The sequence below is a fragment of the Salvelinus fontinalis genome, chromosome 7 (assembly GCF_029448725.1).
Source record: "Salvelinus fontinalis isolate EN_2023a chromosome 7, ASM2944872v1, whole genome shotgun sequence".
In the NCBI taxonomy this organism is placed as follows: Eukaryota; Metazoa; Chordata; class Actinopteri; order Salmoniformes; family Salmonidae; genus Salvelinus; species Salvelinus fontinalis.
In genome coordinates this window covers 54,355,595-54,495,925 of record NC_074671.1, presented here as the reverse complement: position 1 = coordinate 54,495,925, position 140,331 = coordinate 54,355,595, and the positions used below count along the sequence as shown (strand labels likewise).

The following is a 140,331-nucleotide window of genomic DNA, read 5'->3' as shown; positions in this document are numbered from 1 at the left end:
ACACACACATGTATAAAGTGGGTGGTTAATAATAAGACCATAATAAAGATGTATGGGACCAAACTGTGTCGTTTAGTTCCGATTAGTGTGCTGATGTGTGACCCTACATGGAGGGAGTGTGTGTGCTGGTTAAAACAAGGGTCTATGTGTGAGCCTACATGGAGGGAGTGTGTGTGTGCTGGTTAAAACAAGGGTCTATGTGTGATCCTACATGGAGGGAGTGTGTGTGTGTTGGTTAAAACAAGGGTCTATGTGTGAGCCTACATGGAGGGAGTGTGTGTGTGTTGGTTAAAACAAGGGTCTATGTGTGATCCTACATGGAGGGAGTGTGTGTGCTGGTTAAAACAAGGGTCTATGTGTGAGCCTACATGGAGGGAGTGTGTGTGCTGGTTAAAACAAGGGTCTATGTGTGAGCCTACATGGAGGGAGTGTGTGTGCTGGTTAAAACAAGGGTCTATGGGTGAGCCTACATGGAGGGAGTGTGTGTGCCTGTCGCTTGCATTTCAGGCCTGTATCACAACTGTTTTCATACATGATAAAATGTTCAACCATTACGCCACTTCACTTGTTCTTTTCAATCAGACTGAGCCCCTGGTGGTGAGATGGGAGCAGTTTGGCTGGATTCATATAGGCGTCATTATCCTCTGTGATGTTGTCACTTCGCAGGGCTGCTCTTCTGTTTTACACACACACGCACACACACACACACACACACACACACACACACACACACACACACACACACACACACACACACACACACACACACACACACACGCACACACACACACACACACACACACACACACACACACACACACACACACACACACACAGTCACTTTGCAGGGCTTAGCTTCTGTTTGTGCCTTCTGTCATGCAGGCTGTCCTGGAATTCTGCTGTTGCCATGGCAAACCTACTCTGATAGTACGGCCATTCCACTGTTCTGTGGAAGATCCTCACATACTGCATCTTATGGCCACTGTGGAGCGCAGGTTCAGTACACACCCTCAAACATGATCAGACACAGAGAAGGCATGGAGAAATGGAGCAGGAGAGAGGGATTGGGGAGAGAAAGTGATGGGAAGGGAGAGAGATGGATGGGGAGAGAGCGAAAGAGGGAGGGAGGGGGGAGGATGGAGAGAGGGGGAGAAAGGGGAGTGGTGATGGAGGAGAGAGGACAACAGGAGAGGTTGAGATCTTGGTGATTTGCAGTGTTTCTGCTGCCCGCGTGGGGAGGAGAGTTGACTGAGAGAGAGAGGAGAAAGAGAGGAGAAAAGGTAGAGGAGAGGTAGAGAAGAAAGGACGTGACCAGAAAACAGGAGAGGATAAGAAGATTAATGGGGAGGCGAGAGTGAGAAAGAGAAAGAGAGACAGAAGATAGGAAGGAGAGAGATATGTTGGAGGAAGATGAAGGAGAGAGAGAGGTCGAGGAAAGAGGGGAAATAGAGGAGAAATAGTGTGTGGTGACGCATGCATGCAAGAATGCTTTAGATAAAGACCAAAACATCAAACTGTCTTCCTTTACATTTACAATTGTATTCCGTCAATTCAACTTTATTTATTGTTTTGTTTTGTGTTTCATTCCCTTCTGCAACGAACAGCCAACTCATTCTAAATCCCATCTACAGTCTCTCAGCCAGGGTTATAGAGATGCAAGGCGCTTTTGGTCGATTTTCATCATTAAAACCAGTGTTTTGGGAACTGCTCCAACACATTTCTTCCCCCTTGTCACAGACTCCAAATACCACGTCTGAAACAGAAAACAGCTTCAGAAATCAGCACACAATGACTTCCTTTTGACAAGACCAGCACATCACTGCACAGATTATGGGATGAACGCGTGAGAATGAAGAAAGAGAGAGAGAGAGGAAAAGAAAGAAAGAAAGGAATTGACTGAAGATTGCTGTGTAGATTAGAATGGTGGCGAGAAGTACAACAGATAGCAGGATAGCAACAGAAGAATCAGACAACAGTGACAAGTTAATAACAAAACAGTGCTCCAGATGAAGTTCAGCAGCGCTGCAGTTCTTGACACAAACGCGCCTGGCACCTACTACCATACCCCGTTCAAAGGCACATAAATATTTTGTCTTGCCCATTCACCCTCTGAATGGCACACATACACAATACATGTCTCAATCCGTCTTTAACCTCTCCTCCCCTTCCTCTACACTGATTTTAGTGGATTTAACAAGTGACATCAATAAGGGATCATAGCTTCACCTGGTCAGTCTAGGTTATGGAAAGAGCAGGTGTTCTTAATATTTTATACACTCAGTATAGGTCCCAATCATCTGATTAGAATGTATTTTAATGAAATCTCTGAATACCTCGTTTCTCTGCCTCACAGACCAGGGTTTCTTAATCCTTCTTCCTTTCAATTTCCTTCCTACATATTACTCTTATAACCCAGTCTTATCAGTTCTCTGTGGTCTCCATGCAGTCTCTCAGCCCTTAAAGCACTAGCTTGTTCTCCTCCATAGAGAGAGGGGGGTTCCCAGGCCTTCCATGCCCGGCTGGGCTCACTGCCCTGGGGGCAAAAAACTGCCACTTGACCCGTAGACCTCCAGGCTCCAAGGTCCAGACCTCATTACAGCAACGTCAAAGAACCAACCCCACAACGGACCTCTTTATGGAAGTTTTGGGCCTGTCATCATGAGAAACAAACTCACTCACTCACACACACACTTCAAAGAGAAACTGTATCAAACAACATTATTATCAAGTGACATCAGAAAGAGAGAGAAACAAAGGAAGGGGGGAGGGGCACATCCCTCAGACATAGTGATCTTCAACGAGATGAGAGGAGAATACTTGGCCGTATGAAGATAAGGGTGAAATTAAGCCGATTGGTCGATTGTGTGATGAGGGGTCCATTTGAGGGGTCTTAAGATTTGCCTGAGCAGAAAAAGTCACAGAAAGTCTAATTCTTCTAAAACTCTCCAGAGCTCTCAGGACTTCAGACATGTTGGGAAGAAAAAAGAGCCTACATTAAAAAGTCTCTCAAGTGTCCTTCTCAAAAGTCTCTCAAGTGTGCAGAATGCACCATGAATGGTTGCATGTAATGCATAAGGAGCTATAAACTGCTATGAACATTTATAACACATCTAATAATGTATAAAACATACAACAGAGAGGGAGAGAGACAAAGACAGAGAGACAGAGAGACACAGAGAGAGAGACATAGAGAGAGAGAGAGAGAGAGAGAGAGAGAGAGACAGAGAGAGAGAGAGAGAGAGAGAGAGAGAGAGAGAGAGAGAGAGAGAGAGAGAGAGAGACAGAGAGAGAGAGTGAGAGAGCGAGAGAGAGAAAGAAAGAGAGAGCGAGAGAGAGAGACAGAGAGAGACAGAGAGAGAGACAGAGAGAGAGACAGAGAGAGAGAGAGAGACAGAGAGAGAGAGACAGAGAGAGACAGAGAGAGAGAGACAGAGAGAGAGAGAGAGAGAGAGAGAGAGAGAGAGAGAGAGAGAGAGAGAGAGAGAGAGAGAGAGAGAGAGAGAGAGACAGACAAACAGACAGACAGACAGACAGAGGAGACAGAGAGAGAGGAGACAGAGAGAGGAGACAGAGAGAGAGAGTGAGAGAGAGAGAGAGAGACAGAGAGAGACAGACAGAGAGAGAGAGAGAGACAGCAAGATAGAGAGAGGACAGGAGAGAGAGAGAGAGAGAGAGAGAGAGAGAGAGAGAGAGAGAGAGAGAGAGAGAGAGAGAGAGAGAGAAAGAGGGGAGAGAGAGAGAGAGAGACAGAGCGAGAGAGACAGAGAGACAGAGAGAGAGAGAGAGAGAGAGAGAGAGAGAGAGAGAGAGAGAGAGACAGAGAGCGAGCGAGAGAGACAGAGAGAGAGAGAGAGAGAGACAGAGAGCGAGAGAGAGAGGGAGGAGACTGATAATAGTTTATCTGTTAGGTTACATTACACCATGTTATATAGACTGGATAGTGTCTGAAGTAGATAGGGTCTATCTAGACTGTTCTTACTCCACTTCCCGTATGCTGTCTAAATGTTTCTATATCAGATACCTTAACGGTAACTCACACGCACACACACATGCACGCACGCACACACACACAAACACACGTGCATACACACAACGGCGTACACAGAGACTCAGACCAGAGCTGAGCAGCCTTGGTTTTCATGGTCAAACCACACTCACCTCTGGGCTCAACCACAGCAGTGGTATCTGCTGAAGAGCTCAGTAGATGTTCATCACACACACACACACATGGTTAAAAACGTTAAACCACTGTGGTGGGGAATCAGGTTACCTTACAAACCATCCCCCGGATCAATGCTGAAGGCTTAATTACGGGAGATGAGAAGAGACAATAGTAGGGCCAGCGTGTGTGTGTGCGCGCGTGTGTGTAATTTGATGAGGAATTAGATGTTTGACTTCACCCTTGTAGGGCAGGGGACGAGAAAGAGGCAATCTAGTCCCACTAAAGCTTTCAGACGTGAAACGTTACCCCCCCCCCCCCCCCCCCCTCCACACACACACACACACTACTCCTTCGCAAAGAGACGGTGAAAAACGGCCTCTAAAACGTCCTTATGTTGACTCCTTTGTCTTTCTACAAGGAAGAAATGAACGTCTCTCCCTTCCTCCCTCTCTCTCTCTCTCTCTCTCTCTCTCTCCTTGTGTTCCTGTCTCTTGTTTTCTGCGCTACTGGGCACATAGATTAGTCTTTGATGAATGATGAAGAGTAGTCATATCTCTGGTTATTTTGACCATATAAAATGTCAGTTATTTACCTTACGGATAACCTTCAACTTATTCAATTATACAACTTACACTCTCTTGCCTTCAATCTCTCCCTTCCCACCATCTCTTCCGTAAAAATACTAAGCTTATTTCTCTTGACCTGTTCGGTGTGACACTGGCTACTCAACCTGCGCATAAATTACAAGGTATAATCTATTATTAATACAATTAGCATCTAATTAGCATATCTCCACAGCTCGTAATTGGTGCTTAAATCAACACATTGTACCTTAATCATATTTAATTGAACAACGTCACTTAATATGCAATTAAGGCCAATTTTAGCCTTAAAGCATTTCCAAGTAGATATTTCCCTGGTGTTCATGACTAACTGAGTAAGGAGCATGCTGTGAAACAATGATTGGATATTGTATTGTTAAACAGAGGAGAAAGATTTGAGGGCCACCATGTGTAAAGTCAGGGACCACTGGACATTCCACTTATCATCCTAGGACCTAGTGACTCCTACTCTATGACCATGTGATGTTGGCCTCTTAGTTAGTCCAGTGCTTTCCAACAATAGTCCTCTAGCACACCCGACAGTACACATTTCTATTGTAACCCTGGACAAGCACACCTGATTCAACTTGTCAACTAATCATCAACACCTGATGAGTTGAATGAGATGTGTTTGTCCAGGGCTACAACAAAAATGTGTACTGTTGGGGGTTCTGAAGGACTGGAGTTGGAAAACACTGAGTTAGTCCATGGCCCAGCATTCTGTAGTCCTACCCCTCCTGGACAGCATTCAGTAGTCCTACCCCTCCTGGCCAAAATTCAGTAGTCCTACCCCTCCTGGACAGCATTCAGTAGTCCTATCCCTCCTGGACAGCATTCAGTAGGCCTACCCCTCCTGGACAGCATTCAGTAGTCCTATCCCTCCTGGACAGCATTCAGTAGGCCTACCCCTCCTGGACAGCATTCAGTAAGCCTACCCCTCCTGGACAGCATTCAGTAGTCCTACCCCTCCTGGACAAAATTCAGTAGTACTACCCCTCCTGGACAGCATTCAGTAGTCCTATCCCTCCTGGACAGCATTCAGTAGGCCTACCTCTCCTGGACAGCATTCAGTAAGCCTACCTCTCCTGGACAGCATTCAGTAGTCCTACCCCTCCTGGACAGCATTCAGTAAGCCTACCTCTCCTGGACAGCATTCAGTAGTCCTACCCCTCCTGGACAGCATTCAGTAGTCCTATCCCTCCTGGACAGCATTCAGTAGGCCCACCTCTCCTGGACAGCATTCAGTAAGCCTACCTCTCCTGGACAGCATTCAGTAGTCCTACCCCTCCTGGACAGCATTCAGTAAGCCTACCTCTCCTGGACAGCATTCAGTAGTCCTACCCCTCCTGGACAGCATTCAGTAAGCCTACCCCTCCTGGACAACATTCAGTAAGCCTACCCCTCCAGGACAGGATTCAGTAAGCCTACCCGTCCTGAACAGCATTCAGTAGTCCTACCCCTCCTGGACAGCATTCAGTGAGCCTACCCCTCCTGGACAGCATTCAGTAGACCTACCCCTCATGGACAGCATTTAGTAGGACTACCCCTCCTGGACAGCATTCAGTAACCTACCCCTCCTGGACAGCATTTAGTAGGACTACCCCTCCTGGACAGCATTCAGTAGACCTACCCCTCCTGGACAGCATTCAGTGGGCCTACCCCTCCTGGCCAGCAGGAGATGCTGTTTTAGTGTCTCACCTGGATAAGGCTCCACCTTGTCCTCTAAGGCAGGGTTCTCCAACCCTGTTCCTGGAGAGCTACCCACATGTAGGTTTTTGCTCCAACCCCAGCTGTAACTAACCTGATTCACCTTATCAACCAGCTAATTATTAGAATCAGGTGTGCTAGATTAGGGTTGGAGTGAAAACCTACAGGACGGTCGCTCTCCAGGAACAGGGTTGGAGAGCCCTGCTCTAAGGGGAATCTTTGCTTACACCTATCTAATCATATTAGAGGGAGTAGTAGGGGCTAGGGGTCAGGGACAAGGGGTTGGTTTGGGATTGGACACGGCTCTCTCTCCTGCCCTCTGTCATTCCATCCATCACTAATGATAACAAACCCTGGGTCTGCACAGACCGGAGGGTCTGCACAGACCAGAGGCTATGTTTGTTTTGGAAAATCTGCTTTGTTAGCAATGTGTGTATGTGTGTTTGTGTGTGTGATCCGTTGTGTAAACCGGACTATTGGCTGGGTGGGGGTGTGCGGGTCAACAATGTGCTGAGTGCATGAGAACGGCAGATGAGGACAGTGTGTTTGTGGAATAGACAATAGCTGTGTGGAACCAGACAAGCATAGGGTGGAAATGATTGGATGTGTGTGTGTGTGTGTGTGTGTGTGTGTGTGTGTGTGTGTGTGTGTGTGTGTGTGTCTCTGTGTCTCTGTGTGTGTGTGTGTGTGTGTGTGTGTGTGTGTGTGTGTGTGTGTGTGTGTGTGTGTGTGTGTGTGTGTGTGTGTGTGTGTGTGTGTGTGTGTGTGTGTGTGTGTGTGTGTGTGTGTGTGTGTGTGTTTGTGTGTGTGTGTGTGTGTGTGTGTGTCTCTGTGTGTGTGTGTGTGTGTGTGTGTGTGTGTGTGTACAAGCGTAGGGCTAATAGGTGTAGACAGGGGAAGTTACTGATATAAAAACAACCAGATGATGATTCTCTTACCAGCTCTCCTCCTCACCCTCCTCTCTCCCTTGCTTTCTCTCTTTCCCCCTTTTCCTTCTCTCTCTCCAGTCCACTGGCCAAGGGAAGGTCTGGGCTAAGAAGAAGTAGACAATGTATGAAGTATAACAAGTCAATTTTCAAACTGCACAGTTAATTAAGGATAGTTGAAATCACAGTGTTAAAACATGAGGGTTACATTGACTCTACTGGGAGTTAACCCTCATGAAAGTGATACGCTTCCTGGAGTTAGTGTTGCTAACTGGAGTTCATTAGGACGGAGTACTTTTAACTCCATTAAGAGTAACCAGAGACAGGAAGTTAAATCTACTGTATGTAGTTATGCACAGATGTGGGATGGGCCTCATTGTCATATTTTCCAGGATACTCTGCTGCAGGTAGATTTTTCTGTGTTTTGCATGTACATTGATTGTTTTTGATCTTATGCTAAACAAAGATAAGAAACATACATTTTTATAAACATATCCAATCTGTATGTGGTTGGATTTATAGCAACAGTTATTGAGATTGTTATTCCAGTTTACATGGTATTCTGACAGGTATTTTAAATGCAAGTTGTGAGTGATGTAAAAGCGCAGGATATCCTCCTGCATGCTGGCTTCCAACAGAGATTGGATATCACATTGCAAATGACCATAATGTGACACATTAAGAAATATTCAAATAAGGCTTTGCACCCTTAAAATAGAAAGGAAGTCAACTGAAAGAGAAATGTAATTCAAAACAACACAGAAAGGTGTAAAATGGCAAGCGAGTTGATTTAAAAACAACAACAAAAATGACAATTGGAGTTCAACTCTGAGAGGATATTTACTCCATTTAGTGTCATTTTAATTCCAAAAGTATCAACACCGTGACCAGAGTAGTTTTAACACAAAATGGGGGTGGGACCATATAAACCCCAAATTAGTGTTACATTTGACTCCATAAGAGTTGAATAGCCTCTTGTGATTTTACTGTGGATTATCTTTAAGTTGTGTAAAAGATACCACTCCATTTCTGCTCCTCTCACTTGTTCTCTTATTTCATGAAAACAAAATAACTTTTTACTAATTACGGTGAAGAAATCCACATCATGTTGCTCCATTTCCTATATCTCTGGCTCAGTAGTCTACGATAAAGTATTTGCGCGTCAGTCAATAGAATCCCCTATAAGTTGAACTGATCTTGTTCAGACAGTAATCGATGCTGCTACATAATGAATACATACATTGATAATGAGATTTCATCAGCTGCCGGTGACTGTGTGTGTGTGTGTGTGTGTGTGTGTGTGTGTGTGTGTGTGTGTGTGTGTGTGTGTGTGTGTGTGTGTGTGTGTGTGTGTGTGTGTGTGTGTGTGTGTGTGTGTGTGTGTGTGTGTGTGTGTGTGTGTGTGTGTGTTTGGGAAAGGTAGAGCTGCAAATAAGGTGTTTGATTGGGGACTAAAAACAATCAAGCCTGAATTTTCATTCTGTTCTGCAAACTATATCCCCCCACCTAAAATGCTTTCTCTCTGCCTCACTCCATCTCTCTCACCCTCACTCCATCTCTCTCCCTCACTCCATCTCTCTCCCTCACTCCATCTCTCTCACCCTCACTCCATCTCTCTCCCTCACTCCATCTCTCTCTCCCTCACTCCATCTCTCTCACCCTCACTCCATCTCTCTCCCTCACTCCATCTCTCACCCTCACTCCATCTCTCTCCCTCACTCCATCTCTCTCTCCCTCACTCCATCTCTCTCTCTCCCTCACTCCATCTCTCTCCCTCACTCCATCTCTCTCTCTGAGTTTATTTGTTTGTTACCGTCCTTCTCTCCGTCTGATTTTCTAGGGAATGAGAGAGGAGTCTTGGAGCTACCACACACACACACACACACACACACACACACACACACACACACACACACACACACACACACACACACACACACACACACACACACACACACACACACACACACACACACACACACACACACACACACACACATCTCAGTTATTACCAGATATGAGAGCTCCACCACATTCTCATAAAAACAATACTCTACGCATAAATTATCTAACAATATTACAGAAGTGTAATATTTCCACTAGTGCCAAAATACATTAACTGAAGGGTTAGTTTCCCCACAAGGCTTAAACACACACACACACACACACACACACACACACACACACACACACACACACACACACACACACACACACACACACACACACACACACACACACACACACACACACACACACACACACACACAGGGCTATAGCCTTATTCGAGGAACAGAACTATAATGTAATCATACACAAAGTAGATGGTTTTATCTCCAGCCTGCTCCTCACAAGCAGATCATTGCTAATATCTTCACAGTGAGGGAGAACGTATTCCCCTGAGAGAGAGATAGAGAGAAAAAGAAAGAGAGGGGGGCTCTATGTATATATACAAATAGATGGGAAAGCTTAACAATGGTAACTAGGAAGTTACAACCTGGTGAGGACACTGACAGAGAGAGAGGAAGAGAAAGACAGAGAACAAAATAGAAGGTGCAGAAAGGAACAGAGTGAAAGGAAGTAAGAGGATAGTTGATGTGTGTGTGTGTGTGTGTGTGTGTGTGTGTGTGTGTGTGTGTGTGTGTGTGTGTGTGTGTGTGTGTGTGTGTGTGTGTGTGTGTGTGTGTGTGTGTGTGTGTGTGTGTGTGTGTGTGTGTGTGTGTGTGTGTAACGGATGTGAAATGGCTAGCTAGTTAGCGGTGGTGCGCGCTAGCAGCCTTTCAGTCGGTTACGTCACTTGCTCTGAAACCTAGAAGTAGTGGTTCCCCGCGGCTTTTGTGGAGCGATGGGTAACGACGCTTCGTGGGTGACTTTTGTTGATGTGTGCAGAAGGTCCCTGGTTCGCGCGAGGGGACGGTCTAAAGTTATACTGTTACATGTGTGTGTGTGTGTGTGTGTGTGTGTGTGTGTGTGTGTGTGTGTGTGTGTGTGTGTGTGTGTGTGTGTGTGTGTGTGTGTGTGTGTGTGTGTGTGTGTGTGTGTGTGTGTGTGTGTGTGTGTGTGTGTGTGTGTGTTAACCACCGCTCCAGGCTATCCTTTATGAAGACGTCTTATTCAAAGGAACATGGGTCTTGAGTCAACGCTTTTACTCTTTCTCACACACACAAACATGAGTCAACTCGCTCGAGGGTGAAATTACCATTCTCAGAGGCTCTGCTCTTACGTTGATAAACACTGATTCTGCCATTGTGCTTGGTCTTTAGGATCACACGCACTTACTTCCCAATATAAACACACACATACTGGTCTCTGCAGCATGTGTGTTGCAGATCCCTATCTGCACCATTGTGGGTTTAATTCATTGTTCCATGGTGTGTATTTCTGCGTTTCAACTAATCAAGGTGTGTATTATTGTTCCATACAGGTGTGTGTTTTGTGTGGTAGTTTTACAAGTGTGTATTTTTCCATGCAGGTGTGTGTGAGTGGTATTTTTGGAGGAGTGTATTATTTCCATAGAGGTGTGTGTACCCTGCATCGAGTCCTTTAGCAGAACACCTACCTCATCATGGGGGTACGTGGGTAAACAGGAGGGCAAAATGAGAGATCTAACAAGAGACTGGAGAGATAAAAAGAGACAAAAGCCAGTCAAAGAACAGTGGTGTATTCATCACACACACACACACACACACACACACACACACACACACACACACACACACACACACACACACACACACACACACATAGGCTTGTACGCTTGCACGCACACACACATATACTGATTGCCCTCCTGTGGTAGGTAAGTCATACTCTGCTCTGAGGCTGTATGATATTAGACAGAGTGACAGAATGACAGACCGGTTTGATAGAAAGAGAGCAGGAACAAGGGATGATGGATGAGGGAGGGATAGAGATGAAGGGATGAGTGGGAGTGAAAGTGAAAGGCCCCCCTTTGTTCCACAAAGCCTCCTCGCTCTCTCCTTCTCTAATGTTGTTTTCTGATCTGTTTCTCTTCAAAGTGTAAAGTTTGTTTTACCAACTTCATAACTCCTCTCTGTTGCCTTATCTAACATCTCATTTACTGCCTGGGTAATATGACATGGAGAGAGAGCCTGTTAGTTCCCTATCTCTCTCTCCTTCCCTCCCCCTCTCTCTCTCTCCCTATCTCACTCTCCCTCTCTCCCCCCTCACTCTCTCTCAAACCCCCCTCCCTCTCACCCCCCCTCTTTCTCTTGCTCTCTTTCTCCCTCCCCTTCTCTCTCTCCCTCCCACTCTCTCTCCCTCCCTCCCTCCCCTCTCTCTCCCCCTTTTTATCTCACTCTCTCGCCCCCTCTCCTCTGCACTTTAGACAGCAGAGAGAGATTGAGCACCTGTTAGTTTCATGTTTGGTCAAATCCGTATCATTTTCCTTTGATTGGTGGTGAGGATGGAGAGAAGAGGTAGTGGACATGCGAGGGAAAGAGAAAAAGAGAGATGGAGATTCACAGGGCACAGATCTGTGTTTGATGTCTGCCAACTAGCGTATCTTTGTATTTAAGACTCTGCGCTGGTAGTATACCCATGAACCGCAACACAGCCTTCCCTCTCGCATGCAAAGCAACATCGCTGTGTTATCTATGTGAGAAAGGGGCATGCTAATTTCACTGGCTGTCACATACATTGCACCCACACACACACACACACACACACACACACACACACACACACACACACACACACACACACACACACACACACACACACACACACACACACACACACACACACACACACACACACACACACACACACACACACACACATTACTAAAGCCAGTTCAACTAGCAGTCACATTCTCCACTAATCAGTAGGAATGTTTTCTCAGACAGAGAGATTTTTCCACCCAGCACATTACAATGCTGTGTGTGGGTGGGTGGGTATGTGTAAAAATAACGGTTTACATTGAAAGATCACATGGTGTTACATGCGTACGCACAGTAAGAAAGAAAGGAAGAAAGAAAGAGAGAGAGAGAGAGAGAAAGAGAGAGAAAGAAAGAGAGACATGGCAACACAATGACATTTATGGCTATGTTCATTTGCAACTCTTCAGACACACGCAAACACAGATATACACACACACACAGACAGACACACACAGGCATACACACACACAGACATACACACACACACAGACAGACAGACACACAGAGATATATACACACACAGACAGACGCACACAGACACACACAGACACATTAATCAGAAACATAAGTAGAGGAGAAACACATCAACATGTAGACAGCATAAAAAAAGTATGTAACCTTTATTTAAACTAGGCAAGTCAGTTGAGAACAAATTCTTATTTACAATGTCGGCCTATCCTGGCCAAACCTGGACAACGCTGGGCCAATTGTGTGCCGCCCTATGGGAGTCCCAGTCACGGCTGGATATGATACAGCCTGGATCACAGGAGGGAGGGAGGGAGGGAGGGAGGGAGGGAGGGAGGGAGGGAGGGAGGGAGGGAGGGAGGGAGGGAGGGAGGGAGGGAGGGAGGGAGGGAGGGAAGCTCATCTTTCGGGTTTTCTGGAAAAGCACTGAAATAGAATGGATCAGCACTGAATTCTGATGAGTGTGGTGTGTTTGTGCATGTGTCCATGTGTGTGTATGTGTCATTAATGATGATCAGCAACCTTGTTAATTGAGGAAGCCACACTGCTTAGATGAGGTTCTGCTTAGTGACGCACAGACACACACACATTTCTGTCTTGTCTTTGTGCAAGTGTGGATGTGTGTGAAGGTGCTAAATCCCGTAGCATCCAAGCAACAGAAACTCATTTTGGCTGGTACATCTGTGAAAGCCTAAGGCTCTGATTCATCCAGCCTAGGGGGGGTAGAGCTTCAATTTGTCCCCGCTTATCATCTCTCTTCTCTGGACTTGGCCTGGCAGGAGGCCTGGGCACCACACTGTACCTCCAGGCACGGCAGATAGGAACCAATCACTCACACCAAAAGAGCTGCCCAGGGGCTCCCAATGCAGATAGGTACTAGCAAATCAACATAACCAGGTGTGTGTGTGTGTGTGTGTGTGTGTGTGTGTGTGTGTGTGTGTGTGTGCGTGCGTGCGTGCGTGCGTGCGTGCGTGTGGGGCTTGGCTTATCTAAATGAACTGATATTGCTTTGCTGCAGCAATAGTGATTGTAAAACCAACAACCTCAACTTAATTCCTCAGATTAAGAATGTTGCGTATGATATGCAATGTTTTGGTTCACAACTGAAAGTTCTGAAGTAAAAACATCCAACAAAGTGCAGGGGACAGATAATGCTTTAAATAAAGAAATGAGAATATTCATTATATACAGTATACTAATATATACTGCTATACACACACACATACAGTGCCTTCAGAAAGTATTCATACCCCCAAATTAATTAAAAATTAAAAGCCGAAGTGTCTTGAGTCAATAAGTATTGAAACCTTTTGTTATGCCAGGCCTAAATAAGTTTGGGAGTAGAAGTGTGCTTAACAAGTTGCATAATAAGTTGCATGGACTCACTCTCCGTGCAAATATAGTGTTTAACATGATTTCTGAATGACTACCTCATCTCTGTACCCCACACATACAATTATCTGTAAGGTCCCTCAGTCGAGCAGTGAATTTCAAACACAAATTCAACCACAAAGACCAGTGAAGTGTTCCAATGCCTCGAAAAGAAGGTCACCTATTGGTAGATGGGTAAAAAAAAACTAAACAGACATTGAATATCCCTTTGAGGATGGTGAAGTTCTAAATTACACTTTGAATGGAAACCTCTAAGGGATTTCACAATGAGGCCAATGGTGACTTTAAAACAGTTACAGAGTGTAATGGCTGTGATAGGAGAACATTGAGGATGGATCAACAACATTGTAGTTACTCCACAATACTAACCTAAATGTCAGAGGGAAAAGAAGGAAGCCTGTACAGAATACAAATATTCCAAAACATGTATCCTGTTTGCAACTTGACAGTAAAGTAATACTGCAAAAAATGTGGCAGAGCAATTCACTTTTTGTCCTGAATACAAAGTGTTATCTTTGGGGAAAATCCCGAGTGGCTCCCGTTTGGCACAGCAATCTAAGGCACTGCATCTCAGTGCAAGAGGTGTCACTACAGTAACTGGTTCAAATCTAGGCTGTATCACATCTGGCCGTGATTGGGAGCCCCATAGGGCAGTGCACAATTGGCCCAATGTCGTCTGGGTTTGGCCGGAGTAGGCCGTCATTCTAAATAAGAATTTGATCTTAATTAACTGGCTTGCCTAGTTTAAAAAAAGGTTAAAAAAATATTATTTTTTAAATGTATTCCAAGACCACACATTACTGAATACCACTCTCCTTATTTTCAAACATAGTGGTGGCTGCATCATGTTATGGGTATGTAATCATTAAGGACTGGAGAGTTTTTCAGCATAAAAAAATACATGGAATGGAGCTAAGCACAGGCAAAATCCTAGAGGGAAACCTGATTCAGTCTGCTTTCCACCAGACATTGAGAGATGAATTCACCTTTCAGCAGGACAATAACCTAAAACACAAGGCCAAATCTACACTGGAGTTGCTTACCAAGAAGATGGTGAATGTTCCTGAGTGGCCTAGTTACAGTTTTGACTTAAATCTACTTGAAAATCTACAGCAAGACCTGAAAATGATTGTCTAGCAATGATCAACAACCAATTTCAAAGATTTTGACAAGAATAATGGGCAAATGTTGCACAATCCAGGTGTGGAAAGTTTTTAGAGACTTACCCAGAAAGACACAGCTGTAATCACTGCCTAATTTGATTCTACAAAGTATTTACTAACGGGTGTGAATATTTATGTAAATCAGATATTTCTGTATTTGATTTTCAAGAAATGAGCAAAAATGTCTAAAAACATGTTTTTACTTTGTCATTATGGTGTTGTGTGTAGATTGATTTAATCAACTTCAAATTCAGGCTGTAACACAACAAAATGTGGAATAAGTCAAACGGGTATGAATACTTACTGAAGGCATACATAGAGTGTGAAATGCTTAAAAATAGCAGTGTAATATGGGCCACTTTGCCCCCAACAGACCATATATCGATGGTTATATAATAGTCAATGTCAGCAACTTCTAAATATGTCACGCAACAGTTTTCTGGTTCCTTTCACATGCCTTTCACAATCATTGAAAACTGCTGTCACACCAAAACAGCCCATATTTACACCTCACACACACACACAGACAAATGCACACACACACTCCCCCTACTTGTATTTATGACATTAGAGCAGTGTGCCAGGGGACTATTGGTATTTTCTCTCTGTTATCAATGTCTCCATTTTGATTGATCACCTTAACTGTAATTATTTATTGAAAGATGGAAACGGGGATAATTAAAAAAAAGGTGGGGACGGAATGAAAACGCTGATCCCACAGGAAGAGAAGGTTAAAGAACGAGAGAGAAAGAGAGAGTGGAAGATAGATAGATAGAGATAGAAAAAGAGGGAGAGCAATATAACGAGTGAAAGAAGGAGTGATAGAAAGAAAAGGCACTTGATAAAAAGTTTGACTTTCATACACATTCTTTTCTCCATAAAATATTTTATTTATCTTGACTAGTTCGCTCCTGAACAACCTTCCTTTTTATTTTCTGTTATCTGTCCTCTGTGTATCCTGCCGGCTGGATAATGTCATATTTATACAAATACGGCAGACGTACCTGTGTGTGTCTCTGTCTGTTTCTGTGTGTGTGTGTGTGTGTGTGTGTGTGTGTGTGTGTGTGTGTGTGTGTGTGTGTGTGTGTGTGTGTGTGTGTGTGTGTGTGTGTGTGTGTGTGTGTGTGTGTGTGTGTGTGTGTGTGTGTGTTCACAGGAGTTCTGAGCAATGACTGCGGTTCTATTATGTGTGTGTTTGCAGTGCTGTTCCATAGTCACAAGGCCCAGCATAGGATCCTTTATAGTAATGTATCTATACAAACAGGGCTTTACTGTTACCAAACACTAGCTCCCGCTCTCTCTATCCCTATTTCTCTCTTTGCCCAGCTCTCCTTCTCTCTGTCGTCAACATAAAACTTAATGAAATCTTATTTACAGTGAAGTCAGAGTGAACACATTATACAGCCGCATGCCCCATGGAGAAATAGAGGAAGGGAGAGAGGCATGGATGGAGAGAGGGATGGAGGTGATGAGGATGATGATGATGATGGAAGGAGAGCTGGCATCAACCCCCCACCAGGAGAGGGAGAGAAGGTCACGTAAAGGAGAGAGGAACAAGGGAAGAGAGTGAGAGAGAGGGGAGAGGAAGAAAACAAGGGAAGTGCAGAGAGAAGCATGCAGTCACATCACTGACATTGAGAGGGAGAGGGAGAGGGAGAGGGAGAGCTGGGTGAGAGGGAGAGCTGGGTGAGAGGGAGAGCTGGGTGAGAGGGAGAGGGAGAGCTGGGTGAGAGGGAGAGGGAGAGCTGGGTGAGAGGGAGAGGGAGAGGGAGAGGGGGAGCTGGGTGAGAGGGAGAGCTGGGTGAGAGGGAGAGGGAGAGGGAGAGCTGGGTGAGTGGGAGAGGGAGAGAGATTGCACATGGGTTGAATGTTGAACTCCGATTTGAATCCCCTGTGTGTATCAGATGGGGTGTGGCGTTACAAAAAAAAAGAATGGAAGGAAACGTGAGTGAGTGCCATTAGCCTTTCTGTGTGTATGTTCTCTCTCTCTCTCCATCTCTCTCCCTTTAAAACAGGGCAGCAATGATATCAGATGTCGCCCCACTCAAACAGAGAGCTGTGGTCATAAGAGTCTCCCACCATTATACAGACCGGGTTTCCCATATGAGTCTCCCACCATTGTACAGACCAGTGGAGGCTGCTGAGGGGAGGACGGCTCATAATAATAGCTGGAATGGAGCAAATGGGACGGCATCAAACAAATGGAAACCATGTGTTTGTGATACAGACCAGGTTTCCCATATGAGTCTCCTACCATTAAACAGACCAGGTTTCCCATATGAGTCTCCTACCATTAAACAGACCAGGTTTCCCATATGAGTCTCCTACCATTAAACAGACCAGGTTTCCCATATGAGTCTCCTACCATTAAACAGACCAGGTTTCCCATATGGGTCTCCTACCATTAAACAGACCAGGTTTCCCATATGAGTCTCCTACCATTAAACAGACCAGGTTTCCCATGTGAGTCTCCTACCATTAAACAGACCAGGTTTCCCATATGAGTCTCCTACCATTAAACAGACCAGGATTCCCATATGAGTCTCCTACCATTAAACAGACCAGGTTTCCCATATGGGTCTCCTACCATTAAACAGACCAGGTTTCCCATATGAGTCTCCTACCATTAAACAGACCAGGTTTCCCATGTGAGTCTCCTACCATTAAACAGACCAGGTTTCCCATATGAGTCTCCTACCATTAAACAGACCAGGATTCCCATATGAGTCTCCTACCATTAAACAGACCAGGTTTCCCATATGAGTCTCCTAAAATTAAACAGACCAGGTTTCCCATATGAGTCTCCTAAAATTAAACAGACCAGGTTTCCCATGTGAGTCTCCTAAAATTAAACAGACCAGGTTTCCATGGTTAGTGTTGACGAAGGAAAATGATATCTAAGCACATGTTTTTATTGTTATCATGGGTCACTCCCTTCAGAAAAAAACATGATATAACGTATATATACTGTATATAACGTTATTACTGGTTATGCATAGTCCTACATACACACACACACACACACACACAATAAAGTCGTTGTGGTGATAAAGAGACTGTCATGGCTGTATTACTAAGCCAGGGGGCACAACACAGCACGGCATCCATAAGTGACTCTGCTCATAATGACAGTACAGTAATGCTGAGAGGAGATTAAATGCAATAACAGCACTATGACAGAGGGGGGCTGTTCCACTGGAAAAGAAAGAACACATTTAAATACGCACTTTGAATAATTCAACACACACTCACACATTGTTAGCATACAGTGCATTCAGAAAGTATTCAGACCCCTTGACTTTATCAACATTTTGCTACCTTACAGCCTTATTCTAAAATGGATTAAATAAAAATATGTCCTCATCAATCTACACACAATAGCCCATAATGACAAAGCAAAAACAGGTGTTTTGAAATGTTTGTAAACATATTACATATAAAAAACAGAAATACCTTATTTACATATAGTACCTGTCAAACGTTTGGACACATCTACTCATTCAAGGGTATTAATATATTTGTACTATTTTCTACATTGTAGAATAATAGTGAAGACATCAAAACTATGAAATATCACATATGGAGTCATGCAGTAACCAAAGAAGTGTTAATCAAATCAAAATATATTTTATATTTGAGATTCTTCAAAGTAGCCACCTTTTGCCTTGATTACAGCTTTGCACACTATTGGCATTCTCTCAACCTGCTTCACCTGGAATGCTTTTCCAAAAGTTCTGAAGGAGTTCCCACATATGCTGAGCACTTGTTGGCTGTCATTCTTGGTCAAATAGCCCTTACACAGCCTGGAGGTGTGTTTTGGGTCATTGTCCTGTTGAAAAACAAATGATAGCCCCACTAAGCACAAACCAGATTGGATGTCGTATCGGTGCAAAATGCTGTCGTAGCCATACGGGTTAAGTGTGCCTTGAATTCTAAATAAATCACCAGCAATGCACCCCCACACCATCACACCTCGTCCTCCATGCTTAACGGTGGGAACCACACATGCGGAGATCATCCGTTCAGCTACTCTGCATCTCACAAAGACACAGCAGTCGGAACAAAAAAATTATAATTGGGACTCATCAGACCAAAGGACAGATTTCCACCGGTCTAATGTCCATTGCTCATGTTTCATGGCCAAAGCAAGTCTCTTCTTATTATTATTGATGTCCTTTAGTAGTGGTTTCTTTGCAGCAATTCGACCATGAAGGCCTGATTCACGCAGTCTCCTCTGAACAGTTGATGTGTCTGTTACTTAAACTCCATGAAGCACTTATTTGGGCTGCAATTTCTGAGGCTGGTAACTGTAATGAATTTATCCTCTGCACCAGAGGTAATTCTGGGTATTAATTTCCTGTGGCGGTTCTCATGAGAGCCAGTTTCATCATAGCACTTAATGGTTGTCGCTACTGCACTTGAAGAAACCTTCAAAGTTCTTGAAATGTTCCGTTTTGATTGACCTTCATGTCTTCAAGTAATGATAGACTGTCGTTTCCACTTGATTATTTGAGCTGTTCTTGCCATAATATGGACTTGGTATTTTACAAAGTAGGGCTGTCTTTCTGTATACCACCATTATCTTGTCACAACACAACTGATTGGCTAAAACGCATCAGAAGAAAAGAAATTCCACTATTTAACTTTTACCAAGGCACACCTGTTAATTTAAATGCACTCCAGGTGCCTCATGAAGCTGGTTGAGAGAATGCCAGGACTGTGCAAAACTGTCATCAATGCAAAGGGTGGCTACTTTGAAGAATCTCAAAACAAAATATATTTTGATTTGTTTAACACTTTTTTTGGTGACTACATGATTCCATATGTGTTATTTCATAGAATTGATGTCTTCACTATTGTTCTACAATGTAAAACATAGCTAAAATAAAGAAAAACCCTTGAATGAGTAGGTCTGTCCAAACTTTTGACTGGTACTGTAAGTAATCAGACCCTTTGCTTTGAGACTTGAAATTAAGCTCAGGTGCATGCTGTTTCCATTGATCATCCTTGAGATGTTTCTACAACTTGATTGGAGTCCACCTGTGGTAAATTCAACTGATTGAACATGATCTGGAAAGGCACACACCTGTCTATACAAGGTCCCACAGTTGACAGTGCATGTCAGAGCAAAAACCAAGCCATCAGGTTGATGGAATTGTCCTTAGAGCTCTGAGATAGCGTTGTGTCGAGGCACAGATCTGGGGAAGGGTACCAAAAAATGCCTGCAGCATTGAAGGTCCCCAAGAACACAATGGCCTCCATCATTCTTAAATGGAAGAAGTTTGGAGCCACCAAGACTCTTCCAAGAGCTGGCCACCCGGCCAAACTGAGCAATCGGGGGAGAAGGGCCTTGGTCAGGGAGGTGACCAAGAACCCGACTGTGACTCTGACAGAGCTCCAGAGTTACTCTGTGGAGATGGGAGAACCTTCCAGAAGGACAACCATCTTTACATCTCTACACTAATCAGACTTTTATGGTAGAGTGGCCAGACGGAAGCCACTCCTCAGTAAAAGACACATGACGGCCCGCTTGGAGTTTGCCAAAAGGCACCTAAATGACTCTCAGAACATGGGGCACAAGATTCTCTGGCCTGATGAAACCAAGATTGAACTCTTTGGCCTCAATGCCAAGCGTCAGTCTTGAGAAAACCTGCCACCATCTCTACGGTGAAGCTTGGTGTTGGCAGCATCATGCCGTGGGGATGTTTTTCAGCGGCATGGACTGGGAGACTAATCAGGATCAAGGGAAAGATGAACGGAGCAAAGTACGGAGAGATCCTTGATGAAAACCTACTCCACAGCGTTCAGGACCTCAGAGTGGGGCAAAGGTTCACCTTCCAACAGGACAACGACCCTAAACATACTGCCAAGACAACACAGGAATGGCTTTGGGACAAGTCTCTGAATGTCCTTGAGTGGCCCAGCCAGAGCCTGGACTTGAACCCGATCGAACATCTCTGGAGAGACCTGAAAATAGCTGTGCAGAAACGCTCCCCATCCATCTTGACAGAGCTTGAGAGGATCTGCAGAGAAGAATGGGAGAAACTCCCAAAATATAGGAGCACCAAGCTTGTAGGGTCATACCCAAGAAGATTCCAGGCTATAATCGCTGCCAAAGATGCTTCAATAAAGTTTTTTAATTTGACCTTTATTTAACTAGGCAAGTCAGTTAAGAACAAATTCTTATTTACAATGACTGCCTAGGAACAGTGGGCTAACTGCCTTGTTCAGTGGCAGAACGACAGATTTTTACCTTGTCAGCTCGGGGATTCGATCTAGCAACCCTTCTGTTACTGGCCCACCGCTCTAACCACTAGGCTGCCTGCTGTACTGAGTAAAGGATCTGAATACTTAATTAAGTAAATGTAATATTTCTTCTTTTTTTTTAAGACGTTTGCTAAAATTTGTGTGTAGATTGACATCCAACCACACAGACAGAAAAACACCAGGGAAAGTGTAGAGTCTATTTGTGTCTAATTTCAACAACTCCACTGCAAAGTCTGCACCTGCATTTAACCTGTCTCGCTTTAGGTTACTTGCCTAAAGGGGGAAATGGGCCTACAGAAAACTAGTGTCAGCTCAACTGTAACACAAACATTTATCTCCACATCTAGAGCTTGAAACATGTCTTCTTCTCAATCTAACATCTGATAAGTCAAAACTTGTCCGACAAAAATAGCCTGAGGGAAGTATTTTGGCCTAACTACGCGTCTGACAACTTGTTCGGTCTGGGGGAAAAAGACCAGCGCTGCTCAGCGCTTCCCATTAGCAGTAGAAACGCGAACAGCGCCGTAGGTATACCAAATATTACACCGAGAGGTTGGTTCTATGTTTCTGTGAAATTTCGTTAGTCTTTTTGTGATCGAGTAGGGTCGTAAAAAACCCATTTGCTATTAATAACGGCAATCCAGGAAACAACAGGAAACACCCCAGCCTTCCTCAGTGGTAGGCTTTATAAAATACAATAGCACATGGTTAAATTAATCAACAGGTAGCCTAATTTTACCTATTTGGTAAGTGTTCGGCCTAAATATAATAGGCATAGTCTATGTTAATTAATAAAACATATTTAAAAATAATATGTTCCGCGTTTGCTCTCTGACACTTCTGTTTTCGTTTGATCATTTTGTTGACTTCTCATTTCTACTGGATGTGGACAATTGAATACTTTAACCTTACATTGCTATTTGCTAAGGGGTTTACGGCTGGTTTTAACATAAAACAATCTCTAGTGGGTTAGGTAAAACTTTATTTTACAGTCTGTTTTCTACTTGATAAACGACGAAGAAATTGCATTGTAAAATGGTAATTACATAATTAGTACCTATTACAATTTTGTTCTCTTTGGGTATTAAATAAAGCAGCACCATTCTTTAGACCCTTAAATATATTTCATTTAATTGTATATAAATTACAAGTTGCTAAACTATAGTAAAACTAGACTACCTGTAGAAATCGATGCGGATCTTGTTCCTCAACTTTTTAATTCGTCCTGCTGTGTGTGTGTGAGAGAGAGAGAGAGAGAGAGAGAGAGGGGGGAGGGAGGGAGGGAGAGAGGGGGGAGGGAGGGATGGAGAGGGGGGGAGAGAAACTGGGAATGTGTGTGTTGTGCTGATAGAAGGTGGGTTATTTCGCTGAGGATCCTGGGTACATAGCTCAATAGTAATGCAGCGAAGAGGACTTTAAACACACATGCATCGCAACAACACAGGGACGAGAGAAAACGGAGAACACACATTGTTGCGCTGGATTTTACGGGTCTCTCTGTACACTGTAAATACGCGTAGTTTAGTTACATTGTATTCACATAATCGCTTCTGTAACCTACCCCATTGATATGACCGCGTCCTGTTCCGCTTGCTTGGGGAGAGAGAGTACAACAACAGGAATTAATTCCAGCTACACCGTTCTGGTCCCCTCGAGTCGGTTTACCGGGAAATGGTAACGTTTGCACTGCATTGGAAGGACCATGGTTGAGGCGAGCAGCAAATTTCTCCTAATTGTAGTCGGCTCCGTCTGTTTTATGCTGATCTTATATCAATACGTCGCGCCTGGGGTTATCAATTTCGGCTCACCACACGGATATTTCACTGAGGAGGACGATGCTGGGGACATTTTCCCTTCCCCAGACCCGCACTACGTCAAGAAATACTATTTCCCAGTCCGGGATTTGGAGCGAACAGTGGAATTTGAAATCAAAGGAGAAGACGTTATCGTGTTTTTACACATTCAGAAGACAGGAGGGACAACGTTCGGGAGACACCTGGTTCAGAATGTGAGGTTGGAGGTTCCGTGTGACTGTAGACCGGGCCAGAAGAAGTGTACCTGTTATCGACCCAACCGAAAAGAGACCTGGTTATTCTCCCGGTTCTCCACCGGTTGGAGTTGTGGTTTACACGCGGACTGGACCGAGCTAAAAAATTGTGTTCCTGGAGTTCTAGATAAAAAGGAGACCAGGATAAAAAATGAACGGTGAGATAAAACAGGAAAGTTGAATGGTTGTATCACGAGTGTTAGTGCTTTGCTGGATCAAAAGCGTGCAACCCTGTGGGTTGTCAATTGTTGGAGATTGAAGATCATTAATAATCGGGTGGTATGAGCACGTCATTAGGGAGCATGCCTGGACGATCTCTCTCACTCTGTGTGTGGACTTACTGTAGCAGCAGATCCGTCGCAGTTTGTTTGACAGTGTTTTAATGACAGGCTGTCATATGAATTTGTGTTGAGCAGTTCTGTTTTTACCATATCCGAAGGGATAGATTTATAGGGTAACCTAGCTGTCAACTCGAATTAGCTATAAGAGAATCATGCTGTCAAACTAAGCCGAATTAAAATAGTAGGTCTTGATCCTTCTTCAAAATTGTAGCATATTGAACACTGATGTATCGTTTTAGTGGTTTGTAAAACGCTTGAAACGTGTTGAATATTGATTACTGTAAACCCTTAGATCAGAAATGTTGCAACTACAGTTAGGCCTAAATTGATGAGTCTACTGAAATAACGTTTATTTTGGAAAAGCAGATCTTAGCATGCAGAAATTCATTGCTACATAGCTTACTCCTTTATCTTCAGGGATCACTACGCAATCACTATGCAGGCAGACTGTTAGACAGATTGGCAGAGAAAACTATCATCACTTTAATTCAGAGATAAGATTTGGCTCCTGCCCTTCTCTCCTGTCCTCTGTGGATGTGTGTGTGTGTGTGTGTGTGTGTGTGTGTGTGTGTGTGTGTGTGTGTGTGTGTGTGTGTGTGTGTGTGTGTGTGGATGTGGATGTGTGGATGTTTGCTGAAGTAAGAGGACCCCTGCGGGGGGTTGACTCCACTCTAATCCTGGTGATTACTTCCGCTGGTTACACACATGCACTGTACTGCTGGTATTCCTGGCACAAGGCTCTGTGATGGTCAGAGGTGATGATGCGTCAAGCTACTCCGGATGCTGGAGGGAGGATGTTTATCTGCTCTCATCAGTTTCTACACAGTTTACTTTGTGTGTGTGTGTGTGAGTCTTCGTGTCCTCAACACTATTTTTCCCTCTCTCCCTCTTTCTTTTGCCATATCTCTCTCTCTTTCCCTCCCTCCTCCCTCTATCTCGCTCTGTCATGGTGTCATTTTCTAATCAAACAGCAGGCATGCTTTCCGCTTGGTGGATTTATAGCTGTTGGTCCTCTCTCGCGCTCTCTCTCTCTCTTTCCCCCTCTCCATGTCTCTCTCTTTCCCCCTATTTCTCTCTCTATTTGTCAGAGCGTGATTTCTACATTAAGCTAAATGTCTTTTTTCATGGAAGATTTACTGCAATTTCCAAAATGTCTGTTTTACCTAATGGACAACTGTCTGTCCTAATGAATGGCTACAACTGGGAGGAGGGTAAAGAGGAGTGGAGAGGATGGTGGAGGGGGTGATGAGGGGATGGAAAGGGTAGAGGAGGAAGATAGTAGAAGAGTATGGTAGTGTAAGAAGAGGGGAGGGCATAGGAAGATGGGAACAAGGGACAGAAGAGGATGAGAGGAGGCATGGGAAAATGGGTAGGGCTTTTGAGGGAAACGATGGAGAAGAGGATGGTGCGAGTGAAGGCGGAGAGTGTTTTGTTTCGTTGCAGTGGAGGGGGAGGATTCAATTAGCATGCCTGTCAATCTGCCTGGATCACTCTCTGTTTAAGCGTCACAACGTAGATCACTGCAGGGTGAACTGTGTGCGGGTGCGTGACTGACCAGACAGGTCGTTGTGTTTTAATCCAATCAGATTATCAGGGATTAATCTTGGGCTGCTCAACATTCCAAAGATGGTTACTCCTTCATCCCTACAATCCCAACACCATATTCCCACACTGGGAATCTCAGTTTTCCTATACCAGTGTGTCTGCGTGTTTGTGTGCACATTTTCCCAGATGAATAATCGTATAAAAAATTCCATCATTCTACAGTTTGTTTTCTTTCTCTCTCTATCTCTCTTTCTCTCTATGTGGAATACAAGGCAAGCTTTTAGGCAGAAATTAGATTTTTTTCAAACAGGTGACAAACATGCACGTGTGCAAACTCACACACAAAATCTACACTGAGTGTACAAAACATAAAACACATGCTCTTTCCATGACAGACCAGCTATGATCCCTTATTGATGTCACTTGTTAAATCCACTTCAGTCAGTGTAGATGAAGGGGAGGAGACCGGTTAAATAAGAATTTTTAAGCCTTGAAACAATTGAGACATTGATTGTGTATGTGTGCCATTCAGAGGGTGAATGGGCAAGACAAAAGATTTAAGTGCTTTTGAACGGGGTCTGGTAGTAGGTGCCAAGCGCACCGGTTTTGTGTCAAGAACTGTAACGCTGCTGGGTTTTTCACATTCAATAGTTTTGTGTGTGTGTCAAGAATGGTCCACCACCCAGAGGACATCCAGCCAACTTGAAACAACTGTGGGAAGTATTGGAGTCAACATGGTCCAGCATCCCTGTGGAACGCTTTCCGCACCTTGTAGAGTCCATGCCCCGACAAATTGAGGCTGTTCTGAGCACAAAAGAGGGTGCAACTCAATATTAGGAAGATGTTCGGAATGTTTTGTACACTCAGTGTATGTTCGGAATAGTGAAAACATTGTGAGAGACTGTATGGCTGAGAATGTGTTTCTGTCACTTCTGCTGAAATAGAGGGAGAAACACGGGTAGAGCGACATGGGTGAAGGGAGACGAGTAGCGAGAGAAAGAGGATGGGTAGCAGGGGAGAGATTGTTAGAGAGGGAGAGCCTGCACTGTGGAAATTGTCACAGTTTGCTTCATTCTCACTGTTTTTGGTGTCATGTCGCTGTTAGAGAGGGCTGCGTTGTGTGTGTGTGTGTACACACACACACAAATCAGCCAAGACCTCTGGAAAATTGTAGACCTCCACAAGTCTGGTTCATCATTGGGAGCAATTTCCGAACACCTGAAGGTACCACGTTCATCTGTACAAAGAATTGTACGCAAGTATGACCACCATGGGACCAATCAGCCGTCATACCGCTCAGGAAGGAGACGCATTCTGTCTCCTAGAGATGAACGTACTTTGGTGCGAAAAGTGCAAATCAATGCCAGAACATCAGCAAAGGACGTTGTGAAGATGCTGGAGGAAACAGGTACAAAAGTATCTATATCCACAGTAAAACGAGTCCTCTATCGACATAACCTGAAAGGCTTCTCAGCAAGCAAGAAGCCACTGTTCCAAAACCGTCATAAAAAAGCAGACTACGGTTTACAACTGCACATGGGGACAAAGATCATACTTTTTGGAGAAATGTCCTATGGTTTAATGAGAAAATAAATAAAGCTGTTTGGCCATAATGACCATCGTTATGTTTGGAGGAAAAAGGGGGAGGCTTGCAAACCGACGAACACCATCCCATCTGTGAAGCACGGGGGTGGCAGCATCATGTTCTGGGGGTGCTTTGCTGCAGGAGGGACTGGTGCACTTCACAAAATAGATGGCATCATGATGTAGGAAAATTATGTAGATATATTGAAGCAATATCTCAAGACATCAGTCAAGAAGTTAAAGCTTTGTCACAAATGGGTCTTCCAAATGGACAATGACCCCAAGCATAGGTGAATGTAACCGATGTGAAATGGCTAGCTAGTTAGCGGTGGTGCGCGCTAATAGCGTTTCAATCGGTGACGTCACTCGAGACCTTGAAGTAGTGGTTCCCCTTTTCCCATGCTTCGTGGGTGACTGTTGTTGATGTGTGCAGAGGATCCCTAGTCCGTCCCCTCGCGCGAACCAGGGACCCTCTGCACACATCAACAACAGTCACCCACGAAGCATCGTTACTTATCGCTCCCACAAAGGCCGCGGCCCTTGCAGAGCAAGGGGAACCACTACTTCAAGGTCTCAAAGCGAGTGACGTCACCGATTGAAACGCTATTAGCGCGCACCACCGCCATTTCACATCGGTTACAAATACTTCCAAAGTTGTGGCAAAATGGCTTAAGGACAACAAAGTCAAGGTATTGGAGTGGCCATCAAAAAGCGCTGACCTCAATCCTATAGAAAATGGGTGGGCATGGAGGTCTACAAACCTGACTCAGTTACACCATCTCTACCAGGAGGAATGGGCCAAAATTCACCCAACTTATTGTGGGAAGCTTGTGGAAGGCTAGCCGAAACATTTGACCCAAGTTAATCTATTTAAAGGCAATGCTACGAAATACTAATTGAGTGTATGTAAACTTCTGACCCACTGGGAATGTGATGAAAGAAATAAGAGCTGAAATAAATCATTCTCTCTACTATTATTCTGACATTTCACATTCTTAAAATAGAGTGGTGATCCTGACTGACCTAAAACAGGTAATTGTTACTAGGATTAAATGTCAGGAATTGTGAAAAACTGAGTTTAATGTATTTGGCTAAGGTGTATGTAAACTTCCGACTTCAACTGTAGTCTTGTATAACTAACCTTGTGGGGATACATAGTTCAGTCCCATTCAAAATCCTATTTTCCCTACTCTTAACCTCAAAATCTAACCTTAAACCTAACCCTAACTCCTAACCCTAGCTCCTAAAGCTAACAATAATTCGAACCTTAACCCTAAACCCCCTAGAAATAGCATTTGACCTGTGGGGGCTAACAAAATGTTTGTTTGCTATTCTTGTGGGGTCTTCTGGTTAAAAACAAACACACACACTGTGAGGTGAGAGGTTTTCTCTGTGGTGTTATCTCACACAACAAGTCGACGATAGTGATGACAGGACTACTACTAGAGTTGAGCTCTAGTTCACAACCCACCAAGGGGATTGAAGGACATGTTACATACTGCACCACTGGGCTTCATCTAGGCCTGTTCTACTCAACGTATTTCGATCAGAACATTCAACAATGCTGAACGCAACCCTGCTCTTTCTCTCTTAAGGGATTTCTCAGCCCACAGAACAATTAGCCGTGCACTCACTGATTAGCAATTAGCCAGCATTTCAATGGTTGTTAGTAAGGGTCGCTATGCTTGAAGTGGGAACATGATTACAGCCTATTAGTTAGCCTAGCATTTAGCATAGCGTTAGCTGGGCAGCAGTGGAGGTTCCTCCAATGAGGAAGGAGAGGGCCATCCTCCTCAGTGAATTTCATAAAAATAGTGAAACATTACAAAAGTTATCCTTTTTAGTTAAAATTATACTAAATATATTCACATCAGCAAATAATTGATTAAAACTCACTGTTTTGCAATGAAGGTCTACAGTAGCCTCGGCAGCACTCTGTTGGGTAGCACCATGGTGTAGCCGGAGGACAGCTAGCTTCGGTCCTCTGGGTACATTAATGGTTATCACCCCCTTCTATAGACTTACACAGTAATTATGACAACTTCCAGAGGATGTCCTCCAGCTTACAGTATCAAAGCTCTTTCAGCAATTAACTGACATGCTGTCCACCCAATCAATCGATCAGAGAATGAATATTGTACTGAAAGCATAAGCTACAGCTAGCTAACACTGCAGTGCATAACATGTGGTGAGTAGTTGACTCAGAGAGAAAGAAAATAGTTTAAGAGAAGAGTGAGATAGCTATATTTCCTAGTAATTTCTTTGTTTCACTTACTAAGCTAGCATCAAATGCAGGTAGCTAGTTTAGCCTATTCCAACACCTGGCTCAAACAGAGAGTGTTGCTATGTTAGCTAGCTGGCTATGGCGATCCAACACTGGAACTCTTTCAAGTCAATTATTAATTTATTGCCACGGGGCCCGCCGGTGTAACTGCTTGCTGCTGACTGTACACTGTACTGCATGATTGTAGCGGGTGACTAGCACGTTAGTTCTAGTAACTATGTTGACTATGACATGACAACAATGTATTTTGTGTGCGGTTAGCAGTCATGATATGAAGGTTTGGCTTGGAAAGGTTTTTTCGCCTGGTCACAGACACCTGATGTGTTGTGCACTGAAGTCCACAAGCAAAGGGAAAAGGTGAGAGGAGGAGAGCGCGTAAATAGATGCAAAAAGGAATTACATACAGTACCAGTCAAAACTTTGGACACACCTACTCATTCAAGGGTTTTTCTTTATTTTGACTATTTTCTACATTGTAAAACTATGAAATAACAAAAATGGAATCATGTACTAACCAAAAAAGTGTTAACCAAAATATATTTTAGATTTTAGATTCTTCAAAGTAGTCACCCTTTGCCTTGATGTCAGCTTTGCAATGAGAAAAATAAAGAAAAAAAACAAATATATACACAGTTGAAGTCGCCTTAGCCAAATACATTTAAACTCAGTTTTTCACAATTCCTGACATTTAATCCTAGTAAACATTCCGTCTTAGGTCAGTTAGGAACACCATTTTGTTTTAAGGATGTGAAAAGTCACTTGGGTCAAACGTTTCGGTTATCCTTCCACAAGCTTCCCACAATAAGTTGGGTGAATTTTGGCCCATTCCTCCTGACAGAGCTGGTGTAACTGAGTCAGGTTTGTAGGCCTCCTTGCTCACACATGCTTTTTCAGTTCTGCCCACAAATTTTCTATAGGATTGAGGTCAGGGCTTTGTGATGGCCACTCCAATACCTTGACTTTGTTGTCCTGAAGCCATTTTGCCACAACTTTGGAAGAATGCTTGGGGTCATTGTCCATTTGGAAGACCCATTTGCGACTAAGCTTTAACTTCCTGACTGGTGTCATGAGATGTTGCTTCAATATATCCACATAATTTTCCAACCTCATGATGCCATCTATTTTGTGAAGTGCACCAGTACCTCCTGCAGCAAAGCACCCCCACAACATGATGCTGCCATCCCCGTGCTTCACGGATAGGATGGTGTTCTTCAGCTTGCAAGCCTCCCCCTTTTTCCTCCAAACATAACGATGGTCATTACGGCCAAACAGTTCTATTTGTGTTTCATCAGACCAGAGGACATTTCTACAAAAAATACGATCTTTGTCTCCATGTGCAGTTACAAACCGTAGTCTGTTTTTTTATGGTGGTTTTGGAGCAGTGGCTTCTTCCTTGCTGAGCGGTCTTTCAGGTTATGTCGATAGAGGACTCGTTTTACTGTGGATATAAATACTTTTGTACCTGTTTCCTCCAGCATCTTCACAAGGTCCTTTGCTGTTTTTCTGGGATTGATTTGCACTTTTCGCACCAAAGTACGTTCATCTCTAGGAGACAGAACACGTCTCCTTCCTGAGCGGTATGATGGCTGCGTGGTCCCATGGTGTTCATACTTGCGTACTATTGTTTGTACAGATGAACGTGGTACCTTCAGGCGTTTGGAAATTGCTCCCAATGATGAACCAGACTTGTGGAGGCCCACAATTATTTTCCAGAGGTCTTGGCTGATTTCTTTTGATTTTCCCATGATGTCACGCGAAGAGGCACTGAGTTTGAAGGTAGGCCTTGAAATACATCCACAGGTAAAACTCGAATTGACTCAAATGATGTCATTTGATTAGCCTATCAGAAGCTTCTAAAGCCATGACATTTATTTTCTGGAATTCTCCATGCTGTTTAAAGACACAGTCAACTTACTGTATGTAAACTTCTGACCCACTGGAATTGTGATACAGTGAATTATAAGTGAAATAATCTGTCTGTAAACAATTGTTGGAAAAATTACTTGTGTCATGCACTAAGTAGATGTCCTAACTGACTTGCCAAAACTATAGTTTGTTAACAAGAAATTTGTGCAGTGGTTGAAAAACGAGTTTTAATGACTCCAACCTAAGTGTATGTAAACTTCCGACTTCAACTGTATTTTTTGTTGTTGTTGCTTTGCACACTCTTGGCATTCTCTCAACCAGCTTTATGAGATTGTCACCTGGAACGCATTTCAGTTAACAGGTGTGCCTTGTTAATTTGTGGAATTTCTTTCCATCATAATGTGTTTAAGCCAACCAGTTGTGTTGTGACAAGGAAGGGTTGGTGTACAGAAGATAGCCCTATTTGGTCAAAGACCAAGTCCATATTATGGCAAGAACAGCTCAAATAAGCAAGGAGAAATGCAATTCCACCATTACTTTAAAACATGAAGGTCAGTCAATCTGGAAAATTTGAAGAACTTTAAGTGCAGTCGCAAAAAACATTTAAGCGTTATGATGAAACTGGTTCTCATGTGGACCACCACAGGAAAGGAAGACCCAGAGTTACCTCGGCTGCATAGGATAAGTTCATTAGAGTTAACTGCACCTCAGATTGCAGCCCAAATAAATGCTTCACAAAGTTCAAGTAACAGACACATCTCAACATCAACTGTTCAGAGGAGACTGCGTGAATCAGGCCTACATTGTCGAATTGCTGCAAAGAAACCCCTACTAAAGGACATCAATAATAAGAAGAGACTTGCTTGGGCCAAGAAACATGAGCAAGGGACATTAGACCGGTGGAAATCGGTCCTTTGGCCTGATGAGTCCAAATTTGTGATTTTTGTTGTTGTTGTTGTTCCGACCGCTGTGTCTTTGTGAGACACAGAGTAGCTGAATGGATGATCTCTGCATGTGTGGTTCCCACTGTGAAGCATTGAGGAGGAGGTGTGATAGTGTGGGGGTGCTTTGCTGATGACACTGTCAGTGATTTATTTAGAATTCAAGGCACACTTAACCAGCATGGCTACCACAGCATTCTGCAGCGATACAACATCTGATCTGGTTTGTGCTTAGTCCCAATATCATTTGTTTTTCAACAGGACAATGACCCAACACAACTCCAGGCTGTGTAAGGGCTATTTGACCAAGAAGGACAGTGATGGTGCTGCATCAGATGACCTAGCCTCCACCATCACCTGACCTCAACCCAATTGAGATGGTTTGGGATGAGTTGGACCGCAGATTGAAGGAAAAGCAGCCAACAAGTCCTCAGCATATGTGGGAACTCCTTCAAGACTGTTGGGAAAGCATTCCTCATGAAGCTGGTTGAGAGAATGCCAATAGTGTGCAAAGCTGTAATCAAGACAAAGGGTGGCTACTTTGAAGAATCTCAAATATAAAATATATTTTGATTTGTTTAACACTTTTTGGGTTACTACATGATTCCATATGAGTTATTTCATAGTTTTGATGTCTTCACTATTATTCTACAATGTAGAAAATAGTACAAATAATGAATGAGTAGGTATATCCAAACTTTTGACTGGTACTGTATATACAACGAGCTGTTTGTATGTGGCTGCTACTATGAAAGTGAACTGTGTTTGCGTGTGATCAGGGGTGTATTCATTGCACCGATTCTGTTAAAACGTTTCCTGAATGGAAGCAAACGGCATGAAATGCGGATAAACATACCTGAATTTGTCCAATAGAAGCTCTCTTTTTGCAACTGTTGGACTAATGTTTACACTCTAGATCAGCTAGATGCAGGCAAGAGTGTGCAAGGAGAATTGAATGCGTCACTGCCTGTCACCTTGATTACTGAAGATTCTCTCGACCTGTGCACCTACGTTGTCAACGTTAAATCATAGACTAGGTTATAGCAACCTCATGATGGGTACAGGGAAAATTTGCATTGTGTAGTAGCCTAAACCTATCGATGTTACATTGAACTGGGTGAAGGAATATGAATGACAGTCATCCAATATGCTGAAAAAGAAATAAGGTCATGTTTATAAAAAATAATATCATCCTCCCTCACCTTAAACGGCACCGACCACCATTGCTGGCCAGTGACTGATTAGCAAGAAGAGGGTTTTTATTTGGTGTGTGTGTGTGTGTGTGCGTGTGTGCATGTGTGTGTGGCGGTTAGGGGAAGAATGTGAACAGAGTCCATGGTCTGACAGCCATGCTAATTGAATTGTGTGGAAGATGCAAATTCCAGACTGTGTCACAGACAGTAGGTCTGTCTGTGACACACACACACATATCTGTTTATCTGTTTCCTGTGTGCCAGTTTCCTGCGCAGAGGGGAAATGATGCATCAGGGTCAGTTAGTGCTTATCTGGGTTTGAGATAGATGCACAAAAGTATTGGACACCCCTTCAAATTAGTGGATTCTGCTATTTCAGCCACACCCATTGCTGACAGGTGTATAAAATTGAGCACACAGCCATGCAATCTCCATAGACAAACATTGGCAGTAGAATGGTCTTACTGAAGAGCTCAGTGACTTTAAACGTGGCACCGTCATAGGATGCCACCTTTTCAACAAGTCAGTTCATCACATTTCTGCCCTACTAGAGCTGCCCCAGTCAACTGTAAGTGTTGGTATTGTGAAGTGGAAATGTCTAGGAGCAACAATGGTTTAGCCGCAAAGTGGTAGGCCACACAATCTCACAGAACTGGACCGACGAGTGCTGAAGCGTGTAGCGCGTAAAAATCATCTGTCCCCGCGACGTTCCAACATCTAGTAGAAAGCCTTCCCAGAACAGTGGAGGCTGTTATAGCAGCAAAGGGGGGACCAACTCCATATTAATGCCCATGATTTTGGAATGAGATGTTCAATGAACAGATGTCCACATATTTTTTGTCATGTAGTGTATATACACACACACACACACACACACACACACACACACACACACACACACACACACACACACACACACACACACACACACACACACACACACACACACACACACACACACACTTAGCTCTGCATCACAGAGCACTGGAGATTTGCATCATGGGTAGAAGCAAGGAAGGACACTGAATGTGGGTACGTTTGTGTGTGCGTGCATGCATGCGTGTCTGTGTGTTTCCCCCACCACAACACTTCCCTCCCTTCTCTCTCGCTTCACTGCTTCTACTCTGACTCTTGACTTCAAAGACACACACACACACACACAAGCTCCATTCACCAGTCACTCATCACTGACACAGCCTATTCAGACTAGACTAAAAGAGAGAGGGGGGAAGAGATGGGGAGTGTATGAAAAGAGAGTGGGAGAGTGTATGAAAAGAGAGAGGGGGAAGACAGGGGGAGTGTATGAAAAGAGAGAGGGGGAAGACAGGGGGAGTGTATGAAAGGAGAGTGGGAGAGTGGGGGAAGACAGGGGGAGTGTATGAAAAGAGAGGGGGGGAGACAGGGGGGGTGTATGAAAAGAGAGAGGGGGAAGACAGGGGGAGTGTATGAAAAGAGAGAGGGGGAAGACAGGGGGAGTGTATGAAAAGAGGGGGGGGGAGAAGAAAAGAATGTGTGCAGAAGAGAGAAGATCTGCTTCTTGACCACAGGGGACCTCTGAGTCACAAAGCAGAGTTGATAAACACACACTCACACACTCACTCAACCACACACAATGTAGTCTGAACCTACCCCCATACGCGTACACACACACACGTGCCGTACCTGATGATTGGTCGTAATGTTTGTGCTTCTCAAACACTCACACCCACTAACTAATGATCTCCTCCACACCCACCCCCGTCTGTTCCTCCTCCTCTTCTCTCCTTCTTTATCTACTCTCTTTCTTTTCTCCTCATCAGATGACACAAAGGGCTGTCTCGATAATCCCTCGCCCCACCTGGAGTGTGTGTGTGTGTGTGTGTGTGTGTGTGTGTGTGTGTGTGTGTGTGTGTGTGTGTGTGTGTGTGTGTGTGTGTGTGTGTGTGTGTGTGTGTGTGTGTGTGTGTGTGTGTGTGTGTGTGTGTGTGTGTGTGTGTGTGTGTGTGGACTCCTCCTGAGTAGCAATACCCAGTGACCTGAAAAATAGCAGCTTCCCAGCCATGACAGACAAAAGATCTATCTGGAGAAGGAGAGAAGGAGGCAGAGAGAGGGATGCTACATTAGAATCAGTCTCCTCTCTTCTCCATAACATCTGACTCTTTTAACAATCAGCACTTTCTGAGACCGACACACACACACACACACACACACAAACTCTGTAATGAAAAAGGCTGGAATTTCTTGACTAGTATGATGTTTTTGTGCGCGTGAGTCATATGAAAATGTGTGTGTGTGATTCATGTGGTGATGTCACTGTGTTATGTGTTGCTTGTGTTTGATCTCTCACATGGCCCATTGTCTCCTCCCTGTCATGAGCTCTTTTGCCTCTCCTTCATTCCTGTGTTTTTCTCCTTCACACTATTTGTTTCATGTAAATGTCAGTCAACAGTGCCTGAAGAGAGCTTTCTAAACTCGGTCACCCACAATGCCTTTTGCCTATAGTTCGGTTGAGGGTGTGTGTGTGTGTTTTATAAATAATTGTTTATTTTGTGTTTGTTTGTCTATGGCTGTGTGTGTTTGATTTGACCTGTTCTCATTAATAAGCCTGTGTCCTGACTTGTGCATGTTAAATGTCACGTGTGTGTGCATGCGAGAGAGGGTGAGAGTGTGTGTGTCTCCAGATTTGTTTGAGGAGTCAGTCAGTGATGTTGATATAAGCCCAGGGCCAGCCTCATCATGCCTAGACACAGCTAACCAGAATGACAAGCCGTACTACAGACACAACTACAGTCCCCAATACTGCACTCATCAGAACACTGGGAGGGAGAGAGAGAGGGAGGGAGGGAAGGAGAGAGAGATGGGGAAGGAGGGAGAAGAAGAGATGGGGAGGGAGAGGGTGGCCGATAGAAAGAGAGAGAAAGTCACTAGGAAAAGGAATGTTTCATCACCTCCCCCAGTGTGGAATGTTAATCGCCACAACGAGGGTAACCCTTTTGTGTGTGACTGATGATCACAGAAAGGCTCTGACAATAGACACACATCTAGAATTCAACACAGCAGCTGGCCTATTGGTTACAGCGTTGGGCCAGTAACCCGAAAGGTTGCCAGTTCAAATCCAAACCGACAAAGTGAAAAATCTGTCGTTCTTCCTTTAAGGAAGGCAGTTAACCCCGGACAACAACAGCTCCCCGGATGTCCACTGCTGCAGCCCCTCGTACCTCCCGTTTTAGAAGGGTTGGGTCACAAGCGGATGTCTAAGTTACGGTTGGCCCTTGTGTGCAGTTGGGCAATAAAAAAATGTCATCCTTTAATTTAAACGTACACACACTCAAATGGTTACTCTGCAGCCTACTATGATGGATTCATGTTGAAAGTGCAGAAACGGGGTGTTGGACATGATGGCATGAAATCATTGCATCAATATTTTTGTCTAACTTCTCTCTCTCTCTCTGGCATCCTGTTGGTCATTTCCTGACCTCCGTATCAGGTAAGCCAGGTTGAGCCTTGATGCCTCATGCCTAGACAGAAAGCAGTCTCTAGAATGTGTGCCCACATACAGGAGAGGAGGGAGGGAGGGAGGGAGGGTATGAGAGCTTGGTGACAGCTAGACCACATCAACAATAAGGACTGGGTTTGTGTGACATCATCATTCTGCTGCTCTGGGACAACGTTGGTATCCACTGGCAACCGGATCACATTCCCCAAGATGATAGCTGACGTTAGCATAGCATTCCCCAAGATGATAGCTGACGCTAGCATAGCATTCCCCAAGATGATAGCTGACGCTAGCATAGCATTCCCCAAGATGATAGCTGACGCTAGCATAGCATTCCCCAAGATGATAGCTGACGCTAGCATAGCATTCCCCAAGATGATAGCTGACGCTAGCATAACATTCCCCAAGATGATAGCTGACGCTAGCATAGCATTCCCCAAGATGATAGCTGACGCTAGCATAGCATTCCCCAAGATGATAGCTGACGCTAGCATAGCATTCCCCAAGATGATAGCTGACGCTAGCATAGCATTCCCCAAGATGATAGCTGACGCTAGCATAGCATTCCCCAAGATGATAGCTGACGCTAGCATAGCATTCCCCAAGATGATAGCTGACGCTAGCATAGCATTCCCCAAGATGATAGCTGACGCTAGCATAGCATTCCCCAAGATGATAGCTGACGCTAGCATAGCATTCCCCAAGATGATAGCTGACGCTAGCATAGCATTCCCCAAGATGATAGCTGACGCTAGCATAGCATTCCCCAAGATGATAGCTGACGCTAGCATAGCATTCCCCAAGTGGAGGTGTGTGCGTTGCATGACCACTGTTCAATCTTCCCCCCCGTAGAGCAGTGTGGTGACAGTCAGGTTCCAGTAGGGACACGTTGCCCTCTTAGAAGTGAAGAGAGAACAGACGGGGGGGACGTTGGCCAACTCCGAGGTCTTATCCCGTTTTATTGGACCTCCCAGAGGTCTAGACAGTTATACAACACTCTGTATGGAGAAACTCTCAAGTTGAGCCTTGTCAGAGAAACGACTTGTCTGATCGTCTCCCTTGCCAGACTCGTGGTGCTCCAGAGACTAGTTGTCTGCAGTCAATGACAATGAGTGTAAAATCTATCATTATAGAATCCATGCCCAACAAGACACCCAGTCTCTCTCTCTCTCTCTCTCTCTCTCTCTCTCTCTCTCTGCTTCCCTATCTCCTCTCTTATCAAAGATTAATCAGTAACCCACAGCAACCACTCCAAAGGGCAGAACTGATAAACGCTCTGTTAGACAGACAGACAGACAGACAGACACAGTGTAGGGGAGATGGGGATCTGCCGGCGGGTCTGAAGTCTGAGTATTCTACTGCGTTAATGTTTAACGTCTCCACACGCACACACACACACACACACGCACACACACACGCACGCACGCACGCACGCACGCACGCACGCACGCACACACACACACACACACACACACACACACACACACACACACACACACACACACACACACACACACACACAGTATAGTAGAAGGCTAGTTGAGACTGCAGGCCTTGACTCAGTGTGGGAGGTTTACAGCCACACAAACCCAGGGTCTTATCTGGGATTTGTTTAAGATTCCTTGGATTCTCTCTGATTCCTCCCTCATTAGTGGAATTCTGTTCCCTGGGGCTGGTCGGGTCTGGAGAGCTTCACACACATACACACACACAAAGATGGGTAAGTCTGGGTCTTAGGACCAGAGGAGCATAAGATGAGGGAGTTGGGGATCTCTCTCTCTATCTCTTTTCCCTCAGCAGTCTGTATTTCTGCTCTGAGGAGTTGTTTGTGTTTCCTATCATGATCCCAATGTCCTATTAATTCACCTGAATGCCCTGATAAGATAAGGAAACAAGAACTGTTTTGAAAAGTCAGGACTTTTTTCAGGTCCTGGATTTGTTCAAATGCTATTTTAAGCTTAAGGGTCAGGGGTTTGGGGGTTAAGATTAGGGTTAGCGGTTAGGGAAAATAGGATTTTTAATTGTCAAATATTTCTACACTCCAAAATGTCCTGAGATTTCACTAAAATAAATGGTGTGTGTGTGTGTGTGTGTGTGTGTGTGTGTGTGTGTGTGTGTGTGTGTGTGTGTGTGTGTGTGTGTCGATTGGCCATGGTAATCAGACAATCACGAGCGTTGCCAAGACGACAGCTGGGCCGGCTCGGAATTCCAGTGCATCTGATCTGGGATTGGGATCACAGGGGAGCGTCTGCTAGGATGGACACACACACACACACACACCCACAGGAGGGCATCACAGGGGAGCATCTGTCTGGATCAGGGGAGGGATGAGAGGAGAGGTGAAGGGTTGATTAGGGGGGTGAGATGTCACAGGGATTAAAGAGGGGGGAGGATGGAGAGATGCAGCCTCGAGTCTGAGCAGAGAGAATCAACATGTCATATCAATGAACTGATCACACAACGACACTCAGCCCATCTCTTTCTCTCTCCTCTTCCCTGCCCTTTTCTCATTCCTCTTCTTTTTTTGATAGCATGATAGGGAGAGGAGGAATAGAAAGAGATAGACAGGGGGGGGGAGAAAGACATTAGCTCAAGGGAACTGAAATTACCCCTAGCAGTGTTCAGATCTATAAAGTAAAGTCGGGGTTTAAACACCGACAGAAAGCCTGAGCATGCAACTGTCTTCCTTTACAATGTAAAGCCACAGTCTAAGTTCTCCAGTTATTTCAATGAAGTTTATCCTTTGATTTGATGCTGGCCTGCTTACAGAGTGTGGCTTTAATGAGCAGATGCACATTTTCACTTCATATTATCTTTTAGTTTTCTCTCTCTCTTTCTGAGCTGTAGCCATAAGCATGTCCGTCACACTGGCCTTAATCTCTGCGGTTGCAGCTGCCATCAGTGTGTGGGTGTGTGTGTGTGTAGCTTGCGTGCATGCATGCATATGTGTTGGAAAAATGTTTGGTAAAAAAAATCGGACTTCCCAATTCAGTCGTTATGTTGGTCACCTCTGCGTGTTAACGTGTTCTTATGCGTATGCACGTCTGTGTGGCGCCTGGAGCTCACGTTACACTCTCAGACAAAAGGCCTCTTTCACCCTGCCCTTTATGTGGGGGAACACACACACCGCTCTGTACAAGAACGACTGTTCTTTCTCCTGTTGCACAATATTTAATTATTCCCCCCTTTCCTCTCCTGTCTTTCCCGTTTCCCTAGGAATCTGTGGTTTCCCCCTCCCTCTACACAGACTCTCACACTCCCCCAGGCGTGGCTCATTAGCCCCTTGGCCTTCTTTAAACAGGTGGCCCATGTTTGGCAGAGACCCCCGACACACACACGCTCGCTCACATCACTCATCCTTCCCCTCCCTCTCCCCAGGGAAAACACTCAGTCCCCTGACAAGTTCTCTAATCCAGCCCCAGGCTTCTCGCCGGGCCCAGAAAGCACTAGGCCGGATGGCTGTTGACTCGTCTGTCTGTCTGTCTGTAACAAGCAGATATGCATAGTGTCTAAATGGTATTTATGCCTGTAGGGCTCTTCTGTCTTTCTGCCACTCTCTCTGTCTCTTCTTTGTTTGGACTAGACCTGACTTTTACCTCTTGAGGTTATTTCGGTAATAAGGTTAGGTGGGTGCTGGCGAGGGGGCAGACAGACTGTTTTATAGGATTGGTTTAGGGGATCATCCCCTTGTTAAGTAAGTATGTAGTATCTTATAGAACAGTGTTTAAACACACTCACCATGTCCTACCTTTTCCACGCCACGGACAAACTAGTGATAATACTATGGAAGGAAGGAAGGAAGGAAAAGGAGGAGAGGAAAGGAAAGAAGGGGAGGTCTAGAGTGTTTAAATGTTAAATACCTTTTCACTCTAATTTCACACTCCCGTCTCCAGCCACGATATGACACACACTAATCCTGGCCTGAGGGGAGGGGTGTGTGTCTGTGTGTCACTAACGCCATCTGTCACTCTGTTAACCTCATTACGCAGTCCTTGATTACCCCAACCTACCTTAAAGCCAGTCAGTCACTCACCTCTCCCCTCCTGCCTTTAACTCCCTCTTCAACCCTATCCTAACTGTGTGTGTGTGTGTGCGCGTGTGTTTGCTGGGGAAAATACCTAAAACAAGCTGTTTCTTGCTACTTGCCTGCCCCAGATACTGAGGTCAAGGGAATCAGTTTACACACACCCTGATGACATGGGCTGATATCATCAGAACGTACAGCTAGTACATTCCATTGGCTCCGACTCCCACAGTCTGAGAGGCCTGAGGAGAGGAGACAGGCCAAGGGCTTTCCCTAGAAAGAACGTTGATACTTTTCACATACACACATATTTGGTTATGGTTACAGGAATGAATGTTGGCAGTTCACTCTTGCTCTCCGCCTCTCTCTCTTCATGTGTAAATATGAGTTTGGATTGACTTATCTCTGCCGCCAAAGAAATAAGCAGCTTAATACAGCTCCAGCCAGACAGGCAGTGTGCGGATGTTTCCCTTTCCTTGCTTAGAGGGGAAATGTCTTTTGACGGTAGGTGAGGACAAAAACATTTGGGAGAAATGCAGAACGTTGCAGTGATTTGGGTAAGATGACGAGAGAGGGGAGATTGAGAGAGAAACAGGAAGAAGAAAGGGAGGTAGGATAGAGAGTGAGATGAGAGGATGGAGGGAGAGAAGGAATAAGGAGGGAGGACAGAGAAAGAGAGATAAGAGGGGGATGGAGGGCGAGGGGAAGGATAAAGAGGGATGGAGAATAAAGTGAGAGAGAACGAAAAGGGAGACAGGGGGAGGAGAGATTGTTCTGGAGCAGGAAGCTGGGATTTCCTCAGGAGACAAGCACTGTGTGTTTCCTTAAGATAACATGGAGACCTGCACTGGTAGAATACACACACACACACACACACACACACACACACACACACACACACACACACACACTCCAGATCCCACTGTAGGCGGCTTCAAGCCAGGGTTGAAAGCAGATTGAATTTCTTGCCGGATATTTGATCCTTTATATTATTATGCAACAAAGACAACCACATTGCATGTATGCATTTCTTTATTTCGTTGTGTTTTTTTTGTAGCTGGTGATATGGCTGAGCCTTCTGACGGCTTTTCTCATTAGAACAGAAGCCATAACTTTGATAAATCACTCTGGCTCCTGGCCTACGCTGCTCTCACTGGATTACAAAACTAATTGAACATTCTTCTTCTTCGCCCACTCTTTCTCTCCTCATATTTCTCCCTCTTTCTCTTTCTCTTTCTTTGTTACTTTCTCGAGCTCACGTTCTCGCTCGCTTTCTCAATCAATATACTGTGTGTGTGTGTGTGTGTGTGTGTGTGTGTGTGTGTGTGTGTGTGTGTGTGTGTGTGTGTGTGTGTGTGTGTGTGTGTGTGTGTGTGTGTGTGTGTGTGTGTGTGTGTGTGTGTGAGTGAGAGGAACATGTCCGGTAATCAAGTACTGTAAAGGAGACTTTTCTGTGAGAAATATTGAGGCGTCTTCTAATGAGGGAGTTGGTGTGCATGCGTGTCTGTGAGAGTCATCAAAGACCAGACCCTTGTTGTGATGCCCTCTCCCTGCCCCTGTGGGTGTGTGTGCAAGGCCCATTTCATAGATTCCTTTCGGGAGCTCTGAGTTATCTGTAAACATTGATGATGTGGTACAACCAGTAGGACAGGATGAGGAGTGTCTCTACACCACTATGGAGTAAACACAATAACACATCACAGGAAAAACATCCTCTCTCTCATGTGCACACACACACACACACATACGCACGCACGCACGCACGCACGCACAGCTCTGTCAGGTGGCTCAGTGGGGTTTGTCTTCCCTCCAGAGTATCAACCCTGCTGTTGAGAGATGACTCATACTGCATCTGGGGATGGTGTGAGTGTGTGTGTGTGTGTGTGTGTGTGTGTGTGTGTGTGTGTGTGTGTGTGTGTGTGTGTGTGTGTGTGTGTGTGTGTGTGTGTGTGTGTGTGTGTGTGTGTGTGTGTGTGTGTGTGTGTGTGTGTGTGTGTGTGTGTGTGTGTGTGTGTGCATGAGAGATTGTGTGTGTGTATGAGTGAGGGTGTTTTTTACTGTGATGTGCCTGTGCCAGCAGTTTCCTGCACCGTAGCCTGAACACTGACCCTAGCCAATCTGTCTCTCTCTCTCCCCCCCCACCTCTCTCTCTTTCCCCCAGGTTCCAATTAGTTTTATTTCCCAGGGATCGAAACCATAGTAACAAACCATTGCAAACACTGCCACCCTTTGGCTATTTGTGGAACTACACAGTAAGTTCTGTCAGTACATCCAGTATGTCTAACCTCTCTCTCTCTCCCTCATCCCTCTTCTCTCTCCTCTTTTAGGAAATTCTACTACATAACCCTCTTAAGGGACCCAGTGTCTCGGTACCTCAGCGAATGGAGACACGTCCAGAGGGGCGCGACGTGGAAGACCTCATTACACATGTGTGACGGACGTACCCCTACTCCGGAGGAACTTCCAGCCTGCTACGAGGGTTCTGATTGGTCAGGATGTACCTTGCAGCAGTTCATGGACTGTCCTTATAACCTGGCCAATAACAGACAGGTGAGAGACTAATGAATGGACACAGACACATTTGGATAGAATAGACTCATTTTATGGTCCACACAATGTTGAAATGTACTAACCTACCCTTACCTTTTCCTATAGGTTCGTATGCTAGCGGACCTGAGCCTGGTAGGCTGCTACAACATGTCTACAGTCCCAGAGCAGAGGCGTTCTCAGCTGTTATTAGACTCTGCTAAGAAGAACCTGAGGGACATGGCCTTCTTCGGCCTGACAGAGTACCAGAGGAAAACCCAGTTCCTGTTTGAGCGCACCTTCAGACTGAGGTTCATACGCCCCTTTATGCAGTACAACAGCACCAGAGCGGCCGGAGTGGATTTGGACAACACTACGGTGTGTGTGTGTGTGTGTGTGTGTGTGTGTGTGTGTGTGTGTGTGTGTGTGTGTGTGTGTGTGTGTGTGTGTGTGTGTGTGTGTGTGTGTGTGTGTGTGTGTGTGTGTGTGTGTGTGTGTGTGTGTGTTGCCATTTGGATCATGTTATCACACCAGGATACTGTGCTGTTTTCAGAGTTTTCCACCATATTGGATGTACTTGGTTGTTAAATTGTTGAACAGACAATTCCCCACCATCCACAGATGTTTGCATCAGGAGTGGTCTGTAAGCTGACATTCTCCCTCCCTCCCTCTCTGTACTCCAGGTGCAGCGCATCGAGGAGCTGAATGAGCTGGACATGGAGCTGTATGATTACGCCAGAGACCTGTTCCAGCAGAGATACCAGTACACCAGGCAGCAGGAACGACGGCTGCAACGACTCAGGACCCACAACCAGAACCACAACGGTCAGAGGTTAGGGGTCGAGGGTCAAGGCCTGGGAGTGGGCCTGTGGCCTTCTAGATCCAAACTAACCCCTGAACCAGGGGATGGAGAAGTGGAGGACCCAGAAGAAGGGGGGAGAACAGAGGAGGTGGGAGGGAGGTTACCGACGGAAGACTATATGAACCAGATAATTAATCGTTGGTAACGCACATACACTCATCGGAGGTTAGAGGTCAGGGGTGAAAGTGTATAGGGTAGTTATGGAGACTGAAGTAGAGGAATGGATTGAATGTCGCTGACAACCGACTTTCATTGTTCCCTCTCTCTCGCTCTCCCTACTCCACGTAAAGTGTACGGTGAAAAAAACTATAGTGGGGAAACTCCCAGAAATCCCTTCAGAGAGCAGAGCTTTGAACCGTTGGACAGAACGTTTTCCATTGGCTGAGCTGAACCGAGAAAATGAATATGTAACATCTACAGAAAAAAAGACTACGTAAAGCAAGAGTTGGACTGTGTATAAAAAGCTTTTTTCTTGGAAATCAGCCACCATTTCAGACATGAACATGCGTCTTAATGACGCAATTCTCATTTTAGAACTACTATGTTTATTATTATATCGTTTTTATGTGTTTTTTTTAAGCAGGATTGTAATGACACTGAGACCAATGTTACTGCCTAAAGAAACAAGTGATTATTTTATTAGTATGTTTTTTAAAGGAAATGTAACCGATAGATGACGTACCGTGGACCATAGCCATTATTTCAACATTATGGGGACATTATGCATATATGTGTGTAGACAACTGGGTAACAATCCATCCAAATTACATCCTATTCCCTTTTGTGGGGCACTACTTCCATTCCAACACCCTATTATTCCTTATGTAGTGTGCTACTTCTGGCGCCCTATTCCCTATATAGTGCACTACTTTTCATCAGAGCCCTATGTGGCCCTATAAGGAATAGGGTGTAGTTTGAGACGTGGCCATGGATGTGATGAATGTTAGAGCTGATCTGATGCAGTGTAAATGGAACTGAGCCCAACCCTACTTCTGATTGGTAGTTGGTGCCTCTCAGGACAGGCATGATGACTATTAGACCTACCTGATATTTCAGGCTCACAACTTTTTTTTGACTACTTTTCCCTTGTGTTTCCGTGTGTGTTTGTCTATGTGCGCATACACATGTAAATAGTGTGTATGCATTTGTAAATATCGTGTGTGTGTGTGTGTGTGTGTGTGTGTGTGTGTGTGTGTGTGTGTGTGTGTGTGTGTGTGTGTGTGTGTGTGTGTGTGTGTGTGTGTGTGTGTGTGTGTGTGTGTGTGAGAGAGAGAGAATGGCTTTAGCTTTGCTGTGTGATTGACATGCTATATGACCAATCTCTTGCCATAGTGTTAGAGGGATGAATGTGAACCCTTTTAATTTATTCCTAACATGGAAGGAGAGACACACACAGACAAAGGCTTGAGGTAGACGTTTCCCTTAACTCTAGGTCACCTTGATATCTGACTCTGTATCACTCCCATGTCAATATGTCCAAAATAACACACACACACACCATTATCACACACCATTATGTCAACTACAGCACTACTCAGCGACGGTAATGCTTTTGGAGTCCCTCAAGCTCAAATTATACCAGGACAAACTGCTATAAACTTTCTTTACAATCTTATCGCTTAAACTAGTGTCTTAAATATTTCTGTTGAATGAAATTGAATATTTTCCATCACAAACATTTACTTCCTGTGTGTCTCAACTAGTTCCCTCTATCAGTGTCATTCAGGCAATTTTCTTAAGATTGCAAAAACAGATCATCAAACCACCAATTAAAATATTCAATTTTTGTAAAAACTGTCCTTTGTTTTTGTGTTATTATTTCCAACATTGGTGCACTCATATATACTGTATATGATATACTTTCTCTCTCTAGTTATTTTTCTTACTCAGACACACACACACACACACACACACACACACACACACACACACACACACACACACACACAGTAAAACTGCAGAACCTTGACCTCATAAAACAGCCTGTTCCCTCTTAATGACAGCCTTGGTCCTGTCAACACTGATCTACTGTCTAATTCAATCTACACACACACCTTCATCCAAGGCCAGCCGGAAACAGCCTGTGGCTTGAGTGGAGGGGTTGAGGGGAGTAAATTACACTTCATGTCCTTGGTGGATTGAGGAGGAAGAGGGGGGGGGGGGGGGGGGGTAGAAGGAGCCAGGATGAGGCAAAGAGGGTAAGGGGATCAAGTAGAGTCAGGGCTTTAGAGGTGAGAAGTGTAAATAATACTCAATGCCCTTCATGGAGTAAGGACAGGAGAAGGAGCCAGGGTAGAGCAGGAAGCAGCAGTCATAAGCAGCCTCATGATGAATATTTCGTTCAAACATTATTTAACTAGGCATGTCAGTTAAGAACAAATATTTTTATACAATGACGGCCTACTCCAGCCAAACACGGACGACTCTGGGCCAATTGTGCACTGCCCTACGGAACTACCAATCACAGCTGGATGTGAGCCAGGTACTATAGTGACACCACTTGCACTGAGATGTAGTGTCTTAGACCACTGCTCCACTCAGGAGCCCAATATAGCAACCCAGTGATCTTTGATTGATTGATTTTATAAAATGGAAAACCCAAAGTCAGAGATGTATTTCCATTGTGGTCCCTAAAGTGCATGGACCTCTGACACACCACATGGCTGAACAATATTTCCCTGGATAGAGAGTACATGGTGGACTATACTAAACTCCATGTCTATAATCTCTGATTGGCCCTTTGTGTCAATACACACAAACCCTGGGTCGCTGTCATTCCAAGAGCAGACAAGTAAAACCAGAAGTAATAGGTGAGATGCGGCGGACTGGAATACAAGAGATGACGGCTTAGGAGCAACTCTCCTATCTATCACGTGTGGATTCTTCTATAGGACAATGAAAAACGGGCCATACCGGGACTTACCATCTCATCAGGGCCCCAGCCATCCTACAATTTAGAGGTTAAATCGTACCCCTGTGACACTGAGTTCATAGAGGGTCCTTATAAAGAACATAGCCCAGAGTCTGTGTGTCTGTATTGCTTGTTAATGTCAAATAAATATACAGTAGAGCCCCACTGACACCCAGAGATTTATACTGTCCAGTCTATCTGGCCATGACCCATGGCTTGTCCTCTTGGACCCTCAGTTGAATTACCATTAATCAGACATTTTTGGACACACACACACACCTAACATGAAAGCAGATGTGGGTTCGGCTGAGTCAATGGAAGCTATATGGATTACAAGTTAGAGATGGGCCGTAACGTGTTTCTCTTATATGTGATTTAATATGTTGAATAATATTAAAATGATATGCCAATATATCATCAATAACTGGGACTAGTCAGTATTAATACCAAATACAACTGCCTCCTTCTCCTCGCTACAGGTTCATGTTAATGACAGTGTTCCCCGCTTCACTAGTGGTGAATTAGCTTCATGTTGGGGACCTCTCCTCACCCCCATTATACTGACATGGAGACTTTAATTAGCAAGGACTCACATGAAACCAAAGACACACAGACACACAGTAGAGTGTGTTAATATTAATGTGAGTGAGTTTAATTGGGGTTGTTTGCACAGGGCTGGTCCTGTGTGTAACCTATAAAATGGCAGTCGCCTAGGTGCGACAGCAGCCAGGGAGAACGCCGACCTCCCGCCCCAGGGACGCCATTTTGTATTTGACCCCAGAGATGACAGCCACATCCCATAATTCATCTGGAGACATCACCTTCCTGACAGACAAACGGCCCTTGTGGGGAGTGTGTGTGTGCGTGCATTTGTGCAGGCGTGTGTTTGTGGGGGAGGAGGGCATGTGTGTGGTGTGTGTATTGGTGTGTGTGAAGGTCAGGTCTGACAGGATAATTAATGGACCAGCTCTTTTTTGTATTAATATTAAATCAAACCATTGAGCTAGTACAGTCCCTCGGGAACTGACCCTCTCTCCTCTGTAATTTCTAAAGCAGACGGGGTGCAGACTGCAGTCCGGTTACCTACCCTTCCCACAGCTGGTGACCGGGTGCAGTCGCAATAACCTGTAGATTATGTAAATGTCTTTGTCTATATTCTGTCTGTATATTTTGTCTATTGCTAGCAGCAGCACTTTACTAAGTCAAATTCTGGGTATGTGAAAATGGACTTGGCAAATGAAGGTGATTCTGATGTGTGCACCATAGAGATAGATAGAGGCACTGTAGAGCCCAAAAGTGTCACGATCGTGTGGGAGTGAGACGGACCAAAACGCAGCATGAGGAAAATAAGCCATCTTCATTTATTATTGAAGAAGGCAAAACGAAACAAAACACTTTCAAACTAACAAAACAACAAACGACCGTGAAGCTAATAAACGTAGTGCACACACACAGGCTACAAACGTTCAGACATAGACACAGCTAGACAACTATACTAAACATAAACCCAACTACTCTAAATAAACCCCCTAAACCTTACAATCACCCTGGACACTACAAAACCCACATAAATACCCATGTCACACCCTGACCTAACTAAAATAATAAAGAAAACAAAGAATACTAAGGCCAGGGCGTGACAAAAAGCCTGTTTAGCATGGGGAGTGTGTGTGTGTGTGGTTTCATGCGAGTCCTTGCTAAGGGCAATGCCATTGAGAGGGTAGCGAGTACAGCCCAGTACATCACTGGGGCCTAGCTCCCTGCCATCCAGGACCTCTATACCAGGCAGTGTCTGAGGAAGGCCCTAAAAATTGTCAAAGACTCCAGCCACCCAAGTCATAGACTGTTCTCTCTGCTACCGCACAGCAAGCAGTACCGGAGTGCAAAGTCTGGGACCAAAAGGCTCCTGAACAACTTCTACCTCCAAGCCATAAGACTGCAGAACCAGTTAATCAAATGGCTACCAATCATCTAAACAGATCATCAAGATAGATGGATTATTTTAAATGTTATTGGACAATAAACAGATATGGCTTATTAACCTATACGGTCCAAATAATGATGATCCAAGATTCTTTGAAAATATGTATAAGAATTTATCAACTCTACAAGAAAAAAACTACACTATTATTATGGTGGGAGATTTTAATACGGTCTTAAATACCTCTAATGGACTGGAAAGGAAATCACACTACAAACTATCACCCTCAGGACCTTAAGGAAATCATGAATGTCATGGATATATTGGAATTCGTGGATATATGGAGACTTATATACCCTGACCTAGTGAGATATACATGGCGGAGGCTTAATCAAGCTAGTCATCTTGACTACTTTCTTATGCCATTCTCTCTGCACCAAAAGTTTAAAAAGTGTTGATAGGGGACAGAATGTAGTTGGATCATCACATAGTTGGCATATATATTACTCTTACAGAATTTCCACGTGGGCATGGATATTGGAAATTTAATCAAAGCCTACTAGATGATAAATTGTTTAGGACTTTGATATACTCAGAGGACCGTTATTAGCATGTTTTAACCACTCCTATATAAATGGTAGATTATCAGACACACAACAAGAAGGTCTGATATCATTATTACTGAAACAGGACCCAAGTGGTATATATAAAGATCCAGTCCATTCAAAAAATTGGAGACCTCTTACACTTCAGTGTTGTGATGCAAAAATCCTAGCAAAATGCTTGGCGCATAGATTTAAAAAAGTATTGTCAGATATTATTCATCCTAATCAGAGGTTTTTTAAATGGCCGATACATTGGAGATAATATAAGACAAGTACTGAAAACATTAGAATACTATGAAATATCGGGGACACCAGGCCTGGTTTTCATAGCTGATTTTGAAAAGGCTTTTGATAAAGTACAACTAGAGTTTATATATAAATGCCTAGAATATTTCCATTTTGGGGAATCGCTTATGAAATGGGTTAAAGTTATGTATAGTAACACTAGGTGTAAAATAGTAAATAATGGCTACATCGCAGAAAGTTTTAAACTATCTAGAGGAGTAAAACAAGGTTGTCCACTATCGGCATATCTATTTATTATTGCCATCGAAATGTTAGCTGTTAAAATTAGATCAAACAATAATATTAAGGGATTGGAAATCCGTGGCTTAAAAACGAAGGTGTCATTGTAGGCTGATGATTCATGTTTTCTTTTAAAACCACAATTAGAATCTCTTCACTCCCTCATAGGGGATCTAGATACTTTTGCTATCTTCTCTGGATTAAAACCAAATTATGATAAGTGTTACTATATTACGTATTGGATCACTAAAAAATGCAAATTTTACATTACCATGTAGTTTACTAATTAAATGGTCTGACGGAGATGTGGACATACTCGGTATACAAATCCCAAAAGAAAGAAATGATCTCACTGTCACGTTCCTGATCTGTTTTCCTTTTTCTTGTATTTATTTAGTTGGTCAGGGTGTGAGTTGGGTGGGTTTGTCTATGTTTGATTTTCTATGTTGGATGTTTGTGTTCGGCCGGGTATGATTCTCAATCAGAGACAGCTGTCAAACGTTGTCCCTGATTGAGAATCATACTTAGGCAGCCTGGGTTTCACGTGTGTTTTGTGGGTGTTTGTCTTCCGTGTAGTCGTTGTGCCACACGGGACTGTTTGTCGGTTTGATTTTCTATTTGTTATCTTGCTTCATATAGTGTTCAGTTCGATGCTAATAAATTATGGACACTAACCACTCCGCGTATTGGTCCGATCCTTCTCGCCTCTCCTCGTCCGAGGAGGAGGAATATGAAAGCCGTAACACTCACTCCAATAATTTTTTATAGAAAGTTATTAAAAATAGATAAGATCTTGTTACCATGGAAAGGGAAATACCTGTCTATTTGTGGAAAAATCACCCTGATTACCCTGATTAAGTCATATCACAGTTTACCTATTTGCTTATGGTTTTGCCTACACCTAGTGACCTGCTTTTGAAATTATATGAACAAAAAATATTCAATTTTATTTGGAATGGCAAGGCAGACAATTAAAAGGGCCTATTTATATAACGAATATGAATCCGGAGGACAGAAATTATTAAATATTAAAGCATTAGACCTCTCACTAAAGGCATCAGTTATACAAAAGTTATACTTGAATCCAAACAGGTTCTCTAGCAAATTGGTAGAAATGTCTCATCCTATGTTCAAGAATAGCCTTTTTCCCTTTATTCAGATTACACCTGCTCACTTTCGGTTGTTTGAAAAGGAAATAATCTCCAAAATATTGTTATTTTTTTAAACAAGTCTTAAAAAGTTGGTTGCAATTTAAGTTAAATCCACCTGAAAGGACAGAACATATAATACAACAAATATTGTGGTTGAACTCAAATATACTAATTGATTAATAAAAAAGGTATTTTTCGAAGAAATGTTGAAAAAAAGGTATAATTTTAGTGAATGATATCATAAATAGGACTGGTGAGGTTATGTCACACATGCAGCTAACACAGACATATGGACATGTCTGTTCTACCCAAAATTACAACCAACTAATTGCAGCATTACCACAAAAATGGAAGAGGCAAGTAGAAGGGGAGAAAAGTAAGGATCTTGTATGTCGGCCCTGTATTAAAGAACATAAATGATTAAAGAAAAGTGTGATAAATATAAAAACATACCAATATCATTGAAGGACCAAAAAACTGGCAGCTGTGCCATATAAATTGCAAAATAGTTGGGGAGAGATTTCGATGTACCCATTCAATGGCACATGGTTTATGAGTTGATACGCAAAACAAAGCCGGATTCAAAACTTCAAAATGTTCAATTTAAATTACTATACAAACTTCTTGCAACCAATAGAATGTTATATATATGGGGGATACAATCTTCCCAGCTCTGCAGATTTTGCTGAGAGTGGTCATTAGATCATTTATTTTGGTATTGTCCATATGTATCTCATTTTTGGTCACAGGTCCAGGAATGGCTGAAGAATTGAAACATTTGCTTAGAACTAACCCTGCAGATAGCAATACTGGGTGATTTGAAAAGCCATAGTCAATCAATCAATAATATAATTATTATTTAAGCAAAAATGTTTATTTTTAATTTACAATCTGTAGAAGCTATGAGAATAGAAAGGTTCAGTACTTTTATGAAGCATCACAGGACAGTTGAAAAATATATGGCAAATAGAAATCCAAAATGGATGGTGTTGAGAGATAGATGGGAGGGGTTGAATAGAGCTGAAGGGTGGGACTAATAACAAGATAATCAATGTAAAACATACAGGGTCTGTAAAATGTATATATGTTCAGAAAGTTTGTGAAATAGCACAGTTACAAATAGAAATCAAACTGGATGGGCATCAGAAATAGAGGAAGGACTAAAAACAAACAAAATATAACTTTTGTAAAATAGATTGTGTCTGTAAAATGTGTATAAGATGTATAAACTGAAGGTAGAAGCCAAAGTGTTATTGTTTATTAGTTTACTCCAATTGGGGGAAGGGTGGTAGGGTTTACAGGGAATAATAAAGGTATATTCTAAAAAAAAGTATGTCTATATAGGTATGTGTATGTATACATGTGTATAAGTATGCATATGTGTATGTATATAGAAATACACTGCTCAAAAAAATAAAGGGAACACTTAAACAACACAATGTAACTCCAAGTCAATCACACTTCTGTGAAATCAAACTGTCCACTTAGGAAGCAACACTGATTGACAATAAATTTCACATGCTGTTGTGCAAATGGAATAGACAAAAGGTGGAAATTATAGGCAATTAGCAAGACACCCCCAATAAAGGAGTGGTTCTGCAGGTGGTGACCACAGACCACTTCTCAGTTCCTATGCTTCCTGGCTGATGTTTTGGTCACTTTTGAATGCTGGCGGTGCTTTCCCTCTAGTGGTAGCATGAGACGGAGTCTACAACCCACACAATTGGCTCAGGTAGTGCAGCTCATCCAGGATGGCACATCAATGCGAGCTGTGGCAAGAAGGTTTGCTGTGTCTGTCAGCGTAGTGTCCAGAGTATGGAGGCGCTACCAGGAGACAGGCCAGTACATCAGGAGACGTGGAGGAGGCCGTAGGAGGGCAACAACCCAGCAGCAGGACCGCTACCTCCGCCTTTGTGCAAGGAGGAGCACTGCCAGAGCCCTGCAAAATGACCTCCAGCAGGCCACAAATGTGCATGTGTCAGCAGTCAGGCTACCTCTGGCGAGCACATGGAGGGCTGTGCGGCCCCACAAAGAAATGCCACCCCACACCATGACTGACCCACCGCCAAACCAGTCATGCTGGAGGATGTTGCAGGCAGCAGAACGTTCTCCACGGCGTCTCCAGACTCTGTCACGTCTGTCACATGTGCTCAGTGTGAACCTGCTTTCGTCTGTGAAGAGCACAGGGCGCCAGTGGCGAATTTGCCAATCTTGGTGTGGAGCTTCCTATAGGTTAAGGAATGATTACACATAATTACAACCAGGTCATCAGGAAGGATCAGCCAATTAATTGTACTCTTGAGCAAACATTCCATAACTGCAGGTGGCAGTAAATCACCAACATTGGCTTTATGCCTGTTCAAACAACACACTCCAGGTGGCAGTATAGACCCTTTCAGATTGTTAACCAACTCATATAAGCAGTAATAGAAGAAAATGGACTACTTCAAAATGGAAATGGCTTCAATGGCGCTACCCGTTCTCTCACAGAAGCCATAATGAGATAGCTACAATGTTGAGTCCTCTGTAACTATCTCTATGGTGTGCACTTGGCTCAATCACTCCCCCTCGTGGTGGAAACGTCCTCTATAGGTAGGGTTTTCCAACAACTTTGGTTCTGGAAAGCTACTGGGTGTGCAGGGTTTCATTCCAGCCCTGCAGTAACCCACCTGATTCAGTTAATTGTGGTCCAGAGAGAAGATGGTGTATAGGGACATGGGAATAATATTGCTTTAGTTTTATTTAACTAGGCAAGTCAGTTAAGAACAAACTCTTATGTACAATGACGCCTACCCTAAGGCCATTCAATTACAAATCAATGATTCTGATGTTGAAATACAAGTAGGAAGTCTAGCAATTCATTGGAAGTTATCTGAATACGTGGAGTGTTGAGTTGGCTTGGTTTTGGTACATTAGATGCGGAGAAGGAACTATTTCTAACATCTCTGTTGATACATTGAACAGTATTGCAGTGCCACAAAATGCATTAAAAACCTCTATAAGCTGATGAAACTAACGAAATCTTGGCCCCTTTGAGCCAACATGGCACCTAAATTACCAACTTGAAGCAGCAGGTAATATAGCAAATATTTTTTATACTGCTTTAATTAATTTAAGCGATAAAACATAATTCCATTACATACAACAAGGGGTAATCAAATATCCAATAAAATGAAACGTAAACATAGATTTTGAACAGGCAAAAACAGCAGTCTACCTACAATGAACTTGCCAGGACCCCACCCACTCCCCTTTGATCATGGCAGATGCGGGAAGTTACCAAGCCGGTTTCGGTATGTACATTTACATTCATTTAATGTTAGCAAAACATTCTGTAAGGTGTCCCCGCTAGCTACTATTGTCAGAGGTGGCACCACAAATTGTTTGTAAGTTTGCACGTAATTCTGACGCTAACTAACTAGTTAGGTTATCCTGTGTGCTAGCAAGCTAACCAATGAAGTCTGTAGTTATTCTAACGAATAGCTAGCAAGCGATAGCAAGTTAACTTAAACATCACACAGAGCAAAACCAACACGTAGGGTGTCAACTTCTGACACGTAATTTAAATAGCTAAAGTATAGCTAACCCTTCGGTTTTAAGTTGCCAGCTAGCTGACCATATCGGATTTTATTGAAACAATCCGGAAGTCCTGTCAAGTTGCTCATTGGATATTTCTCCCTCTAACAGCCACGCTGAGCGCTCTAATTGGTTAGAATTAGTGGCGCAGTGTTTACAATCACGACAGGTGTACTAATTGCACAGCTAATTTTGGGCCGATTAGAATTAAGATATAATGCCCGAGGCTGTGTGTTATATGACCATTATAAACTGCGTGATTCGAACCCTGAATGCTGACAGCCATGGTATATCAGACCGTATACCATGGGTATGACAACATTTATCTTTACTGCTCTAATTACGTTGGTAACCAGTTTATAATACCAATAAGGCACCTCAGGATTTGTGATATATGGCCAATAACATACCATGGCTAAGGACTGTGTTGTGCATAAGAACAGCCCTTAGCTGTGGTATATTGGCATATACCACACCCCCTCATGCTTATTGCTTAAATATACCACGACTGTCAGCCAATCAGCATTCAAAAACAAATTATAAACTGGGTGGTTCGAGTCCTGAATGCTGATTGGCTGACAGCCGTGGTATATCAGACCGTATACCACGGGTATGACATAACATTTATCTTTACAGCTCTAATTACGTTGGTAACCCGTTTATAATAGCAATAAGGCACCTCGGGGGTTTGTGATATATGGCCATATACCACACCAGCTCGGGCCTTATTGCTTAAATATACCACGACTATCAGCCAATCAGTATTCAGGGTTTGAACCACCCAGTTTATAATAGAAAATATACAGCTATGCTATCTCAAACACATAAAACAGGGAAGGCAACAGCATGGTTACCAGTCTTTGTCTCAGCACTGATACAATACAGATCTCCATTGACCCTGTTCTCTTTCCTCCTACTACTCTCCCTCATCCTTCTCTCCTTTCCTCCTCTCTCCAAACTAAACTCTCCCTCTCCTCTCCAGGCCCCAGGATGTGGCAGCAATGTGCCCTGCTCCTGTCCCTGACCCTGCTACCAGTGGTATCTGGAGAAGCTGACTCCAAGGGTGTCACCACCAGTCTCACCACCAAGTGGGCCTCTACCCCTCTGCTGCTGGAGGCCAGGTAACATTATGCTCAACACATACACAAGACAAACACATCCTTTCTTTCTCTTCACCCCCTCTTTCTCTTCTTTTCTCAGTGAGTTCCTGGCAGAAGAGAGTCAGGAGATGTTCTGGGATTTCGTCGAAGCAAATCAGAATATCAAAGGGGAACATGATGGTAGCCTTAATGTTTTATTTCACTTATAATGTTGATTTATGTAGCACTTGGTCTCTGAAAGATATTTTTAAAGTGTTGTTCTGTTACAGATACAGACCAGGCGTACTACGACCTGATCGTGAAGAGAGCCAGTACTCTGCTCAGTACAGTCCAACTCAACATGCTCAAGTTCGCCCTCTCTCTCAGGGCCTACTCTGCTACTGTACACTCCTTCCAACAAGTAATATTACTACAATACTACTAGATGACTACCATCTCCCTCTCTATGTGTGTGTAATCACTCTTTCTCGCCTCTCTCTCCTGTAGATATCGTCCAACGAGCCCCCTCCCTCTGGCTGCTCAGCCTTCTTCAATGTCCACGGAGAGAAGTCATGTGACACGGAGAAACTGGTTGCACTGATGGAGACGGCAGCAGAACGGTACAAACACACTGGGAGACACCCACACACAAACTGTGAATATCCACTTTGATTGATAAAGACCAGTTGAAGTGATAATAATTAATTAAATAGTCCTTATCTCATCCTTCTTTATCCCAGGCCCAAGCCCTACCTATTCAAAAGCGATCACAGGTTCCCGGGATCAAATCCTGACATTCCGGTTGTTATCCTGTATGCCGAGATTGGAAGTTCGGAATTCACAATGTTCCATCAGCTGATGCTCTCCAAAGCCAACAAGGGACTGGCCACCTATGTGCTTCGTCACTACCTGGCTGTAAGAAAAACACAGGAATACACATGATGGGAAACATAATTCCGACAGCATTTCATGTTAATCTTTTCCTCTTTCTCTCGTTGCCAGTCTCCCAGCAGTCGTAGAGTGTATTTGTCTGGTTATGGAGTGGAGCTGGCCATCAAGAACCAGGAATACAAGGCTAAGGACGATACGCAGGTCCAGGGAGCGGAAGTGAATGCTACACTGATGGGGGAGAATGACCCAGTGGATGAGGTCCAGGGATTCCTCTTTGGAAAACTGAAGTAACCAACCTACCAAAATGAAATGCTATTCCACAAACCCACTCTGCTTTGGAGCGTTATGGGTGGAGAAACTTCTTTCCCTCTCTTCTTCCCTCTCACTTACCTCTCCGTACCTCTCCTCTCCCTCTCTCCAGGACTCTGTACCCTGAGTTGAAGGAGCAGCTGAAGGAGCTAAGGAAACACCTGGTGGAGAGCACCAATGAGATGGCTCCCCTTAAAGTCTGGCAGATGCAAGGTGGGCGGGACTTTATTTTTTCTTTGCCTCTTCTCCTGCATCAAGACAACTGTAGCTACAGTAATCATCTCCTTTTGTCCCCCACTATATATATTTTTTTTTTCTCTTCATGTGTCAGATCTGAGTTTCCAGACTGCAGCTCGGATCCTGGCTGCTCCATCTTCAGATGCCCTGAACGTCATGAGAGACCTCAGTCAGAACTTCCCTACCAAGGCTAGGTACACACACACACACACACACACACACACACACACACACACACACACACACACACACACACACACACACACACACACACACACACACATGTTTTTTTATATCTGTGTAGTGTGTGATTCTGGTGGTTTCTCTCCCCTTCTCAGGTCCATCACTAAAACAGTGGTCAGCTCTGATATACGTAAAGAGATGGAAGAGAACCAGAAGGTAAGAGCTCAGTCGTCCATAGCGCTCCTTCCCTGTCTCACTCTACTACCCATTAACATGTAATGACTGTACCCCTCTTTTTCTCTCCAGTTCTTTAAGGGAACTCTGGGATTGCAGCCTGGAGACTCTGCTCTCTTCATCAACGGACTACACATAGACCTGGACACACAGGACATCTTCAGGTACACACACATCTTCACACAGACATATACACACACACACACACACACACACACACACACACACACACACATCTTCAGGTACACACACACACACATCTTCAGGTACACACACACACAGAGGACGTCTTCAGGCTAGTAGAAAAACTAAATTACACAAACAGTACCAGGTCAGAGACTGACTGTGTGTGTGTTTCCAGTGTGTTTGAGGTTCTCCGTAGTGAGGCCAGGGTGATGGAAGGTCTGCGTTCTCTCCTTATCGAGACTCCCTTCATCCACGACATCCTCAAACTCAACGTACAGCCTTCTGACTCGGACTACGCTGTGGACATCCGCAATCCTGCTATCAACGTAAGACACACCTACCCCTTTATTTAACCCTAACCATCCAACTATGTCATCCGTATATATACTGAACAAAAATATAAACGCAACATGTAAAGCAACATGTAAAGTGTTGGTGCCATGTTTCATGAGCTGAAATAAAAGATCCCAGAAATGTTCCATACCCACAAAAAGTTTATTTCTCTCAAATGTTGTGCACAAATCTGTTTACATCCCTGTTAGTGAGCATTTTTCCTTTGCCAAGATAATCCATCCACCTTAACAGGTGTGGCATGTCAAGAAGCTGATTAAACAGCATGATCATTACACAGGTGCACCTTGTGCTGGAGACAATAGGCCACAATGTGCAGTTTTGTCACACAACACAATGCCACAGATGTCTCAAGTTGAGGGAGCATGCAATTGGTATGTTGACTGCAGAACATTCCACCAGAACTGTTGCCAGAAAATTGAATGTTAGTTTCTCTACCATACGCCGCCTCCAACGTCGTTTTAGAGAATTTGGCAGTACGGCCAACCTGCCTCACAACCGCAAACCACGTATAACCATGCCAGCCCATGATCTCTACATCCGGCTTCTTCACCTGCGGGATCGTCTGAGACCAGCCACCCAGACAGCTGGTGAAACTGAAGTATTTCTGTCTGTAAAAAAGCCTTTTTGTGGGGAAAAACTCATTCTGATTGGCTGGGCCAGGCTCCCCAGTGGGCGGGCCTATGCCCTCCCATGGCTAGTCTCCTGCCCTGTCATGTGAAATCCCATAGATTAGAGCCTAATGAATTTATTTCAATTGACTGATTTCCTTCTGTGAATGGGAACTCAGTAAAATCATTGAAATTGTTGCATGTTGCGTTTTTATATTTTTGTTCGGTGTACAATCAAGCTGTTAAAAAAACATATATAACCCAACTCTTGTTTTGCATTGATAACTATGATGATAATCTAATCTCCCTCTCCTCAGTGGATTAATAACATGGAGACAGACAGCAGGTACGGCTCATGGCCCTACAACGTCCAGGAGCTCCTCAGACCAACCTTCCCCGGAGTCATACGACAGATCCGGAAAAACTTTCACAACCTCGTGAGTACATGATACGTGTGTCAGACAGTGACACCAAACGTATTGGCATGAACTCGTGTGATGAGTCTGCGGTGTCGTGCAGCTACACGAAACGTATCGCGTACATTTTTGTAACTGACAGCAAAAACCAATGATGTCTTGTGTTTTAGGTGGTGATTCTGGACCCGACCCATGAGAGTTCTGCTGAGCTGTTGAATGTTGCTGAGATGTTCTACAGCAATAACATCCCACTCAGGTGGGGGGGGGGGTTTCAAGCAAAACAAAATGTTTTTATTTAACTAGGCAAGTCAGTTTTAAGAACAAATTCTTATTTACAATGACGGCCTAGGAACAGTGGGTAAACTGCCTTGTTCAGGGGCAGAATGACAGATTTTTACCTTGTCAGCTCGGGGATTCGATCTAGCAACCTTTCGGTTACTGGCCCAACACTCTAACCACTAGGCTACCTGCCACCCCCGAATGCCATGTTGGTTCTAACTCTGCTGTATAGTCTATGTGGATGTGAGTAACTGTGTATAACCCTTAGTGAGGGGCGGGGGGGAGGATCGATATAGTTCAATATCGGGGTATTATTTTTGACGATGTATTGCATCTTTTTGACAATATCGCAATATTATAACTCCCGTATTTTTCCTTCATAACTCGTTCTCAATCTTTCTAAATTGGGAGCCAATTTGTTTTCAGAACTTTTATTTCCATGACTTATTTTGTTTTCGCATGGCTCTCTCTCGTCTCCCTGCAGCAGACATACGGTGAGCAATATGTCTGGAACATCGAATCGCAATAAAATCACAGTATCGAATCGCAATTCATGTAGAATCGTGAGAATCGCAATACATGTAGAATCGTGAGAATCGCAATACATGTAGAATCGTGAGAATCGCAATACATATAGAATCGTGAGAATCGCAATACATGTAGAATCGTGAGAATTGCAATACATGTAGAATCGTGAGAATTGCAATACATGTAGAATCGTGAGAATTGCAATACATGTAGAATCGTGAGAATTGCAATACATGTAGAATCGTGAGAATTGCAATACATGTAGAATCGTGAGAATTGCAATACATGTAGAATCGCAATACATGTAGAATCGTGAGAATCGCAATACATACATGTAGAATCGCAATCGGCACCTAAGTATTCTGAGGTCCCTGGTAATTCCCACCCCTAATAACCCTGCTGTGTGTGTTGTAGGATTGGGCTGGTGTTTGTGGTGTCTGATGTTGATGAGATAGATGGTATGGAGGATGCAGGTGTGGCTCTGCTCCGAGCTTTTAACTACATCACAGAAGAACTGGACGCTCCCGCCGCCTTCGACACCATCATCTCGGTGAGTCGGTCTGACCAATGAGAATAATTGATGAGTCTTTTGACCAATCCCAGTAATCTGGAACATCAGCCTGACCAATCAGATGGAAATGCTATATTTTAATCTCCTCTCTCCCTCTCTAGATGTTTAACCGTGTGCCTAGCGGTGGTAAGCTAAGTGTAGGTGATGTAGTCAAGGTGTTGGAGAAGAAGTTTCCATACGTGGAGGTTGGCAGCATTCTTGGACCTGACTCCACTTATGACGACAACCGGAAGGTATGGTTCTGCTTTTATGTACCGTTATGTTTCTTGACAGAACGGTATGATTTTCATGTACCGTCTCCCTATCTACCTCCACCTCCAGGAAGGGCGTGGTTACTACTTGCAGACAGGTGTAGGTCCGTTGCCAGTGGTGATGTACAACGGAATGCCGTACCAGCGAGAACAGCTAGACCCAGAGGAGCTAGAAACTGTCACCATGCACAAAATACTGGAGACTACCAGCTTCTACCAACGGGCTGTCTACATGGTGAGTTACACACACACACACACACACACACACACACACACACACACACACACTGACCTTCTCTTGTTGTGTCTTCCTAGGGTGAGCTGGCCACTGATCAAGATGTGGTGGATTTCATCATGACCCAACCCAACGTTGTCCCTCGTATCAACCCCCGAATCCTGTCGACTGCCAGGACGTACCTGGACCTCTCTAATACTAGTGAGTTACACACACACACACACACACATACACACACAGGCGGAACCATCTTAACCACCTCTCTCTTTCCTGACAGATAACCATTTCATAGACGAGTACGCTCGCTTTCTGTTCCTGGACACCAGAGAGAAGAGCACTGCTGTGGCTAACAGCATGAACTACATGACCAAGAAGGGTAAGATATATATATATATATATATATATATATATATATATATATATATATACATATACACACAGCTACACATACAGACCTTCATCTTATTGAGCTAAACATTATGTGCTCCTACTTTTCAGCCCTAAATCTCTTGTCTATCTATTCTCTTCTTTCTCCTCTGTATGTTTGTTTTTGTTCTGTCAGGGATGGCCCCCAAGGACCACCATGGTAACCCTTATTTCCTTTTCTGCACTTCCTCTCTTTCTCTCTCAACAGACAGTATTACGATCCATAGTTCTGTGAATCCACCATATCTTACTCCTCATCAACATTATCACACCATCTTGCATCTCTGTGAGATGACATGCTTGGATGTGTTTGTGTTTGTTTCTGCTTGAGAGAGTCTTTCTCAAAGACTTAAGTATTGAGATGGCACTGCAACATCAAACCGTGTACATTTCAGGATTAAGGAGGTCTGTGACCCTTTACTCTCCCCATCTCCTCTCCTCTTCAACTCCCTCTCCCTCCTCTAGATGATGGCTACATCCGTCCAGTCACGTTCTGGGTTGTGGGAGATTTTGACCAACCTTCCGGACGCCAGCTATTATACGATGCCATCAGACACATGGTATGATGATGTCACACTGATACGATGTCACTATAACACGACCAAAAAACTCCACACACAAAAAAACCTACCATCTGAAGGATTCTCCTAAATCTGCCTTCAACAGAAAACCAGTAACAACGTGCGATTAGGCCTGATCAACAACCCTAGCAACAGCCCATCCAAGGAGAACAGTCATGTTGCCAGGGCGATATGGGCTGCCATGCAGACCCAGACAGCTAACAACGCTAAAAACTACATCACCAAGCTGGTTAAAGAAGAGACCGCTAAGACACTGGAGACTGGGGCCGACGTCATACAGTTCACCGTCGGGGTAAAGAGTGTACACACACTCGCATACACACACGTTATACACCGTTCTGTCTCACCCTTTACTATACTGTCCTATTCTCTAAAAACAATAATGTTTTTCTTTCATCATCTCTCCAGGGTATGGACGTTGCCTTGTTTAAGAGTGCGTTTGAAGGTCCTAAGTTTGACTTCCTGCTGTCTCACGCTGTCTACTGTCGAGACGTTCTCAAGCTGGGGAAAGGACAGAGAGCAGTCATCAGCAACGGACGGGTGAGTGGGCAACACACACACACACACACACTAGCACGCTTCCTACTGTGATCAAAGTGTCACAATGGTGTTTGTCTCTCTCTGCCGACAGCTCATTGGTCCGCTAGAGGATGGGGAGGTCTTTAACCAAGATGACTTCCTCCTATTGGAGAGTATCATTTTGAAGACCTCGGGAGAGCGAATCAAAAGCAAGGTCCAGCAGTTTGGGGTGGAGGAGGACAGGGCCAGTGACCTGGTGATGAAGATTGACTCTCTGCTCTCCTCTCAGCCCAAAGGAGAGGCCAGGATAGAACATGCATTTGCTGATGACCGATACAGGTACTGAAACTAATCAAATGTTTAATTCATGTTTTTATTCATTGCCTATATACTTTCTGTTTTACCTCTGTCTGGTCTATGATTGGTCCACAGTGCTGTAAAGATCCGGCCCACAGAGGGAGACGTCTACTTTGACATGGTTGCCGTGGTAGACCCCGTAACCAGGGACGCCCAGAAACTAGCCCCGCTTCTATTGGTTCGTACCGCTTCAAATAACTGTCACTTAGGAGTTCTGTCTCACTCCAAATACTCTGTCTCACGGCCATCTGTCTCTCCATGCTTCTCTCTCTCCCCACCAGGTGTTGAAGAAGCTGGTCAATGTGAACCTGCGTGTGTTTATGAACTGCCAGTCCAAACTCTCAGACCTGCCTCTTAAAAGGTGAGCAGACCCCAGCTACACTGTTTCACTCCGTGCAGGTAATCCTGTTTTACGAGAGACCTTGTTTCTGTTGTCTTAGTTTCCTTACCCTGAGAAGTCCCTGGTAGTATCTGAGGGTTTTTCCTGTGTGTTTCTTTAAACCCTCCTATCTTCTCCCAGTTTCTACCGGTATGTGTTGGAGCCTGAGGTGTTGTTCCAGACTGACGGTAGTTTCTCCCCTGGTCCCCTGGCTAAGTTCCTGGACATGCCTCAAACTCCCCTCTTCACACTCAACCTCAACACCCCTGAGAGCTGGATGGTGGAGTCTGTACGCACTAGATATGACCTGGACAATATCTACCTGGAAGAGGTGTGTTTTCTGTGCTGTTTCTTTTAGGATTGTGTTCTATTTAAAACACGGTTGCCTTGGCTAATGTTGTCCTTTACCTCTTCAGCTGGAGAGTGTAGTGACTGTGGACTGAATATTCTGGTATTTGTCTAATAATGGTTCTCTATTCTCCCTGTCTAGGTGGACAGTATAGTAGCAGCAGAATACGAGTTGGAACATCTGCTGCTGGAGGGTCACTGTTTTGACGTGAGTACAGGTCAGCCCCCCAGAGGACTCCAGTTCACCCTGGGAACCCCCTCCGACCCTGTCATCGTCGACACCATCGTCATGGCCAACCTAGTGAGTCACCTCTGACTTCTAACCCTAATGTCTGACTCTGTCGTCATTGCCAACCGACCTCTAACCGTAAACTCTGTTGATAGGCAGACACCTTTCTATTCTCCGTTGTTGTGGTTGAACGAAGGCGTTGTGTTGTCGTCGTCCTCAGGGTTATTTCCAGTTGAAGGCTAACCCAGGAGCCTGGATCCTGAAGCTGAGGAAAGGACGGTCTGACGAAATCTACAAGATCTACAGGTACTGAAGATCACATCTCGACATATCACGCCGTCTTCAGTTTAGCACATGACTAGTGGAACCAGGCGTGTTAGTGCTGGGCTGGAACAAAAGCCTGCACAATGCACACCCTCTTGTTCCTCTCTCTGACCTCACATCCTCTCTTCCAGTCACGATGGAACAGACTCTCCTGCAGACGCTGATGACCTCGTCGTGGTGCTGAACAACTTCAAGAGCCGGATCATCAAAGTCAAGGTACTGCTCTGATCCCAGCTGTAGAGTACAGCTTTCATATTGTTGGTTGCTGTCAGGTCCCAATAAAGCTTAGGTTGAATTCAAATGGATCAATAAGTCCATTGCTAAGTAATGTATTGATCGTGTGTTGTTGTTGATCAGGTCCAGAAGAGGCCAGAGAAGTTCAGTGAGGAGCTGTTGAGTGATGGAACCCAGGAGAACGACTCAGGCTTCTGGGAGTCACTCACCAGGTGTCTCTAAGCATCCAGCTCCACCCTTTACATCACTGTCTACTGTTTCATACCTATTTGATCTCTGCTGAATTTGATGGTGTTTATTCTCTCCCTGTCTTTCTCTCTCCAGAGGGTTTACAGGAGGTGTGAAGACGGAGGAGAGTAAACAGGAGAAGGATGATGTCATCAACATCTTCTCTGTGGCCTCTGGACACCTCTACGAACGTTTCCTCAGGTACGTGTGGGGTGCGTGTGGGGTTTTTCCAAATGTTTGTCTGTTGTAATCCCACAATTTGTTCTCTCTCTTAGGATCATGATGTTGTCTGTTCTAAAGAACACCAAAACACCAGTCAAGTTCTGGTTCCTCAAAAACTACCTGTCCCCGGCATTTAAGGTAGTTAAGTATAAAATATAAATATTCTCTCCTCTAGGAGTTTACTTTGAATGTAGCGGTATGAATAGGGTTTCCAATATCGAGTTTTCATTGAGTTTACTCCAGAATAAATGTTATTCCCACAGGAGTTTATCCCGTACATGGCAGAGCAGTATGGTTTCCAGTATGAACTAGTCCAGTATAAGTGGCCGCGGTGGTTACACCAGCAGACTGAGAAACAGAGGATTATCTGGGGTTACAAGATCCTCTTCCTGGATGTCCTGTTCCCTCTGTCCGTCGACAAGTTCTTATTCGTGGATGCAGATCAGGTACACACACACACACACACACTCTGAATGTCCATGTCGCTGATTTGCGTAAAGCTGAGAAGTACTCTTTCCTCTCTCCTCCTACAGATAGTGCGTACCGACCTGAAGGAGCTCCGTGACTTTGACCTTGAAGGAGCGCCGTATGGATACACACCGTTCTGTGAGAGCCGGAGAGAGATGGACGGCTTCCGCTTCTGGAAGTCCGGCTACTGGGCGAGTCACCTCGCTGGACGCAAATATCACATCAGGTAACTGAGTGTGTGTGTGTGTGTGTGGGGGGGGGGTGGTAGAGGGATATGCGTTTGTGTGTGTGTGTAACTCTCTGTCTCTCCAGTGCTCTGTATGTGGTAGATCTGAAGAGGTTCCGTAAGATAGCAGCAGGAGACAGACTGAGAGGACAATACCAAGGCCTGAGTCAAGACCCCAACAGCCTGTCCAACCTCGACCAGGTGTGTGTGGGGGTGTGTGTGTGTGTGTATTAAAAGTGAATATGGGTGTATAACATTCAGATTTTCCTAACATTTGATATTACCAAACAACCTTTGTGAAGTTAAATTAGCTTCAACTCTGTGTATTTATATTTCTAATATTTTCCTATACTCTCTCTCTCTCTCCAGGATCTGCCTAATAATATGATCCACCAGGTGCCTATCAAGTCTCTACCTCAGGAGTGGCTCTGGTGTGAGACTTGGTGTGACGACAACTCTAAGAAAAAGGCCAAGACTATAGATCTGGTACGAAGTGTGTGTGCAGATTCTAGTCATGTCTGTGTTTTTACACTCCACTCTGTGTTTATTTGGACAGTGAAGCTAAAATGTTTAACCCTTCCTCCAGTGTAACAACCCCCAGACCAAGGAGCCCAAGTTGCAGGCAGCTGTTCGTATCGTAGCAGAGTGGAGCGACTACGACCAGGAGATCAAACGCCTGCAGAACAGAGTCCAGGAGAGAGGAGCAGAGAACCATACCACACAGAAGGACAAGCCAGGTACATATAAACCCAGCAAAAAAAGAAACGTCCCTTTTTCAGGACCCTGTCTTTCAAAGATAATTCGTAAAAATCAAAATAACCTCACAGATCTTCATTGTAAAGGGTTTAAACACTGTTTCCCATGCTTGTTCAATGAACCATAAACAATTAATGAACATGCACCTGTGAAACGGTCATTAAGACACTAACAGCTTACAGACGGTAGGCAATTAAGGTCACAGTTATGAAAACTTAAGACACTAAAGGGACCTTTCTACCAACACTGAAAAACACAAAAAAAAAGATGCCCAGGGTCCCTGCTCATCTGCGTGAACGTACCTTAGGCATGCTGCAAGGAGGCATGGGGACTGCAGATGTGGCCAGGGCAATAAATTGCAATGTCTGTACTGTGAGACGCCTAAGACAGCGCTACAGGGAGACAGGAAAGACAGCTGATCATCCTCTCAGTGGCAGACCACGCGTAACAACACCTGCACAGGATCGGTACATCCAAACATCACACCTGCGGGACAGGTACAGGATGGCAACAACAACTTCCCGAGTTACACCAGGAACACACAATCCCTCCATCAGTGCTCAGACTGTCCGCAATAGGCTGAGAGAGGCTGGACTGAGGGCTTGTAGGTCTGTTGTAAAGCAGGTCCTCACCAGACATCACCGGCAACAACGTCGCCTATGGGCACAAACCCACCGTCGCTGGACAAGACAGGACTGGCAAAAAGTGCTCTTCACTGACGAGTCGCGGTTTTGTCTCACCAGGGGTGATGGTCGGATTCACGTTTATCGTCAAAGGAATGAGCATTACACCGAGGCCTGTACTCTGGAGCGGGATCAATTCGGAGGTAGAGGGTCCATCATGGTCTGGGGCGGTGTGTCACAGCATCATCGAACTGAGCTTGTTGTCATTGCAGGTAATCTCAACGCTGTGCATTACAGGGAAGACATCCTCCTCCCTCATGTGATACCCTTCCTGTAGGTTCATCCTGACTTGACCCTCCAGCATGACAATGCCACCAGCCATATTGCTCATTCTGTGCGTGATTTCCTACAAGACAGGAATGTCAGTGTTCTGCCATGGCCAGCGAAGAGCTCGGATCTCAATCCCATTGAGCACATCTGGGACCTGTTGGATTGGAGGATGAGGGCTAGGGCCATTCCCCCCCAGAAATGTCTGGAAACTTGCAGGTGCCTTGGTGGAAGAGTGGGGTAACATCTCACAGCAAGAACTGGCAAATCTGGTGCAGTCCGTGAGGTGGCAATGCACTGCAGTACTTAATGCAGCTGGTGGCCACACCAGATACTGACTGTTACTTTTGATTTTGACCCCCCCCCCCCTTGTTCAGGGACACATTATTCCATTTCTGTTTCACATGTCTGTGGAACTTGTTCAGTTTGTCTCAGTTGTTAAATATTATGTTCATACAAATATTTACACATGTTAAGTTTGCTGAAAATAAACGCAGTTGACAGTGAGAGGAAGTTTCTTTTTTTGCTGAGATTATATACACTGCTCAAAAAATAAAGGGAACACTTAAACAACACAATGTAACTCCAAGTCAATCACACTTCTGTGAAATCAAACTGTCCACTTAGGAAGCAACACTGATTGACAATAAATTTCACATGCTGTTGTGCAAATGGAATGGACAAAAGGTGGAAATTATAGGCAATTAGCAAGACACCCCCAATAAAGGAGTGGTTCTGCAGGTGGTGACCACAGACCACTTCTCAGTTCCTATGCTTCCTGGCTGATGTTTTGGTCACTTTTGAATGCTGGCGGTGCTCTCACTCTAGTGGTAGCATGAGACGGAGTCTACAACCCACACAAGTGGCTCAGGTAGTGCAGCTCATCCAGGATGGCACATCAATGCGAGCTGTGGCAAGAAGGTTTGCTGTGTCTGTCAGCGTAGTGTCCAGAGCATGGAGGCGCTACCAGGAGACAGGCCAGTACATCAGGAGACGCGGAGGAGGCCGTAGGAGGGCAGCAACCCAGAAGCAGGACTGCAACCTCCGCCTTTGTGCAAGGAGGAGCACTGCCAGAGCCCTGCAAAATGACCTCCAGCAGGCCACAAATGTGCATGTGTCTGCTCAAACGGTCAGAAACAGACTCCATGAGGGTGGTATGAGGGCCCGACGTCCACAGGTGGGGGTTGTGCTTACAGCCCAACACCGTGCAGGACGTTTGGCATTTGCCAGAGAACACCAAGATTGGCAAATTCGCCACTGGCGCCCTGTGCTCTTCACAGATGAAAGCAGGTTCACCATGAGCACATGTGACAGTCTGGAGACGCCGTGGAGAACGTTCTGCTGCCTGCAACATCCTCCAGCATGACCGGTTTGGCGGTGTGTCAGTCATGGTGTGGGGTGGCATTTCTTTGGGGGGCCGCACAGCCCTCCATGTGCTCGCCAGAGGTAGCCCGACTGCCATTAGGTACCGAGATGAGATCCTCAGACCCCTTGTGAGACCATATGCTGGTGCGGTTGGCCCTGGGTTCCTCCTAATGCAAGACAATGCTAGACCTCATGTGGCTGGAGTGTGTCAGCAGTTCCTGCAAGAGGAAGGCATTGATGCTATGGACTACTGGCCCGCCCGTTCCCCAGACCTGAATCCAATTGAGCACATCTGGGACATCATGTCTCGCTCCATCCACCAACGCCACGTTGCACCACAGACTGTCCAGGAGTTGGCAGATGCTTTAGTCCAGGTCTGGGAGGAGATCCCTCAGGAGACCATCCGCCACCTCATCAGGAGCATGCCCAGGCATTGTAGGGAGGTCATACAGGCACGTGGAGGCCACACACACTACTGAGCCTCATTTTGACTTGTTTTAAGGACATTACATCAAAGTTGGATCAGCCTGTAGTGTGGTTTTCCACTTTAATTTTGAGTGTGACTCCAAATCCAGACCTCCATAGGTTGATAAATTTGATTTCCATTGATCATTTTTGTGTGATTTTGTTGTCAGCACATTCAACTATGTAAAGAAAAAAGTATTTAATAAGAATATTTCATTCATTCAGCTCTAGGATGTGTTATTTTAGTGTTCCCTTTATTTTTTTGAGCAGTGTATATTCATACATGCATAACCCTTTTGCAATTATGTTAGCACAGCTGAAAACTGTTGTTCTGATTAAAGAAGCAATAAAACTGGCCTCCTTTAGACTAGTTGATTATCTGGAGCATCAGCATTTGTGAGTTTGATTACAGGTACAAAATGGACAGAAACAAATAACTTTCTTCTGAAATGCATCAGTCTATTCTTGTTCTGAGAAGTTAAGGCTATTCCATGTGGGAAATTGCCAAGAAACTGAAGATCTCGTACAACGCTGTGTACTACTCCCTTCACATTTGTTTCTGGCCATTTTGAGCCTGTAATCGAACCCACAAATGCTGACGCTCCAGATACTCATCTAGTCTAAAGAAAGCCAGTTTAATTGCTTCTTTAATCAGAACAACAGTTTTCAGCTGTGCTAACATAATTGCAAAAGGGTTTTCTAATGATCATTTAGCCTTTTAAAATTATAAACTTGGATTAGCTAACACAACTTGCCATTGGAACACAGGAGTGATGGTTGCTGATAATGGGCCTCTGTAGATATTCCATAAAAAATCTGCCATTTCCAGCTACAATGGTCATTTACAACATTAACAATGTCTACACCGTATTTCTGATCAATTTGATGTTATTTTAATGGACAAAAAATGTGCTTTAATTTCAAAAACAAGGACATTTCTAAGTGACCCCAAACTTGAACGGTAGTAGTATACATACATGCATACATATATATATATATATACATACAACACTGATTGGCAAACATATACAGTTGACTAATCCCTCTCCTTTCTCCCCTCTCTCTCTCAGATGATACACATACAGAGTTGTGAGACCAGTGGATGGAATATGTGGCTGTAGCAGCAACAAAATATGGAACCATGTTAATAGACAATGCTGTTCTCCTTTGGAAACAGTAATGATAGACGGACTGCAAACCAATACTCATTCAATCATTCATTTTCCAGTTATTTGTATTTTCTCTGTTGTGAGAGTGGTGAGGATACGGGAAGGGGTGCTGGGCGGGGATGATATGGGGTGACTGTTAGTGGATGATAGGGGGTGACTGTTAGTGGATGATAGGGGGTGACTGTTAGTGGATGATAGGGGGTGACTGTTAGTGGATGATAGGGGGTGACTGTTAGTGGATGATAGGGGGTGACTGTTAGTGGATGATAGGGGGTGACTGTTAGTGGATGATAGGGGGTGACTGTTAGTGGATGATAGGGGGTGACTGTTAGTGGATGATAGGGGGTGACTGTTAGTGGATGATAGGGGGTGACTGTTAGTGGATGGTGTGGGTCTGTGAAAAATCTGACTATTCCAACAGTTCCCACCTCCAATATTTTTGATCCATCCGTGTTTGCACTGATTAGGACACCTTCTTAAACAACTGTCTGTGGGTAGAGGTTTGGGCTTAGGAGTTAAATCACACTGATAAATAGCAGCTTATGTTATGAGATGAGAGTTTTGTCCTGTTCTATGCCTTCTCTTTCTGTGCTTTAGACTTCAGCTGTCCATGGCCTGTGTCAAACTCAGGGAAAGGTGGTTTTGGCCAATCAATCTGATTTCAATCTCCTAATGACAATACAAAGAGGACTGGAGGGACATTTTTATTTAATGTGAAACAGACATTTAGTTCTGTCATGTAGTAACATAGGGATTCATATCTCTACAATACATTTTATCTGCAACATTCAGAACATTGCATCCTTGTGAGCATGATGTAGAGTTAAGGGATGTGTGGGTGAGGACTGGTGGGGACATATCAGCGACAGACGGCACTGGGAGTTCCGTGATCACTCAAATTGATTGTAACAGCGACTTGAAAGGCAGCATGCATATGACTAGAATGTTGCAGTTCAGGGTGGCCAATCTTATCCACACAAGGTCTGTGGGTGCAGGTATTTTTTTCTAGCAACACACCCATTTCATCTAGTCAGTCTTTAAAGAAGATGATGATTAATGAGCTTGTTAAATCAGACTGCTTGACTGGAACAAAGCCTGGGTCAGATTGGCCACCCCTGCTGTAGTTAACTCCTGTTTTCTCCGCTGTGGTCTGTTCTGGAGTAAACACTGTTAGTCATCCATTGTCAACCGCTGGCTGTTTCCGTTCTTTGTTTTGGCTAAATATGTACTGTTAATTGTGGGAAATCATTATTTTGTAATAAAAATCAAGGAACACAACACTGGTCGTTTAGTGACCCCGATCCCTCTTCTGCGTGTTGGTGTTTCCTTTCTGTTTGTTTTACTGGTAAGACATTTGGATTATACTCTTATGGACTATGCCATCTATAAGAATACAGTAATGGCTGGAGAATGACTACATATTTACTATTAAAAGGCTGGACTTACACAGGCAGACCAATTCTGGGGTGTATTCAGTATGGAGAGGAAGAGACAAAGCGAGAGGGATAAGTGGGCCCAAAATCGGTGTTCTCCAGCAGGTGAGTTTTTGTATAGCGGTCAATGAGTGTCGAATTTCGTTAACAAAAGAATTGAACGGCTTATTTGGTCTAATTTTCGTAATGCTTAGGTCCTTAGTTGTTACGAGTGTACTGATATAAGTTGGACATGTGACATCCCAGGAACTTTTAGAAAAAACATATTGGTTGTGCCTGTTCACATGCTTATCTGTCCTCTCATTGGCTAGAATGGTCCACCTGATTTTGCTGCCTCCTGAATGCCTTTTATTTGTATATAACTAGGCAAGTCAGTTAAGAACAAATTCTTATTTACAATGACGGCCTACACCGGCTAAACCCGGATGACGCTGGGCCTATTGTGCGCCGCCCTATGGGACTCCCAATCACGGCCAGTTGTGATACAGCCTGGATTCAAACCAGCGTGTCTGTAGTGATGCCTCTGGCACTGAGATGCAATGCCTTAGACCACTGCGCGACTCAGGAGCCTTCTATTTTTTAAGACATTTATTTTCATTGTTAGAGCGGTCACTTGAGTATCTTGTCAATATAACTGATAATCTGTGGTTTAATTACAACCTCTTATTAAGGATCCGACCATTTTTTCAATTTGTCAAAATGACATAACCAAATCTAGCTCAATGACCTGAAGCAAGGATATGCATTTTCTTGATACCATTTGAAAGGAAACAGTTTTGTACCATCAGCTTTGAAATGCAAGAGATAGGCCATAATGTACTATTCCAGCCCAGGCGCATTTTAGATTTTGGCCACTAGATGGCAGTAGAGTATGTGCAAAGTTTTAGACTGATCCAATGCATTACTGTTGAAAATGTATCAAGACTGCCCAAATGTGCCTAATTGGTTTATTAACACATTTTCAAGTTCATAATTGTGCACTCTCCTCAAACAATAGCATATTCTTTCACTGTAATAGCTACTGTAAATTGGACAGTGCAGTGCAGATTAACAAGAATTAAAGCTTTCTGACCATATCAGATATGTCCTGTTTTTTTGTTGTTGTTACTTACAACCTCATGCTAATCACATTAGCTCAACCGTCCCGCGGGTGGGGGGCACCGATCCCAGAGGTTAAACTCCAACAGTACTGTACTGAATTGCTGTTGAACGGTGTGCACCGTTTTGGGAAAACGTGTCATTCAGTACAAACTGTTGAAATAACTGAATGAACCCCAGAAATGGGTTGCCTGTGGAAAGAAACACAGCCAAAGAGTCTCCCCAACATTTGAACTATGCCCACTTATCTTTTATTAAAAATTATAGTTTGCAAGGCAGATTGTATAACACAGGGGGAACAACAATATACAAATAAGAACATGAACATGATTAAAAGCATAAACACATAAAAAAAATCATGTGAACATATCCCCCATCTAGTGACATTTAAAAGCCTAACTAATTATGGTATTGGGTTGCCTGACAACACCCTGAACCTAATTCCACTGCTCTATCGCTATATACATTGGCTTCAGAAAGTATTTATACCACTTGACCACATTGTGTTAAAACCTGAATTTAAAATGTTTTTTTATTATTTTTATTATTTCCATCTACACAAAATACACCATAATGACAAAAGTGATAACATGTTTTTAGAAAATGTATTAAATTAAATATCTAATTTGCATAATAATTCACGCCCCCGAGTCAATACTTTGTAGAAGCACCTTTGGCGGCGATTACATCTTTGAGTCGTGTTGGGTATGTATGTATCGGCGTGGCACATCTGGATTTGGTGATTTCCCCCCATTCTTCCTTGCAGATTTTCTCAACCTCAAGTTATGGAATTCAAGTCTGGGCCACTCAAGGACTTTCACATTCTTGTTCTGAAGCCATTCCAGCATTGCTTTGGCTGTATGCTTGGGGTCATTGTCCTGTTGGAACATAAATCTTTGCCCCAGTCTAAGGTTATTTGCACACCTTCTCATCAAGGATTTGCCTGTATTTGGCTCCATTCATTGCTCCCCTATCCTTTCAAGTCACCCAATCCCTACAGCTGAATAGCTACCCCATAGCATGATGCTGCCATTATCATGCTTCACGGTAGGGATGGTGTTAGATGGGTGATGAGTTGTGCCTGGTTTTCTCCAGACATAGCGCTTTGCATTTGAGGTCAAAGAGTAAAAATTGTCTCAGACCACAGCATCGTTTGCCTTATTCTCTCAGTCGATCACGTGCTTTTTTGCAAACTCCAGGGGTGCTGTTATGTGACTTTGTCTCAGGAGTGGCTTCCGTCTGGCCACTCCCGTAAATCCCAGGTTGGTGAAGTGCTGTAGAGACCGTTGTCCTTCTGACAGGTTTTTACATCTCAGTCAAGGAACTCTGTAGTTCTGTCAGAGTGGTCATTGGGTTATTGGTCACCTCCCTGACCAAGGTCCTTTTTGCCCGGTTGCTCAGTTTTGTCGGACGGCCAGCTCTCGGCAGTCTGGGTAGTTCCACATTTTTTTAATTTCCCAATGAGGGAGACCACTGTGCTCTTGAAAACTTTCAACACTCTAGAAATTGTTTTATACGGTACCCTTTCCCAGATTGATGCGTCATCACAATTCTCTCTCGGAGATCTACAGACAGTTCTTTGGACTTCATGGTATAGTTTCTGCTCTGACAAGCACTGTCAACTGTGGGACTTTATATAGACAGGTGTGTTTCTTTCTAAATCATGTCCCCAAAAAAGTATTGGCCACAGGTGGACTCCAATTAAGTTGCAGCGACACCTCAAGGATGATCGAAGGAAATTGTATGCACATGAACTCAATTTGGAGTGTTATCGCAAAGGGGTGTGAATACTTAAGTAGATTTTATATTTCATTTTCTATAAATTTGATAACATTTCAAAAAACATGTTTTCACATTGTCATTATGGGGTAATGTGTGTAGATGGGTGAGGAAAAAAATCTATTTAGAATTCAGGTTGTAACAACAGATTATGGAATAAGTCCAGGGGTATGAACTTTCTGAAGGCGTTGCCATCCTAGAAGTTATTTGTGTGACTTCAAAATGAGAAGCATTGTACAAAACTAATTCATCAGTGATTGGATAGTCTAACAAATCTTAACCACGCAAAGTATCAAAGTTGATAACGTCATCATGCAGGCCGGCGCTGGCCCAACCTATCTATTTCTGGGACCAATCAGAAAGGTCAGAATGTGTTCACATTCTAAGGCAGATCCAGACTCATCGTGGAGAAGAAACGTCAGTTGGCTGGATCGATGTAAATGGTTAGCCAGGCAAGGTATTGGGCTTTGTCTGTAGAGTTCAGTGGTGTATCTGATCTGTAGATGCCCACCCTGCCTTGTCCTAACTCTAGGTCGCTGATCCCTCATAGGTGGCAGCCAGCTGGAGAATTTGTTTGACCTCTGCAGCTTAAGAGCAAATTTCAGCCAAATGTATACACTCGAAGGTTGTAGTTGGGAACCTTTCATTGGCACCTTTTCAAAGTAGCTTGTGGCAAACCTGATAATCAAAATATCAACAATAAAGCTGCAATATATAACTTTTTGGGCGACCTGACCAAATTCACATATAAATGTGTGTTATAGATCTGTCACTCATCAAAAGCAAGTCTAAGAAGCGGTAGATATGTTCTATGTGCACCATTTCTATGCTTCCCGTTCTGTCTTTCACTTTCGGTTTTGTACACCAGCTGAAAGTACAATATTTTTTGTTCTGTAAAATATATTTCCCAATGGTATAGATGGTACCATTGTACACTATACTTGCTTGTTTTGTCACAAATTGAAATTAGGCAAACTATTCAAATTTTAGCAACCAGGAAAATGGTGGAGAGATTTCTGCATTGTGCATCTTTAATACAATATAGCTGACTGCAAACCACCAATGGGGAAGGCCCATTATTTAACAATGAACGCTATTGATAATATACTATGCTTTTGTTGAAACAAAATATTAAAACACATTTAAATTAAGACTTTTGAAAAAATATATATACTTCAATAAAAACAGTAATACTCAGACTTGTGTATCAGCAACAGTCTGTCTGTGTGTATTTTCTACAGTCTGTGGTGGCAATTCCAGGCCACCTGGTTAGAAATCACATTGATTGGGTGGGTTCCTGCAATACCAAACACCACTTCTGCATTATAGATCGAGGAACTCTGAGACACCAGAGTAGTGCCTCTTCTCGTGGCGTTTTCTGTCGCCATCTTGGGAGAAGCGTTGCCCACAGACAGAGCATTGGTATGGTTTCTCTCCAGTGTGAACAAGACTGTGTCTCTTCAGTGACTCTTTTCGAAAGAATCGTTTTCCACAGTCTCCACACTGATGATTTCTCTCTCCAGTATGAACCCTCCTCACATGTCTCACCATGCCATCTATGCGAGTAAAAGTCTTTCCACATTCCAAACAAGGATAGGTTGCTCTTTCACCAGAGGTATGTGTTAATATATGTGTTTTGTACGATTTTGTATATGCAAAACTCTTCCCACATTCAGTGCAGTGATATGGTTTCTCTCCAGTGTGTACTCGCATGTGTATTTTAAAGTTGTGAATCTCCTTTCCACATATTGTGCAGAGAAATTTCTCTCTTTTTCTCAAATGTGTTCTCCTGTGTCTTTCAAAAAGTCCCTTGTACAAGAACTGCTTGTCACAGTCAGGACAGTGGAGGATCTCTCTGTGTACTAAAAAGTGTGCTTTCCAGTTAACCAGGTCTGAAAACCTTTCATCACACTTTGAACAGCGGTAACTTTTCTTGTGTGTTAACTGATGTTTTTCAAGCTGTTCCAATCGGACAAAGCTTTTCACACAGTCAGAGCAGCGGAAATTACGTTCCTCCTTCATATGTGTTTTCTGGTGTGACTTAACATGATCTAATCGGGCAAAACTTTTGTCACAGTCAGGGCAGTCGTAAGGCTTCTCTCCTGTATGTGTTCGCTGATGTCTTATAAGACGATTCTCTAGTCTGAAGCTCTTACCGCAGTCGGAGCAGATGTATGGCTTCTCTACAGTACTGAAACTCTCTGTCCAGTTATCAGAAGTATCTTCAGGATCCTCTTCATTCTCCTGTGTTGTTTGGGGTAGTCGCAGTTTTTCTGAGTGTTGATTCTTTCGAACGGAGCTTTTGTAAGGGGAGTCTTTGCCTGGCTGTGACTGGCCCATTTTTCCCCCTGGTGCACTAGCTCGCATTTTACTCTTCTGCCGGCCTCTGCTGGCTGTTCTCTGTTGTGTGCGCACACAATCTACATTCATTTCAGTTTGATGGTTCAGTGTGATATTATGTTCCTCTTTTATATGTATTTTTTGGTGTAATTTAAGATTATCTAATCGAGCAAAACTTCTCTCACAATCAGGGCAGTGGTGAGGCTTCACTCCTGTATGTATTTCTTGGTGTAATTTAAGTTTGTCTAATCTAGCGAAAGTTCTGTCACAAACAGGGCAGTGGTGAGGCTTCTCTCCTGTATGTGTTCGCTGGTGTCTTATAAGATCCCTCACTTTTCTAAAGCTCTTACCGCAGTCAAAGCAGTAGTGAGGCTTCTCTCCTCCAGGACCGAAACCCTCAATCCAATCATCAGAGTCATCAGTATCTAGGGGCTCCTCTTCCTTCTCCTGCATTTTTTTGCTATGTGTTGGTGTTCTCTTTCCTGGAGCTCTAGCTCGTATTTTACTCTGCTGCATTTTACTCTCTCTGACTTTGCTGAATGTTCTCTGCTGTGTGCGCACACGATCTACATTGGATGCACTGCTGGTAGCTTTGAAGGTATTGTCCAGCTGGTGTTTTTCAAGCTTCTCCAATAAGACAAAGCTTTTCACACAGTCAGAGGAATGAAAAATATTTTTGTCTTTTGCATGTATTTTTTGGTGTGACTTAAGCTTATCTAATCGAGCAAATTTTCTGTTGCAATCAGGGCAGTTGTGAGGCTTCACTCCTATATGTATTTCTTGGTGGATCTTTAGCTTATCTAATCGAGCAAAACTTCTGTCGCAATCAGGGCAGTGGTGAGGCTTCTCTCCAGTATGCGTTCGCTGGTGTAATTTAAGCTTATCTAATCGAGCAAAACTTCTGTCGCAATCAGGGCAGTGGTGAGGTTTTTCTCCAGTATGCGTTCGCTGGTGTCTTATAAGATCCCTCACTTTTTGAAAGCTCCTACCGCAGTAGGCGCAGTAGTGAGGCTTCTCTCCTCCAGTACTGAAGCCATCAGTGTCATCAGTATCCAGGGGATATTCTGCATTCTTCTGCGTTGTTTGGGGTTGTTGTGGTCTTTCTGAGTTTTGATTCTTCTCTGATTGGCACTGGACATTGGCTGGGCATTGATGTTTTCTACATGAAAGCACGCGGTCTTCATTTTCCGTGCTGCTGGCAGCTTTGAAGGTATTCTCCTGCAGGTCCTGTTGCTTTTCCACAATTTCAGTTTGACGAATGCGTGTGACAGCTTTATCCAGTGTGAGTTCTGGGTCCATTTGTAATTGCTTGGACAGTCTCCTGTCAAGTAAGCCTGCAACTAGTCTGTCTCTTATCATCTCACTGAGCAGAGCTCCATAACCACAATGTTCTGACAAACAATGAAGTGCAGTGATAAAATCATCAGCTGTCTCTCCTGCTTCTTGTTGTCTTTGGTTGAATTTAGTTCGTTCTAATATTACATTCCTCCTAACTGCCAAATGTCCATCTTGCTGCTCATTATTAGAACTGTGGAAGTGTTCTCGCTCGATCAGGTTGTCATCTTGCAGGTCTTCTGAGGTGTCCATCTCCTCTTCCTGGAAAAACATTTTAAAATGGCATAGTTACCAGTAGGCCTAGTATCATCTGTGTTCTCTAAAACATAATTTTGTAATAGATATAGTCTACTTTTCAATACGTTAAAGTCCAAATTAGAATAGATAGCATTCAATAAATAGCTAAACAAATAACTTAGGTCTATACATTTTTACAGTAGTAGATCAGTAGTAGTCTAATCATTTGAAATACATAGCAGTATCAACATTATAATGTATTGTTTTTCATTAGGTCTAGAGATCACCATACCATAGCATAGGCTACCCAGTAGGCATATGACATGATAAATACGTCTTTTTCCTGGTTGAAATTTGGTCAGGACGTATTTTTCACGACATCTTTTCGACATCATGAAAAAGGATTCTTATTTGGGTTGAAATCGGATTGATCTACTGACCAGTTATCTAAAGCATGAAACACACTGAGAATCTCACTGCCGATAGATATTTATCACTGAGGGAGGCCTTCTCTTGCAAGAACAAAAGCGGCACCTGCTGCGTGCCAACCCGGTAGCGACAAACCTATCGTTTCTACTTGTAGAATCGCAATACTTGTCAGTGGCCAACAACTTGACTTTAACCCAATCGGAGAGCATGAATCGCCACTTGGGGGACCAACAGGAGTGACAACAAAAATGGAAGAAAAATAGGAAATTGTCTCCGTATATCCACGGATGAGCCAGTCACACTTCAAATGCAATGTATGCTATGGGATGGTAGCTAGCTAAGTGCACAGACAACATTGAATAACATTGAAATGTACTGCTTATTACATTACACATCAACTCTCCTATTCGTGGTCAGTATCTATCAAGCCCAAAGCAGACTTGTTTAGAAAGAACAGTGTGTTAGCAAGAATAGAGTTGTCATCGTCTGACTCTCTGATGCAGCGGTCCAGTAGGTACTGAGTAGAATGAGCTGCTTATCAGCTAACTAGCCAACTTTACATACTATAGAAAACCAAAGCTTCGTTGACGCGAGAGTTCACGTAGCAGCCCGTTAATCAAACAAACAGTGAAAGCACGGTCAACGTGGGAAAGATGCATCGTTAAAAACATTTGTAAACAACTGGTCGCAGTTCAGAGCCAACCTGGATACTAAGGAGATCCTGAAGGAAATCGACGAGTATCAACAGCTTTATGCTATGGAGGAACAACATACTCCATCGTAGAAAGATCCGGCTACCTCACAAAATAACTAACCCGAAAAAATTCATCTACAGACACGGACGATTTACTTACCGTTGAAGTAGAGGCTAGTGATCTTGCTGGAATCCATGCACTTTAAAAGTTGTGTGAGGAGGTAGCAGGGCTGAGGGGGGGTTTGGAGTTTAGCCAGAGTGATATTAATGAGAGAAGAAGGCACTCACAGCCAAGGTAAAAACTCTTGATTCCAACATGGATTGTCTACTCAGGGAAAACAGGGTGATGAGGGAGTCGCTACTAGACATACAAAGCCGTAGCATGCGTGAAAGTCTAATATTTTCTGGGATTCCTGATGACGCAACCAATAATCCAGCGGGCGCAATAAAGGGAATTTATGCAATCAGCCTAGAAACGTCCTCTAAACTAAACAAGGTGGCTTTCCACCAAGTACACAGACTTGGAGCTCAGAGTGACAAGAGCAAGGGTCCCAGACCAAATTCAGTCTCAATGAACAATTTCCACGGAAGATAAATGAACGTCGCAAGAGGCGGTATCCTGTACAGAGGCAACAAAGGGAGAAGGGTAAGCGTGCCTTTCTCATTGTGGACAAACTCTTTATAGATGGACAGCTATTCCGAGACAGCTCCATAACACCATGGCTGTACTAAATTCTACGGGGACATCAGGTTATGAAAAAAAAAGTATGGGAACTGGAAAAATATCTGAAAACTATGAAGTTGATATGAACACACGCACTCAATTACATGCTCGCTTACACACACACTTGATCTCTCTCTCTCGTCAATAACTTTTCTATAATTTAATGTTTGTCTATGTCTTTCTACGTTTACAACAAGAAAGGGGAAGATATCAGAACAGGTACATTGGGGAATAATATATTGTACGGGATACATTTGTATTGAAGCCGTCTATATAGTAATGCAAGGTGTCGGTCATGATCATGTGAAACGTCATTTGCTATGGAAATGCTGGGATGTGTTTTTCTATGAAAATGATGTTAAAGATAATTATGATGCAACTATGTTGGTGATACAATATGGATTACAATTATCATCCTGAATATTAAGGCTATTCTCACTTTATGTTACCAGTGGTATAAAGTACTTAAGTAGTACTTAAAAGTATTTTGGGGGGTATCTGTACTTTACCATTTATGTTTGACAACTTTTACTCCACTACATTCCTAAAGAAAATAATGTACTTTTTACTCCTTACAATTTCCCTGACACACAAAAGTACACGTTACATTTAGAATGCTCAGGCAGAACAGAATTATGACACCTATCAATATAATGCTTTGTCATCCCTACTGCCTCTGATCTGGCAGACTCACAAAACACAACTACTGTGTTTGTAAATTATGTCTGAGTGTTGGAGTGTGCCCATTTCTGTCAGTAATTAAAATATAATACAAAAATAGTGCTGTCGGGTTTGGCTAATATAAGGAATTTGATGAATAGCATTTACTTTACTAAATTATCATACTTGAGTAATTCTACCACTGTACTTAAGTACATTTAAAACCAGATACTTTTACTCAAGTAGTATTTTACTGGGTAACTTTCACTTGAGTCATTTTCTGTTAAGGCATCTTTACTTTTACTCAAGTATGACATTGTGTAACATGCAGTGGTGGAAAAAGTACTCAGACACTCAACCATGCAAATTGGCTGGGTTATTATTTATTTGGACGTCACACAGTCTTATTCAGACATCATACACTCACACTACATCACATCCAATATCATTCACATCAACCTACTCCGATTGACTAGACACACAATATCTTGACTCAATGTTCTAACATCTGTGGCATTAGCTCACCGGCAAGGGAATAAAACAAATATTGCTAGAACCTGTTTCTTGAATTCTAAATATCAGACATTTGAAATCTCCGTCATAATACCTCTTATGGCAGTACAAGCACTAATTATGGTCAATTTAGACTGAGAATAGTATCTAGTTATGGTAAGGGGTGAAATTAGTATAGCCAGTTATAACTGTTTAGCAGATTATTAAAAAAGACGATCAGTCTACGTGGCTAAAAGAAAAGGAATATAACATACTGTTTACAGGTAACTCACTCTACAAGCTAAATATTTTAAGCAGATGTTCTCTTTTCCGTCTCATCCTCATCCACTTAATGACGATTACGGTAAGGAATACCTACCAAATAACTTTTTTTTTTTACATTTACAAAATGTACAGAAAGATCAGTGCGAAGGCCAAATTGCCGAAGAAGAACTTTGAGGCTTTTAAATCCTTTCAGTCTGGAAAAAACCCAGGGCTTGATGTCATACTGGTAGAGGTATATCAAGCCTTTTTTGATATACTCAAAGCACCATTGTCAGCTTGTTTTAACTACACCTATAGAAGTTATAATCTGTCAGGTACTCAGCAGGAAGGTCTGATTTCACTATTACTAAAACCAGATGGCAAATATAAAAGATCCAGTCTATCTAAAAAACTGGAGGCCTCTTACACTTCAATGTTGTGATGCAAAAATACTATCGAAATGCATAGCACTCAGAATTTAAAAAGGTTTTACCAGGTATTGTTCATCCTGATCAGACAGGTTTTTTACATGGACGATACATTGGAGATAATATACGACAACTAGAAATAAATAGAACATCATGAAACATCTAAGAAGCCAGGCCTGGTATTTATAGCAGCTTTTGAAAGGCCTTTGATAAAGTCAGACTGGATTTTACTTGTACATTTTAAAATGTTTGGTTATTCTCTTATAAAAATGGATAAAAGTAATGTATTGCAACCCCAGGTGTAAAAGAGTAACTTGCGGCTACTTCTCCGAGTTTTGAATTGTCAGGAGGAGTTAAACAAGGGTGTCCGCTGTCACCATATTTATTCATTATGGTCATCGAAATGCTAGCTATTAAAATCAGATCCAATAACAGAGGACTAGAAATCCAAGGCTTAAAAACAAAAGGTGTTCACGTATGCCGACGACTCAAGTTTTAGATGAAGTCCGCAAGCTAGATCCCTGCAATGTCTCATTGAAGATGTAGATAACTTTTCTGGACTCTCTGGACTAAAACCTAATTATGATGTGTACAACATTACGTATTGGATCTTTAAAAAATACAACTTTTACATTACCCTGCAGTTTACCTATAAAAATGGTCTGACGGTGAAGTAGACATACTTGGTATTCATATCACAAAATATATAAATGTGCTCTCCACAATGAATTTCAATAGAAAAATTGTAAAAATAGACTAGATCCTGCAACCATGGAGAGGTAAATACCTGTCTATTTATGGACAAATTGCCCTGATTTACTCCTTAGTCATATCTCAGTTTACTCACTTATGGCACTGCCTATTCCTGATGATTTGTTTTTCAAATCATATGAGCAACAAAATATTTAGCTTTATCTGGGATGCTAAACCAGACAAAGCATGCCTATCTATATAATGAATATGAATTGGGTGGGTTGAGATTATTAAATATAAAAGACCTAAACCTCTCTAAAAGCTTCACTTATTATAAAGTTTTACCTGAACCCTATGGTTCTCAAGTAGATTACTAAGAAAAGCTCATCCATTGTTTAAAAATGGCCTGAAAAGATAGAACAAATATTATAGCTGAACTCAAATGTGCTGGTTGATAAAATACCTGTATTTATGGGAAAGATGTTTGAAAAGGGTATTTTGTTCTTAAATTATATTGTACATTGGAATGGTAGAATTGTGTCTTTCATGGAGTTATCAGAATAGTTCGGGAACGTCTGCTCAATCCAAGAGTACAACCAATTGATTACAGCACTACCCCAAAAATGGAGGAGGCCGATGGCTGAGGGAAGAGGTAGGGAACGGGTTTGTCTGCCCATTATAAAAGGATCAAAACTGGCGGAGGAATAAAAATAGCATAAATAGGAAAGTATACCCATTTCATTTGAGGACCAGGATGTTGACGGCTGTGCCATACAGATGACAAAATAGTTCGGAAGAGATGTTTGAGGTACCGATTCCATGGTACAGGGTGTATGAGTTGATATATAAAACCACGCAAGATTCAAGACTTCGTGCTTTCCAGCTAAAATTATTATATAGTATTCTTGCCACCAACAAAATGTTGAATATTTGGGGCATACAATCATTGAAGCTCTGCCCTTCGGGAGCCTGTTTCTCGTCTCAGGTTCAGGAATGGCTAAAATGCATAACATTGTTCTAAAATTGACCATAGAAATAGTACTGTTGGGAGATTTGGAGAGACCGGGTCAGTCAATTACTAATACTCTTAGTAAAAGTATTTATTTTCAACTCTTTCAATCTGTGGATCCGATTAGATATAAATTGTATGTTAAACATCAAATCGAATTTTATTTGCCATATACACATGGTTAGCAGATGTTAATGCGAGTGTAGCGAAATGCTTGTGCTTCTAGTTCCGACAGTGCAGTAATATCTAACAAGTAATCTAACAATTCCCCAACAACTACCTAATACACAAATCTAAAGGGGTGAATGAGAATATCTACATGTAAGTATATGGATGAGCAACGGTCGAGCGGCATAGGCATGTACAATAGACGGTACAAAATATATACATGTGATATGAGTAATGTAAGATATGTAAATATTATTAAAGTGGTATTATTTAGAGTGCATTGTATAAAGTGACTAGTGATCCATTTACTAATGTGGCCAATGATTGGGTCTCAATGTAGGCAGCAGCCCCTGAGTTAGAGATTCCTGTTTAGCAGTCTGATGGCCTTGAGATAGAAGCTGTTTTTCAGTCCCTCGGTCCTAGCTTTGATACACCTGTACTGACCTCGCCTTCTGGATGGTAGTGGTGTGAACAGGCAGCGGTTCGGGTGGTTGATGTTGATCTTTTTGGCCTTCCTGAGACATCGGGTGCTGTAGGTGTCATGGAGGGCAGGTAGTTTGCCCCCGGTGATGCGTTGTGCAGACCACCCCACCCTCTGGAGAGATTTGCGGTTGAGGGCAGTGCAGTTGCCATACCAGGCTGTGATACAGCCCGACAGGATGCTCTCGATTGTGCATCTGTAAAAGTTTGTCAGGGTTCTGGGTGACAAGCCAAATTTATTCAGGCTCCTGAGGTTGAGGCCTTTTTCACCACACTGTTTGTGTGAGTGCGCCATTTCAGTTTGTTTGTGATGCGTGTATGCCGAGGAATTAAAAAAAAAATTACTTTCCACCTTCTCCACTTCTGTCCCTTCGATGTGGATAGGGGAGTGCTCCCTCTGCGGTTTCCTGAAGTCCACGATCATCTCATTTTGTTGACGTTGAGTGAGAGGTTTTTTTCCTGACACCATGCTCCGAGTGCCCTTACCTCCTCCCTGTAGGCTGTCTCGTCATTGTTGGTAATCAAGCCCACTACTGTTGTGTCATCTGCAAACTTGATGATTGAGTTGGAGGCGTGCATGGCCACGCAGTCGTGGGTGAACAAGGAGTATAGGAGGGGGCTGAGCACGCACCCTTGTGGGGCCCTAGTGTTGAGGGTCAGCGAAGTGGAGATGTTTTCCAGTGCTTGGCCACCCACTCAGTTACCGGTGACCTTTACAGCCACATCCCACCGAAAGGAGAGAACAGAACCACCCCCCCTTAAATCCATAGTCATTGACAGTAAGTTTCAAATGTTTTTTTCTCTTTGATACTCTGATTTCAATGTGTAATGATTCCTACTAACCAGCTTGGTAAGAGCTAGGCTTGTACTAGCCAGAGTTGTGGACTCTAGTGACATGACTTGGACTCGAGTCTGACTTGAGGTCACAAATTTCATGACTTGAGACTCAACTTGATATAAAATAACTAGACTTGGAGGCTCAAGACAAGGGACTTTGACTTGAGACTGATGACTTAAAATTATCTGGCCATGTTTTGTAACATTTTGGCACTAATTTTGGGGCAGAGTCTCCATGGATTCCCCTAGCAACAAAAAGTGCAACAGATTGGCTATTGAAACACACACTTGGCCCTCTGATTGGACCAGCAAACTTAGCACAGGTCAGGTGACCTAGCGAACATATTGCTGATTTGCTGTACAGCTATTGGATCGGGGGCAGTCAAACGTCAATTTGTAGGGAGAGAGGATTGCCATAAATAAATATGCAGCTCCATAAATGGTTTGGTGATCAAGAATATTAACTGTTTACTTTGCAAGCTCACCAGCAATGGGGCATCAAGCAACAGTTAGGCCTACTAGCATGGTAGGTGAAAATTGCTTGAAATTGATTATTTACTTATCTTCTTCTGGCTGCAAGCCCGAGGTCGGTACACTTATGACAACAGCCAGCTCAAGTGCAGGGCGCGAAATTCAAAAGATATTTTTTAGAAATATTTAACTTTCACACATTAACAAGTCCAATACAGCATTTGAAAGATAAACATCTTGTGAATCCAGCCAACATGTCCGATTTTTTAAATGTTTTACAGCGAAAACACCACGTATATTTATGTTAGCTCACCACCAAATACAAAAAAGGACAGACATTTTTCACAGCACAGGTAGCATGCACAAAACCAACCTAACTAACCAAGAACCAACCAAACTAACCAAGAAACAACTTCATCAGATGACATGTTATAAGACATAACATGTCTTATAAAATGTTATTCAATAAATCTATGTTTTGTTCGAAAAATGTGCATATTTGAGCTATAAATCAGTTTTACATTGCAGCTACCATCACAGCTACCGTCAGAAATAGCACCGAAGCAGCCAGAGTAATTACAGACACCAACGTCAAATACCTAAATACTCATCATAAAACATTTCTGAAAAATACATGGTGTACAGCAAATGAAAGACAGGCATCTTGTGATTCCAGCCAATATTTCCGATTTCTTAAGTGTTTTACAGCGAAAACACAATATAGCATTATATTAGCTTACCACAATAGCCAGAAACAAGCCATTCCCCAGCAGCAAAAGTTAGCGATCGTAACAAACCAGCAAAAGATATATAATTTTTGACTAACCTTGATAAGCTTCATCAGATGACAGTCGTATAACATCAAGTTATACATACACTTATGTTTTGTTCGAAAATGTGCATATTTAGAGCTGAAATCAGTGGTTATACATTGTGCTAACGTAGCATCTTTTTCCCACAACGTCCGGATATTTTTCCGACACTCACATATTCTGACCAAATAACTATTCATAAACATAACTAAAAAATACATGTTGTATAGGAAATGATAGATACACTAGTTCTTAATGCAATCGGCGTGTTAGAATTCTAAAAATAATTTCATTACGATATGCAGTTTACGTTATGGCGAGAGCGTGCCCAAAACCTGGCCGCAAACTACTAGTACACATGTACGACAGATATATGAAATAACATCATAAAATGGGCCCTACTTTTGACAATCTTCCATCAGAATGTTGTACAAGGGGTCCTTTGTCCAGAACAATCGTTGTTTGGATTTAGAATGTCCTCTTCTCCAGTCAATTAGCACGGAAAGCTAGCAAAGTGGCGCGAAGCTCTCCTTCCTGAACATACGCAGACAAAGCAACACGCCTAACGTCCCAAAAAAATTTCAATAATCTAATAAAACTATATTGAAAAAACGTACTTTACGATGATATTGTCACATGTATCAAATAAAATCAAAGACGGAGATATTAGTCGTCTATAACGACAGCCTTTCAGAAGGCAATACCAGGTCCCTTCGCGCGCGCTCCAGAAAACAGGAAACTGGTGACACGTCATACAAAGAGCTTTTATTCGACCCCAGATCAAGTTATACACTCCATTTCTTCTCTCACTGCCTGTCAACATCTAGTGGAAGACGTATGAAGTGCATGTATACAGATATATATCAAGGACATTTATAGGCAGGCCCTAGAACAGAGCATCGATTTCAGATTTTCCCCTTCCTGTCAGGAAGTTTGCTGCAAAATGAGTTCTGTTTTACTCACAGATATAATTCAAACGGTTTTAGAAACTAGAGAGTGTTATCTATCCAATAGTAATAATAATATGCATATTGTACGAGCAAGAATTGAGTACGAGGCCGTTTGAAATGGGCACCTTTTATCCAGGCTACTCAATACTGCCCCTGCAGCCCAAACAGGTTATGAAGCTTTCATTTTGAATTTTTTGTTAAAGCTGCTATATGTCACTTTTTGGCCAACCAAACCAAATTCACAGAAATGAGAGTTATAGATCTGTAATTCTCATTCAAACAAGTCTAAAGAAGAGGTAGATATGTTCTGTGTGCGCCATTTCCATGCTTCCCATTAAGTTTTGCTTTTGGCAGAGCCCCACCCGTTTTGGCAGAGCCCCACACACACACAAAGTTTGGACACACCTACTCATTCAAGGGTTTTTCTTTATTTTTTACTATTTTCTACATTGTGCGCCGCCCTATGGGACTCCCGGTCACAGCCGGTTGTGACTCCGCCTGGGATCCAACCCCAGGCTGTAGTGACACCACAACTCTGCGATGCAGTACCTTAGACCGCAGCATCAATCGGGAGGTGCACCTTTGCTCTTTAATAGGAATATATTTATTACAATTTAATTAAATGCATAAAGCCTTATAGGTATTTAGGGAACATGATACATTGCATCAGAAAGACAACCAAGTTTTTACTATCTTACATATATTTTTAAGTGAGAAACTGTAAGGTTTCTCATGTGTCACATGCACTTATTTAAGTATTTTTAAAGACTATCATTTGCAGTGTACAAGATACCAAATGTTGGGCTATCACACAACATAATACTTAAACAACCCTCAGTAACAGTTGCACAAAAATAACTGTGTGCAAACCCTGTCTCCAAATATTATAATAAGCCCCCGCCTCTAGCTGGGCTTGGTGTGGGCTAAGACGTCAGCATGCTTCAGTTCGGCTGGCACCTAGCCAAACTCGGCTAGCCGAACTCGGCCTGCCAAACCGAACCAGTGTGCTTGCATACTCCCTTAAAAAGACATTCGCTTGAAAAACAAGAAAAAAAGCAACAATAGTACTGTTTGTCCATTTTGAGACGCCCAAAAATAGTCCAAATTAAAAAAGTGAAGATAAACTCAAATCTGTCATTAATTTTGACGTTTTGCCAAAGAGATCTTAAGTCGCACAATTTTACATCTAAGATGTTTGGTGCAGTATTTTTAAATAAAAAAATGAGCATGAAAACGAGTCATCTCTCGTTGAATGACAAAGACTTTATTGAAGAATCCCTACTGTTGACCAATCGCAGACGAAAGAGCGTAGACGTCGGCTCAGAACTTCAGCTTGCCTCTAGAAAAACACTTGTGTGCCCAAACAGCCGAAAAAACTCACCGAAGTCCAAAACATTACAAAATAATATATGCACAAACTCTACTGAGCTGTATCGCCTGGGAAGCATGCGGACGCCTTTAGCCCATGCTGGACTTGGTGTGGGCCGGGCCGCGGCAGGCTTGGTGCGGGCTGGTCCGCGTTCTGCTTGGTGCGGGATAACCGGAGTTGGGCTTGTTGTGGGCTAGCCTGTGTCGTGTGAGCCCGTGGCCACCTTGCCCACCGAATGGGGTCATGTTTGCTGGGAAGTGCATATACAGTGCATTCAGAAAGTATTCAGACCCCTTGACCTTTTCCACATTCTGTTACATTACAGCCTTATTCATTCAATCTACACACAATAGCCCATAATGACAAAGCGAAAAACAGATTTTTAGAAATGTTTGCAAATTTATAAAAAACAGTATTCAGACCCTTTGCTATGAGACTCAAAATTGAGCTCAGGTGCATCCTGTTCCATTGATCATCATTGAGATGTTTCTACAACTTGATTGGAGTCCACCTGTGGTGAATTCAATTGATTGGACATGATTTGGAAAGGCACACACCGGTCTATATAAGGTCCCACAGTTGACAGTGCAGGTCAGAACAAAAACCAAGCCATGAGGTTGAAGGAATTGTACGTTGAGCTCCGAGACAGGATTTTGTTGAGGCACAGATCTGGAGAAGGGTACCAAAAAAATTATGCAGGATTGAAGGTCCCCAAGAACACAGTGGTTTGGAATCACCAATACTCTACCAAGAGCTGGCTGGGCAATCGTGGGGGAGAAGGGCCTTGGTCAGGGAGGTGACCAAGAACCCAATGGTCACCCTGACAGAGCTCCAGTGTTCCTCTGTGGAGATGAGAGAACCTTCCAGAAGGACAACCAACTCCGTAGCACTCCACCAATCAGGCCTTTATGGTGAGTGGCCAGTCAGCAGCCACTCCTCAGTAAAGGCACATGAACTCTAAAGGACTCTCAGACCATGAAAAACAAGATTCTGGTCTGATGAAACCAAGATTGAACTCTTTGGCCTGAATGCCAAGCGTCACATCTGGAGGAAACCTGGCACCATTCCTACGGTGAAGCATGAAGGTGGCAGCATCATGCTGTGGGGATGTTTTTCAGCGGCAGGGACTGGGAGACTGGTCAGGATCGAGGGAAAGATGAACGGAGCAAAGTACAGAGATCCTTGATGATAACCTGCTCCAGAGCGCTCAGGACCTTTGACTGGGGCGAAGGTTCCCCTTCCAACAGGACAACGACCCTAAGCACACAGCCAAGACAACACAGGGGTGGCTTCGGGAACAAGTCTCTGAATGTCCTTGAATGGCCCAGCCCGATCAAACATCTCTGGAAAGACCTGAAAATAGCTGTGCAGCGACGCTCCCCATCCAACCGGACAGAGCGTGAGAGGATCTGCAAAGAAGAATGGGAGAAACTAACCAAATTCAAGTGGGCCAAGCTTGTAGAGTCATACCCAAGACGACTCAAGGCTGTAATCGCTCCCAACGGAGCTACAACAAAGTACTGAGTAAAGGGTCTGAATACTTATATAAAAACTAAAAACCTGTTTTTGCTTTGTCATTATGAGGTAGTGTGTAGTTGAATGAGTGGGAAAAAAACGATTTAATCCATTTTAGAATAAGGCTGTAACGTAAGAAAATGTGGAAAAAGACATGGGGTCTGAATACTTTCCGTTAAACAATTTAAAGGAAATGCTACCAAATACTAATTAAGTGTATATAAACTTCTGACCCACTGGGAATGTGATCAAAAAAATAAAAGCTGAAATAAATAAAAAGTTTATTCATTCTTAAAATAAAGTGGTGATCCTAACTGACCTAAGACAGGGAACGTTTTCTATGATTAAATGTGAGGAATTGTGAAAAACTGAGTTTAAATGTATTTGGCTAAGGTGTATGTAAACTTCCGATTTTTATTTTTCTACTTGACTTGAAAAAACCTGTTCAACTTGGGACTTGGACATTGTCACTTGCTTGTGACTTGAAAAATAGTGACTTGGTCCCACCTCTTGTACTAGCTATGTTGATTATCATTAACGTGTTCTCTCTGCATCGGGTCTCACATCTCCATTAAGTCTGTTGGTACATTTTAATATTGGTGATCAATATCAGAAAGTTTTGTAATCTAGGTCTGAAAATTTAGAGCCATCAATTGGAAAGCCTCATATCCACCCTCAGTAACAAACTGGAGAACGGAACCATTTAGCTACATCCCATTAGACTAGGCTATATATAAAATCAAAACATAAACCAGACATATGGCAGAATTTGGAAACCGTATGTTGACCATCTTACAAAATGTGCTGCATAGCGGGTGTTTTGTTTTTGTGTTGTTTCTGAATATCAGTTTGTTTTAGATTCATTGTTTTCATTAGTGTTTTGTTTGTGTGGATCCCTCAGTGAGAATGAATGTCTGCGGATGTGTTTGTATTGACACTGTGCGAGATTAAACTTCACGGAGTTCTGCAGAAAAACCAAAAAGTAAAAAAATGTAAAAAATAAAACTATATTTTATTGTCTCTTTACACATACTTAAAGTTTTGCATTTACCCTTCTTTCTTCTTTTTTTTAAGACTGCCAAGCTGTCCTCAATTGGGGGAACCTCTGTCCGGGACAAGGTCCTCAGGATTATGGAGCGGTGTTTATAAAAAGTTGTTTGAATATTATAACATGTCTGAGGAGGATTAAGCTAAACTTGACCATTTAGAGATGAGTTAAACGTTTTCATTATCCAACTACTGTCTAATTTTGATATCCTCTCTTAAAATGTTTCAGACTGATGACCAATGAATGAACGTCCCACTTCAATATGAATGGAGAGGAGAAAACAAGCCTTTGCTACCACTTGTGTGTGTGTTCCATTGTAGTTGGTAAGAAAATGTGAGCAGTTGAGACATTAACATAGACAACAAGACAGGTTTAGCAGCTTCTGCCTGTTAAAGATATTTTACTGTGTGTTACTGTTCTGTTGTGTCCTGCATGCCCACATTATGCCAATCGTTCATTTATTTTCATCTCGTTTTATGCTTACAGTAAGTGTCATGAAAAGCCAGAAAACTAACAAGGTTGATGTGTTGCAGGCCCTCTGGAAAGTCCTCAAATATGCCCCTGACCTCCGTGTTGGAGTATGATGCAAAGTTGCTCTTTTTTTCTCTCACTAAGCTATAAACAGCCACAAACGTCTTTAACTAGTACCATGGAAATAGTTTTAGCCAGCTGAGTTGACAAAGTTGATTCAGAAAGGTCCTTTTCTAGTTATTTTTAAATCTCACATTGATAAAAGTTGTACTGCGCTGATTCCCTTCACTGCAGATCTGACCCATCATATGACTCTTCAAGAGGACCACTACGCTCCAGATCACCTTCTGTGCTCAGAGGATCTACCCCATCACACCACTCCTATTAATCATTAATCAACTAAAACAATGGGCCTTTATATACTGTGTCCCAGTCGTTCTACGCATGTCTGTGGGTGAATTATGATACAACTACTGTATGCAGATTTGCAAAAAAATTATTTGTTTTTGCCATTTCTTGATCTATTTTAAAATGCAAGAATATGTTGCAGAATTAAACTAATTGGTGCCTATGGAAACAAATAGAAGTGTAATGAACAAAAAATATTAAATATCCAACTTTATCCTCAGAAATACTTTTTACAGTAGGTAATAAACTGTAGTCAAGTGGTCATTACCAGGTTATGATGGTTTTAACTATGACCAGTACATAACATAGCACATATAGTGGTCAGAATTATGACCAGCTGGTCCTATGGTGGTCAGTAAATTACGTCATACTATGGTCAGTAAAAAGACAAAACAAAAAAACATTCAGTTTGCGACCAGAATAAGACGTCATAGTCTTTTCATCCAGGTTTGACCCAAGGCTAGAAAAGGTTCATTGACAGTAGAAGTAGTATTTTTTACCTGTGGATAGTCTGACTTCGTCTCCTTGTGTTTTATGAAGCCAGACAGCCAGGACAGTGTGGTGAGTATTTGTGTTTGTATTCCTGATGCTGTATCCCCACTCTTCCCCTTAATTTTCCTCCTCAGTCGGACATATCTGTCTCTCAATTTCTTCCATCTAGTCCTGCAAATCTGTTCTTCTACTCTCAGAGTTTGGGCTATCTCCTTCCAGCTGTTGCTGGTTATTGTGAAGTCTTTATAGTCTTTCAATGAGGTGTTGTACAAATTGTTGTACCTTCTGACCTCTTCAATTAGCTTTTCCTCAAAAATTGCGTCGTCCTGAATCTTGCTTGTCTTAGAGTCATCAGTATAATGGGGCTCATCTTCATCTTGGTTCTCATGCATTGTTTGGTTCAGTCCTTCCTTCTCAAGTTCCGCCATTTTCTCTGATGTGTTTTGTATCTGAACAGAAAGGGTGCGGGTAAAACCAGAGGATGCCAACCAACAAAGTCTGCTATGTTATTCTATGAAAAGCCGTTTTGTTTGCTTCTGCAGGTAGCAATTGAAGCTGTTGGTTTGATTTGATTCAAAGAATTTAAAAAAACATCTCACACGATCCAAGGCTTGTTGTTCCTACTGCACACCTATCCCACTGTCTACGGTCTGCTATTCCTCTCTCCACACCAGACGCAGTGTGATCAGGTTTAGAAAGGAACAAGACAAACACAGCAACCTAAAAAAAAAAAACGATTGATAACGACTCTAGCTATTTTCTGCAATCATTGGCACTTGAGAGTTGGCATTTTACATGACCCGATATGCAAATCACATGCACGGCGAAATGTCGTAAAATGGATGCAGACGTTTCACTTTACTTCTCAATGCCGAGTATGGAAAGTCAAAGGGGCCAATAAGTGGAGTCATCACTAGTTACCACAGCCACAAAGTCAAAATGATGTCTAAACCCCGCCTACTTAAAACGTTTATATTTTTAAAATCTGATTTTAAACCTAACCTTAACCACACGTATAACCTTTTGCCTAACCCTAACCTTAAATTAGGACCAAAAAGTACATTTTTGTTTTATGAATTTTTACTCTAGACAATTTTGACTTTGTGGCTGTGGTAACTAGTGGCAACCCAAAAAGTGTGCAGAAGAGAAAACAGGGGAGAACGACCCCAGTGGGTAAAAACTGGTTAAAAAGACCTCAATATGATGTTTTTTACTGTCTTATTCTGGTTGAGAATTACGTTTTATTTTTTACGACCACCAGTTTGTGATAATTGTGACCTATTTGACCAGCTGGTCATAATTCTGACCACTATATTATGTAGTTTACTGGTCATAGTTAAGACATCATCATAATCTGGTAATGACCACCTGACTACAACCTATTATCAACATTCTTAGAAAAAAGGGTTCCAAAAGGGTTCTTCGGCTGTCCTCATAAGAGAACCCTTTTTGGTTCCACGTACAACCCTTTTGTGTTCCATGTAGAAATCTCTGTGGAAAGGATTCTACCTGGAACCAAAAATGGTTCTTCAAAGGATTCTCCTATGGGGACAGCCAAATAACCCCTTTAGGTTCCAGATGACATCTTTTTTTCTAAGAGTGTACTGTAAAAAGTATTGCAGATGATATTTGGATATTGACAACCTTGTTTGTTACATTTCTATCTGTTTCCATAGCAACCATAATCTGCAACATATTCTTATTTAAAATAGATCAAACAATGGCAAGAACAAATCTACATCACCATTTTTTGCACATCTGCACACAGTAATTGTTTCATAATTCACTCACAGACATTACATGCATAGAAATACTGGGACACAGTATATAAAGGCCCATTGTTTTAGTTGATTAATGATTAATAGGAGTGGTGTGATGGGGTAGATCGTCATCAAGGACCTCTGAGCACAGAAGGCGATCTGTTGCGTAGTGGTCCTCTTGAAGAGTCATGTGATGGTCAGATCTGCAGTGAAGATAATCATTTTGTGGAATAGACACTGGCTGGAATGTGGTTTTAACCTATCAGCATTCAGGATTAGAACCACCCGTTGTATAAAAAAGGGCATATAACACCGGATCCAGAAGTTCAAATATCGTCGCTAGCTAGAGTAAAAACATAGTGCTTCGTCCCCTCTTGCTCTGTAAGCTACTCTGGCTCACCAAGCCACCTAATGGATATACACTACACACATTTACTTTTTTTGTGTATGTGAGCCCAACGCACTGTTTCTCTAAAGAAATCAAATAATTCAAGTCAGAAATCAAGTCAGGAACTGTGGGACGCTGAGTTGTAGTTTTTATTAAGCAAATATTCAACCTAGTCTAACTCAAACGTGGTAATTAACTACAATGACCATAATCCATTTTGATATCTGTTTAGAATATCTTTCCTTGATGTTCTTCTCCCCAACATGCCGCTGCTTTACTTACAAATGTAAAACAAGGATTGCAGGAGAACAGGGACTACCACAGCAGTCAAATCTTTTCTTCATTTTTTGTGTACATTTTGAGAAACTGTCTTTGTTTTCCAGCTGTTTTGTTGTGTAGACTACCTGCGATCTGTTCCAACTGCTGTATGGAATGTTCACTGATGCACTCCAGCAAGCAGGCTGCCTGCATGCAGAGATCTATTACTGCTTGCAAGTCACAAATTCCAATCCAAGCTGGGAACTGATATGCCTCCACAAATTTTGCACTCAGTGTTAAATTGACTAAAGAACAGTTTGTTGAATTTATTTAGATGAGGTTGCCACATGTTTCGGTAGCAAGACAGATGTAGAAAGAGATGCTATTGTGCATTGTCCAGACTCCCTGTAATACCTTCATTCTTCCTGTCCGACAAGCCTCAGATGATTGGTGTTAACGATGCAGTTTATGCAAGGACTGCTGTTGTGCCGAACCCCATTACCATTCTATCTACTGTGCCAACGTCGGCTAAATGATTTTCAGTTGTTGATTTGGCTAATGTTTTTTTTTAGCATTCCCCTGACATTTATGGTAGTGAGTGGAAGCCCACTGCCGGGCAGTGGGAGAAGATGGAACAAGATGGATTTTGGCCGACATTCTGCAAATGTTCTCATCCATTAAATATTTGATCTCAATACTCTTTCCTGCTCCAAAAAATAGCATCTGTTATAAATAGAGTGGACTAAGTTAAGTAGACTTTACCCATTGCAACAAAAAAAATGGTACTTTTCAAGTAGGTTACGTTATACATTATGTTGGCTGACAATTTGTTAGTTACGCTATCCTTATGAACCACACAGCATATCATTGCAGCAGTATGTACCGGTAGTATAATGTTACTTGGCTACTAATACATAAAACTTGCTAGTACATTAACTAAACTCAGCAAAAAAAGAAATGTCCCTTTTTTAGGACCCTCTCTTTCAAAGATAAATCGTAAAAATCCAAATAACTTCACAGATCTTCATTGTAAAGGGTTTAATAAACACTATTTCCCATGCTTGTTCAATGAACCATAAACAATTATTGAACATGCACCTGTGGAACGGTCGTTAAGACACTAACAGCTTACAGACGGTAGGCAATTAAGGTCACAGTTATGAAAACTTAGGACACTAAAGAGGCCTTTCTACTGGCTCTGAAAAACACCAAAAGAAAGATGCCCAGGGTCCCTGCTCATCTGCGTGAATGTGCCTTAGGCATGCTGCAAGGAGGCATGAGGACTGCAGATGTGGCCAGGGCAATAAATTGCAATGTCCGTACTGTGAGACGCCTAAGACAGCGCTACAGGGAGACAGGACAGACAGCTGATCGCCCTCGCAGTGGCAGACCACGTGTAACAACACCTGCACAGGATCGGTACATCCAAACATCACACCTGCGGGACAGGTACAGGATGGCAACAACAACTGCCCGAGTTACACCAGGAACGCACAATCCCTCCATCAGTGCTAAGCCTGTCCTCAATAGGCTGAGAGAGGCTGGACTGAGGGCTTGTAGGCCTGTTGTAAAGCAGGTCCTCACCAGACATCACCGGCAACAACGTTGCCTATGGGCACAAACCCACCGTCGCTGGACCAGAGGACTGGTAAAAAGTGCTCTTCACTGACGAGTCGCGGTTTTGTCTCACCAGGGGTGATGGTCGGATTCACGTTTATCGTCGAAGGAATGAGCGTTACACCGAGGCCTATACTCTGGAGCGGGATCGACTTGGAGGTGGAGGGTCCGTCATGGTCTGAGGGGGTGTGTCACAGCATCATCAGACTGAGCTTGTTGTCATTGCAGGCAATCTCAATGCTGTGCGTTACAGGGAAGACATCCTCCTCTCTCATGTGGTACCCTTCCTGCAGGCCCATCCTGACATGACCCTCCAGCATGACAATGCCACCAGCCATACTGCTCATTCTGTGCGTGATTTACTGCAAGACAGGAATGTCAGTGTTCTGCCATGGCCAGCGAAGAGCCCGGATCTCAATCCCATTGAGCACGTCTGGGACCTGTTGGATTGGAGGGTGAGGGCTAGGGCCATTCCCCCCAGAAATGTCCGTGAACTTACAGGTGCCTTGGTGGAAGAGTAGGGTAACATCTCACAGCAAGAACTGGCAAATCTGGTGCAGTCCATGAGGAGATGTACTGCGATACTTAATGCAGCTGGTGGCCACACCAGATACTGACTGTTACTTTCGATTTTGACCCACCCTTTGTTCAGGGACACATTATTCCATTTCTGTTAGTCACGTGTCTGTTGAACTTGTTCAGTTTATGTCTCAGTTGTTGAATCTTGATATGTTCATACAAATATTTACACATAAACACTTAACAGTGAGAGGACGTTTCTTTTTTTGCTAAATACTGTATGTATGCTGTTATGTGAATATCCTTGTATAGATGCTATGCCATTCTTTCCTGTGTAGATATTCCTATTGCATAGCTTACATTGTTTATTTGTTCTTACCTTTCAGAACCACAAGTCTATCCTATGCACAAAAATACTTCTATGGTGTGTGTGCGCAACTGTGTGGTGGTGACCAAGGTAAAATCGACATTATCGGATATGCAAATCTCATGCACGTTGAAATGTCGTAAAGTGCTTGCAAACGTTTTCACTTTGTCTGAACGCCGAGTATAACGCCATCTATTGTACTGGAGCGCCCCGGCCTCCCGTAACTTAATTTACCAATAGAAGTATGAAAAGGGGTTCGAACGCCCCTAATTGCACCCTGCTCAGGAAGTTCAAGGCCGACGGCATTACTGCAGGCTGTTGTTTCCAGAAAGCAGGATCCCCATTATAGTGAATGGGAAAATGGTAATCATGGTACCAAAATTGCTTCTATTATATCAGATGTAACGTTATGTCCTTGAACAGATTATTTAAAAATCGCACAAAAGAAATGGAGGTTAATTTAGTTGCTACTACCAGCCTGCAGTACCCCGGTCGGCTTTCCACTTAAGATTCAGGAAGTGTCCGAATACCTATACTTGCGTTCTAAATAGTAGGCATTTTGGGTATGCGAGAAAAAAACGTTATAGTATGTCAAATTTAGAAAATGTACCATAATTAGTTCGGCTTTTTTAACAGACACTAGATGCGGTAGATGTTCATTAAAGAGCGACTGCCTTTAAATAGCAACGAATCCCTTTGAAAACAGCCTGTGTGGCGTCAATATTAGTGAGAAACAGTTATTCTACTGTCAAAACTGACTAAAAAGTGCAAATAAGATCGTTTTGGTAATAAAGTCAGTCTTGTCTAAAACGGAGTTTGGAACATCCGTGCATCACAACGGGAAGGTTGGGTTTTGATTTGAGGATGTCCATTTGCCCACTAACATGGGGTGATTACTCTCTAACCAATAGCATAGACAGGGAGACAGACCTGCCAAGCATCTCCAACTTTGTTTTCATAAGACAAATCATCGCACATTTAACTTGAGAAATACTGCACCTTAATTAGATGTAAAATTGAGAAAATTGAGCAAATATCCTCTGCAAAAATGTCTAAATGAATTACAGATTTGAAATAAGTGAAATAGGTTTCGCACGTCCAAGACTAAAATCTAAATGTTGTAATGCACAACAGAAAAACAAACGTGCCAATCGGTGTGTTCAGTGGCTCCTTAATAAAAACACAAAATGTGAACATCTCCCCCATCTAGTGACGTTTAAAAGCCTAACAATGGTATTGGGTTGCCTGATGACACCCTGAATTCAGCAAATTTCAGACAAATGTATAAACTCACTGAAGGTTGTAGCTGTAAACCTTTCATTGACATGTTTTTAAACTAGCTTATGGCCCACTTGATAATCAAAACAAAATAAACATTATTACAATATGAACTAACTGAACCACCAATGGGGAATTACCATCGCTCAACAATGACTGCTATTGGTAGTATACTGTAATATGCTTTGTTAAAACAAAATATTGAAATACCTTTTTTTTAATATATATATATATATATATATATATATAAACATGGGTTGGAACTGAAATTATTTTCCAATCGTTTTGTTCTGAAAATAACTTTTTCCCTCCACTGTTCCGACCAATTTAAAAAGTCAATACATAATTCAATTAAACAGCTCTCCCTATTTTCTGAATTACGCTTGTTACGTCATTAGTAGGCTACAGTAACCTATGCTTCAGAGGGGAGGAGCAGGTATCCAAAACACACGCACACCCACTGGCAAAGATTTCCAGCTGGCAGGCAGACGCTGGAATAAGTTTCTGAGTGACAGAGTGAGGGCTTTGCATATGCGCGTTGTTTGCAATTTTTGTGGGACTGGAAAACGTTAAATAATGATATTAACTGGTTCCCATGCTTTTAAAATAATTGTTCTGTTCCGGAACAGTATAGATCACTTTCGTTTTCGGGTTAGTGTTCCTCAAATAATATAGTAATTTTCCATATTTTAAGTCCGGTTCCCTGAACCGGTTCCTACCCTTGATTTAAAACCAACTTTTGAAAAGAATAAATACTGCTATGAAGACAGTAATACTCAGTCTTGTATCAGCAACAGTCTGTCTGTGAGTCTCTTCAACAGTCTGTGGTGGCAATTCCAGGCCACCAACATTGTAGTTAACATATTAATAGATGATCAAATCACAGTGATTAGGTAGGTTCCCACTTCCTGCAATGCCAAACACATTTTACATTACATTTTAGTCATTTAGCAGACACTCTTATTCAAGGTGACTTACAGGAGCAATTAGGACTAAGTGCATTACTCAAGGGCACTGACAAATTCTTCACCTAGTAAGTTTGGGGATTTGAACCAGCAACCTTTCGGTTACTGGCCCAATGATCTTAACCGCTAGGCTACTGTACCTCCACCACTTCTGCATTATAGATCGAGGAAATCTGAGACACCAGAGTAGTGCCTCTTCTCGTGGCGTTTTCTGTCTCCATCTTGGGAGAAGGGTTGACCACAGATAGAGCATTGGTATGGCTTCTCTCCAGTGTGAACTAGCATGTGTCTCTTCAGTGTCTCTTTCGAAAGAATCGCTTTCCACAGTCTCTGCACTGATGATTTCTCTCTCCAGTATGAATCCTCCTCACGTGTCTCAACATGCCATCTCTGCGAGTAAAATACTTTCCACATTCCAAACAAGGATAGGTTGCTCTTTCTCCAGAGGTATTATGTGTTAGTATATGTCTTTGGTATGATTTTGTATATGGAAAACTCTTCCCACACTCAGTGCAGTGATACGGTGTCTCTCCAGTGTTTATTCGCATGTGTATTTTCATGTTGTGACACTCCTTCCCGCAAATTGTGCAGAGAAAGTGTTTTATTTTGTTCAAATGTGTTTTGTGTCTTTCAAAATGTTTGTGTGTTAGCTGATGTTTAAGCTGCTTCAATCGGACAAAGCTTTTCACACAGTCAGAGCAGCGGAAATTACATTCCTCCTTCATATGTGTTTTTTGGTGTAATTTAAGATTATCTAATCGAGCAAACCTTTTTTCACAGTCAGGGCAGTCGTAAGGCTTCTCTCTTGTATGTGTTCGCTGATGTAGCTCTTACCGCAGTCGGAGCAGATGTATGGCTTCTCTACAGTACTGAAATTCTCTGTCCAGTCATCAGGAGTATCTTCAAAATCCTCTTCATTCTCCTGCGTTGTTTGGGGTTGTTGCAGTTTTTCTGAGTGTTGATTCTTTCTAATTTAACTTTTGCAAGACAATTCTTTTCCTGGCTGTGATTGGCCTATTTTTCCCGCTCGCATTTTACTCTTCTGCCTGGCTCTGCTGGCGGTACTTTGCTGTGTGTGTACACGGTCTACCTTCAGTTTAGTTTCTTCCGTCCATGTGACATGTTTCTCTTTCATATGTATTTTTTTGTGTAATTTAAGCTTATCTAATTGAGCAAAACTTCTGTCGCATGCAGGGCAGTGGTGAGGCTTCTCTCCAGTATGTGATCGCTGGTGTCTTATAAGATCCCTCACTTTTCTAAAGCTCTTACTGCAGTCGGAGCAGTAGTGTGGCTTCTCTCCTCCAGGACTGAAACCCTCAATCCACTCATCAGAGTCATCAGTATCTAGGGGCTCTTCTCCATTCTCCTGTGTTGTTTGGGGTTTATGTGGTCTTTCTGAGTTTTGCTTCTTCTTTTCTGTTTGACACTGGGTATTGGTTGGGCATTGCTGTTTGCTATGTGAAAGCACACTGTCTAGAGTTGCCGCATTACTGGCAGCTTTGAAGTTATTCTCCAGCAGGTCCTGTTGCTTTTTCACAAGTTCAGTTTGAAGAATGCATGTGACAGCTTTATCCAGTGTTATTTCTGGGTCCATTTGCAATTGCTCGGACAGTCTTCTGTCAAGTAATCCCGTGACTAGTCTGTCTCTTATCATCTCACTGAGCAGACCTCCATAACCACAATGTTGTGACAAACAATGAAGTGCAATGATAAAATCATCAGCTGTCTCTCCTGCTTCTTGTCGTCTTTGGTTGAATTTTGTTCGTTCTAATATTACATTCCTCCTAACTGCCAAATGTCCATCTTGTTGTTCATTATTAGAACTGTGGAAGTGTTCCCGCTCAATCAGGTTGTCATCTTGCAGGTATTCTGGGATATCCATCTCCTCTGCCTGGAAATACATTTAAAATCGCATAATTACTAGTACGCCAATCATCTTTTCTCTAAAACAACATTCCTTTTGTAATACATAAAATAGCCTACTTTTCGATACAGTTAAAGTCCAAATTAGAATTGATAGCATATACAATAAATAGCTAAACAAATAACGTAGGTTTACACATCTTTAGAGTAGAAGCTATGTCTAATCATTTGAAATACCTAGCAGTATCAACATGATAATACTGATTTGTTTGTCATTAGGCCTAGAGATCACTAGTGATCTAGGTTAGAGAAAGTTCATTGACAGTATAAGTTCCTAAAACATAAGTTGAAAATGATACAGTTGCCACATCCGGTTGTCATCGATTTTAGATTTATAGCCCAGTGTCAAAACACCGGTTATAAACATAAAAAATCATGCGGAAATAAGTTGTGATATTTTAAAGACCAAACATAAAAATTACTCCCTCCACATACATGTCACACTCGTGTTCAGATTACTTATTTTGCTAGCTTCGATGCAACCAAGAGTTTTGACATTGTGCACCCTCTTGGTTGCTAATATTTTGATAAATTAGTACCTTATAAATGACACACATAACATTTACCAAGCGGCTACTCTAAACTGGAAATGATTAGCTTGTTCTACTGAAATCAATAGCATGCGTATTCTAGTCAAGGCTCATCTTCTATAACTACTGCTGTAAACACCTTATCTATTCAAATACTTTCCATAATGTTTATACACCATCATATACATACACACAGAGGGTACAAAACATTAGGAACGTCATCCTAATATTGAGTTGCACGCCTTAATTCATCGGGGCCATGGACTCTACAAGTTGTCGAAAGTTTTCTACAGGGATGATGGCCCGTGTTGACTCCAATGCTTCCCACAGTTGTGTCAAGATGGCTGGTAGTGGATCTTTACTCCGAATAGCTCATTCCATCTCATCCCACAGATGCTCAATTGGATTGAGATCTGGTGACCGGGCAGGCCATTGCAGTAAGCTTGAATCACTCATGTTCGTGGAACCATTCCTGGACAATCCTAGCCTTGTGGCATGGGGCATTATCCCACAGGAAAAAATCTATTTGCAGATGGATACAATGCTGCCATGAAGGGATGCACCTGGTTGGCAATGATGTTCAGATATCCTGTGGCATTCAAACATAGCTCTATTTTTTATCAAGGGTCCCAATGTGTTTTAATCAAGGGGCCCAATGTTTTTTTACTGAAAGAAGTGGAACTAAGGTTGTCGGCTACAATACCCCATTCGTGTCACCGTACCTTTTAGTTGTGCATTCTTTTATGGCTACTGGACTGCCAGTTGACTAAATGTAGCCTTTCGGTTGCTCTGCATGCATCCGTATCAGGCTCCTTTGTCCTCTTTCATAAATTACCCGTTTTCGACCACTGCTCTGTCGTTGGCTGGATGTCCAGCAGTGTTGCAGTTCTTGACACACTCAAACCGTTGCACCGTGTTACAGCCCTATTCAGACAGGTATTATTAGATATGTTGGTTTTGTAATTATTATCCAAGCATGTGTATTATTCCAGAGGACGATTCACACAGGATTAGTTTTTCCAAACTGGCCCCTGTAATTCTTATATATTTATTTATTTAATTTACATATGACTGAAGCCTGGAGGTTTTTATTGTAGGCGTGAAGATATTTCAACGTCATGTCTCGACGATAATAGGCTACACTGATAACTTGTGCTCGGCTGCCAAATCTACAGGTCTCCCTACACAATTTTTATTGAGGAAGTGTGGTCATAATTAGTATTTTAGTGATCCATCGATGGCAGACATCCTCCTTCCTAACAACAATGCCATACATTCTGCTGATTTGAGCTGCTGAACCGTATTCACACTTGACTGTGTTTATGGATGAGAAAGTGAACTTGCCATTTCCAAAAAGTTTAGCGGGGATGCTGCTTTGCGATCTATTGCCTAGGACAGGGCTCTCCAACCCTGTTTGTAGAGAGCTACCATCCTGTAGGTTTTCACTCCAACCCTAATCCAGCACATCTGATTCAATAATTACACTGAACACAAATATAAAAAGCAACATGTAAAGTGATGGTCCCATGTTTCATGAGCTGAATTAAAATTTGTTTACATCTCTGTCATCCACCTGACAGGTGTGGCATATCAAAAAGCTGATTAAACAGCATGATTATTACACAGGTCCACCTTGTGTTGGGGACAATAAAAGGCCATTAAAATGTGCAGTTTTGTAGCATAACACATTTCCACAGATGTCTCAAATTGAGGGCGTGTACAATTGTCATGATTTTTTATTTATTTAGTTTTATTTAACTAGGCAAGTCAGTTAAGAACAAATTCTTATTTACAATGACGGCCTACCAAAAGGCCTCCTGCGGGGACGGGGGCTGGTATATATATATATATATATTTTTACAAATAAATATAGAAATATAGAAAAAACACATGACAAAAAAGACAACACCACATAAAAAGAGACCTAAGACAACAACATAGCAAGGCAGCAACACATAACACAGCATGGTAGTAACACAACATGACAACAATATGGTAGCAGCACAAAACATGGTACAAACATTATTGTGCACAGACAAAAATACATCACGCAAAGCAGCCACAATTGTCAGAAAGAGTGTCCATGTTTGTCTTTGAAGGAAGAGATTGAGATAAAACTGTCCAGTTTGAGTGTTTGTTGCAGCTCGTTCCAGTGACAACCTCAAGCTCTAACCACTCAGAGGTAGTAATCACACCTGGGCAGGGCATTCTTCTTACCAAACCCCATGACCTTTGTTTTGGAGGTGTTCAGAACAAGGTTAAGGGTAGAGAAAGCTTGTTGGATACTAAGAAAGCTTTGTTGTAGAGCATTTAACACAACATCTGGGGAGGGGCCAGCTGAGTATAAGACTATCATCTGCATATACATGAATGAGAGAGCTTCCTACTGCCTGAGTTATGTTGTTGATGTAAATTGAGAAGAGCGTGGCGCCTAGGATCGAGCCTTGGGGTACTCCCTTGGTGACAGGCAGTGGCTGAAACAGATGTTCTGACTTTATACACTGTACTCTTTGAGAGAGGTAGTTAGCAAACCGGGCCAAAGACCCCTCAGAGATACCAATACTCCTTAGCCGGCCCACAAGAATGGAATGGTCTACCGTGTCAAAAGCTTTGGCCAAGTCAATAAAAATAGCAGCACAACATTGCTTAGAATCAAAGGCAATGGTGACATCATTGAGGACCTTTAAGGTTGCAGTGACACATTCATAACCTGAGCAGAAACCAGATTGCATACCAGTAAGAATACTATAGACATCAAGAAAGCCAGTCAGTAGATTATAGACAAGTTTTTCCAACACATTTGATAAACAGGGCAAAATAAAAATAGGCCTATAACAGTTAGGATCAGCTTGATCTCCCCCTTTAAATAAAGTATGAACCGTGGCTGTATTCCAAGCAATGGGAACCTCCACAAAAAGGAGAGACCAGTTAAAAAGGTCAGAGATAGGCTTGGCGATGATAGGGGCAGCAACCTTAAAGAAGGGTCTAAACCATCTGACCCAGATGTTTTTTGGGGGTTAAGTTTCAGGAGCTCCTTTAGCACCTCGGACTCAGTGACTGCCTGCAGGGAGAAACTTTGTAGCAGGGGAAAAAGAGGGAGAAGCATCGGGGATAGTCACATTAGAAGATCGGGGATAGTCACATCTCAACTGGCCTACCTGGTTAAATAAAGGTGAAATATAAAAAAGTTTAAAGGTGGGAGATGGGGAAATGTTGGACGGGCAATTCAATGTTCATTTCTCTACCATAAGCCACCTACAATGTCATTTTAGACAATTTTGCAGTACGTCCAACCAGCCTCAAATGTTGTTGAGGAGTTGAGGTGTTGAGGAGTATTTTGTCTGTAATAAAGCCCTTTTGTGGGGGAGAACTAATTATCATTGACTGGGCCTGGCTCCCAAGTGATTGGGCCTATGCCCTCCCAGGCTCACCTGTGGTTGTGCCACGGTAAAATCCATAGATTAGGGTCTAATTAATTTATTTCAATTGACTAAATTCCTTATATGAACTAACTCTGCAAAATCTTTGAAATTGTTGCACTTTACTTTTTATATTTTAGTTCAGTATAGCTGGTTGATAAACTGAAGTCCAGTTAATTACACCTGGGGTTGGAGCGAAAACCTACAGGAAGGTAATTCTCCAGGGTTGGAGATCTCTGACATAGAGCATCAACCACCAGCCACTCTCTAGTGTGTGTTTGGGTCTTCGGTCTGTAGCGTGTTGAATGGCTCAGCGAAATATAGCATTACGATAGCCTACTTCTTTTGATTACAGTTCTGACTGCCTGGTGGCCAACATGCCTACTTATGCCCCTCCCATCTCTCTCTCCACCAGCTCTTTATTTATTTGCTGTGAAAGATACGAAGAAATTGTGTTCTCATAGTAGAATAAGTAAAATAGTCGGAATCAAAGCTTGACACGCAGAAATTGAAGTCGACAGGCTAGGAGTCAAATAATAGATTATTTGAGTCGACTCCCCACTACTACCAGTGTGCAGCAGCCTTAACGTTCCTCGTAGAAGTAGTTTTCTTTTTGTACCTTCTTACCTCTTCAATTAGCTTTTCCTCGAAACGTGCGTTGTCTTGCATTTTGATTGGCGTAGTCATCAGTATCTTGGGGCTGCTCTTCATCTCGGTTCTACTGCATTGTTTGGGGCAGCGCTTGGTCCTCAAATTCTGCCATTTTCTCTGTGTTTTGTATCCCAAACGAAAGGGGTGCGGGTAAAACCAGAAGCTGAAAACCAACGAAGGCTACTGTGCTATTGTATACACATCCGTTTGTCTGCTCGTCTTTCACTTAGATTTGATTCAAAGTTAAATAATGTTATTTATTTAAAGCCCATCTCACACGATCCTTGTTGCTGTGGCACAGCTATCCCACTGTATGATTAGCTATTCGAACCCAGGCGCAGTGTGTTGAGGTTTTTAAAACAAGCTTAACTGGTTAGTTAGTTAAACTACTGATTGAGAACGAATCTGGCTGACTATTTTCTGCAGTCATAGACACTCTAGAACACAGGTGTCAAACTCATTCCACGGGGGGCCGAGTGTCTGCGGGTTTTCGCTCCTCCCTTGTACTTGATTGATGAATTAACATCACTAATTAGTTAGGAACTCCCCACACCTGGTTGTCTAGGGCTTTATTGAAAGGAAAAACCAAAAACCTGCAGACACTAGGCCCTCCGTGGAATGAGTTTGACACCCCTGCTCTAGAATTACAATTTTACATGACCGGATACAAATCACATGCACACTTTTCACTTTACGTCTGAATGCGGAGTATGGACAGAGAGAAAGAGGCAAAGCGAGAGGATTTACTTCGTCCTAAATATGTCCACGAAAGCCTTTTTTGTATGGAGGTCTAAGAGTGCTGAATTACGTGAGGCTTATTTGATCATTCGTTAGTCTATTGCAAATTAATTTATATGGGGATGCAGATGGCATTCCTCAAACGACTCAAACCTTGTTCACATTGGCAGTGTGAAGTGACTCTTATCCTATTTATTTTGCATATGCGATTCGAATCGGCTATTTCAAGCCACCTTTGTAGGTGGTTTGGAATCAGATACAAATCATGTGACTTGTGTCTGAAAGGTCAAATCTGATTTATTTAAAAGGGAGCCCAAATTGAGCATGTTCCCCATTATAAGTACTTGGGTTTTTGATTGACGATAAACTCTCTTTTCAAACACACATTGAAAAACTGAGGAAAAAATGCTGATAATTAATATTGGTTTCTTTTATAGAAATACATCCTGCCTCACTTTGGAAAGTAGGATGAAGATTGTTCAAGCAAAGCTGCTCCCAGTACTTGATTATGGTGATTATATTCTACATGCATGCGGCAGCCTCCGTTTTAAAACCTTTAGACTCAGTCAATGACTCAGCACTGTGTTTTATCACTGGGGACAATTTTCATACATATCACGGCATTTTGTATAGTTCTGTTGGCTGGGAGTCTCTGACTACCAGAAGGGGCCAGCATTGGCTACTTTTTGTATATAAAGCAGTTCTTCAGACTCCCCTCCTTCCTCAGCTCACATATTAATTGGAGATCCAGAAATGTTCAGACCCGTTCTCTGGACTGGCTGGTTCTGGAGGTCCTGCGGGTCTCCACGGAGCTGGGGGGAAATGCTTTGAGTTTTTATGCCCCCAGCTCATGGAATAGACTTCAGGTCACCTTGAAGCTGGAGTCGCTGGTCACCATTGGACAGTTTAGATCAATTTTGAGGGAGATGTGATCATTGTGTTTGTTTTCATTAATCTTATTGATGTCATTATTTTGGTTTATATTGTACTGAGTTGTGTGTTCAGGCTGACAGGGCTCCCTTGAAGGAGATCCTGGTCTCAATGGTGACCCCACCTGTCTAAATAGAACAGGGAATAGTTACAGGAGAGAGGAAGGGGGAATTGGAAGCTGGGGGTGATTAGGTGGCCATGATGGTGTTAGGGCCAGATTGGGAATTTAGCCAGGACACCGGGGTTAACACACCTACTCTTATGAAAAGCGCCATGGGACACCCGTTTAGTGTCTGTGTGGGTCTAACTTTCCCAAGGAGCCTACACCAGGCTACTCCCTGGTTTTTACCTGGGTCAGCCACCCATAAAAATAGAATGGGTCAGCCATCAACCCTGAAACTGCCTCACTTGTGGACAGGGTTTCTTGCCAAAGTACATTATTAAAGTACACCAGCTGTAGTATTCCACTGGGCACAAACTGGTTGAATCAACTTTGTTTCCACATAATTTCAACCACAAAAATGTGATGACATTGACTCACCGTTGAAGAAAACTGACTGCATTTGAAAAAAGTAAATCAACTTAAAAGGCAATTTGGTCATATTTCACCATTATTTTACCAGGTAGGTTGACTGAGAACACATTCTCATTTACAGCAACGACCTGGGGAATAGTTACAGGGGAGAGGAGGGGGATGAATGAGCCAAATTGTAAGCTAGGGATGATTAGGTGACCATGATCATGTGAGGGACAGCTTGGGAATTTAGCCAGGACACCAGGGTTAACACCCCTACTCTTACGATAAGTGCCATGGGATCGTTAATGACCTCAGAGAGTCAGGACACCCGTTTAACATCCCATCCGAAAGACGGCACCCTACACAGGGCAGTGTCCCCAATCACTGCCCTGGGGCATTGGGATATTTTTTTAGACCAGAGGAAAGAGTGCCTCCTACTGTCCCTCCAACACCACTTCCAGCAGCATCTGGTCTCCCATCCAGGGATTGACCAGGACCAACCCTGCTTAGCTTCAGAAGCAAGCCAGCAGTGGGATGTGGGGTGGTATGCTGCTGGCTTTTAACCTAAATCCAATGACATGGTGAAATGTTTTGTTGAATTTACATTAGTTGACAAATCAACTAAATGTAAATCAAAACTAGACATTGAAGTCTGTGCCAGTGGCGGTCGGTGCCGTTTAAGATGAGGGAGGATGATACATTTATTATGAGCATGGCCTTATTTCTATTAAAGCATATTGGATGACTCTCATTCATATTCCATTCACCCAGTTCAGTGTAACATTGATAGTTTTAAGCTACTACATGGTACTTGAATTTTCCCTGTACCCATCATGAGGTTGTTACAACCTAGTCTATGATTAAAAGTTGCCAACGTAGGTACAACTGGTGCAACAGTGAGTAACACATTCAATACCGCCTTGCACTCTTGCCTGCATCTAGCTGATCTAGGGTGTAATCATTAGTACAACAGTTTCAAATGAGAGATTCAGTTGGACAAATTCAGGTATGTTTATCGATGTTTAGTTTGCTTCCGTTTTAGAAACTTTTTAACAGAATCTGCAGAATGAATACACCCCTGATCACAAACAAACAGTTCACTTTCATAGTAGCTAAATAAAAACAGCATGATCACTTTGCTCGTTGTTGATTGAATTGCTTCTTGCAACTATCTACATGCTCTCCTCTCACATTTTCCTTTCTCGTGGACTTCCTTGCACAACACACAAGCTGTCATGACTAGACGAAAAAAAACTTTCCAAGCCAAACCATATCATGAACGTTACACACAGCCTACATCTTTGTCACATCATAGTCAACTAGAACTAACACATTAATAAACCCGCTACAATGATGCAGTACAGTGTACAGTCAGAAAGCAGTTTAGCAGTTACACCGGTGGGCCCGTGGGAATAAATTAATAAAAACAAAAGCTTACCTTGACTTGGAAGAGTTCCAGTGTTTGATAGCTGGCTATGGCTAGGTAACATAGCATCCCCCTCTGTTTGAGTAGGCTGAACTAGCTGGCTGCATTTGTTAGTGAAAGTGAAAGTAAAAAAAAAAAAAAAGTACAACCAAATATAGTTCTCTCACTTTTAATTTCTTCCAAAATCAAGGAGTTTGTTCAGAACTGTTGAACTATTTTCTTTCTCACTGAGTCAACTACTCACCACAATTTATGCACTGCAGTGCTAGCTAGCTGTATCTTATGCTTTCAGCAATAGATTTCTTCTCTGATCCTTTGAGGGGACAACATGTCAGTTCATGCTGCAAGAGCATGGAGGATGTCCTCTGGATATTGTCATAATTACTGTATAAGTCTATGGAAGGGGGTGAGAACCATGAGCCTCCTAGGTTATGTATTAAAGTCAATGTACCCAGAGGATGATAGAAACACCATGGTGCTACCCTACAGAGTGCTGCTGAGGCTACTGTAGATCTTCCATTGGAAAACAGTGTGTTTTAATTAATTGGTGATGTGAATATACACTGCTCAAAAAAATAAAGGGAACACTTAAACAACACAATGTAACTCCAAGTCAATCACACTTCTGTGAAGTCAAACTGTCCACTTAGGAAGCAACACTGATTGACAATAAATTTCACATGCTGTTGTGCAAATGGAATAGACAAAAGGTGGAAATTATAGGCAATTAGCAAGACACCCCCAATAAAGGAATGGTTCTGCAGGTGGTGACCACAGACCACTTCTCAGTTCCTATGCTTCCTGGCTGATGTTTTGGTCACTTTTGAATGCTAGCGGTGCTTTCGCTCTATTGGTAGCATGAGACGGAGTCTACAACCCACACAAGTGGCTCAGGTAGTGCAGTTCATCCAGGATTGCACATCAATGCGAGCTGTGGCAAAAAGGTTTGCTCTGTCTGTCAGCGTAGTGTCCAGAGCATGGAGGCGCTACCAGGAGACAGGCCAGTACATCAGGAGACGTGGAGGAGGCCGTAGGAGGGCAACAACCTAGCAGCAGGACCGCTACCTCCGCCTTTGTGCAAGGAGGTGCACTGCCAGAGCCCTGAAAAATGACCTCCAGCAGGCCACAAATGTGCATGTGTCTGCTCAAACGGTCAGAAACAGACTCCATGAGGGTGGTATGAGGGCCCGACGTCCACAGATGGGGGTTGTGCTTACAGCCCAACACCGTGCAGGACGTTTGGCATTTGCCAGAGAACACCAAGATTGGCAAATTCGCCACTGGCGCCCTGTGCTCTTCACAGATGCAAGCAGGTTCACACTGAGCACATGAGCACATGTGACAGAGTCTGGAGACGCCGTGGAGAACGTTCTGCTGCCTGCAACATCCTCCAGCATGACCGGTTTGGCGGTGGGTCAGTCATGGTGTGGGGTGGCATTTCTTTGTGGGGCCCCACAGCCCTCCATGTGCTCGCCAGAGGTAGCCTGACTGCCATTAGGTCCCGAGATGAGATCCTCAGACCCCTTGTGAGACCATATGCTGACACATGCACATTTGTGGCCTGCTGGAGGTCATTTTGCAGGGCTCTGGCAGTGCACCTCCTTGCACAAAGGCGGAGGTAGCGGTCCTGCTGCTAGGTTGTTGCCCTCCTACGGCCTCCTCCACGTCTCCTGATGTACTGGCCTGTCTCCTGGTAGCGCCTCCATGCTCTGGACACTACGCTGACAGACAGAGCAAACCTTTTTGCCACAGCTCGCATTGATGTGCAATCCTGGATGAACTGCACTACCTGAGCCACTTGTGTGGGTTGTAGACTCCGTCTCATGCTACCACTAGAGTGAAAGCACCGCCAGCATTCAAAAGTGACCAAAACATCAGCCAGGAAGCATAGGAACTGAGAAGTGGTCTGTGGTCACCACCTGCAGAACCATTCCTTTATTGGGGGTGTCTTGCTAATTGCCTATAATTTCCACCTTTTGTCTATTCCATTTGCACAATAGCATGTGAAATTTATTGTCAATCAGTGTTGCTTCCTAAGTGGACAGTTTGACTTCACAGAAGTGTGATTGACTTGGAGTTACATTGTGTTGTTTAAGTGTTCCCTTTATTTTTTTGAGCAGTGTATTTAGTTTAGTTTTATCTAAAAAGGACAACTTATGTTTCCCAAAATACATTTTTATTAAATTCACTGAGGATGGTCCTCCCCTTCTTCCTCTGAGGAGCCTCCACTGGTCTTTGCCCAGTGGGATGTGTGGAAAGAATTTCAGTACATCTCAACCTGAAAACACATTTTAGAGCTGTACATACAGATGCCAAATGTACAGAACGCACACACTGATGCTCCCAGTGTGGCAAGACATTTCTGCAGCCAGCCAAGTTGAATGAGCACCAGATAGTTCACACGGGAGACGCAATTAACGTGAGACTTGTGGAGCTAATTTCAGCTTTAAGGAAAGCCTTGCAAGACACCATCAAATTCACACAAATAAGAGGCTGTACTGTTGTGAGGTGTGACATGCTAACCTCTCACCATTACCAATAACAGGGGAGGTTAGCATGTCTTGGGGCGTATGATCTTTGATCCTATAACTCATAATTACTCACAATTCATTCAGGATTATCCGTAATCATCAAAACAAATTTTATTGGTCACATAATTAGCAGATGTTATTGCGGGTGTAGCGAAATGCTTGAGTTCCTAGCTCCAACAGTGCAGTAATATCTAACAATTCACAACAATGCACACAAATCTAAAAGTAAAAGAATGGAATTAAGAAATATATAAATATTAGATTGAGCAATGTCGGAGTGGCATTGACTAAAACACATTAGAATAGAACACAGTATATACACTACATTTACATTTACATTTAAGTCATTTAGCAGACGCTCTTATCCAGAGCGACTTACAAATTGGTGCATTCACCTTATGACATCCAGTGGAACAGCCACTTTACAATAGTGCATCAAAATCTTTTAAGGGGGGGGGGGGGGGGTCAGAAGGATTGCTTTATCCTATCCTAGGTATTCCTTAAAGAGGTGGGGTTTCAGGTGTCTCCGGAAGGTGGTGATTGACTCCGCTGTCCTGGCGTCGTGAGGGAGTTTGTTCCACCATTGGGGTGCCAGAGCAGCGAACAGTTTTGACTGGGCTGAGCGGGAACTGTACTTCCTCAGTGGTAGGGAGGCGAGCAGGCCAGAGGTGGATGAACGCAGTGCCCTTGTTTGGGTGTAGGGCCTGATCAGAGCCTGAAGGTACTGAGGTGCCGTTCCCCTCACAGCTCCGTAGGCAAGCACCATGGTCTTGTAGCGGATGCGAGCTTCAACTGGAAGCCAGTGGAGAGAGCGGAGGAGCGGGGTGACGTGAGAGAACTTGGGAAGGTTGAACACCAGACGGGCTGCGGCGTTCTGGATGAGTTGTAGGGGTTTAATGGCACAGGCAGGGAGCCCAGCCAACAGCGAGTTGCAGTAATCCAGACGGGAGATGACAAGTGCCTGGATTAGGACCTGCGCCGCTTCCTGTGTGAGGCAGGGTCGTACTCTGCGGATGTTGTAGAGCATGAACCTACAGGAACGGGCCACCGCCTTGATGTTAGTTGAGAACGACAGGGTGCTGTCCAGGATCACGCCAAGGTTCTTAGCGCTCTGGGAGGAGGACACAATGGAGTTGTCAACCGTGATGGCGAGATCATGGAACGGGCAGTCCTTCCCCGGGAGGAAGAGCAGCTCCGTCTTGCCGAGGTTCAGCTTGAGGTGGTGATCCGTCATCCACACTGATATGTCTGCCAGACATGCAGAGATGCGATTCGCCACCTGGTCATCAGAAGGGGGAAAGGAGAAGATTAATTGTGTGTCGTCTGCATAGCAATGATAGGAGAGACCATGTGAGGTTATGACAGAGCCAAGTGACTTGGTGTATAGCGAGAATAGGAGAGGGCCTAGAACAGAGCCCTGGGGGACACCAGTGGTGAGAGCGCGTGGTGAGGAGACAGATTCTCGCCACGCCACCTGGTAGGAGTGACCTGTCAGGTAGGACGCAATCCAAACGTGGGCCGCGCCGGAGATGCCCAACTCGGAGAGGGTGGAGAGGAGGATCTGATGGTTCACAGTATCGAAGGCAGCCGATAGGTCTAGAAGGATGAGAGCAGAGGAGAGAGAGTTAGCTTTAGCAGTGCGGAGCGCCTCCGTGATACAGAGAAGAGCAGTCTCAGTTGAGTGACTAGTCTTGAAACCTGACTGATTTGGATCAAGAAGGTCATTCTGAGAGAGATAGCAGGAGAGCTGGCCAAGGACGGCACGTTCAAGAGTTTTGTAGAGAAAAGAAAGAAGGGATACTGGTCTGTAGTTGTTGACATCGGCGGGATCGAGTGTAGGTTTTTTCAGAAGGGGTGCAACTCTCGCTCTCTTGAAGACGGAAGGGACGTAGCCAGCGGTCAAGGATGAGTTGATGAGGGAGGTGAGGTAAGGGAGAAGGTCTCCGGAAATGGTCTGGAGAAGAGAGGAGGGGATAGGGTCAAGCGGGCAGGTTGTTGGGCGGCCGGCCGTCACAAGACGCAAGATTTCATCTGGAGAGAGAGGGGAGAAAGAGGTCAGAGCACAGGGTAGGGCAGTGTGAGCAGAACCAGCGGTGTCGTTTGACTTAGCAAACGAGGATCGGATGTCGTCGACCTTCTTTTCGAAATGGTTGACGAAGTCGTCTGCAGAGAGGGAGGAGGGGGGGGGGGGGGGGGGATTCAGGAGGGAGGAGAAGGTGGCAAAGAGCTTCCTAGGGTTAGAGGCAGATGCTTGGAATTTAGAGTGGTAGAAAGTGGCTTTAGCAGCAGAGACAGAAGAGGAAAATGTAGAGAGGAGGGAGTGAAAGGATGCCAGGTCCGCAGGGAGGCGAGTTTTCCTCCATTTCCGCTCGGCTGCCCGGAGCCCTGTTCTGTGAGCTCGCAATGAGTCGTCGAGCCACGGAGCGGGAGGGGAGGACCGAGCCGGCCTGGAGGATAGGGGACATAGAGAGTCAAAGGATGCAGAAAGGGAGGAGAGGAGGGTTGAGGAGGCAGAATCAGGAGATAGGTTGGAGAAGGTTTGAGCAGAGGGAAGAGATGATAGGATGGAAGAGGAGAGAGTAGCGGGGGAGAGAGAGCGAAGGTTGGGACGGCGCGATACCATCCGAGTAGGGGCAGTGTGGGAAGTGTTGGATGAGAGCGAGAGGGAAAAGGATACAAGGTAGTGGTCGGAGACTTGGAGGGGAGTTGCAATGAGGTTAGTGGAAGAACAGCATCTAGTAAAGATGAGGTCAAGCGTATTGCCTGCCTTGTGAGTAGGGGGGGAAGGTGAGAGGGTGAGGTCAAAAGAGGAGAGGAGTGGAAAGAAGGAGGCAGAGAGGAATGAGTCAAAGGTAGACGTGGGGAGGTTAAAGTCACCCAGAACTGTGAGAGGTGAGCCGTCCTCAGGAAAGGAGCTTATCAAGGCATCAAGCTCATTGATGAACTCTCCGAGGGAACCTGGAGGGCGATAAATGATAAGGATGTTAAGCTTGAAAGGGCTGGTAATTGTGACAGCATGGAATTCAAAGAAGGCGATAGACAGATGGGTAAGGGGAGAAAGAGAGAATGACCACTTGGGAGAGATGAGGATCCCGGTGCCACCACCCCCTGACCAGAAGCTCTCGGGGTGTGCGAGAACACGTGGGCAGACGAAGAGAGAGCAGTAGGAGTAGCAGTGTTATCTGTGGTGAGCCATGTTTCCGTCAGTGCCAAGAAGTCGAGGGACTGGAGGGAAGCATAGGCTGAGATGAGCTCTGCCTTGTTGGCCGCAGTTCGGCAGTTCCAGAGGCTACCGGAGACCTGGAACTCCACGTGGGTCGTGCGGGCTGGGACCACCAGGTTAGGGTGGCCGCGGCCACGCGGTGTGAAGCGTTTGTATGGTCTGTGCAGAGAGGAGAGAACAGGGATAGACAGACACATAGTTGACAGGCTACAGAAGAGGCTACGCTAATGCAAAGGAGATTAGAATGACAAGTGGACTACACGTCTCGAATATTCAGAAAGTTAAGCTTACGTTGCAAAAAAATAAATAAAAAAATCTTATTGACTAAAATGATATAGTACTGCTGGCTGGTGAAGTAGGCTGGCTAGCAGTGGCTGCGTTGTTGAAAGTGTAACTGGCTAGGTAACCTCGACAATTTCTCTAAATTTCTCTAAACTACACAATTATCTTGGATACAAGGACAGCAAAGACAACTATGTAGCTAGCTAACACTACGCTAATCAAGTCGTTCCGTTGTAATGTAAGTTTCTACAGTGTTGCTATTCGGTAGAAGTTGGCTAGCTAGCAGTGTTAGCTAGCAGTGTTGACTAGGTAGGAGAACGGCATTGCGGCGGACGAAAATAGCTGGCTAGCTAACCGATAATTACTCAAAACTACACAATTATCTTAGATACAAAGATAGCAAAGACAACTATGTAGCTAGCTAACACTACACTAATCAAGTCGTTCCGTTGTAATGTAATCGTTTCTACAGTGCTGCTATTCGGTGGCTAGCTGGCACTACCGTTCAAACGTTTGGGGCCACTTAGAAATGTCCTTGTTTTTGAAAGAAAAGCAATTTTTTGGCCGATTAAAACACAACAAATTAGTCAGAAATACAGTGTAGACATTGTTAATGTTGTAAATGACTATTGTAGCTGGAAACGGCTGATTTTGAATAGAATATCTACATAGGCGTACAGAGGCCCATTATCAGCAACCATCACTCCTGTGTTCCAATGGCACATTGTGTTAGCTAATCCAAGTTTATCATTTTAGAAAGGCTAATTTATCATTAGAAAACACTTTTGCAATTGTGTTAGCACAGCTGAAAACTGTTGTTCTGATTAAAGAAGCAATAAAACTGGCCTTCTTTAGACTAGTTGAGTATCTGAAGCATCAGCATTTGTGGGTTCGATTAGAGGCTCAAAGTGGCCAGAAACAAAGAACTTTCTGAGCCGGCAGCCTTGCGAGGGTTAACACACTTAAATGTCTTACTCATGTCAGCCACAGAGAAGGAGAGCCCGCAGTCCTTGGTAGCGGGCCGCATCGGTGGCACTGTGTTATCCTCAAAGCGGGCGAAGGTGTTTAGCTTGTCCGGAAGCGAGACCTGTCCGCGACGTGGCTGGTTTTCCCTTTGTCATCCGTGATTGTCATTACATCATTTACCATTCAATTCTATTGGACACAAAATAATCTGAAACAACTAAAACGTTGTTGCCTTGCTATGTGGTCGTCTTAAGTATCTCTTTATGTAGTGTGGTCTCTCGTTGTGATGTGCATTTTGTCCAATATTTATATATTTTTTTATCCCAGCCACCGTCCCAGCAGGAGGCCTTTTGCCTTTTGGTAGGCCGTCATTGTAAATAAGAATTTGTTCTTAACTGACTTGCCTAGTTAAATAAAGGTTACATAAAAAAATGTCATAAAACAAACTGCTAATCTATCCTACAAGTTTGTAGAGTCACAAGCTTTGATCATTGCGTGCTTGGAATATGGGGCCAAATACAACATTTGAACTACTTTATTTTTAAGTATGTTTAGGGGTGTAAAAAATGTTGACCCCTACCTTTGAGAGAAAGTATTACTTGTTAAACAAAATCTTTCTCTAAGCAATTGTATTAGTATAAAATAATTTCACACTTTTTTTGCATAGAATATAGCTCAGTATGAGTTATTTATTTTATAGAGTTATTATTACAGACCCCACTGTATGTGTAAAGAATTTATTACAATTATCAACTGAGAATACACAAGCTCTCACACACATGTAATGGTTAACACACTCAAGGAATGAGACAACCAAAACCTTTCAGCTGTGAGATATGTTTGAAGGGCTTCAGCTCCATCAGTTCTCTAAAAACACATGGATGAATTCACACAGGAAAAACATATACATTTGTTTCACATGCGGAAAAACTTCTCCATAAAGCTACTTCTGAATATCACCAGAAATTACACACTGGAGTGAAGCCCAATGTTTAGGACTGTTGTGGAAAGAGACTTATTACAAATTAATCTCTTAAAATACATGAGCTGATCAATACAGGTGAGAAAACCACACAAGCGGAGTGGCTGTGGGAGACTTTCAACTCATCAATGATCTCAAAAGGCGAGTCCATGAGAGAAGCCTTTCAGCTGTGATGTCAGCGGGAAAAGATTCAGCCAAGCCATTCATGTCGCAGCCAACATGCAAGTGCACACAGGAGTCAGACCATACTCATGCAAGAAATGTGGAAAAGGCTTTTAGGATTAAAGACACTTAAAAAATTGGGGGGGATTTTTTTTTTCTTTTTTTTTCTTTCTTTTTTTTCCAACTGGCAGTAGCTACCGTTATCATCTGACCGCTCTTTTAGAGGTAAGAAATAAGAGAGTACATGCCAACCTGAATAACATGGACATCTAATAACTGTTCTCCAGTTTGAATACTGACAAATTGTTGTTTTTAGATTTTATTTCCCAAATTATTCAATACATCTTGGCTTGTAAATTATTTATACTCTGATGATCACATTGCTGATATTCACCTTAGTTCTAATAGCCCATATTTACAACAGTTGTAATCTTTGTTTATAGTATTTTGGGTAGTTCAACTGGGCAAATAATTACCCATTTGGTTGTTTGGCCTTATGGAATGCTTTAGGTACAGGGGAGGATTGATAAATACCATTTATGCAGGGTGTAAACTAGTAGAGTGATAAGACATTTTAAAAACAGTGATTTAAAAAATAAAGTTGACTATTCATTTAAAAAAAAAATGTGTTTGACAAAAGTAAAAAAAAAAAAAAAAAATCAGCAATAACACAGTGATACTGTTACTATATTGCATTTTTGTGTCTTTGTTGTAGTAGTCCTTTCTTATTGAGTGTATCTGTGACTTTTCTTTTCAGACTGCAGAATAGAGGTCGTCTCCTCTCCAGAGTGTTGCCTCTTCTGGTGACGTTTTCTGTCGTTAATTTGGGAGAAGCTTTGTCCACAGTCTGAACAGTGGTACGGTTTCTCTCCAGTGTGACTTCTCATGTGTATTGTAAGAGAGTTCTTTTGGAAAAATCTTTTTCCACAGCAGGAGCACTGGAAAGGTCTCTCTTTATTATGCACCCGTCTCACATGAGTCATCACGTCACATGAACGAGAAAAAGTATTTCCACATTCTGAGCAAGGATAGGCTGCTCTTTCTCCAGAGAGTTTGAACTTGTGTGCTTGCTTGTGACACTTAAATGTTTTTTCAAGAGCAAAACTCTTCCCACAATCAGTGCAGTGGTATGGTTTCTCGCCAGTGTGCATTCGCTGGTGCCTTTCCAACTGTTGCATATTTGTAAAACCCTCCCCGCAGTCAGTGCAAAGGTATAGTACACTTCCAGTGTGTGTTCTTTGATGTCTTTCAAACTTTGCCTTGTTCAGGAAACACTTTCCACAGTCAGAACAGTGGAATGCAAGGTCTCCAGTATGTACTGGAAGGTGTGATCTTAGTTTTGCCATGTCAGGAAATCTTTTATCACACCTTGAACAGTGGTAAGGTTTCTTTCCTGCATGAGTGTCTTGTGGAAGGTATGCATTTTCTCCAGCATGTACATACATGTGTGTTTTTAGATCTTCTGGTTTGGAGAAAAGTTCCTCACAAACATTGCAATGGAAGTATTTCCCTTTCATATGCTTCCGCTGGTGGTGTCTTTTCAAATGATACGATTGAGAATAACTTTTGTCACAGTCAGGGCATTGGTGAGCCTTCACTCCTGTATGTGTTAGCTGGTGTGACTTAAGACGATCTAATCGACCGAAACCTCTGTCGCAATCAGGGCAGTGGTAAGGCTTCTCTCCAGTATGCGTTCGTTGGTGTCTTTTAAGATCCCCCACTTGTCGAAAGCTCTTCCCACAGTCGGAGCACTGGTTTATTTCGGAGCAGTGGTAAGGCTTCTTACCTGTATGAGTTTCTTGCTGAAGGTATGCCTTTTCTCCAGCATGTACATGCATGTGTGTTTTTAGATCTTTAGGTCTGGAGAAAAGTTCCTCACAATGATTGCAGTGGAAGTATTTCTCTTTCATATGCTTCCGCTGGTGGTGTCTTTTCAAATGATAAGATTGAGAATAACTTTTGTCACAATCAGGGCATTGGTGAGCCTTCACTCCTGTATGTGTTAGTTGGTGTGACTTAAGACGATCTAATCGAGCAAAACTTTGTTCACAATCAGGGCAGTGGTGAGGCTTCTCTCCTGTATGTGTTCGCTGGTGTCTTATAAGATCCCTCACTTTTCTAAAGCTCTTACTGCAGTCGGAGCAGTAGTGAGGCTTCTCTCCTCCAGGATTGAAACCCTCAATCCACTCATCAGTGCCACCAGTATCTTGGGGCTCCTCTCCATTCTCCTGCGTTGTTTGGGGTTGTTGTGGTCTTTCTGAGTTTCGATTCTTCTCCGATTGGCACTGGGTATTGGCTGGGCATTGATGTTTGCTATGTGAAAGCACACTGTCTACATTTGCTGCACTGCTGGCAGCTTTGAAGTTATTCTCTGGCAGGTCCTGTTCCTTTTCCAAAAGTTCAGTTTGACGAATGCATGTGACAGCTTCATCCAGTGTTATTTCTGGGTCCATTTGTAATTGCTCGGACAGTCTTTTGTCACGTAAGCCCATGACTAGTCTGTCTCTTATCATCTCACTGAGCAGAGCTCCATAACCGCAATGTTGTGACAAACAATGAAGTGCAGAGATAAAATCATCAGCTGTCTCTCCTGCTTCTTGTTGTCTTTGGTTGAATTTTGTTCGTTCTAATATTACATTCCTCCTAACTGCCAAATGTCCATCTTGTTGTTCATTATTAGAACTGTGGAAGTGTTCCCGCTCAATCAGGTTGTCATCTTGCAGGTCTTCTGAGGTGTCCATGTCCTCTGCCTGGAAATACATTTAAAATAGCATAATTACTATTAGGCCTATAGTCACTGTTCTCTAAAACAACATTTTGTAATAGGCTATATTATCTATGTTTCATTATGGCTAAAGTCCAAATTGGAATATATAGCATATACAATAAATAGCTAAACAAATGACTTATGTCTATACATCTTTAGAGTAGAAGCTAGGGCTAATCATTTGAAATAGCTAGCAGTATCAACATGATAATGCTGATTTGTTGTTTGTCATTGGGCTTAGAGATCACCATGATATAGCATATTGATTGCATTGGCTTGTGATCTAGGCTAGAGAAGGTTCATTGACAGTAGTAGTAGTGGACCTTTCTATGTAAAAAGCCCATTGATCACTAGCATATGAGGTGTCAAATGAAAGTTAAGAGCCTATAGTTCAGAAATTAAGGCATATCAAATGTTCAACCATTTTCCATCCAAAAAATTAGGAATAAGGAAAGGCTTTGATTTTTGGTGTTGGATTCTAGCTTGAAATATACTTATTACCATACTAGAATGTATTTATTACTTTACACGTATAAGACATTTATATGTTGGGAGTCAATGAAGTGTGAATAGGAACGTTGTGTATGGAAAGTTACAGTGTGAAAAGGGGAAGTGCAGAAAGTTCATATTCAGAAAGTTAATATTCTGTTCAAACTTGTTGCTGAATATGAATATTCCTGAGCAAGGAGGCAAAGACAAACAGTCTTGTTTCAGTTCCTGATAAGGCAGGCCAGTTGCTTTGGAACTAGGACCATGGGGGATGTGGAACTCCACTCGAGATAAGGTCAACAGTTGAAGAGAGAAGACACTGGCTGGGAAGGGGGCCACAGGGGCCCACCCCAAAGACCACCTGATTACAGTCCTATCTCACATACACACACTTCCCCACCCATGAGGATCATAGAATTAGGCAGGCAATGCCAATACCAGTAAGAGCCTACTGTGTTTCTGCCTAAAATAGAAAAATTGTTTATCTTAGACATGCAAGGAGATGACTTGCCTAGTCGGAAGGTATACATAGAAGGTATACATATATGCTTGTGTGACCTGTATGTTGCGTCTGCAGCTAAAGCACCCAGAGGGTGGAATAAACTTGGTTTGAGCTTTTTCTAGTCATCCATTTGAGTTTCAGAATTTAACAGTTGATGTTGCTAGTGATTCACCGCGATTTACAGTCGAACTGGAGAGTCCGATTCAGTGGAGCAGGAGCCGACACCAACAACAAGGTAGGCACAGTTCCTACACCTGTTTCCACTCATTCTGACATCTTGTGGAGATGAGAGTCGTAGGCTGAACACATATTATAGGATACGGGCCTAGGAAACCTTTCTTCAGTAGTCCCATTGTGTTACGAACAGTCATAGGGGTAGGGTATGTTCTGCGAGGATAGGTCCAGAGTGGAGTTGGGTCCCTGCGAGATCCGTGGGCGACCCCACGGTGAAGGGTAGATTTCGTGTAGGATAGGTCCCGGGTGGGGTTGGTTCCCTGAGAGATCCGTAAGTGGGACGAAAGTCCCAGGGGGGGTGAAAGCCCCAGCCGTGGTGGCCATAAAGTGTGTGTATGGATAAATTGTCATTCTTGTATACTAGTACAGTAAGATGTAGAGAAGTAGTCCATGTAGGAGGAGAAAAGCACGAAGTGCACACGGTGGAGAATAGCAGATATCTGTGCTTAAAGATGAAACATTGTCAGTGAGTGGGAATGTGGATGGTGATAGAAGGTTGCCTGTAAATTCTGGAGGGCGGCTCCCTCCATGGTGAGTCATCCACAATAGTCTGTGGTGAATTGGACATACAACACAGTGTCATCCAGCACCAAAACTGTTAGGACGAGTGACAAATAATTAAGTGCCTACACTGTTACTACTCTCCGGGGGAGTGGGCATCACTGCCTTGGGAAAGTCAGTAATAGAAGTTGGGTTTTAGAACCGTGGGTACAGAAATCTAAACACCGTTGGGGGTGGCGCGGAGCCAATAATACCTGATATGGTGTCCGGAGGCCAGGAGACTCCCGGAGCAGGAGGGGCGGAAAGGGAGAATGTTACCAAAGCATTAGAAGAGTTGAAAAAGGCATACTAACAGCACCAAGAATCAAATAAGTGGTGAGGAAAGTTAGCCAAAAATCAGGCAAAACTGGTACACATCCCGTCGATGGACAGTTTAAATCCAGCCAAGAGTGTATGGATGCCATCGTATTGTGGAACACTGACATCAAAGAACGGTTCAGACCACAATACACAGGTATCCTAACCATGGCACGTTATCAGCAGAGGATAAAAATGGAAAAAAGGTCAAAAATAAAAACCTGCCAGGTAAAATGGAGCAATAAAAAAAAACTAGGCATATCCGAAGGGCGGGTGCACAGATTAGATGAACAGAAGCAGGAATTGGCTAATGCGTTAGAATAGAGTAAAAAAATATAAAAATAAATATCAGGAATTGGAGGGAGCCCTTGAGGATAGACAAAAGCAAATTAAACAAGTCATGGTTTCGCTTCAATAGTATCAACATACTTGTATATGCCATTGCCACTCCTCCACCGTTCGCCGCAGGCTACAAAGTGAAACAGGTACATCTAGTGTGCCACCGTTATACCCCTCTCTTAAAAGGGGAAAAATAGCGGTATGGGTTGCAAGACGCGGAGGACGGGCACATTACGAGCCCGGACATAGTAGTCCTGGATAGTGGATCAGCATGATCCGGGTAATCATAGAGATGTGTGTCCAGTACGAACGCATGCGACCTCGGGTTAAGTATTATACGAGACAAATATTACCAGGGAAGGATAATCCTATCCCAGCTGACGCGCAGCCCCAAGTACAGATCCAAATTCAGCATCACCATCAGCCACTGAGCGTGAGCCAAATGCGTAGTATTATGAAAGAAGCACCAGACCCAGTAAAGGAGGGACACGAATGTATCAGTTTCTGGGGGAAACAGGGTAGAATGAGTGACCGAGCGTCCACGAATGACAAAACTGAGGGATTCTTAACAGCAGTTAGGAATATTTTGTTATATAAAGTACCAGTCAAAAGTTGACACACCACTATTATTCTACAATGTAGCAAATAGGGGAAAAAATGTTAAAAAAATAAACTGTAATGAGTAGGTGTCCAAACTTTTGACTGGTACTGTATATCTGGCCTCTGCAGTCAATTGTGGTTCAACAAGATAACGGTTTCTATGTGGAAGGAGATGTAGGAGGCTACGTCAAACACAGCTTCCTAGTAGATACAGGCGCTCAAATATCACTGATTCCTCACGATGAGAAATTAGCTAAATTTGCGACGGGGGGGAAAAAGTAGCACATTCAGCGGGGTAACAGGCGGAATCGAAAGCGATACAACTATTACCCATGTCCTATATCATAGCATCAGTAACAATACCATGCTAATTTTACATGGCGACGGGTGTGGAACCAATGTTGGGGTTGGATAATCTCTGCGAAAAGCTAGGGGAGTGGATTCTCAAAAGATACCAAATTAAAATTGGTACAGACGGTGAAAGCAGAGCAATAGTTGTTTCAGGATCATCCCCTATTAGATTTCGGTCTGATTGAAGGCTGCAAGCCTGTTGTGGTGGAGGTACATCCACTGCCACCGATAAAGCAATATCCTATTAAACCGGAGGCTGAGAAATCGGTGGCAATATTACTAGAGCCAGGCATAGCCGTCATTGTAAATAAGAATTTGTCCTTAACTGACTTGCCTAGTTAGCTAAGAAATAGAGGTACGAGGACCAGCCAGATGCAACAGCCCTTTATTTCCAGTAAAGAAAGGACTAAAATTGCATTTTAAAGTGAGTTTTCACAGCATAAACAAACATGCAGTGAAAATCACAAGTAGTAGCAGATTTGGCAGACCTTTTGGCATCCATTCCCTCAGACTCAGAATGGTACATCGTAGTGCAGAATCGTAGTGCTGGGTGATATGGCCAAAATACCATGGCACTTTAGAAACTTGACGGTATTGGATGGTATTTTATGTTTTTGATTAATAAAAGTGCTAAACTTGCTTTATGAGTAGTACGTGACCTTAGGATGGCAACACATAAATTCTAAATGATTTCAATGGGTCTTTCTCCATTCAGGTTGTTTTACTGTTCAATTCAACATCAACCTAAAATAATTTCCTGCATTTCCATAAATTTCTGCATTTCCTGCACTCATGTGAGATCATTTCCACACTGCCACGATATGGGCAAAAATACTAGGCCTTATTTTTAACCAAATGTTGCAATTGCGATTTAGATAAACACTTGGGTGAACTTTTGGAATCAGAACATTTATTATAATTATATAGTTAAAATATAAATTATAGTGGGCACTTTGAATACAGTGTTGTTTGACATGACAACGAATGAAAATGCCATGGGCGAGTTCTTGTGACAGGGTAGGAACCAAAGTGATGTTCCGTGTTTGCTTGGGGACCCTATAATCTTTGGCTACATTAAAATCTTTATTCATATAGCCAACATATTCATGCTTTGCCTATTCCTCTTTGATTTATAAGATAATGTTGCATAAACAACATGCTGATTTAGGCCTCCACCAGCACTGGTAACAGGCTGTATTAGCTAGCTACGGTTGCTCTGACTCAGTACTTTATTAGCTAGTTAGCCAGCTAACTAGAGATTAGCATTAGTGGCTGACACGATTTAGCTTAACTTGCTAAGAAAATACTAACTAGCTGTTTGCAGATGTAAGAAACACAAACTGATATTGTAATTATAGACCTCTTGTGGATTTATATTAAGATCAGTGGAAGCAACATTGTTGTCATCAACATTGTTGCATGTGTTGCATTGACCATGCAGACTGAACGAAAGTGTATTGTGTTCAAGCAACAACAAATGTTCTCCTTGAGTAACAGGGTGGGACTAGGTCTGGGTGGAAAGCAGCATGGAGAGAGAGAGAGCGGAGAGGGATGAATCAAGTAGTGGAGTAAACTATAAAAATGGACACGGTGTATCAAATTTAACAAACCAAAACGTTCAAATACCGTTATAGAAGGTAAAGTAAAAACCCAAATCGATCTGTGCATCAATACTGGTATATAGTAAAATACGGTATACCGCCCAGCCCTAGTACAACGTGCTTGACATGAAAAACTGATTTTGGTCAGTGCAGTTGGCTGTGTAGGAGTCACGACACTGGTCCGGATTTTGATGTCAGAGGGAGCAGTTTATGTGGGCAAGGGCACCAATGGGATTTACAAACAGCCCAACTTTGTAACACACAGCAACAACAACAAAAAATCAAAAAAAAAAAATAGTGTACATTTGAGGGTTCCGTCTGGTACTGTACATAGATTTGTTGTTGGCGTAAAAAGACAAAGAAACTCATATGCAAGACCTTACAACAATAGTAAACTGTTTGGCAGAGCAAGGTCACAAAGCATCATATAAGAAAGCCCAATTGGCAAAACAGGAGGTAACATATCTGGGGGTTTCGATTTCAAAAGGCACAAAGCACATTACACGCGATCGAGTAGAGACAATGAATTCTCTGGACCGACCAAACACTCATAGCACACTCAGGAAAACACTAGGGCTTTTCAATTTTGTGAGACATTTTATTCCGTCATATTCTAAATTCAAAAAGGCATTCGCACATCTGAGCTCTCCTTTTTGTAGATGCATGGTAACAGTTGAATAAAATTTGAAAAAAGAAGAAACCCGCACACTGCTCTTGATAGTATCACTGCTCTTTAACCTGTCTGGGAACCCCTCGCCAACAGCCAATGAAATTGCAGGCCGCCAAATTCAAATCAACAGAAATCTCATAATTTAAATTTCTCAAACATACAAGTATTAGACACCATTTTAAAGATAAACTTCTCGTTAATCCAACCACAGTGTCCGATTTCAAAAAAGCTTTTCGGCGAAAGCAGAACATATCATTATGTTAGGTCAGCAACTAGTCACAGAAAGCATACAGCGATTTTCCAACTAAAGAGAGGAGTCACAAAAAGCAGAAATAGAGATAAAATGAATCACTAACCTCTGATATTCTTCATCAGATGACACTCCCGGGACAACATGTTACACAATACATGTATGTTTTGTGCGATCAAGTTCATATTTATATCCAAAAACCTCAGTTTGCATTTGGCTTTGCCTCCAAAACATCCCGTGAATTTGCAGAGCCACATCAATTTACAGAAATACTCATAATAAACATTGATAAAAGATACAAGTGTTATTCACAGAATTAAAGATATACTTCTCCTTAATGCAACCCCTGTGTCAAATTTCAAAAAAACTTTACGGAAAAAGCAAACCATGCAATAATCTGAGTATGGCGCTCAGACAACAAATCAAGCCAAACAGATATCCGCCATGTTGGAGTCAATAGAAGTCAGAAATAGCATTATAAATATTCACTTACCTTTGATGATCTTCATCAGAATGCACTCCCCAGGAATCCCAGTTCCATAATAAATGTTTGATTTGTTCGATAAAGTTAATCTTTATGTTCAAATACCTCCTTTTTGTTTGCGCATTTAGCCCAGTAATCCAAATTCATGACACACGATCACTAGGTGCAGACGAAAAGTGAAAAAGTTCCGTTACAGTCCGTAGAAACATGTCAAACGAAGTATAGAATCAATCTTTAGGATGTTTTTAACATAAATCTTCAATAATGTTCCAACCGGAGAATTCCTTTGTCTTCAGAAATGCAATGGAACTCAAGCTAACTCTCACGTGAACGCGCATAGTCAGCTCATGGCACTCTGGGAGAGACCTTACTCAATCCCCTCTCATTCGCCCCCACTTCACAGTAGAAGCATCAAACAAGGTTCTAAAGTGTGTTGACATCTAGTGGAAGCCTTAGGAAGTGCAATATGACCCCATAGACACTGTGTATTCGATAAGCCAAGAGTCGAAAAACTACAAACCTCAGATTCCCCACTTCCTGGTTGGATTTTTCTCAGGTTTTCGCCTGCCATATGAGTTCTGTTATACTCACAGACATCATTCAAACAGTTTTAGAAACTTCAGAATGTTTACTGTCCAAATCTACTCATAATATGCATATATTAGCAACTGGGACTGAGTAGCCGGCAGTTTCCTTTGGGCACGCTTTTCATCCAAACATGAAAATGCTGTCCCTTATCCCAAACAGGTTAACCTCTCTGGCGCAGGCGTTCCACTAGCGACCCACCTCGACAACATCCGGTGAAATTGCAAAGCGCCAAATTCAAAATACAGATGTATCTTTTTATGAATGTTTATTATGAATATAAGTGTTATACATCGGCTTAAAGATGAACTTCTTGTTAATCCAGCCGCTGTGTCAGATTTCAAAAAGGCTTAACGGCGAAAGCATACCATGCGATTATCTGATGACAGTGCCCCGCTTACGAAAGCATTTTCAAGCCAAGTAGAGGAGTCACGAAAGTCAGAAAGCGATAAAATTAAATACCTACTTTTTATGAGCTTCCTCTGGTTGCAGTCACAAGAGTCCCTGTTACACAATAAATGTTAGTTTTGTTCGATAAAGTTCCTCTTTATGTCCCACAAACTCTGTTTTGTTGGCACGTTTTGTTCAGTAATCCACTGGCTCAATGGCGGTCACAACATGCAGATGAATACATCCTAATAGTACCGGTAAAGTTCGTCGAAACATGTCAAACGATGTTTATAATTAATCCTCAGGTTGTCTGCTGTCTAAATAATCGATAATTTCAACCAAACAATAGCGTATTCAATAGAAAGGAAAAAGAACGAAGGTCGCGCAATCGGTCACACACACAAAGGAGCTCTGCTTCATTCTAGTCCACTGGAAGAATGCTCTCATTCTTCCTAATTTTTCAGAAAACAAGCCTGAAACAATGTCTAAAGACTATTGACATCTAGTGAAAGCCATAGGAACTGCAATCTGGGTCCTAACCAATTAGATACTCTATAGGCATTCAATTGAAAACTACACACATCAAAAATATCCCACTTCCTGGATGGATTTTCCTCAGGGTTTCACCTGCCATATCAGTTCTGTTACACCCACAGAGAGATTGCCCCGGTGATCACTCTGGAGAGCCCTGCGGTTGTGGGCGGTGGTGTCAGGAAAACAACCTCTCACTCAACGTCAACAAAACAAAGGAGATGATCGTGGACTTCAGGAAAGAGCGGAGGGAGCACCCCCCCTATCCACATTGACGGGACAGTAGTGGAGAAGGTGGAAAGTTATAAGTTCCTAGGCGTACACATCACGGACAAACTGAAATGGTCCACCCACACAGAGTGTGGTGAAGAAGGCGCAACATCGCCTCTTCAACCTCAGGAGGCTGAAGAAATTTGACTTGTCACCTAAATCCCACAAACTTTTACAGATGCACAAATGAGAGCATCCTGTCGGGCTGTATCAGCGCCTAGTACGGCAACTGCACCGCCCATAACCGCAGGGCTCTCCAGAGGGATCTCCGGGGTAAAATGACCTGCCTCCAGGACACCTACAGCACCCAATGTCACAGCAAGGCCCAAAAGATAAATCACAGCCTACAACCACCCGGGCTACTGCCTGTTCACCCCGCTACCATCCAGAAGGCGAGGTCAGAACAGGTGCATCAAAGCTGTGCCCGAGAGACTGAAAAACAGCTTCTATCTCAAGGCCATCAGACTGTTAAACAGCCATCACTAACAGAGAGGCTGCTGCCTATATAGACTTGAAATCATTGGCCACTCTAACAAATGGATCACTAGTCACTTTATTAATGCCACTTTAATAATGATGTTTACATATCTTGCATTACTCATCCCATATGTATATACTGTATTCTATACCATCTTGCCTATGCCGCTCAGTCATTGCACATCCATATATTTATGTACATATTCTTATTCCATCCCTTTACTTACATTTGTGTGTATTAGGTGGTTGTTGTGGAATTGTTAGATTACTTGTTGATATTGCTACACTGCACAAGCATTTCACTACACTCGAAATAACATCTGCTAACCATGTGTATGTGACCAATAACATTTGATTTGACTTTGATTTGGGAATTGCCATCGCGTAAGAATAGGTTATATTCACCAGTGATGCCCTAAAGGAGTGAAGTGGTCAGGGAAGTTTTAGACACCAGCAGACCACGAGGAATTAATATGGGAACCAAACTATTCTCATGGTCAAGCGTCAGGGGGAAGAGGTATATGAATAGATGAAGGCATACTTATAAACTTGTTTAGGGGCTGAACTAGTGACAGAGATAGAATTTAATCAGCGCAAATGATATGATGGGGGAGTCACGGGTCAGGTGTCAGGACCGATATCAGTGCATTCTATGGAGTCCCCAAAAACCAAGGCATTAATGTTATTGGGAAAGAATAATTGAATGTGACAATGGCAAAGATCTGCATGGCTCATAGATGAAGTTAGTAGGTAATAAAGTCTCTGGGGAATGATACCACTCCTCTTTGTGTAGTGGTACAGGGGAGAGCTCACAGTAAAGGAAAGACAACTAACTGAGCACAATATTGAGACTACTATGAGGATAAGTTGAATGTCATGCATACCAGGACCATTTGTATTTATTATGGGGTCCAGCAAAATTAAGTGTGTTATGCCATTTTAAAAACATTACATTCACAACAGATTTCATAACACATTAAGTGTGTGCCCTCAGGCCACTACTCTAAAATACAAAATACATGTGCACATGTGTGTATAGCGCTCATGTTATCGTGTGTGTGTGTGTGTGTGTATAGCGCTCATGTTATCGTGTGTGTGTGTGTGTGTGTGTGTGTGTGTGTGTGTGTGTGTGTGTGTGTGTATGCGCCTGTGTTCATCTCTCTTCACATGGTGGTACAGGGGTTCGTCCTTTAAAAGTTGCAGCGTACTGCAGCAAAGCTTGCGTGGTGCCACATAATACTATGGCACGTTATTTAAGTGCCAACCACTGGTACCATTATTACTAGTTAGTACTAGTTTGACCACCATCTTTGAGAAGCATTTGATAGTCTTCAATAGTGGCTTTACTAGAGAATACAATTGAAAAAAAATGTAAGTATATGGGAGTGATTTTAAGAAATTTTGCTGAAATCAGTTGATTAATACCCTCTGGGTTTCCGTTAGGATGGAACGGAAAATATGGCGCTGTACAACGTGATGGTCGGGAGTAGGCTACAGTACTGGGCTATTTAGCTAAAGAATCCCTGTGTTGTGCGGGCACGCGGGAGACCGGGGTTCAATTCCCCGACGGGGAGGAAGGAGTAGGCTGTCCTTGTAAATAATAATTTGTTCTTAACTTCTTGTTAATCCAGCCAAGGTGTCAGATTTCAAAAAGGCTTTACGGCATAAGCATACCATGCGATTATCTGAGGACAGCACCCCATCAAACAAACACATGACAATCATATTTCAACCCGCCAGGCGCGACACAAAACTCAGAAATAATGATTTAATTCATGCCTTACCTTTGAAGATCTTCTTCTGTTGGCACTCCAACATGTCCCATAAACATCACAAATGGTCCTTTTGTTCGATAATGTTCTTTTTTATATCCATAAAAACTCAGTTAAGCTGGCGCGCATCAATCAATAATCCACTCAGTTTCCCTCCGTCAAAATGCATACAAAATGAATCCCATAAACTTTAACGAAAAAGTAAAACAACGTTTATAATAAATCCTTAGGTATCCTAATACGCAAATAAACAATACAATTTCAGACGGAGAATCGTTATTGTATTTACCGGAGATAAACAACAAAGAACACGCTTTCCTCCACGTGCTTGGAATCACTAAAGCCAAAATGGGAGACACCTAGAAAAACTCAAATTTCTAGGTCATTTTTCTAAAAACCAGCCTGAAACTTATTCTAAAGACTGTTGACATCTAGTGGAAGCCCTAGGAACTGCAATTTGTGAGGACTTGGGCTTATAATTCAAGTTCAAGGCATTGAAACAGTGGAAAGCTGAAAAAAAAAATGGGGGATGGTTTGTACTCAGGGTTCGCCTGCCATATTAGTTCTGTTATACTCACAGACATGATTTTAACAGTTTTAGAACACACTCAAAAGTTTCTATCTAAATCTACCAATTATATGCATATCCTAGCTTCTGGGCCTGAGAAACAGGCAGTTTACTTTGGGCACGCTTTTCATCTGGACGTGAAAATACTGCCCCCTATCCCAAAAAAGTTAAAAGAGTATTTTCCAGAAAGCAACAATTTGTTTACCTTCATTAGACAACTTTGTTCCAATATTTCTGTAATTCAGTTGATACAGCTGGAGAACTGCAAGGCCATCCCATTTTGCTCCACTTGGGAACCATGACCAATAAACGTTCACATGCTAATAACAGGGTTAATAATATCTGTGAGAATATCCGAGGGTCTTTTATATCATTCTAAATTAATAATCGCTTTGTTTAAAAAATTTGATTTGAGATTATTTTGTTTTCAAATAATGTAAAATTAGTTAGAAAAAGGCTATTCTTGAACATGGGGTGAGACATTGTTACTCATTTTTAAATAAAGCCAGTTTGTTATTTAGAATGATTTATTTATGTTTTTTAGAGGGAGAAAAACCAAAAACCTTCAGTCATCTCATGGGTCTCCCAGTTGAGGCCGGCACGGGTATTGAACCAACATCTGTAGCAACACAGCTTGCACTGCTATGCAGTGTCTTAGACCGTTGCGCCACTCAGGTATTGTACAACATGACCGGTCGGGAGTGCCCTACAGTACTACAGTATGAGCAAAATAATCCTAACAAAATAAAAACCTTAGTGTAACAACAGTTTTAGTCGTGCACAATTATCAGTTTCTATTTAGGTTTATGTCACCCATGCATTGTCAGACACAGTAGGACCCAAAAGCATAATCAGTGCTCTAACTCCCCCTTGCGCTGGTCTGGAGCAATGAAGTGGTGATGCAGGGTACCGTACTAAACCACAAATTACCACAAAGTACCGCAGCATAATCACAAAACTTTTAGTGGAGCAACCACTGTAGTAGCAGGGATAATGTTGTCATTTCAGACGCTATTATCAACTTTTAGTGAGGGTTTCATCGAGGAAGGCACATTTTTGAAGACTAGCCACAGATCCCTGCATACAGGAAGCCACCTCACAAGAAGGGAAGTTATCTGTGTTAGTAGCAACGCATCTCCTGCAGGGTGTGATTAAGAAACATGTCACTCAGAGTTTTGTACAGTTGGACACTCTCCCAACACCACTTATCTTTCCACCATTCCAAACAGCCAGGCATGGGAACACCTCCTGTAAACCTGTAGCCTGAGGGGAATGTCTGGGTACAAGCATGAGGAGGTGTATAAAGCCTTCATTTTTGTAGTCCCAAGCAGAACAGTTTCCCGAAGGTATAGGCCCAGGCTATGGGAGAGTGGGAAACGTCATTTACATTTACATTTTAGTCATTTAGCAGACGCTCTTATCCAGAGCGACTTACAGTAGAGTGCATACATTTTATTACATTTTACATACTGAGACAAGGATATCCCTACCGGCCAAACCCTCCCTAACCCGGACGACGCTATGCCAATTGTGCGTCGCCCCACGGACCTCCCGGTTGCGGCCGGCTGCGACAGAGCCTGGGCGCGAACCCAGAGACTCTGGTGGCGCAGCTAGCACTGTGATGCAGTGCCCTAGACCACTGCGCCACCCGACCACTGCGCCACCCGTCATGTAATCTAACGTCGGTTTTTGCCATATATGATTATGCATAGCTTAAAGCATTACTAATGCAGCTCATTGTGTGTTTTCTTTTCAGGTCTTTTGCCATCACTCTCAAAGGAAGCCAAAGGAAGAAGAGAAATCAAAACCTCCAATAGGAGGGGTAGTGGCAGATAGGGGGGAAGTAAGAGTGTGATTAGAATTTTGAGGCCAGGGCCTTATGCCATGGAATCAGATTATATAACCAGAGGCCATAAATCTGAGGTGTGAACATATAAAACAAATGTGGGAATAAGAATGTTTTATTTGATGTTCATTTATAAGTAATGTCAACGTTTATATAAAATGTTAAACAGTATGGAGATACTATTCAAAAAGGAGAGACTGTTGGATTCGAACTTGGATTCGAATATGTTGGGAGTCAATGAAGTGTGAATAGGAACGTTGTGTATGGAAAGTTACAGTGTGAAAAGGGGAAGTGCAGAAAGTTCATATTCAGAAAGTTAATATTCTGTTCAAACTTGTTGCTGAATATGAATATTCCTGAGCAAGGAGGCAAAGACAAACAGTCTTGTTTCAGTTCCTGATAAGGCAGGCCAGTTGCTTTGGAACTAGGACCATGGGGGATGTGGAACTCCACTCGAGATAAGATCAACAGTTGAAGAGAGAAGACACTGGCTGGGAGGGGGGCCACGGGGGCCCACCCCAAAGACCACCTGATTACAGTCCTATCTCACATACACACACTTCCACACCCATGAGGATCATAGGCAAGCCATGACAATACCAGTAAGAGGAATCTACTGTGTTTCTGCCTAACAGAGAAGGATTGTTTATCTTACGACATGCAAGGAGATGACTTGCCTAGGTGGAAGGTATAAATATATGCTTGTGTGACCTGTATGTTGCGTCTGCAGCTAAAGCACCCAGAGAGTGGAATAAACTTGGTTTGAGCTTTTTCTAGTTGTCCATTTTAGTTTCTACTCTGTTTGTTCAGACACTGGTCAAACAGATGGAAAAGGGGTCTTAGAAAACATCTAGCAGAAAGTCATCAAATGTATTAGAAATCCATAAAAACACAATCATGTGTAAAGACACTTGCCAACTAATATCAACATTTAAATGTAGTTTTGCAGAAATGATTTGCCTTCTGTAAATGCAAGTAAGTCTGTCACCAAAAACCCACATATCTTTAAGATATTTTCTAAGCTCACAGAAGTAAAGCTAGACCTACTTTCTCTTTCTGTCAGGTAGTTGTCAAAGCAAGATTGTGAAGTCTGGACAACCCCTCCCTCTCCCTGTCTCTCTCTCCAGATAATGTTAACTACCCCTGCACTTACTGACACCTACAGATTAGACTCCTCTCTTTCCATTTACTGTAATCAGCATCCTCACCCACTGAGCACCAACCAACCCTGGACGTTGAAAAGAAGCTGAGATTTGGTCAGTCCAAATCTGAACTAATCAGATGTCTGTTTCACAGGTTTGGACAGTACAGTAAAATAAAAGTAGGGCAGAGTATAGTCCGGTACAATAGAGTACTGCACAGTAGAGTTTAGTACACTAAAGTTCAGTATAATTTACTGTGTACTCTCCTGAACTATACTGTACTCTACACTACCATGCTGTACTTTAATGTCCAAACTTGTGAAACATAGATGTTTATGATAGGTACAGATTTGGTCTGGTCCAGATCAACCAAAGGTGGTCTTGTTTGGGGAAGGAACTCAGAAGAATAGCCAGTGTGTAGAATACCCAAACATGCAAAGGAAGACATTACATTTTTCTACCTTTTGTGTACTCAGGATGCATCAACATGAAGAGAATGACATTCATAATTATGGATTTCTGTATAGTACAGATCAGGGACCCATGATGTCATTCTGTTACCATCATTATGTTACTGGGTGTTAATCCAATTCACTTACTGTAGTTCAATAAGCGGAATATATATATACTGTATATATATATATATATATATATGTGTATGTATTGGAGAACGTGGTCACAAACTGATGGAGATTATACTGTCATTCTGTTAACAAACGTTATCTGTAGTGTTCCGAGTAAATGTGTTTTTGTAAAATCTTCAGTGGAAATTGTTAAAAGTAGTTATTGAGCAAAGAGTTGTATGGTTTGTTTAACTTTGCAATCGATGGTTTTTGTTTGGCATACTTTTGAAGTGAAAAATTGGAGTCTCAGCGTCATTATGTTACCTTTGAATTGCCCGGCTCCTCTTCATCTCGGGTCTCCTGCATTGTTTGGGGCAGTCCTGCGTTCTCAAGTTCCGCCATTTTCGATGGTGTGTTTTGTATCCCAACAGAAGGGTTGCGGGTAAAACCAGAGGCTGCAAACCAACCAAGTCTGCTGTTCTATTCTATACACAATATTTTTGTCTGCTTTTGCAGGTAGCAAATTGAAGCTTTTGGTTAGATTTGATTCAAAGTGGGAGAAAAAAATTCTCACACGACCGTTGTTGTGCTGTTGCACGTCTATCCACTGTCTGGTATTCCTCTCTCACGTCAGAACGTGTTACCGTTAAAAAAGAACAAGAAAACGCAGCAAGCCTAACTACCGACTGAGAACAAAGTGTCGTAAAATGCTTGCATATGTTTCACTTTACGTCTGAATGCAGAGTATTGATTTTCTAAAACCAGATGCGAAACATCGCGAGACTTCCAAGAAAGCTTGTGAAGCAAACGAGGCTGACATGGCCGGGGTTTGTTGGGTTTAGAGAAGTCAATGAGAGACGGTGTTGATATTAGCTTGTACATTTTGGTGAGGCAAACCCCCCAAACCACTACACAACACAAAGCAATACATTCATTGCATTATAACGGTGACAAAAGGTGCCCACAAACTGTGAGGGCCTACATAAATCTGTCCCAACAGCAGAGCTTTCTTTTCAGCACCATGGAGTGAATCATTACCACCACTACACCAGCCTATCAGCGGAGCCTTGTCTGACAGCGAAACAGTTCATTCAGCCTCATTTGCCACCTTTTTAAAAAACATTGCTGATATAATTTGTTCTTAACTGACTTGCCTAGTTAAATAATTGTAAAATATATATACACTGCTCAAAAAAATAAAGGGAACACTTAAACAACACAATGTAACTCCAAGTCAATCACACTTCTGTGAAATCAAACTGTCCACTTAGGAAGCAACACTGATTAACAATAAATTTCACATGCTGTTGTGCAAATGGAATAGACAAAAGGTGGAAATTATAGGCAATTAGCAAGACACCCCCAAAAAAGGAGTGATTCTGCAGGTGGTGACCACAGACCACTTCTCAGTTCCGCTGATGTTTTGGTCACTTTTGAATGCTGGCGGTGCTCTCACTCTAGTGGTAGCATGAGACGGAGTCTACAACCCACACAAGTGGCTCAGGTAGTGCAGTTTATCCAGGATGGCACATCAATGCGAGCTGTGGCAAAAAGGTTTGCTGTGTCTGTCAGCGTAGTGTCCAGAGCATGGAGGCGCTACCAGGAGACAGGCCAGTACATCAGGAGACGTGGAGGAGGCCGTAGGAGGGCAACAACCCAGCAGCAGGACCGCTACCTCCGCCTTTGTGCAAGGAGGTGCACTGCCAGCGCTCTGCAAAATGACCTCCAGCAGGCCACAAATGTGCATGTGTCTGCTCAAACGGTCAGAAACAGACTCCATGAGGGTGGTATGAGGGCCCGACGTCCACAGGTGGGGGTTGTGCTTACAGCCCAACACCGTGCAGGACGTTTGGCATTTGCCAGAGAACATCAAGATTGGCAAATTCGCCACTGGCGCCCTGTGCTCTTCACAGATGAAAGCAGGTTCACACTGAGCACATGAGCACGTGACAGACGTGACAGAGTCTGGAGACGCAGTGGAGAACGTTCTGCTGCCTGCAACATCCTCCAGCATGACCGGTTTGGCGATGGGTCAGTCATGGTGTGGGGTGGCATTTCTTTGTGGGGCCGCACAGCCCTCCATGTGCTCGCCAGAGGTAGCCTGACTGCCAATAGGTACCGAGATGAGATCCTCAGACCCCTTGTGAGACCATATGCTGACACATGCACATTTGTGGCCTGCTGGAGGTCATTTTGCAGAGCGCTGGCAGTGCACCTCCTTGCACAAAGGCGGAGGTAGCGGTCCTGCTGCTGGGTTGTTGCCCTCCTACGGCCTCCTCCACGTCTCCTGATGTACTGGCCTGTCTCCTGGTAGCGCCTCCATGCTCTGGACACTACGCTGACAGACACAGCAAACCTTTTTGCCACAGCTCGCATTGATGTGCCATCCTGGATGAACTGCACTACCTGAGCCACTTGTGTGGGTTGTAGACTCCGTCTCATGCTACCACTAGAGAGAGAGCACCGCCAGCATTCAAAAGTGACCAAAACATCAGCCAGGAAGCATAGGAACTGAGAAGTGGTCTGTGGTCACCACCTCCAGAACCACTCCTTTATTGGGGGTGTCTTGCTAATTGCCTATAATTTCCACCTTTTGTCTATTCCATTTGAACAATAGCATGTGAAATTTATTGTCAATCAGTGTTGCTTCCTAAGTGGACAGTTTGATTTCACAGAAGTGTGATTGACTTGGAGTTACATTGTGTTGTTTAAGTGTTCCCTTTATTTTTTTGAGCAGTGTATATAGATAGAAGGATCCAACCCTTTTTTTCTCCCGCCTAAAATTACATACCCAAATCTAACTGCCTGTAGCTCAGGACCTGAAGCAAGGATATGGATATTCTTGATACCATTTAAAAGGAAACACTTTGAACTTTGTGGAAATGTGAAATTAATGTAGGAGAATAACACATTAGATCTGGTAAAAGATAATAAAAAATAAAAATAAATTGTTGTTGTATCATCATCATCTTTGAAACGCAAGAGAAAGGCCATAATGTATTATTACAACCCAGGCGCAATTTAGATTTTGGACACTAGATGGCAGCAGTGTATGTGCAAAGTTTTAGACTAATCCAATGAAGCATTGCATATCTGTTCAAAATGTTGTCGCAAGACTGCCCAAATGTGCCTAATTGGTTTATTAACATATTTTTAAGTTCATAATTGTGCACTCTCCTCAAACAATAGCATGGTATTATTCTACTGTAATAGCTACTGTAAATTGGACAGTGCCATTAGATTAACAAGAATTTAAGCTTTCTGCCCAAATCAGATATATCTATAACCTGGGAAATTATCATGTCACTTACAACCTCATAATAATCACATTAGCCTACGTTAGCTTCACCGTCCCGTGGGGTGGATACCGTTCCTGTAGAGGTTATTAAACAAATGTGGTTTCTACTGATAATTGAGATGTAGAAAGTATGGCATAAGGGAATGACGAGCGGATAAGAGGCTATCCGTGATTTCGATTAATAAATTTATGAGCGAGCTAGGAAGGACTTTCTACACATGACCTTTCTCCCCCACTGATTCCTTCTACTAGCTTGCGGAATGAAGGCACCTCTACTAGTGAAAAGGGTTGCACATCCTCTATGAAGTCAAATACAAGGTGATTAAGTCAGCTTTGTGAGGTGTGTGGTCCTCCTGGTTGTAGTTTTGCTTGTTTCAATGGTGTACAAGATGTCCCTTTTTGGCCATCTGCAGATGGCTGTGCATCTCTGCACTCCTTCATGTCGTCTGGCTGACTTTTTCTGCTCAGGGTCTTCCATTGATTGTTACGCATCCTCTGAAAAAGCTAAATGTAATTACTAAACTATAACACCACAGTATAAGTAAAATAATAGCGGAGTGAGCCCCTTGTTATAGTTTTAATTAAGGTTTGTAGCTACATACAGTGGGGAGAACAAGTATTTGATACACTCCCGATTTTGCAGGATTTCCTACTTACAAAGCATGTAGAAGTCTGTAATTTTTATCATAGGTACACTTCAACTGTGAGAGACGGAATCTAAAACAAAAATCCAGAAAATCACATTGTATGATTTTTAAGTAATTAATTTGCATTTTATTGCATGACATAAGTATTTGATCACCTACCAACCAGTAAGAATTCTGGCTCTCACAGACCTGTTAGTTTTTCTTTAAGAAGCCCTCCTGTTCTCCACTCATTACCTGTATTAACTGCACATGTTTGAACTCGTTACCTGTATAAAAGACACCTGTCCACACACTCAATCAAACAGACTCCAACCTCTCCACAATGGCCAAGACCAGAGAGCTGTGTAAGGACATCAGGGATAAAATTTTAGACCTGCACAAGGCTGGGATGGGATACAGGACAATAAGCAAGCAGCTTGGTGAGAAGGCAACAACTGTTGGCACAATTATTAGAAAATGGAAGAAGTTCAAGATGACGCTCAATCACCCTCGGTCTGGGGCTCCATGCAAGATCTCACCTCGTGGGGCATCAATGATCATGAGGAAGGTGAGGGATCAGCCCAGAACTACACAGCAGGACCTGGTCAATGACCTGAAGAGAGCTGGGACCACAGACTCAAAGAAAACCATTAGTAACACACTACGCCGTCATGGATTAAAATCCTGCAGCGCACGCAAG

The 140,331-nt window shown here is 43.0% G+C and overlaps 4 protein-coding genes across 5 annotated transcripts; 2 read left to right on the top strand and 2 right to left on the bottom strand.

Moving 5' to 3' along the window:
• Positions 1–22,687: 22,687 nt before the first annotated feature.
• Positions 22,688–45,853, top strand: LOC129859721 (heparan-sulfate 6-O-sulfotransferase 1-A-like). The gene is made up of 4 exons (XM_055929822.1): positions 22,688–23,571; positions 42,994–43,216; positions 43,322–43,570; positions 43,876–45,853. Exons 1-4 carry the CDS (start codon positions 23,069–23,071, stop codon positions 44,197–44,199), a joined length of 1,299 nt encoding a protein of 432 aa, XP_055785797.1. The 5' UTR covers positions 22,688–23,068; the 3' UTR covers positions 44,200–45,853.
• Positions 45,854–54,360: 8,507 nt separating this feature from the next.
• LOC129859719 (UDP-glucose:glycoprotein glucosyltransferase 1-like) lies at positions 54,361–71,628 on the top strand. Of its 2 annotated transcripts, XM_055929819.1 has the most exons (39): positions 54,361–54,460; positions 55,726–55,864; positions 55,944–56,023; positions 56,113–56,243; positions 56,330–56,442; positions 56,563–56,737; positions 56,825–57,000; positions 57,135–57,235; positions 57,354–57,453; positions 57,598–57,658; positions 57,749–57,840; positions 58,038–58,188; positions 59,142–59,261; positions 59,411–59,496; positions 60,462–60,597; positions 60,720–60,851; positions 60,940–61,104; positions 61,185–61,305; positions 61,382–61,480; positions 61,667–61,690; positions 61,996–62,090; positions 62,197–62,403; positions 62,520–62,651; positions 62,743–62,969; positions 63,063–63,165; positions 63,269–63,348; positions 63,508–63,697; positions 63,857–64,015; positions 64,164–64,249; positions 64,399–64,483; positions 64,625–64,713; positions 64,826–64,930; positions 65,005–65,089; positions 65,215–65,397; positions 65,485–65,645; positions 65,732–65,846; positions 66,015–66,131; positions 66,232–66,382; positions 70,252–71,628. In XM_055929819.1, the coding sequence occupies exons 1-39, from the start codon at positions 54,427–54,429 to the stop codon at positions 70,272–70,274; spliced, it is 4,629 nt and encodes a 1,542-aa protein (XP_055785794.1). In that variant the 5' UTR covers positions 54,361–54,426; the 3' UTR covers positions 70,275–71,628. The 2 variants fall into 2 exon arrangements, with proteins under 2 accessions (XP_055785794.1, XP_055785795.1); XM_055929820.1 differs by lacking the exon at positions 61,667–61,690.
• Positions 71,629–73,105: 1,477 nt separating this feature from the next.
• Positions 73,106–93,837, bottom strand: LOC129859720 (zinc finger protein 585A-like). Its single transcript, XM_055929821.1, has 2 exons — positions 92,995–93,837; positions 73,106–78,596 (listed from the first exon to the last, which is right to left on the bottom strand). The coding sequence occupies exons 1-2, from the start codon at positions 93,412–93,414 to the stop codon at positions 75,984–75,986; spliced, it is 3,033 nt and encodes a 1,010-aa protein (XP_055785796.1). The 5' UTR covers positions 93,415–93,837; the 3' UTR covers positions 73,106–75,983.
• A 24,112-nt stretch (positions 93,838–117,949) lies between these two features.
• Positions 117,950–136,461, bottom strand: LOC129859718 (zinc finger protein 271-like). Its single transcript, XM_055929817.1, has 2 exons — positions 136,032–136,461; positions 117,950–121,168 (listed from the first exon to the last, which is right to left on the bottom strand). Exons 1-2 carry the CDS (start codon positions 136,107–136,109, stop codon positions 119,144–119,146), a joined length of 2,103 nt encoding a protein of 700 aa, XP_055785792.1. The 5' UTR covers positions 136,110–136,461; the 3' UTR covers positions 117,950–119,143.
• Between the last annotated feature and the right edge of the window lie 3,870 nt (positions 136,462–140,331).

Bases quoted from the DNA above. Each gene is read 5' to 3' on its own strand.
- LOC129859721 (XM_055929822.1), top strand. From the start codon at position 23,069: ATGGTTGAGGCGAGCAGCAAATTTCTCCTAATTGTAGTCGGCTCCGTC. The intron at 23,572-42,993 runs GTGAGATAAAAC...CTCCTCTTTTAG, and splicing joins ACCAGGATAAAAAATGAACG to GAAATTCTACTACATAACCC. The intron at 43,217-43,321 runs GTGAGAGACTAA...CTTTTCCTATAG, and splicing joins ACCTGGCCAATAACAGACAG to GTTCGTATGCTAGCGGACCT.
- LOC129859719 (XM_055929819.1), top strand. From the start codon at position 54,427: ATGGCAGATGCGGGAAGTTACCAAGCCGGTTTCG. The intron at 56,244-56,329 runs GTAATATTACTA...TCTCTCCTGTAG, and splicing joins CTGTACACTCCTTCCAACAA to ATATCGTCCAACGAGCCCCC. The intron at 64,250-64,398 runs GTACTGAAGATC...CCTCTCTTCCAG, and splicing joins GAAATCTACAAGATCTACAG to TCACGATGGAACAGACTCTC.
- LOC129859720 (XM_055929821.1), bottom strand. From the start codon at position 93,414: ATGGCGGAACTTGAGAAGGAAGGACTGAACCAAACAATGCATGAGAAC. The intron at 78,597-92,994 runs GTAAAAAATACT...ATGTTTTTCCAG, and splicing joins CGAAGTCAGACTATCCACAG to GAAGAGGAGATGGACACCTC.
- LOC129859718 (XM_055929817.1), bottom strand. From the start codon at position 136,109: ATGGCGGAACTTGAGAACGCAGGACTGCCCCAAACAATGCAGGAGACC. The intron at 121,169-136,031 runs GTAACATAATGA...ATGTATTTCCAG, and splicing joins AGGAGCCGGGCAATTCAAAG to GCAGAGGACATGGACACCTC.